The sequence below is a fragment of the Haliotis rufescens genome, unplaced genomic scaffold (assembly GCF_023055435.1).
Source record: "Haliotis rufescens isolate VD_foot unplaced genomic scaffold, xgHalRufe1.0.p SCAF_16, whole genome shotgun sequence".
Lineage (NCBI taxonomy): Eukaryota > Metazoa > Mollusca > Gastropoda > Lepetellida > Haliotidae > Haliotis > Haliotis rufescens.
In genome coordinates, this window is record NW_025963846.1 from 10,621,690 (window position 1) to 10,730,316 (window position 108,627).

The 108,627-nt window shown below is 40.0% G+C and overlaps 3 protein-coding genes and 6 long non-coding RNA genes across 10 annotated transcripts in view; 7 read left to right on the forward strand and 2 right to left on the reverse strand.

Moving 5' to 3' along the window:
* LOC124136949 (single insulin-like growth factor-binding domain protein-2) overlaps positions 1-1,577 on the reverse strand; it is a 2,215-nt gene extending 638 nt beyond the window's left edge. Inside the window, exons 1-2 of the mRNA XM_046503036.2 lie at positions 1,327-1,577; positions 1-107 (exon numbers count right to left, since the gene is read on the reverse strand). The exon at positions 1-107 is cut by the window's left edge and continues 56 nt beyond it. Of these exons, the coding sequence (XP_046358992.1) occupies positions 1-107; positions 1,327-1,529 (310 nt within the window). The 5' untranslated portion in view covers positions 1,530-1,577. The remainder of the gene's footprint in view (positions 108-1,326) is intronic.
* Positions 1,578-11,406: 9,829 nt separating this feature from the next.
* On the forward strand, positions 11,407-15,760 carry LOC124136960. The gene is made up of 4 exons (XR_006861456.2): positions 11,407-11,508; positions 13,743-13,996; positions 15,016-15,144; positions 15,658-15,760. It is a non-coding gene; the product is annotated as an uncharacterized LOC124136960 (long non-coding RNA).
* Positions 15,761-18,586: 2,826 nt separating this feature from the next.
* LOC124136967 lies at positions 18,587-22,243 on the forward strand. 2 transcript variants are annotated; one of them, XR_007221528.1, is made up of 4 exons: positions 18,587-18,951; positions 20,820-20,956; positions 21,236-21,283; positions 22,137-22,243. It is a non-coding gene; the product is annotated as an uncharacterized LOC124136967 (long non-coding RNA). The 2 variants fall into 2 exon arrangements; XR_006861458.2 differs by lacking the exon at positions 21,236-21,283 and having other exon boundaries at positions 18,593-18,951.
* A 4,943-nt stretch (positions 22,244-27,186) lies between these two features.
* On the forward strand, positions 27,187-29,410 carry LOC124136975. The gene is made up of 3 exons (XR_006861460.2): positions 27,187-27,420; positions 28,972-29,111; positions 29,306-29,410. It is a non-coding gene; the product is annotated as an uncharacterized LOC124136975 (long non-coding RNA).
* Positions 29,411-37,323: 7,913 nt separating this feature from the next.
* On the forward strand, positions 37,324-39,555 carry LOC124136981. Its single transcript, XR_006861461.2, has 3 exons — positions 37,324-37,558; positions 39,120-39,256; positions 39,451-39,555. It is a non-coding gene; the product is annotated as an uncharacterized LOC124136981 (long non-coding RNA).
* A 7,736-nt stretch (positions 39,556-47,291) lies between these two features.
* Positions 47,292-50,269, reverse strand: LOC124136988. The gene is made up of 3 exons (XR_006861462.1): positions 50,020-50,269; positions 47,522-47,652; positions 47,292-47,384 (listed from the first exon to the last, which is right to left on the reverse strand). It is a non-coding gene; the product is annotated as an uncharacterized LOC124136988 (long non-coding RNA).
* Positions 50,270-65,340: 15,071 nt separating this feature from the next.
* LOC124136995 lies at positions 65,341-68,308 on the forward strand. Its single transcript, XR_006861465.2, has 3 exons — positions 65,341-65,582; positions 67,946-68,076; positions 68,216-68,308. It is a non-coding gene; the product is annotated as an uncharacterized LOC124136995 (long non-coding RNA).
* A 5,918-nt stretch (positions 68,309-74,226) lies between these two features.
* Positions 74,227-76,617, forward strand: LOC124137003 (perlustrin-like). The gene is made up of 3 exons (XM_046503083.2): positions 74,227-74,610; positions 75,529-75,644; positions 76,047-76,617. The coding sequence occupies exons 1-3, from the start codon at positions 74,411-74,413 to the stop codon at positions 76,175-76,177; spliced, it is 447 nt and encodes a 148-aa protein (XP_046359039.2). The 5' UTR covers positions 74,227-74,410; the 3' UTR covers positions 76,178-76,617.
* Positions 76,618-81,831: 5,214 nt separating this feature from the next.
* LOC124137014 (perlustrin-like) lies at positions 81,832-89,273 on the forward strand. The gene is made up of 3 exons (XM_046503094.2): positions 81,832-82,130; positions 88,252-88,367; positions 88,734-89,273. The coding sequence occupies exons 1-3, from the start codon at positions 81,931-81,933 to the stop codon at positions 88,844-88,846; spliced, it is 429 nt and encodes a 142-aa protein (XP_046359050.1). The 5' UTR covers positions 81,832-81,930; the 3' UTR covers positions 88,847-89,273.
* The last annotated feature ends 19,354 nt before the right edge of the window (positions 89,274-108,627 follow it).

Here is a 108,627-nt window from a genome sequence, read left to right on the forward strand (position 1 = left end):
GCAGGAGGCCCGAGGGTAGTATGCATTTCCCCACGAGACCGGTCCAGTAAGGGGGACGACCGTTGTAGGCGCCGTTGTTAGTCAGACACACTAAATTGGCATTACATCTACAAGAAGGACATAATCACAAAGAAAAACAAGATTGTACAAGGCCTGTGTTGCCCTGAAACGAAAACGAACAATCCTGAAATTATTCCAGGTATATCACAGCTGCCAGCTTGATGTAGGAGAAAAGCCCGAAGTGATGTAGGTCTAACGTTTACCACTTTGGTGGAACCCACGAGCACAGGTATGGTGCTGGCAAACCTAGAAACATAATCGGGGCGACTTGTGATCCGAACCCACAATCATAGGTTTCTGGCGTCACCAGGGGACGCAACTCTGCACAGCGAATTGCAGCGCTTTAGACGACTGGGCCACACGTGCCCCAGAAAAGTTTTGAATAGTGTTGAAGGACAAGTTTGTGCAATGTTTTGGCTGTCGGCATACGTTTGACGTCTGTTTGGTTGATTTATCACGTGTAGTAAATCGACATATATTCTCATTTGTACTTCTTTATCAGGCTCTATCTTAAACTAGATTATTATGCAATATACATTATCTGCTGAAAGATAGAGGTCGCCTGACACACCTTTACCGTTTCCAAATGGTTGACGCCATTCTTATGTCTCGTTTCCCATTAACGACTTTTTTAAATATATATATTCCTTTTAGTTTTGGTGCTTACGCTTATTCATACATTTCCTCTGATTTATACGTTGGTCAATACGTTATACGTTGGCATAGATAAGAAGTGATTTTCATAAACTTTACACGACCTTAATAAAAATGCATGTGTTTTATTCTGTATAATTTTCCATAATAGAGAAAAAAAATTGGTTTCAACGTCACTTTGCTTTTAGCAGAAATTTCTTATGACTATAGAAATGGTTTTGTCGCTTTTGCATATTTGAACATCATTTAAGTCGCGTGTCAGGATAATGTGGGAAGAAAGTCCAAAGTGATGCAGGTCTTAGACATTTACCGGTTTGGTAAAACCCACGGGTATGGTGCTGACAAACCTAGAAATATAATTGGGGCGAACCGGGATTCGAACCGACAATCATAGGTTTCTGGCGTGCCAATCATGGATTGGAATCCACGATCATCTGTTTCTGGCAAATATAAAGTTCATGGTTCCCTAATATTGGTTAAATGGCTGATGTAAGCCAATAATGAGTTATTAGATTATACTTAAAAGATGACAAAATTATGTTTTAATGTGTTTTCTTAAACACTTATAAAATACTCGTTTGAATAAGAACATAGAAATACGACTTGACCTACTCGACTGAGAATGGTCCACATTCGCCTCCAAGTCCAACTCTGCATTCCAAACAACAGGAACACGGCCGCTGACCAATCTCACATGTCGGGGGTGGGGGGATACAGGTGGCGTTCTCACAGCTGACACACTCTAACGCTGATGACAACTGCATCAACGACGCTAGCACCACAGCGACGTAGACTATGTTCATCGTGACTGGCATACAGTACCTACAATGCCTCACTTTCAAGGCAGGTAGGTCAGGTGGCGCGTCCAGGTCAGAGATAAGAATTAAGGAATGGTCTGTAGGAAATATATATCTATATATATATAAATGTCAATGAGCATTTGGTGACGTATTGACATGTTGAGATAAGACGTTTTGATAAACAATTATATTATTATGTCACATTCGACAATTACGGGGATCTTTAATATGCTGTCGTTACACTGGTCTTTGATTGACATTCACATGATATGATGGACCTCTTTGACTGACATTCACATGATATGATGGACCTCTTTGACTGACATTCACATGATATGATGGACCTCTTTGACTGACATTCACATGATATGATGGACCTCTTTGACTGACATTCACATGATATGATGGACCTCTTTGACTGACATTCACATGATATGATGGACCTCTTTGACTGACATTCACATGATATGATGGACCTCTTTGACTGACATTCACATGATATGATGGACCTCTTTGACCGACATTCACATGATATGATGGACCTCTTTGACTGACATTCACATGATATGATGGACCTCTTTCACTGACATTCACATGATATGATGGACCTCTTTGACTGACATTCACATGATATGATGGACCTTGAATGCGATGTCATAACATGCTAGCTATGTTTACACTTTTGCAACGTTTCGGTGCAAGTAGATAAGAAAACAACATTCGTTTTCGCTTAAAAATAAACATGTAAATACAAAACCTCAATGCCAGAAAATCATCGTCTCGAGTATCCCCCGAAACAGATTCTATTGAGCGAAAAACCCTGTGAATTTTTTGACTGGATCACTGAAAATCAATGATGACACCAGGAGTTCGCGAAAAGGGTAAGCGTTTCTTGCTCGATCGGTAGCACCCGCCACACATACAATTTCAAGTTAAGCATTTTAAATTATTTCAAATTAAACATTTCAAATTTTAAATAATATCACATGTCATAGCAGAAATGAATTTAAAAAAAGCCATTAATGATGCCAATACATTTCATACCCTGGCACAATCAACGTTACAATATTGATCAACATTCTAACATCGCAACACACGCACACTAACCTGGACACCCTAATGTATGGTATATGACTGTAAATTGTAATGATTTTCGACAGACGGTGCGTCAAAACGCAGCCATTGTCGCTTTGCAATGTCTTAAACGGCATTGTTTTCTCACTTGTTCAAACATGTCATGAAGGAAAACAATTAAGCAAAATGCACGTGCAAGTTATGGCATTCGTAACTCGTGGTAGTGGCTATAAAAAGGCAAGCATAAGTCAATAATTTGTCATTCGATTGTCAACATTTTTCAAGTTCGAAAATGCCTAAACTCAGCGCTGCCGATCGGAACATCGCCAAAGGACGTATCCAAAGAGGGGAATCGCAGTCTTCTGCCACTTCAACGTCAACCACAGCATCATTTGCCGCCTTTGTGACCGATACACACAGTTCACACACTATTCCACTGCAGACCATCCGAGAACCGGCCGACCAAGAGTTACCACCCCTGCACAGGATCGCTACATTCATCCTACGTCATCGCAATGCCACAGCTACGGAGACTGCAGGACGCATCCTTGGTTTGAGGAGGATATCGGACCAGACTGTCAGGAACCATCTTCGCGAGGCTGGAATCCGACCCAGAAGACCAGTTATCGTCCCTGTTTTGCAACAGATCCACCGACAGCGACCCTTGCGTTGGTGCTTACCTTACAGCCTTGGAATTTGAGACACTGGAGACGAGTGTGGTTTAGCGATGAATCACGATTTCTTCTTCATCGTAATGAGTGTTTTGCCCCACATTATGAACATGAATTCGACAATTCCGGTGGCGGTAGTGTCATGGTGTTGGGAGCAACATCCTACACCACGAGATCTGACTTGGTTATGGTTCAGAGAAAGTTGACAGCAAATCGCTGCGTGAATCAAGTTCTTCAACTTCACCTTCTTCCAATCATTGACCGCCAGAGGGAGTTGTTTCAACAGGACAACGCTCCACCGCACACAGCTCGTGTCACTGTAGACTACCTTTAATAATGCCAACATCAACGTCTTGCCCTGGCCGTCGAGGTCTCCAGATCTCAACCCAATCGAACACCTCTGGGATGAACTCGATCGACGTGAACGACAACGTCAGAACACGCCGCAGACACTACTCCCACAACTGGCCAACGCGTTACAAGCAGAACGGCGCAGAATTCCGCAGGACAGAATTCGTACACTTATCCAGTCAGTGCCGAGGAGATGCAGAGCCGTGATTGCTGCCCGGAGCGGTCACACGAGATACCGAGTTCATCGCAACCTTGTGACATGACAATGAACAGTTTTCAATGCCTTTGTACAACGACAACATGTAACTATCAATCTCCAAAATCTCATATTTGTATCTATGACATTAAATTAATATATCGACTTTATTAGGTACAATAAATTTACTAAAAATCTCCCTGTGCGTTTCTTTTTTTGAGGAGTGTATAACAATTAGACCTAGATGCTGTCCATGTAAAGGTTGATGATTTAGAGTACCGTCTGACACAGTAGACATTAAGATGAGACAAATTGAAATAGAAATGAATAAAATAGACACCTTCTCAAGAAAAAAACAACAACGTCATATTCTTGAATCTGCCGATGAGACGTTTATGGAATGTTTGAAGGTTATTGTAGAAACTCTAAAGGATATTCAGGGAGATAACGGGTGGTTTCCTCGGGGTCTGGAGAGGTCATTTAGGTTAGGGCAAAGATCAGGAGATCGAGATGGACCTCGCCCACGAGGACTACATGCTAAGCATCTTGAAGCACCGCAAGGACTATCAAAAGGTTGGTATTGGTGTGTTCATTGATCTGACCCCGCAACAAACAGCTGTCCTACAGGAACTTCCAGCAGATAATACACTTGGCTATTTCGAAAACTGAAAAACTGTTTGTATGATATGTCCCTCCCGATAAAAGCCTGTCATCACATACAAGTCAGAGACCACAGTACACTGACAGTTTCGTTAACCGCGTGCGTTCTAACAGTACTAGGGACACGAGGCGCACAGGCAGTACAAGCGAAAACCCGGCTTCTGGTAACAATACGGGGCGTTCGGGTAGCCTAGTGGTTAAAGCGTTCGATCGTCACGCCAAACACCCGGGATCGAATCCCGACATGGGTACATTGTGTGAAGCCCCATGCTGATGTCCCCCGCCGTGATATTTCTGGAATATTGCTTAAAGCGGCATTAAACCATACTCATCCACTCACTCAGGTAACAATACGAATAACGGTTAGGCCGGGGCCTTAAGGTAGAAATTTGTTTTCTTTTTTGGAACGTTGAAGGATTCAATTCGAAACTAGGTGATAGACTCAATAGCTTATATTTCTGATTGTGATTTAGTGGGTCCTGTAGAAACGTGGGCAAGGGACCTAGATTGTTCACATGCATAGCCATACTTTCACGTTTATCAACTACAAACGTCAAGATTTACTTATGTTGGGCGTAGTTAGTGTGTGTGTGTGTGTGTGTGTGTGTGTGTGTGTGTGTGTGTGTGGAGGGGCGGGGGAGGGGGGTGTAGGCAGTATAAGTATAAACACTTAGTAGTCTTTTCACCCTATACGTGCACTTTAGGTATATTTTTATGCTTAATTCATTATCCTATATGTATATGTTCATCATATACCTCGGCAGTCTTTGACATTTTATAACGATCAGAAAACATGGTACAAATCTTTCAGGATATATCATTTTAAATCGGTAGAAACAACCCTTGCATCATATTAGGAGGAGGATTAAATGCTGGAATTGGGAATACGTCTGATAACTACAGTGATGGTATTCCTGGGGATACTGGAGATTCTTTGGATATGCCCCGTACATCAACAGATGTTGTTAACAAATTTATATATTGTTTAGTTTGGAAGTTAAATGTTAATAGACCCGTGAAGATCCGGGGTAGGTCTTCAGCAACCCATGCTGTAAAAGGTGAATATGCTTGTCGTCGTAAGAGGCGACTAACGGGATCGAGTGGTCAGGCTCGCTGACTTGGTTGATGCATGTCATCGCATCCCATTTGCGTGGATCGATGCTCATGGTATCAATCACTGGATTGTCTGGACTCGATAATTTACAGGCCGCCGTGATATTGCTGGAATATTGCTGAGTGTGGCGTTAAACAACAAACAAACAATAAATGTTAACATGTCGAAAACTAAAATGATTGTTTTTCGTAAAGGTGGAATTGTTAAACAATGTGAGAAATGGTATCAGTGTAATGAAATTGTACAAGTTGTATCAGAATATGAGTATCTTGGACTAACAATGACTCCATCTTTAAATTTAATGTTAATTTGGCGTTAAATGAGTAAAGGTGACGAGTAAATGTTTTTAATTGGTTTGGATAAATGGAAAAATCTGACTGGAACATTTGACAAAATATTTGATTCAAACATTAAACCCATCCTTTTGTATTGATGCGAAATAGAGGGACATCAAAGATTGGCGGTCGTAGAAAGGGTCTAATATCTAGCATGTAAATGTTATCTTGGTGAAGCAAAACATTCCCAATGTAATCGTTTCAGGGGAATGTGGACAGTACCATGGTATATAAACAGTTCGGTGAAATACATTTTACACTGGCTAAAACTACTTCATATGCCATCTAATAGACTCCAGCGTAAGGCACCGAAATGCTATTTAATATTGATTCAGTAGGTCGACAGAACTTATTCTGTTTAGTGACGGTCGTGGCTTTGTTTGAGTTGAGACATTGGATGTATAGTTAGTTTTCTTAATCTTTTCCAAGCCAGATTAAAAGATATGTACAGCCAAGAATGGACTAATATATTATTTCCTAGCACTATATATGAATGTAAACCACTTAACCCTAGAAGCAGAAACATATTTAAAATAGTCCATCCTTGTGTATTTTTGCTACCGATTATGCTCGTGCTCGAGTTGGATGTACAAGCATTATTGATGCCGAGAGACAACACAAAATCCCAAATCTGAAGGATTATGTACATATTGTAATCTAAACAATGTAGATCGGTATTATTTCATCTTTATATGTCCATCCTTAAAACGTATTCGAAAGCAATGCATACCAATAAATATGTAATTCGTCCGTCAGTCCAACAATTTATTCGCCTTAATGCAACCTCAAATTATCAAGATTAAACCTATGGTATGTTTTGTTTCAAGACCAGAAAGGTACTCAAATGAATCATTTGAATCTATTTGCAAAATGACCCTGTACTGTATTTTAAGCTCTTCGTGTATTTGGGTCTGTGGCCTTTCACACAGTAAACATTTGAATTTAAATTACACAGTCTTGTTAAATGCTGCCATTATGTACACATTGAAAATTGTATATAATTACACAGCGTTTGTCATGTACCACCGTGGGTGGTCTTTCTGAGAAATGAATAAATATAAGTAGCGATTTGCCTTGATTATGTTGCGAGGTTTGCCAGTTTCAAGAAAGTGGTAAACACCCAAGACCTGCCTCGCTCCAGGCTTTCCCACATCATGCTGTCAGGCTGTGATAAAGATGAAATACGGGTGCACACAATCACTCAATAATGGGATATGGCTCCATAATGCTTACCAGGAGAAAATTGTGCTGTAACTTCATAAAATGTTATGATAACACACAATCCTTTCAAACCAAGTATCGATTAATATCGATAACAACGCCAGCCACACCTATCAGGTCTTGGGTTACAATAACTCAATTCGTGCCTTAATTATTCAAGTATATAACTAAACTATACATCATTCCATAAATACCACCATGGTTCCTTCCTTTGTAGGACTATATCTTAAGCTGCTGATGTTGACACGTATATTATTGTTCTACACCAGCTGTTGTTTGCGCCTCCTTTGGCCGCTGATTAAGACGGATGTATAATTTAGCCCTGCAATTTAGTGGCTGTCACTGTTAATTCTACATATCTATATATGCTGACAGTGTGGTATTTGCACTTTGCAAAATATCGCTTTGCTGTCAGTTAATAAATCACCACATTGATAATGCCATTATACGGTGGCCATTATCATCTTTAAATGAATATATTTGCAACAGCTGATGTTGTTTTCGTCACATTCTATTCGGTGTTTATTGAGTCTTTAGTGATTTCATGCATCATGCATGTCAGCATATGGAAATTGCTGATGGAAAAGAAAAATATGGTGAAATCGGCTACATCACGTCTCCGTCTTTCATTTCTGACACGTTGGCTCACACGTGACTATGCCAACTGAGAGACAAATCCACAAATTCCCTCACGAAACAGACTGATGGACAACGTCAATCAAACCTGCAATTCAGCCAATAAGAACCCCGTATTGGTTATGTTACCTTGACCGAGTTTACAGAAACCAGGGATCGTGTTTAGCGAGGGTAATCAGCTGGTGATTTTTGACGCTTCTATTTATTTTGACTGCATTTCTGCATGAGGAAAAACAATAAATTTCAGTTATATGTTTTATTATAAAATATATATAACTGTGCAAACCCTAAATGCACGAAAATGTTGTCAAGTAATAGTCAAACTGAAGGTGTACAGGGCTCCATCCTGTTACTATCAAGTGAATGCAGAAGGGGCTAGCTCGAAATCATCACAAACCTGCAACTTAATTATATTCTCTGTAGGCGTTATCATTTGGCCATTTCACAGACGTGATCGATTACTTTTGTCAGGATTCAATGGCATGCACGACACATTTGCCGTGGTTTCTGTGAGCCTTTATGCAGCGCAACAGCTGATCTCTCAGCATTTGTATAACAAGAATCATTGCACGGTCGTTATGCATACATGAATGAGTGTCTGACGTTAAAGTCATGATCAACATGATAAGAAACGAACATTGAAAGGCACTTTTCTAAACATGGTGAATCCTACATGAACAAATATAATCCATTTTTATGATAATATTCCGCAGCTTCATTTGACGAGCATCCATTTGTACATTGGCCTCGAAGCCAACGTCAATCTACAGTGACGGCAGGTCATTATACCGCGCATAATTGCAAGCAATCAAATTGACGAAGACATTAACATTTGCCTTCAGAAAAGGTAGTACTGATTTTATCACCGATATACATTTCAAGGCATGCATTATGACTGTATAATTGTTGCTGATATTTTCCATCTGGTCTTAGAAGTAGATGATGGACGGCGACTTTGAAGATTCGGAGCCAGTCTGTAAAACGGGAACCGCCTCCGTGGTCTAGTGGAGAGTGTCTTCCCGGAGACCGGAGGGTCGGTGGTTCAATCCCTTGGCCGCGTCATTTGTAACCCTGCGTGGCGCTAGGCTTCAATGTGATAAATCAAGGACTGGTCGACTCGAAGTATACTGTGTCTGAGTGGGGTATTCATAAAATATCTAGGTGATCAGTGTCGCCTGTCACTTATAGGACCATATATATAACCTATCTATCCCGGGGCACGGGTGGCCCAGTCGTCTGAGGCGCCGCTATTCGCTGTGCAGAGTTGTGTCCCTTAGACACGCCAGAAACCTATGGTTGTGGGTTCGAATCCTGGTTCGCCCCGATTATGTTTCTAGGTTGTTAGCACCATACCTGTGCTCGTGGGTTTCACCGAAGTGGTAAAGGTCTTCGACCTACATCACTTCGGGCTTTCCTCCCACATTAAGCTGACACGCCGTGATATAACTGTAATACTGTTAAAAGCGGCGTTAAACCCTACACACTCACTCACTCACTCACTACCTATGTATCCGAAAAGCAATCAACCATTTGAGAATGAAAATAATGGTATACTCCTATGATATATATACACACTGAAAAGTGCAAATGACAGTTTCATACTACTTGTACACTTTGAAATGTTGGGTGATCAAGGTTGGTTGGTTGGTTGGTTGTTTTACGCCAAAATCAGCAATATTCCAGCTACATGACGGCGGTCTGTAAATAATCGAGTCTGGACCAGACAATCCAGTGATTAATACCATGAGCATCCATCCTCGCAATTGGGATCGATGACATGCATCAACCAAGTCAGCGAGCCTGACCAACCCGATCCCGTTAGTCGCCTCTTACGACAAGCATAGTCGCCTTTTACGGCAAGCATGGGTTGCTGAAGACCTTTTCTATCCCGGATCTTCACGGGTCGATCCACACAACTGGGATCGATGACATGATTCCACCAAGTCAGCGAGCCTGACCACCCGATCCCGATAGTCGCCTCCTACGACAAGCATAGTCACCTTTACAGCAAGCATGGGTTACTGAAGACCTATTCTACCCCGGATCTTCACGGGTCGATCCACGCAACTGGGATCGATGACATGATTCCACCAAGTCAGCGAGCCTGACCAACCCGATCCCGTTAGTCGCCTCTTACGACAAGCATAGTCGCCTTTTACGGCAAGCATGGGTTGCTGAAGACCTTTTCTATCCCGGATCTTCACGGGTCGATCCACGCAACTGGGATCGATGACATGATTCCACCAAGTCAGCGAGCCTGACCACCCGATCCCGATAGTCGCCTCCTACGACAAGCATAGTCACCTTTACAGCAAGCATGGGTTACTGAAGACCTATTCTACCCCGGATCTTCACGGGTCGGGTGATCAATGCATGAGGTTGGCTGTATTAGGTGCAAATATTCTCTTGTGTGCTCTTTATTACACATATTGATGAAACAATTTTCATTGCATAACAACTGTCTCGTCACGTGTAGCATCGCGCCATATGGTACGATGGTGTGTTGGTTTGAGCTTTGTAGGATATTGCGACAGCCGTTGTGGCAATTAACGGTCGTTTCGACCTTGGTGATATAACATTGCTATAGCACTGCCGTTTACGTAAGACATCCAAGTCTACTGAATTGTTCGATAGCATTACTTAGATGTTGACGGATGACAAAGTAGAGATAAGTTAACTGTAAAGGCATAAATCGTCCCTACTTTATCAAAGTCTACTGATCATACACTTATAGTCATCTATTTCCCCAGCTACATGTAACAACAACCAGACCGAAACACTATTTTACGAAAGAAGTGAAACCCTATTTATCATATCTAAATATTTTTTTAAATTATTCTCAGTATTATCGGCGTGGGAGATGATCTCAGCATAGTCTCTGGGTCGCTCCTCGCCTTCCTTCACGGATTGTTTGAGCTACTTGTTTCCTCTGGGGGCACGGGTGGCCCGGTCGTCTAAGGCGCCGCTATTCGCTGTGCAGAGTTGCGTCCCTTGGGCACGCCAGAAACCTATGATTGGGTACACCAGAAAGCTATCAGCAATATCAATCGGTCGGCAGGCACAACTCCATTGTTTCATTTTCATAATATTTTAAGTTTTTGAAAGCATCATAAGCATAAACTGTGCAGGTTTACCAGTCCAATTCAGTTAATGTGTTTGTTTGTTTGTCTGTTGTTTAACGCCCTACTCAGCAATATTTCAGCTATATGACGTCGGTCTTTAAATAAATGAGTCCGGACCAGACAATCCAGTGAGTGACATCATGAGCATTGATCCCCCCAATTGGGATACGATGACATGCATCTACGAAGTCAGCGAGGATGACCACCCGATCCCGTTAGTCGCCTCTTACGCCAAGTACAGTCGCCTTTTGCGGCAAGCCTGGGTTGCTGAAAATCTATTCTACCCCGGATCTTTACGGGTCAGAATACGTGTAATCATCAAAAGGTTGTGCGTTGAGAACGAATTTTCTACAATTCACCCGAATGCAATGAATCACCAACTAGGAATATTTATAAGGTGACATTAACACATAATCGAGATCACTATTACCTGGTAATATTGATAAAAATAGTGCATGCATATATACAATCTCATTACACTAATATGAAGAAAAGCTGCTTTACATGTTTAAGCCAGCAGTATAAATGACGACTGCTATCCATATGCTTAGCATTACACAATATCGTATCCAGTTCCACGGACATCTCTGCGAATTGCTGCAAAACCAGACAAGGTAATTGGGTATCGTTGTCACAAAGGACGTAATTTCAGATACGATATTATACCTTATAATATTCGGTGAAGAAGGGATCTCGTACGCTGTTAATATTGTCGCTGACATTATCAGCCATGAATGTACAGTAGGGCAAAACACAGAGTTAAAGTAAGAAGGAAGATGTTTCTCGGCAGGTCGCTGGAACGAGCTCCTTCCTGTCCTGTTCATTCCTCCTCACCTATTTTAAATACGCTTTCGCAATTCTAGATGATATCCTCATGGTTACCAATTGATTTCATTCTTTTTGTATCTGCTAGTTTGTGGAATTCATTATTGTAGAATTACCTATGACCATTTAGCAATTACTCCAAGTCAGTTGACAGAACTGTCTCATTTCGGCGCACTAATGCGTTTTAATGTAAACCGGGGATAAATGAATTGGAACATTCTGAGATTTCCGAACAGCATTTCTAAAGTGAGATAACTTTGTCTATTTTAATTTTATTTTAATATACATCAAATGTAAACTTTCCTAGCCAGATAGGTCTGTTGTCTCGGGCTCGCGAGTGGTGCTTCCCTCTGGTGTGCTAGTATCCTTTGATCGTGGGTTCGAGTCACAGACTCGCTGTGAGTAGAACCTTGGTTTGTCAGCACCATGAATGGTAAAAGAATAAGACCTACTCCATTTCACGCCGTAGTGTAACTGAAATACTGTGCAAAGCCTTTGCCACTAACTTACTGTCTCAATACTATCGAGATACGTGTCATCAACGGAAGCAAAATATATGTATATAGTTAAAAGTGAAGAAAAACTTTCAATAACCGTAAGGCATCTTTGCTAAATCCATTACAATTTCGACTATATGATAAGCAAGAACCACCATCAAATGGTGATGATGCCTGGCGAAAAGGTGAGTGTATCCTGCCCCACCGGTGGCACCCGTCACAAACACATGCAAAGGTCAGTTAAATGTTCACCTGAACAAACACGGGTACATAATGTATATTATGGTACAAGTCAAAATAAGAAAATACACCGGACATTAATTTGGCCACTGTTGCATCAAAATTTGAAATGTGCCCCAACGTTTGAACAAGGGTCGTAAGACGCTCTTTGAATATCCGTAGAGTGAGTGAGTTGGGTTTAACGCCGCTTTTAACAGTATTCCAATTATATCGCGGCGTGTCAGCTTAATATTGGAGGAAAGCCCGAAGTGATGCAGGTCTCAGACGTTTATCACTTCGGTGAAACCCACGAGCACGGGTATGGTGCTGACAAACATAGAAACATAATCGGGGCGAACCGGGATTCGAGCCCACAATCATAGGTTTCTGGCGTGTCCACGGGACGCAACTCTGCACATCGAATCGCGGCGCCTTAGACGACTGGGCCACCCGTGCCCCCGAATATCCGTAGAAAGAGCATGGCCGATATTACCTCAAACGTTGTGTATTGTTTGTTTGTTGTTTAACGCCGCACACAGAAATATTCCAGATATATGAAGGCTCAATGGTTGTGAAATGTTGACACTAAATTTGTCATCGTCCGTAAACCTTCCACATATTGTCTGGAACCTTTGAAGGACCGAGCTCTAAATAAATGTAGGTGTGCATTGTCATAGGAGTGGCTTCAAGACAGAAAGTGAAAGGTATTCAACTTCACGAGAGGTAGACAATGCGGGGCATAGGGAATCCTTATCGCATCATATTGATTGTTATTATTCTTTTTTAAAAATTAAAAAAAATACAGATAATCTTTTCTGAAACCACAGCAGTGTAAGCTGAAATGTGAATGAATTATCAGAAGTATCTTGAGGTTTGTTTGAAGCTGTTATTACTGAGGTAATAAAAAACGATGCTTAGTGTTTAAGATTTCCGTGGTTTCAATTTCTCGTCAAAACGACAGTAATTTCACTGTACATGGAAATTGCGATACCGATGTTCATTTAAGACACGACATTGATCGTGTGGTTTGAAACGCCCCAACTGTCAACGTTAAGCTTAAGCTTAGGGGGCGGTCGGGTAGCCTAGTGGTTAAAGCGTTCGCTCGTCACGCAGAAGACCCGGGTTCGATTCCCGACATTGGTACATTGTGTGAAGCCAATTTTAGTCGTCCTGGAATATTGCTAAAAGCGGCGTAAAACCATACTCATTCACTCACTTAAGCTAAAGGTCTTGTCCATCGTCCATACTGACAAGACAATATAAGGAACAGTTCTAAAATAACATGTTTCTTCTATTTCCTAATACAGGTATATTGATCATCAGGTTAATAGATCCCCAAACAAGTACCGCCAGCTATGAGATACGCCCTCTTTGCTGTGGTTGTTATTGTCGGTGTCCTGTTGGTGGAACACGTCAATGGCCTCGTCTGTCCAAAGTGTTCCCTCAAAAGTTGTGCAAAGGATAGAGGATGCGCAACAAAGTATTTGATAAAGGACAGGTGTAAATGCTGCGATGTATGTCCCATTAAAAAAGGAAAACCCTGCTCTGGATTTACACCAAAGTGAGTTCTTCACATACAGTAAACTACGGTTATAACGAACACGCTTATAACGAACTTACGGATATATCGAACTTACTGTTTTGGTCCCGACTATTTGCTGTAGTTATGCTGTATATATGCTTATAACGAACTACGGTTAGAACGAACTGAAATTAGTAGTCCATTTGAGTTCGTTATAACCGTAGTTTACTGTATGATCTCCGAGTAGTTATGCCCACCAAGGGTGAAAAATAATAAGAATGATAACAGATATTATTACTCTGGACTAACAAACATGTTATCTCAGAATTTCAAAGAGGTATCATTTCCTTTCTTAGATATGTAAGTTCTTTATCTTAGGCCTTTCCCGTTTCAATAAGGTCAGATTGGTATTGATGGATTCCGTCCAATTTAGTCATATTGTTTGCAAGCATGGGTCCATCAACACCGTGCTGTACGTTTAAATACAGAATGCTAAGTATCCTAGCCTGAGTACCCTATCCAATTATTCGCGACAAGCAATATATCCCTTGTGACCTATTCTAATCAGGGACTCTTGGTACGTTAAGACATGTCAAAATCGTAAATAAGTCGACGACGAAAATGTCTTCATTACCCAAAAGACAGAGGCTGTTTGTATTAGATTAATAGATAAAAAATGTTGAGAACATAAATGAATGAACAAATGGTTTTAGTAAACTGCGTCCAGGATACTCTTGATATGATTGCAAATGTTAATTAGATTAAAGATTAAAAACTTTAAGTAGAAGAGGACGCAAACTATTATCGACTTTTATCGACGCGAACATTTACATAGGAATGATGAACCTTTTATTATCAATTTACTTTATTATTACATATGGTGTACTGAATTAGATTTCCTACTATTTCCCCTTGTTAATTGTTACCTAAGTTTACAGTCGAGCCAATGTAACCTTGTTACATCATTGCCGTGTGATATTGGTATTAATTGTTCCATGATTATGTCTCCCACCATCCTATTCCGAGTAATAATACGTTCTAGTTTTATTTTGTAACAGGTGCGAACCTCGTCTCTGGTGCATCAAACGACAGGAGAAGTGTGCCGAGGCAAGGAGAAACTTGGTCTACGGCGACACCTTCCAAGGCGTTTGTGGGATAATGCTTTTTTAGTTAATCTGCCTCGTAAAGTACGTCTGTCTTCAGCTATTTCAAACCGCACAATGGTACACACAATCCTTATTTAGTTCTAATGGAAATATATTTCAAGACACGTTTGAAGAAACTGCAAGATGTTGCATAAAACTGTTTTATTGACATTCCAGAAGTTGGCCAGTAAATATACAACTACTGTTTTATTGCATTAAGTGACGTTTCGATGTAGATTCTTAAACTGTTATCCAGCCGAAGTAACTTCAGCCAAGTGATGAGAGGTTTATATATATGTACACAACAACAGGTAATAAATAACAATATCACACAGAGAAAAAGAAATAACAGACAAGACTTAGGTCATGAAGCTAGATGAATGGAAAGGATGATTTAAAAATTCTAACAAGCTGATTGGATCCTAATTTAATTATTTTTTTTAATTCTATTGCTTGATTAGATCTTCAAAGGCGGGTTGTAAAACCCTTGGTGTCGGTTGATCAAAGGCGGTGATAGTGAAACAAGGTGAAACATACGTATTTTTGTATTTCCAGGTGCCACACAGTGATTGGATTATATGACATACGCGACTGATTAACCAAACAGCAAGCTGCGCCTTTAATATTGAACTTTGACAATAAACACAAATTAGAAGTGTCTCGTGTCTCTTTTATTATTTCCACAATATAGTTCTTTCTACTGTTGAGGCATCAAGCAACTAGATATACTGTTGACTGATATCAACCGCCCAGGTTGAACTGCTGCCTTTGTTCTGATACCCCCTTCAGATATCTCATTTGTTTGTTTGTTGTTTAACGCCGCACTCAACAATACGATGACATGCATCAACCACGTCATCGAGCCCTACCCCATTGTCCTGGTATGATTTTATGAGATCGTGATACGCTCGCGATATACATCTCAACAGAATTATGGGCGGTCGGGTAGCCTAGTGGTTAAAGCGTCCGCTCGTTACGCCGAAGACCCGGGTTCGAATCCCGACATGGGTATTATGTGTGAAGCCCATTCCTGGTGTCCCCCGCCGTGATATTTCTGGAATATTGCTAAAAGCGGCGTAAAACCATACTCACTCACTCACACAACAGAATTATACTGTGGGTTTGTTAAGATACTGAAGTGAGCTTGGCTAAAGTAGATGATTACACAATTAAACATCATGAGCATCGATCCACGCAACTGGGATCGCTGACATGCATTAACCAAGTCAGCGAGACTGACCACCCGATCCCGTTAGTCGCCTCTTACGACAAGCATAGTCGCCTTCTACAGCAAGAATGGGTTGCTGAAGAGCTATTCCACCCCGGATCGTCACGGGTCAGTTACTATGAAGAAGAACCATGGCGTACGTAGGTCCTACAGAAGGAAAGTCCTTGAATATTGCTGTATAGTTACTGCTCCGGATCCACCAATCAATCCGTCATAATATTGCTGAGCACACCGTATATCCAATACCGAAAGTTCAGCAAAGGTCCTTTTACTATATAACGCAACCAGCCTCGATGGAACGACGAAACAGATTCATCTGGGCACGAAAGGCAAAACAGCGGTAGTGGTACATGTACTTCAACTCATGCATTGCAAGGGAAATATTTATCTACTCAATTGAACCAAATAACTACATGAAACACGCGGCCCCATTCTACAGCATATTATGTAAACGAAATGACACACGAACTTTAAACAAATGTCCTTTGAAGCGGAGCTAAAATTATAAGGAAGTCATCCAGAAGCACATAAAAATAACAAAGCAAAGCATTATAACATACTTCTTGAATTACCTATTGAGGAAACTCTTTTGGATCACGCTGAAATTGCATTTGCGAGAAACATTCCATCGGTGAAACAGATGTTACCTTATTCAAACCGTCATGATATTTATGCGACTAACTGATTTGAGTGATATCGATGCCCGTGCAAAGGTATTTGTGCCTTGTCTCTAAATTAACCCGAAAGATCCTCAAGCGCATTTTCTTTGGAATCACGGTTTGACTTAATGATGTTAAATAATTCTCTCATAATCAGTAAATTCAGACTTTTCCTCAATTAGACTGCCAAAACAACGACATGTCATATGCAACAACCAAATCGGAGATTGAGTCATATAGAGTTGAAAGTCTTGTTACAAAATAGACCAAGAAGATAAATATAACCCGCCACAATAATCTCATTTATCATATTCTGGGGGCAAATAAGGCCACGAAGCAGGAACTACTTTTAGTAACCTCTATACATTCCTCCAACACTTTTGTTAGACTTTCCAGAAGTGATACGATGGTGGTTTCCTGATGGGATAGTGCTTATGTAATCACCCGTGAGTGAGTTAAACTTGAGTGAGTGAGTGAGTGAGTTGGGTTTAACGCCGCTTTTAACAGTATTCCAGTCATATCACGGCCTGTCAGCTTAAGGTGATGCAGGTCTCAGACGGTTACCACTTCGGTGAAACCCACGAGCACGGGTATGGTGCTGACAAACCTAGAAACATAATCGGGGCGAACCGGGATTCGAACCCACAATCATAGGTTTCTGGCGTGTCCAAGGAACGCAATTCTGCACAGCGAATTCCGGCGCCTTAGACGACTGGGCCACCCGTGCCCCCAGATTAAACTTGAACGTCACATAGGTATTTTATATATTTAAGCAATATGGCGACGATTTACAGCCAAGGCTGGTTACATTAATTTAGCACTCACTATATCATTTGGGGAGCGGTTCACTGACACTTTATATTCTTATCGTATCACTAATAAGGTATGATAAGATAAGATAGCACTTCACTGAGGAAATTTCAGTTACATCAGCACAAGATCTCCGATAATTGATAAACACACATACAAATACATAAGAAAGAGAATATATGGATGTCAACTTCTTAATTTATCATACATACATACATGCTCTTCCTTATGAGTATCACTTATAAATACCATTCAAAGACTAAATACAACAAGTATCAAAAACATAATTAACATTAAATATAGCACTAGCGAATAATTTATCAACAATTATTGATCACAACACTTATATAAAACCTGATACTGGCTGGTATGAATGAATTCCGGGCCCTGTTAATTCTCAACATCGGCAATCGTAGTCGGAGGCCAAAAAGAGGAAACCATTTTATGCCATGTATTAAAAATACAAAATATGTATTACGCTCGCCAAGGTCTCGTATAATACAGTTTTAATTGCGATTGGTAATATATAATATTTGCGATTCCAAAACACACTCGGCTAAAAACTCTATTTACACCGAAGAGAAAGTCGATTCTGAGATCTGATATTACAAGTATGCATTGCCCCTGTCCTGCTCCAAAGCAAGCACACATCTGTGTCCCTTGGATCATTTGATGAGAGCTTGAGTTTCGTCGCACCCATGTCAATACAGATATAGTGACAATAATGATAGTGGGCGTGGTGGAAGTATTCCTTTGATGCAATAACGACACTGTATACAATGAATGTATGGTTGCTATAGATCCGTCTAACACTGATCACCAACAGTTAAAGATCAGCAGTAAGTGAGTGTATCTCCACTTTCACTTATCAAAGAGTACACGGGAAGCTGTCAAATAACTCTGTTATTTCTGCTATTTTGTCCCGTACATTCGTAAGGAAGCACAGTCAGCAATGCGATATATTCTCCTAGCTGTGGTGGTCCTAATGATACTGGTGGACCAAACCAATGGCTTACGATGCCAACGGTGCAAAGCCCAGAAATGTGTGAAGCCTAGGGGATGCATAAGAAGGGACTACGTAAAAGACCTCTGCAATTGCTGTGATGTATGTCCCATTGAATTCGGGCAACCTTGCTCTGGACTGAAACCAAAGTAAGTTCTTCACATATGCTTTACAGAAGTACAGGAATAATTTAATTTATTACGTTAAGAATGATATTTATCAGCTGCTTATCATCAATGCTTTTCTTAAACATAACCTGAGCACCATTTCAGGGTAATAGTGTTAGTATTAAATATATTGTTATGACATAGTAAAGGGTTTTATAGTAAGATAGTAAGAACCTCGAAAACGGTATTGACATGATAATTAGTCCATTCAGGAGCCTTATGAAAAGAACAACGCAAAGCTTCATAAATTTACTTCTTAAGTTGTACAGAAACTCTTTTGGGTGGTATAACCTTGAAAATGGCATTTATTAATGGCAAAATACATAACATGCAATACTCACCGTGATGTCCTAGAGATGTATCATGGTTTCGAAAACGTTACCCTACGCTAATGCATGGAAACACTTAACTCAGCAGTCAATATCAGGTGGCATAATAAGATGTAGACCTGGTATGTAGACCTTCTAAGTTAGGTGAAGAATGATAATTATCAGGCGTTAACATGGCTTTTCTTTTAACAACATTACCGGATCATCATTTCTGGATTATGGTACAAGTATTAAATATATTATTTTAAAATACTAATTTGTTTTAAGATCATGTTAAATGCACAGGTGAGTTAGACTTGCTGTTGTCTTTCTAAAAAAACGTCATCGATATTCAGTTTTGTAATTAGGGAACACATCTCCTGAATTGTATGACAAGGTTTCCTTACAATTTGAAACAAATCCTCCGTTTCCTATTTTGAATGTTAACATCAAGTCAATGTGAAATGTTTGATGCCACCATACTTCATGCCTTCCAAAGTTCTGTGTGGTTGGAGGGGCGGTCGGGTAGCCTAGTGGTTAGAGCATTTGCTCGTCACCCCGAAGACCCGGGTGCGATTCCCGACATGGGTACACTGTGTGAAGCCCATTTCTGGTGTCCTCCGCCGTGATATTGCTGGAATATTGCTAAAAGCGGCGTAAAACCATATTGACTGACTGTGTGGTTGGACTCGTTTTCGGATCAACGTAAACAAAAGCAACAAAACCCTTTCCATAATCTCTCCTTTTAGTACGATTCCAACTAGATTCATACATGTGTTAAAATAAATAAACGCAACTAGTATTGATACCAGATATTCGCAATAAGGTGAGTGAGTCCCAGTTGTCTAAACCTAAGCTTGTTCGTTTGTTGCTTCACGCCACCCTCAGCAATATTCCAGCTATATGACGGCGGTCTGTAAATAATGGAGTTGGGCAAAGACAATCCAGTGATTGATGGCGTTAGCATCGATCCAGGCAATTGGGATACGGTGACATGCATCAACCAAGTCAGCGAGCCTGACCACCCGATCCCTTTAGTCGCCTCTTACGACAAGCATAGTCGCCTGTTACGGCAAGCCTGGGTTGCTGAAGAGCTATTCTACCCCGGATCTTCATGGGTCAATTACTATGAAGAAGAACCATGGCGTACGTACCTCCTACAGAAGGAAAGTCCTTGAATATGGCTGCATAATTACCTAAGCTGATACATATCAAGGGGCGGTCGGGTAACCTAGTGGTTAAAGCGTTCGCTCGTCACGCCGAAGACCCGGGTTCGAATCCCGACATGGGTACAATGTGTGAAGCCCATTTCTGGTGTCCCCCGCCGTGATATTGCTGGAATATTGCTAAAAGCGGCGTAAAACCAAACTCACTCACCCACTCACTGATACATATCAAACACTGAAAGGCACCAAAAGTTGGTAACATTTGAGACCTAATAGGCACAGCAAGCTTTCCTGCGGTTGTTTGTCAGATCATGTGTGACATGTAACCCAGTGTTTTAATTTATTCAGCCATCACGATAATATTATGTTTAAACAGGTGCGCAGGGAATATGTGGTGTATCAAGATTGAGGAGAATCACGCCGAGGCCAGGAAGAACTTAGTTTGGAGTGACAGATTCCGTGGTGTGTGTGGAAGAATTAGACTCCCAAGAATGCAAAGACCTGCTTGGTAAAGTAAGTAATTGAATAAGCGTAGACATATATATCTTAAGCTATTTCCAACAACATCAACATCATCCGAAAAAATCAATCTCGATTATCTGCCGAAAAGATTACATTGGGCGTACAAGGCAAAATGGTGATGAAAATTAAATGAATGTATCACTTAAAATCCGTGATGACACCAGGTGTTTGCGAAAGGGTAAGCATCTCCTGTTCTACCGGTAGCAACCACCACTCAAAATTTGCATAAAAACGTAAGTGTTTGTTTGTTGGCTTAACACTGTACATCAGTGTTCATGCCGCTCGACGACGGTCTCCAAAAGCACAAGGCATAAAAACGTAAGTGTTTGTTTGTTCATCAGTGTTCATGCCGCTCGACGACGGTCTCCAAAAGCACAAGGCATAAAAACGTAAGTGTTTGTTTGTTGGCTTAACACTGTACATCAGTGTTCATGCCGCTCGACGACGGTCTCCAAAAGCACAAGGCATTGGCATGACAGAGCATTTACTGATTTTTTTTAACAAGACCGAAATGTTAATTTGAATAACGTCTGCTGTGTACAATTGCTGACATTCTGAATGCATAAATTAAAGAGAAATACGTAAGATATATCTTCGTTTTGCAACAGTCTTGAAAGGGTTATAATGTCAAGGCCGATCTTGTTTCACGCCGCACTCAGCACTATTCCAGCTATATGACAGCGACCTGAACATAATCTAGTCTAGATCAGACAATTCAGTGATTTGTGGTCTAGTGGTAGAGCGTCCGCCCGGAGAGCGGAAGGTCCAGGGATCGATCCCCGGCCGCGTCATAGGAAAAGACGTTAAAAAAATTATAACTTTTTGTTACTCTGCCTGGCGCTCGGACTTAAGGGGATAGAACACGGACTGGTCGGCTCGGAGTCAGTATACTGTGTCTGAGTGGGGTTTTCATGTTAAAACTGCGGCATGGTCTATGCGTATCTCAGTGGGCTAGCTCTTTAAAATTGGCATAACTCCGGACTAGTACAAGCAGCCTCTAGTACCTCACCAATCCAGTAAATGACATCATGCGCATTGATCACAACTGGGTTACGATGACCAAATCAGCGAGCCTGACCATCCGTTTCCCGTCAGTCGCCTCTTACTACAAGCATTATGAAACTGTTTCAAGGAGAGAAAGATGTAATTTATTTATTTACGTTGTTTCCAGGTTGAATCCAGTTCTTGGGCAATATGGAAGGACCGTCTTACCATGTAAACAACACACTACTAAATATTGAACGAAAATATTCAGTAAACTATTTGAGAATCTCTCAAGATTGTCTTTTGTCTTTCTTGCTATTTTTCACAGTTACGTGTTTATCGCTACCATCACATCAAGTTGGATTGTGGCTTTAAACAATTGAAAGCGTCGATGCCAGACCATAAACCTTGAATATCTACGGAAACAGATTTCATGGGGCGTGAAATAGTGTTGAAAATTGTATGAATGGATTTATATTAATGAATCACTGAATTTTTGTTTTTGTTTGTTTGTTGTTTAACGCCACACTCAGCAATATTCCAGCTATGTGACGGCGGTCTGTAAAATAATCGAGTCTGGACCAGACAATCCAGTGATTTACATCATGAGCATCAATTGGGATCGATGACATGTATCAACCAAGTCAGCGAGCCTGACCACCCGATCCCGTTAGTTGCCTTTTACGACAAGCATAGTCGCCTTTTACGGCAAGTATTGGTTGCTGAAGACCTATTCTATCCCGGAATCACTGAAAATCATTGATGACACCAGGTGTTCGTGAAAACGGTGAGGATGCCCTGCTCTACCTGTAACACCCGCCACTTAAACAACATTCATTCAAAAAGTAAGTTCGATCGAGTAAGGTGTGAAAATTCAACAAGAACATCCCAACCTGATCCCTCCCTGAGCTAACTTCGCGCATCATGTTGATGGCAATCGACGTGTCACATGTGGTAAATATGATTGGTTGGTTGGTTGGTTTGTTGTTCAACGCCGCACTCAGCAATATTCCAGCTATATGACGGCAGTCTGTAAATAATCTAGTCTGGACCAGACAATCCAGTGATTAATATCATGAGCATCGACCCACGCAATTAGGATCGATGGCATGCATCAACCAAGTCAGCGAGCCTGACCACCCGATCCCGTTTGTCGCCTTTTACGACAAGCATAGTCACCTTTTACGGCAAGCATGGGTTGCTGAAGACCTATTCTACCCCGGAATCTTCACGGGTCTGGTAAATATGATGTAGACTACGCAACTGTTCAATGTTTGTCCACCTTGCAGTGTTTTTGTTTGTTTGTTTTTTACGCCGCACACAGCAATAGTCCAGCAACTTGACGCGGTCTGTAAATAATCGACCAGACAATCCAGTGACTTACATCAAGAACATTTATCTACGAAATTGGGATACGATGACATGCATTAACCAAGTCAGCGAGCCTGACGCCCCGATCCCGTTAGTCGGCTCTTACGACAAGCATAGTCGCCTCTTACAAAAAGCATGGGTTGCTGGAGACCAATCCGAGGACCAAAAGTACAGTATATGATTCAATAGTCATGTACAACAACCATCCCCTTTGAAATGTACTGACCTATTGTCTTTCAGTGAGAGGAAATAAACGATTAAATTGAGGTCAAATAGCAATTTGCATAGGATGTCCATGACACGTCGAATCTTGTCAGATTAATGATCTTCATTAGGGTATTCACACACGATAGTGACTGAGTGAGTTTGGTTTAACGCCGCTTTTAACAGTATTCCAGTTATATCACGGCGTGTCAGCTTAATGTGGGAGGAAAGCCCGAAGTGATGCAGGTCTCAGACGTTAACCACTTCGGTAAACCCACGAGCACGGGTATGGTGCTGACAAACCTATAGAAACATAATCGGGGCGAACCGGGATTCGAACCCACAATCATAGGTTTCCGGCGTGCCCAAGGGACGCAAAACTGCACAGCGAATAGCGGTGAATAATACGAATAGAGAAGAAACATAATAACTTACACCGTCAACTTACATTTATTCACTTACAGCACCAGATTGAAATACTATTAATTGGTTTGGTCTTTTGAACTCGAGATTCAGTCTTCGTTTTCTGTGAATGCTTCATCGAAGACCCAAATTGGAAGGCCATTTGAGGAAATTGTTTAGTACTTTGAGGGTTTTCAACACACACGCCTTGAAGGGGATGAAACATCGTTGTCGGTGTTGCATAGCCAGGAACGGTTTAAAAAAAACCATTTGGAAGCCCAGTTGATGACATTTCTTCTAACGAGTAAATGACTGTGCTCTGAGGAGTGAGTGAGTGAGTTTGGTTTTACGCCGCTTTAAGCAATATTACAGCAATATCACCCATGTCGGGAATCAAACCCGTGCCCTCGGCGTGACGAGCGAACGCTTTAACCACTAGGCTACCCGACAGCCCCTGTGCTCTGAAGAATGATTTGTGAAAACACATGTTAGCGGAAGGAGTGTCCTTTATCCTTTAATAATCACACTATATTACGATGTATACTTTTTGTGTTTCTTGGGGTATTTAAATTACTATTATTATAAACATTAATAACCTTGTACGCATTCCTTTGCGGGCATGCAAAACAGAACCAGTCAGCTTCAACTTCACAGTCAGATGAGCTGTAGCTTGGAAGTCAGAATCAAGTCTTGGTGAGGTGAAAAAGGGTTCACTCATATAAAGCGGTGTGCAAGCAAGTGCGTGTTTTGGGTTGCATGTGCTTGTGTTAATGCATACTAATGCCACTTTTATAGTAGTAGGCCATCAAGATACAAAGGCGTGGTTTTAACATTGATATCCAACTCCGAGCCTACCAATGCTTGTTTTATCCCTTAATGCCTAGAACCTGGCAGGGTAACAAGAACTACAATCTTTTGACGTATTTTGGTATGATGCGTCCAGGGAATTGAACCACCGACCTATCGCTCTCCGGGCAGACACTCTCACCACTAAACCGCGGAGGCAGTCAAGTCTTGAGGAGACATTCCATTGAGCCACGATGAAATGTAATAACCCAAGTCGCCGAGCCTAACCAACTTTATCGGCTTTCATGACAAGCATAGGATATTGGGGACTTATTCTTCCGAGTAATCCCCACAGTTTCACATGATCAATCAAACATTGCACATATGTTGTATGTATTGAACTAACTTCTCCCGTTCACTCTTTAACAGCATAAACTACAAACACAACTTCAGAAAAATGTTTTCAACACCGCTATACGAATATCGAATTTATTGAACACACACACACACACACACACACACACACACACACACACACACACACACACACACACACACACACACACACTATATATATATATATATATATATATATATATATATATATATTAAGATAGATATATATATATATGTATGTATTGAACTAACTTCTCCCGTTCACTCAAAACCAATCTCAATAAATTCAGATCTTAGTTCTCGCCATCGCTAAACAAAGATCTGAGGACATCCCATTACGGATCATGTCAGTACGACCTTTCTTCCAAGCAATCAAAGCGTCGCATACCAGATCATGAAAGTGACAGTCGGAATGTGTTTTATAATCATGCAACCTCGAAAATGTTAACCCGGTGTATTCCTAACGACAATTACGGCCCGTACGACAGATTACGTCAGAATTATCGTCTATCTCTCGCTTCCGTAGGATAAACATTTGAACGGAGGAGGCGTTGCATAGTACGTGGGAAGCACTGCCATGCAATCGCAACCAATATATTAGACATTCCGGAATGTTTGTTTGTTCAGTTTTCAAAATTTTAATCGAGAACTGTGTCAACATATATTTCCAGCGTAGTCTGAAATGGAAGTCGCCAGGTTGAAACGAGTGCCGTAAAGCCCGAGAAAGCTGCTTTGTTATTGGCTGATGTTGACTTCTTCTAAGTAATTTCAGTGGTCGGTCAAAGTTCGCGAAAGATCGTTCTGACGTGACCCGTAATGGGATGTACTCAGATCTTTGTTTAGCGGCAGCGAGAACTTAGATCTGATTTTAAGATCGGATCAAAACTGAAACGTCACAAAATCACTAAAACAAATTCATTGTCCCAAACAACACACTCGCGCATGTGATCCATGTGGTGTACGATCACAGCCTGGCATCATCGTCTGATGCGCCCAATAAGTGTCTGGGTGGTTGCCAAGGGAAAATTGTATCACACTTCAGTAAGAATATTACCGAGTCTTGTGACCGGACTGGCCACTCCATGCAGACAATGGTATCCTGCCATAGGCATCAACGACCCTGGCACGATGAGGTCTTCCCTTGTCGTCCATAAAGATGAAGTCCGTCCCGATTGCACCAGCATACGGACTCATGTACACATCCAGAATTTCATCCCTGAGACGTACACCTGTCATCGTGCCCCGCTATACTTCCACCCCAAATCATGATTGAACCCCCTCAACAGCGGTTGAAATCCTGAAATCTACGGCACACTAGGGCACGACGACCCGTGAAGTGTAGACAGTATCTCGATTCATCAGTGATAGGTACTAGAGCCCGGTCCTGGTCTGTGTAAATGAGGTGATATTCAGCCTAGTCTAAAAGTGCCAGTCTGCGATGACTGGTCAGTCGGATGCAAATACAACGATTCTGTCACGATACAAGCACATCTTACATGCCTCTTGCATGCCCCTTTCGTTCAATGCGTACCAGGATATTTCAATCATCATCTATTGGATCAAAACTAGTATTTGGCAAACTTTGAGTACTTTGTTTAACAACAAACAACATTGGAAAAAAATCTGTTCTTTTTCTTTTTTAATGCCACTGATTCGTTTTTACTATGCCTGGCCAATATGTTCTAGTAATATTGTGATGTTTTGGACATACTGCCAATTCAAAACGACCAACACCCGAGACATATGCACACATTTTAAGTTACAAATCAGAGATAATAGTGGTGCATTGTTGATGACCAGATTTGAAGCAACAACTTTGTATTAGATAGGACACAGGCACTATATAAAACTCAACGATTTATTGACTGAGAAGGTGTTATGTCAGAGGGAAATGTATTTGAATGTATGGGCGTGGTTAACGTACAACCTGCTTTAACTGTATTGCATACATTGATTGTGTGGTGGATATAGCCTCGCCTAGACACACATCCCACCCCACCCTTCCCACTGTGTCTATACCGAAAGCGGTATATAAGTAATGTTTAGGACTAAAACGTTTCGTCTCTTTTCTGATAGCAAAGCGTTCATCAGTAGAATAAGAAACAGATAGATATGAGATATATCCTCTTGGTTGTGGTTGTCCTTGTGGTGCTTGTAGACCAGGGGAATGGTCTCTCCTGTATTCCATGTGCCCAAACGAAATGTGCGGCGCCCAGGGGATGCAGAAAAGAGAACTACGTAAAAGACCTCTGCAATTGCTGTGATGTATGTCCCACTAAATTCGGGCAACCTTGCTCTGAACTGAAACCAAAGTAAGTTCTTTACATAAGATTTACAGATATACAGGAATAATTATTTGGTAAAGAATGATAATTATCAGCTGTTTCCATTGCTTTTCTTACCAATGTTTGGATCATCATTTTAGGTAAGTGGCGTTAGTATTTTATAGTATATTGTTGAAATACGAAGGTGACTGAAACCAATGTACGTTCTTCACCTCGAATAGATCAACACGCGGTTCTCCGAACGACAGTTACGGTCCGTACGAATGATTCCGTAAAAATCATCGCCTATATCTCGCTTCAGTGGGATAAACATTTCAAACGAACAAGACTGCCCTAAGCCCGTCAAAAGTACTTCCTTACAAACTTGGCCATCTCTTAGACAGTCAAGAATTTGCTTGGTTGGTTAGTTTAAAATGTTGAATCGAGAACGAGGTCAAAATCTTTTTCAGATCGTTGACTGGAATGGAAGTTGCCAGTTTGAAATTAATGCTGTAAAGCTCGAGAAATCTGATTTTATGATTGGCTAATGTCGGCTTCTTGTTGGACCTTTTATTGGTTGTCAAAGTTCGCCAAAGGTCTTTCAGACGTGGCCTGTAATGTGATGTCCTCAGATATTTGTGTAGAGGTAGCGAGCTCTGAGATCTGACTTTAATCAGTTGTGAAATGACGGACTTCCTTATAGGTAATATATTTGTGAAATGTGGCAATATGACATGTCGGCAAGTAGAAGGCATTTCCATGGACACAAGTTATGCTTCCCTCCTTGCTGATCTGTTTCTTTAGGCACACGAGTAAGAATGTCCGTTCGGATTGGCAAAATCACCCTCTTGTTACACGACCTCAGTACATGGATGACAATGCCAGACCTCATCGTTCGCATGGATTACATAAGGGCCAATGCAATAACGCCTTTTCCCTGGCCAGCATTGAGCCCCCTTGAACATCTTTTGGATATTCTTGATGGGCGCATACAGGCACGTGATCCTCCTGTACAGGGTTTACGCCATTTGGAAGCAGCATTGCATCAGGAGTGGTTGTTGTTGACCCATCAACAGATCCATCGTCTGACCAGAGGCCTGAGACGTAGGGTGGAATGCTTCATCAGGGCACGTGGCGGTTATATCCGCTACTGATATGTTTCACGTGTCATGTCAAGTAGAGAATTTAAGGAACATTTTCACATGAAGCAGCAAACGTAACTCGTTTAATTAATACTGCCACGCAATACTTTTTGAGGTACCTATGTTACCATGATGTTTTCGTCAGTAAATTTCACCAATATCTTCTTTATTTGTTGTCAAATGTTTGTTATATCCGATGACATTGGTATGGCCCAGCTCCTGTGGTCAGTCATCCCATGCCATGATTTCTGCCATTAGTCATGGTTCAGAAGTAGGGGTGTGCGTAACATTTTTCTTTGTGTTTATAACTTCAAATATGATTTCACTTTCAAACCTTGTTTACACGTGAGAACTTCTATTTTAAGCGATAGTATATACCTTTTTGCAGCTTTCATGTTTGTCATGTAAGCGGTGATTTAAGTAAACAATTTATCATGATAATGTCCTTTATAAACAGGTGCACAAAGGACTTGTGGTGTATCAAGATAGATGGGGATTCCGCCGAGGCCAAGAAGAACTTACCAGCAGTCTGTGATCGATTCGAGGGCGTGTGTGGAAGAATTAGAATCGAAAGAAAGGAAGGACCTAAATCTTAGAGTAAGTCCTGAAAGCCACAAAGCATTCGACAAACTACACGTATTTCCAACCACAAGTTTGTTTCATTCTGCATACATTTCTCGAAATGTGTATACAAGATCATTTTAAGACCCCTCTGCTGAAGCTGTGTCAAAGTAAGAAAAGATATATCTATTTATATATATCATATAAAACATATTTTGCATTGTTTTCAGGTTGTATCCAGTTGTTGGCCAACATGAAGGGTTTATCTCTCCTGTAAACAACACACTACTTATTAAATGTTGAGCAAAATTATTCAGTAAACTATTTCAAAATCTCTCAAGAGTTCCTTTGTCTTTCTTGCTTGTGTTGGATGTCTGACGAAATATGGCCCAGTCGTCTAAGGCGCCGCGATTCGCTGTGCAGAGTTGCGTCCCTCAGGCTCGCCAGAAACCTATGATTGTGGGTTCGAATCCCGGTTCGCCCTGATTATGTTTCTAGGTTTGTCAGCACCATACCCGTGCTCGTGGGTTTCACCGAAGTGGTAACCGTCTGAGAACTGCATCACATTAAGCTGACACGCCGTGATATGACTGGAATACTTTTAAAAACGGCGTTAAATCCAACTCATTCACTCACTCACTCTGACGAAACATGGATTCCATATGGCAATACCTGGTGGAAAGAAATGGTATGATTTGATCACTGAAGTCAGTGAGGACACTAGGTGTTCGGGAAAAGGGTAAGGATGCCATGCCCTCTCTATAGCATCCGCCACGCAAATAATGTTCATTAATAAAGTCCCAGTGAGTAATTAAGAAGTTGTGAAAACTCATAACCAAGAAAATCGCACATCATGTTGACAAACGATGTGTCATGTTTTGTATATACCTTTAAATGTACCGCCTCGGTTGTCTAGAGGTAGAGCGTCCGCCCAGAGAGCGAAAGGTCCGGGGTTCGATCCCCGGCTGCGTCATACCAAAAGACGTTAAACGATGGCACTTTTTGTTACCCTGCCTGTTGCTCGTCATTAAGGGGACTGGTCGGCTCGCCTCTGAGTCAGTGTTCTGTGTCTGAGTGCAATACTCTTAGACGCGACGTTAAACCCAATTTCACCTCGACTCACCTCCTTTGAATGTCTACCATAACCATTTCTGTTTACAAATCACTTGTCTAAAGCAGTGGGATATATGAGACTAATAAGTTCAATTGACTACAGTACCAGATATTCCCCATCAACGAAGAAGGCCCTCTAAATTGATATGTTTTCATTTAGAAACGTTAAAGGTCGCTTGGCAAATGTATGTCACGTTGAAAGCACAGAAGTTACAGAAACCATCAGCTGTAATGTTTTTCCTCAAATACGATACTGTCCTTTGGAAATATATCTAGCAGTACTTCTTGTTAATTCCACCGTGTGACAATATGCAACACTAATTTATAGACACATTCATTATACTACGCAACTTATAGATGTTTGTCCACCATACAGTGATAAACAGAACACAACATAATTAACATTCATGTGCATCATCCACCACCATTTACATGTTCTGAATACTAGGGGCCTATCAATTGAGTCATTTAATACTTTTGAAAAACTATTTATTTTTATACTAAACAATGTGACAGACAAAATACTGCCCTGTGGAACCCCCTGATCCTGATTATAATGATCAGACAGGGTTGAACCAACACGAACATGAAATTGTCTGTCTTAAAAACTGTGATACAAATTGAGGCAAGAGGCCTCTTAAACCAAAGACCTGTAAATCTTCTAAAATACCATGCTTCCAAGTGGTATCATAAGCTTTTTCAAGATAAAAAAAGATAGATACAGCATGTTGTTTATTGACAAAAACATTTTTAATAAATGATTCTAAACTAACCAAATGGTCAATTGTACTTCGGTTTTTACGGAAACCGCATTGGATATTACTAATCAGATTATTGGTTTCTAAAAACAAAACTAATCGATTATTTACCCTGCGCTCCATGGTTTTACAAACACAGCTAGTTAACAAAATAGGTTCTATAATTTGATGGATCTGTATGATCCCTGCCAGGCTTTGGTATGTGTATAATTATGGCATTTCGCCACGAATGAGGAAAATGTCCTGTTGTCCAAATATCATCCAAAAGATTTAGTAGTGTTGTTAGGCAAGATTCAGGCAAGTGTTTTAAGAGCTGATAATGAATATCATCAGCACCAGTTGCAGTATCATGAGCTTGTACTAAAGCAGCGTGTAGTTCATGTAGTGAAACAACTTCATTATAGTCTTCGCCATTGTCAGAATTAAAATTAACTTTTTTCCTCTCTTGTTGTTGTTTATACTTTCGCACAATTTGTTTGCAATGTCTGATTTTTAGGTCAATAAGTTATTGTCATCTTTGAGCTGATGAATACTAGTTTTAGAACCTTTGCCTTTGATTCTTTGGATCATGTTCCATACCTTTGACATAGGCGTGCGTGAATTTATTTTAGTCACATAATCCTTCCAATACTGACGTTTATTGTCTTTAAAGGTTCGTCGAGCCTTGGCAGAATTGATTTTCACATTGTTTAAATTATGAACGGTAGGATGGCGTTCGAAAGTATACTGAACCAAATTAAAAACTTCACAATCCTAAAATTTTGACCAGTTATCATTGTGGGCCCTTACTGTGTATTTGAACAGTAATGGCCACGTATTGTCTTCAGATAACACCCGTTTTTGTGCAGGTGAATCGATCAAAATAATGTGCACAGCTCTATAGTGGCAAAAGTGGTTTTTCACGTGCAACTGGTCACGTGGCCATAATACCTCACGTGTTTTCAGCCATACTTGTTAGCAGTTATTAAGAAAAAAGAAAAATACAAGAAAACAAAAGTCTTTACGGCCATTTGTCATGCCATGCCTTTCAAATGTGCAACGTGAACGTGCCATCGGCATGTTGCAGACGGGAACGTCCGTAGCTGAAGTCGCAAGGACGATGGGTTGTAGTCGACGGACTGTTTATGATTTACAGACGCGTCTACAGCAAACGGGTACCACCGCTGATTGCCCTCGTCGACCACTTGTGACGTCACATGCAGAGGATCGTCAGACTGTCTTACGTCACCTCCGTAACCGATTTTTGACGGCTACATCATCCAGAAATGAACTGTTTAGGGGTGGACTGCGTGCGCAAACTGTTCGAAACCGTCTGAGAACTGCTCACCTTCAAGCACGACGGCCAAACTGCGGGCCGATTCTGACTCAATTACACAGACGTCAATGTCAATTGTTGGCACAGCGACACTTACGATGGACTCAGAGGAATTGGAATCAAGTCGTCTTCAGTGATGAATCCCGATTTAATCTTCGATTTGCTGATGGTAGGGCGAGAATGTGGAGGCGCCGTCATGACTGAGTGAGTGAGTGAGGTTGGTTTTTACGCCGCTTTTAGCAATATTCCAGCAATATCACGGCGGGGGACACCAGAAATGGGCTTCACACATTGTACCCATGTCGGGAATCGAACCCGGGTCTTTGGCGTGACGAGCGAACGCTTTAACCACTAGGCTGCCCGACCGCCCAGCGCCGTCATGAACGTTACGCACAGTGTTGTGTACAGGAAGTTGACAGATTTCGAGGCGGAAGTGTCATGGTGTGGGGTGCTTTCTGTGGCAATGCATGTTCAAGGCTTCTTGTCATCCGTGGCAAGCTCAACGCTGCTGCTTATCGCGACCAGGTACTGGCACCAGAACTTCTGCCTTTAATGGCAGCCCATGGACCCGGTCATGGACTGGCCGTCAAGGTCTCCCGACCTCAATCCCATCGAACACGTCTGGGATGCTCTTGGCAGAAGTCTGCGCACTCTCCAGAACCAACCACAGAATTTGCAAGATCTTGGCATCATTTTGCAGCAACGATGGCGTCGTCTTCCCAATCATGTGTTCACAAGCATCACAAGGTCCATGCGGAGGCGTTGTGTGGCAGTTGTCAACGCACATGGTGGCCATACACGCTACTGAACTTTATAGCCATCAGATTCTCGTACGTGGGACTTATGATTTAAACTGTTGATGTTACCGAATACCGTAGGTGCTTTGGAACAAATTATGGTTACCACCGTTAATTGAAATCCTTCTTTGGACATTAATGATAAAAATGAAGTTTTTAATTTGACTCAGTATATTTCTCTGCCTTCTTCCTACGCTTCCTAGCTTGTTTGCATTCGTCATTAAACCATGGTTTTCGAATATGTGGGTTCACAGAGGACCTAGGAATAGTTTCATCAGCTATGAATTGGGTCATGAACATCTATAAAAAGGTTTGGTTTCAATTTGTCAGCACATATGGTTTGATATAATGGCCAATTTGCCTTGGGAAAATTCCATCGTGTTGAAGGTGGAGCATCAGTGGGATTTACAGCTGTAATTACAGTCGGAAAATGATCACTTCCACAAAGGTCATCGTGGAATGACCATTCAAATTCAGTATATATGTTAGAATCAGTGATCGACAGATCTAATGCAGAATACGTATCACCTGGTGGTGAGAAAGAATGATAAGAATTGTACTGACGCAATTCAAATTTATCAGTTGGTTTAAGATGTTTTTTGGACATTTCGACCGGAACTTCAACATCAGCAGCTGCTTGAGAGAGAGAGAGAGAGAGAGAGAGAGAGAGAGAGAGAGAGAGAGAGAGAGAGAGAGAGAGAGAGAGAGAGAGAGAGAGAGTTGCATCAGTATATTAACCATGTGATAACGACGCAACAACAGTAATGGGTTTCACACACTACGAAGTAAAATAAGGAGAAGAAAAAGTTTATTCGGCGCCTTCGGAATAGGCACAACACCTTCTCATTAGAACGACGTCTGCCGCAAGAATCCGTCGGATGCGAACTCGCGACCGGATTGTTAGCCCGACAGCTAACCGACTGTGAGGTACGTAATAAATATTTAATTAAAGTTATGCCTAAGCAATGAAGGAAAAGGGTCGCCTAGGTTACGGACACTTAAGCAAGTGCGTGTTTAAGGTTGCATGGGCTTGTGTTAATGCATACTAATGCCACTTTTATAGTAGTAGACCACAGAGATACCAAGGCGTGGTTTTAACATTGATATCCAACTCCGGGTCTACCAGTGCTTGTTTTATCCCTTAATGCCTAGAACCTGGCAGGGTGACAAGAACTACAATCTTTTGACGTATTTTGGTATGATGCGTCAAGGGGATTGAACCACCGACCTATCGCTCTCCGGGCAGACACTCTCACCACTAAACCGCGGAGGCAGTCAAGTCTTGAGGAGACATTCCATTGAGCCACGATGAAATGTAATTACCCAAGTCGCCGAGCCTAACCAACTTTATCGGCTTTCATGACAAGCATAGGATATTGGGGACTTATTCTTCCGAGTAATCCCCACAGTTTCACATGATCAATCAAACATTGCACATATGTTGTATGTATTGAACTAACTTCTCCCGTTCACTCTTTAACAGCACAAACTACAAACACAACTTCAGAAAAATGTTGTCAACACCGTTATACGAATATTGAATTCATTGAACACACACACACACACACACACACACACACACACACACACACACACACACACACACACACACACACACACTATATATATATATATATATATATATATATATATATATGTTACATGAGAGAGAGAGAGAGAGAGAGAGAGAGAGAGAGAGAGAGCGAGAGAGAGAGAGAGAGAGAGTTGCATCAGTATATTAACCATATCTTAACGACGCAACAACAATAATGGGTTTCAAACACTACGAAGTAAAATAAGGAGAAGAAAAAGTTTATTCGGCGCCTTCGGAATAGGCACGACACCTTCTCATTAGAACGACGTCTGCCGCAAGAATCCGTCGGATGCGAACTCGCGACCGGATTGTTAGCCCGACAGCTAACCGACTGTGAGGTACGTAATAAATATTTAATTAAAGTTATGCCTAAGCAATGAAGGAAAAGGGTCGCCAAGGTTACGGACACTTAAAAAGGTTACATGGTAGGCATGACATCTTGTGATGCCCGTTGGCTCACTTTTCCCATTCCATATTCGATACCTTTTGGTGAGGAATGAGGCGTTAGACGCCGAATACACGAGTATCGTGAATCAATGACGTGGTATGTAATAATTCGTTGGGCGACTTTGACATAACAGTGACGGGGGGAACAACACGAAGGATGATGTGGATCACAGTAAGGAACGAGGACGGTATAGGCATGGCTAGTGGCGCCACAAGGGTGAGTCGGCTTTTGAATCATTACTGAACAAATGTAGCGAGTGAAACTAAAGGGGCCTTAAGTACCAGACAGTTTCAAATAGCCAAAATATTCGACTCTAAACTATTTCATCCTGCTCTCACGGCGTGTGTGTGTGTGTGGAGAATACCAACAAACAACATGTGACCAATAAATAGGTCGGTTATAAGGAGAGTATCTGATCAAAACCAATCTTAATAAATTCAGATCTTAGTTCTCGCTATCGCTAAACAAAGATCTGAGGACATCCCATTACGGGTCATGTCAGAACGACCTTTCTTCCAAGCAATCAAAGCGTCGCTTACCAGATCATGAAAGTGACAGTCGGAATGTGTTTTATAATCATGCAACCTCGAAAATGTTATCACGGTGTATTCCGAACGACAGTTACGGCCCGTACGACTGATTCCGTCTGAATTATCGTCTATCTCTCGCTTCCGTAGGATAAACATTTGAACGGAGGAGGCATTGCACAGTACGTGGGAAGCACTGCCATCTAATCGCAACTATATATTAGACATTCCGGAATGTTCGTTTGTTCAGTTTTCAAAATTTTAATCGAGAACTGTGTCAACATATATTTCCAGCGTAGTCTGAAATGGAAGTCGCAAGGTTGAAACGAGTACCGTAAAGCCCGAGAAAGCTGCTTTGTTATTGGCTGATGTTGACTTCTTCTTAGGAATTTCAGTGGTCGGTCAAAGTTCGCGAAAGATCGTTCTGACGTGACCCGTAATGGGATGTACTCAGATCTTTGTTTAGCGGCAGCAGATCTGATTTTGCGGAGATTGGATCAAAACTGAAACGTCACAAAATCACTAAAACAAATTCATTGTCCCAAACAACACTCTCGCGCATGTGATCCATGTGGTGTACGATCACAGCCTGGCATCATCGTCTGATGCGCCCAATAAGTGTCTGGGTGGATGCCAAGGGAAGATTGTACCACTCTTTAGTAAGAGTATTACCGAGTCTTGTGACCGGACTGGCCACTCCATGCAGACAATGGTCTCCTGCCATAGGCATCAACGACCCTGGCACGATGAGGTCGTCCCTTGTCGTCCATAAAGGTGAAGTCCGGTCCGATTGCACCAGCATACGGTCTCATGTACACATCCAGAGTTTCATCCCTAAGACGTACACCTGTCATCGTGCCCCGCTATACTTCCATCCCAAATCATGATTGAACCCCCTCCACAGCGGTTATTTTTGGCTACGTTGGAATCCTGAAATCTTGTCTACAGCACACTAGGGCACGACGACCCGTGAAGTGTAGACAGTATCTTTGATTCATCAGTGATAAGTACTGGAGCGCGGTCCTGGTCTGTCTAAAAGTGCCAGTCTGCGATGACGGGTCAGTCGGATGCAAATACAACGATACATAGTGCATACCAGGATATTTCAAACATCATTTATTGGATCAAAACTTAGTCCTTAGCAAACTTTGAGTAGTTTATTTTACAACAATCAACATTGGAAAAGAATCTGTTCTTTTTTACTATGCCTGGCCAATATGTTCTAGTAATATTGTGAGGTTTTGGACATACTGCCAATTCAAAACGACCAACACCCGAGACATATGCACACATCTTAAGTTTAAAATCAGAGATAATAGTGGTGCATTGTTAATGACCAGATTTGAAGCAACAACTTTGTGTTAGATAGTACACAGGCACTATATAATACCCAACGATTTTCCGTCACATGCATATGTCCACGTGAATTGCAATCACACAGCTGCTCATGTCATTGTGAGGAAGTATGAGTTTTGTCACGCTAAAATGTTTATGCATACGTGGATATTGACTGAGAAGGTGTTTTAACAGAGGGAAATGTGTTTGAATGTATGGGCGTGGTTTACGTACCACCTGCAATAACTGTATTGCATACATTGATTGTGTGGTGGACATAGCCTCGCCTAGACACCTCCCCGACCCCACCCATCCCACTGTGTCTATACCGAAAGCAGTATATAAGTAATGTTTAGAACTAAAAAGTTTCGTCAGTAGAATAAGAAACAGATAGATATGAGATATATCCTCTTGGTTGTGGTTGTCCTTGTGGTGCTTGTAGACCAGGGGAATGGTCTCTCCTGTATTCCATGTGCCCAAACGAAATGTGCGGCGCCCAGGGGATGCAGAAGAAAGAACTACGTAAAAGACCTCTGCAATTGCTGTGATGTATGTCCCACTAAATTCGGGCAACCTTGCTCTGGACTGAAACCAAAGTAAGTTCTTTACATAAGATTTACAGAGATACAGGAATAATTATTTGGTAAAGAATGATAATTATCAGCTCTTTCCATAGCTTTTCTTACCAATGTTTGGATCACCATTTTAGGTAAGTGGCGTTAGTATTTTATAGTATATTGTTGAAATACGAAGGTGACTGAAACCAATGTACGTTCTTCACCTCGAATAGATAAACACGCGGTTCTCCGAACGACAGTTACGGTCCGTACGAATGATTCCGTAAAAATCATCGCCTATGTCTCGCTTCAGTGGGATAAACATTCCAAACGAACGAGACTTTCCTATGCCCGTGAAAAGTGCTTCCTTACAAACTTGGCCATCTCTTAGACAGTCAAGAATTTGCTTGGTTGGTTAGTTTAAAATTTTGAATCGAGAACGAGGTCAAAATATTTTTCAGAGCGTTGACTGGAATGGAAGTTGCCAGTTTGAAATTAATGCCGTTAAGCTCGAGAAATCTGATTTTATGATTGGCTAATGTCGGCTTCTTGTTGGTCCTTTTATTGGTTGTCAAAGTTCTCCAAAGGTCTTTCAGACGTGGCCTGTAATGTGATGTCCTCAGATATTTGTGTAGAAGTAGCGAGCTCTGAGATCTGACTTTAATCAGTTGTGAAATGACGGACTTCCTTATAGGTAATATATTTGTGAAATGTGGCAATATGACACGTCGGCAAGAAGAAGGCATTTCCATGGACACAAGTTGTGCTTCCCTCCTTGCTGATCTGTTTCTTTAGGCACACGAGTAAGAATGTACGTTCGGATTGGCAAAATCACCCTCTTGTTACACGACCTCAGTACATGGATGACAATGCCAGACCTCATGACATGAGGGCCAATGCAATATCGACTTTACACTGGCCAGCAATGAGCCCAGGTTTGAACTCCCTTGAACATGTTTGGGATATTCTGGGGCGGCGCATACAGGCACGTGATCCTCCTGTACATGGTTTACGCCAATTGGAAGCAGCATTGCATCAGGAGTGGTTGTTGTTGACCCATCAACAGATCCATCGTCTGACCAGAGGCCTGAGACGTAGGGTGGAATGCTTCATCCGGGCACGTGGCGGTTATACCCGCTGCTGATATGTTTCACGTGTCATGTCAAATAGAGACTTAAAGGAACATTTTCACATGAAGCAGCAAACGTAACTCGTTTAATTAATACTGCAGCGCCATACTTTTTGAGGTACCTGTGTTACCATGATGTTTTTGTCAGTAAATTTCAATCACAACTCACCAATATCTTCTTTATTTGTTGTCAAATGTTTGTGATATCCGATGACATTGGTATTGCCCAGCTCCTCTGGTCAGTCATCCCATGCCATGATTTCTGCCATTAGTCATGGTTCAGAAATAGGGGTGTGCGTAACATTTTTCTTTGTGTTTATAACTTCAAATATGATTTCACTTTCAAACCTTGTTTACACGTGAGAACTTATATTTTAAGCGATAGTATATACCTTTTTGCAGCTTTCGTGTTTGTCATGTAAGCGGTGATTTAAGTAAACAATTTATCATGATAATGTCCTTTATAAACAGATGCACAAAGGACTTGTGGTGTATCAAGATAGATGGGGATTCCGCCGAGGCCAAGAAGAACTTAGTCTGGAGTGATCGATTCGAGGGCGTGTGTGGAAGAATTAAAATCGAAAGAAAGGAAGGACCTAAATCTTAGAGTAAGTCCTGAAAGCCACAAAGCATTCGACAAACTACACGTATTTCCAACCACAAGTTTGTTTCATTCTGCATACATTTCTCAAATGTGTATAAAGAGATCATTTTAAGACCCCTCTGCTGAAGCTGTGTCAAAGTAAGGAAAGATATATCTATTTATATATATCATATAAAACATATTTTGCATTGTTTTCAGGTTGTATCCAGTTGTTGGCCAACATGAAGGGTTTACCTCGCTTGTAAACAACACACTACAAATTAAATGTTGAGCAAAACTATTCAGTAAACTATTTCAAAATCTCTCAAGAGTTCCTTTGTCTTTCTTGCTTGTGTTGAATGTCTGACGAAATATGGCCCAGTCGTCTAAGGCGCCGCGATTCGCTGTGCAGAGTTGCGTCCCTCAGGCTCGCCAGAAACCTATGATTGTGGGTTCGAATCCCGGTTCGCCCCGATTATGTTTCAAGGTTTGTCAGCACCATACCCTTGCTCGTGGGTTTCACCGAAGTGGTAACCGTCTGAGAACTGCATCACATTAAGCTGACACGCCGTGAAATGACTGGAATACTGTTAAAACGGCGTTAAACCAATCTCATTCACTCACTCACTCTGACGAAATATGGATTCCATATGACAATACATGGTGGAAAGAAATGGTATGAATTGATCACTGAAGTCAGTGAGGACACCAGGTGTTCGGGAAAAGGGTAAGAATGTCATGCTCTCTCTATAGTATCCGCCACGCAAAGTCCCAGTGAGTAATTAAGAAGTTGTGAAAACTCATAACCAAGATAATCGCTCATCAAGTTGACAAACGATGTGTCATATTTTGTATATACCTTTAAATGTACCGCCTCCGTGGTCTAGAGATAGAGCGTCCGCCCGGAGAGCGAAAGGTCCGGGGTTCGATCCCCGGCCGCGTCACATCCAAAGACGTTAAACGATGGTACTTTTTGTTACCCTGCCTGTTGCTCGTCATTAAGAGGACTGGTCGGCTCGGCTCGGAATCAGTATTCTTTGTGTGAGTGGGGTATTCATGTTAAACAGTGGCATGGTATCTCAGTGTGCTAGCTCTATAAATCAGCATCAGTCCGGACAAGCAGCCACACACACACGTGCATACACGTCGCTATATAAGTGCAATGATCTTGGACGCGACGTTCAAACCAATTTCACCTCACCTCACCTCCTTTGAATGTCTACCATAACCATATCTGTTTACAAATCACTTGCCTAAAGCAGTGGGATATATGAAACGAAGAAGGCCCTCCAGATTGATCTGTTTTCATTAAAAACGTTAAAGGTCGCTTGGGAAATGTATGCCACGTTTAAAGCACAGAAGTTACAGAAACCATCAGCTGTAGTGTTTTTCCCAAAAAACGATACTGTCCTTTGGAAATATATCTAGCAGTACTTCTTGTTAATCCCACCGTGTGACAATATGCAACACTAATTTATAGACACATTCTTTATACTACGCAACTTATCGATGTTTGTCCACCATACAGTGATAAACAGAACACAACATAATTAACATGCATGTACATCATCCACCACAATTTACATGTTCTGAATACCAAGGGCCTATGGCATTTCAGTAAAAGGAATTATACGACTGATATAAGTGTTGGGTCAATTGCAAATCTGCTGGTGATGTCCATGACATGGCGAATCTTGTCAGTTTAATTGTCTGTACAGTAAACTACATTTATGACGAACACGCTTATAACGAAGTGACGGATATAACACATTCCTGTGTTTGGTCCCGGCCATTTGCGAAAACCTGAAGTTGAAACGCTTATAACAAACAAAATAATGGGTGCCTTCGAGTTCGTTATAACCGCAGTTTACTGTATTTGGGAAATCACCCTGGTATCTCTGCCACATGAAAGAAAAGCGTCAGTAACACAAATAGATGAGATAAGAAACAAAGTAACTTACACCGTTCACTTACAATTATTCACTCATGGCACCAGATTGAAATGGATTAACTGTTTTTGGAGTTTTTGACAGTCTCTGCGAACGCGTCATCGATTGCTGCGTCATAAAAGGCGATGGGTTTGGAGGAGCAAGAAGCAACTAGTCTTGCTTGGTTGGTACATTCGGTAGGTATGACTTGAACTGCGCACGGGCAGAGAAACCAATAAGGACTATGTTATCCTTGCTGTCATATTTGTCCTTTCAAAGCATGAAGTTTTAATAATAAAATGCCTGTACGCATGCTACTCATGATGTATCGACGGCCTTCCAGAATAATATATAAGCGTTACTCAAGCTATCAGATCCTAGTCCATAACATAAGAAGCCTGAAACATCATTATTTTTATCAAATCGGGCCAGACACAATTTTTCAAAACTACTACTAATGATCATATTAAGGTGTGTGTAGTTTCATGCCGTACTCACCACTATATTGCGGCGGTGTGTAAATGATCGAGTCTGGACCAGGCAATCCAGTCATTGACATAATGACCATCGATCTACGCGATTGGGATTCGTTGGCATGAATCAACCAAGTCAGCGAACCTTAACATCAGATTTCGTTAGTCGCCTCTTACGACAGGCATGGGTTGCTGAGGACCAAATCTAACCTGTCTCTTCACGTGGTAATATCCTTAATAATAATAATAATAATAATAATAATAATAGTAATAATAATAATCCTTTAATTATCCTTTACATGGATGACCTTGAACTTGGTGAATAGGCCCATTTACAGCATCAGACGTATCAAGGACAACAAACCTGATCTTGTCCTTTTTGATAAATCCAATGAAATCATTTATATCATTGAATTTTCTGTCCCCTTTGACACTAATATGATTGACAAGATTGAGGAAAAACATGACCTCGCTTTCGAAATGTCACGCTTGAATCCCAAGTACCAAGTTGTCCGACTCCCCATTGTTCTCGGTGTCTTAGGTTTGGTACCTCCCAATCTGTTGACTGACATTGGGAGAGTACCCGAGTTTGCTACCAGGATGGGTAATGCAGAAGGCTGCAGTGTTGGGGAGTCTTCACATTCTCCGAAAAGTGAAATTCGCTGTCTGGGCTGCGTGTAGAGGGGGCAAGGGCCCTGATCTGATGATGAGCCTAACCAGCCTGACTGTGCCAGGATCACCGAAAACCCTCTTTGCTCGACTCATTATCTCATTGATAACATCTATGTTAATGTAGGGGTAAGACATTTAGATAAAAAGTTGGCATCCCCAAATATTCTATTTTACTGACGTGTCACTTTAGATATTTTCTTGGGCACTCCGGGGATAAGTGTGAGTGTAATTAAAGTCACGTGGGCAATACTTCAGCCATAATGTGACTTCAACAAGTTGTACAATATTTATAAAAAACTGTCTTGCAATATATCACAGACTGACTTTAAACTAGTTGTAGGACATGACAAATATCTGATTATTGGGGAACGACACGGTATAAAAAAGGGCCTATAGATCCCCAGAAACAAGGTTAAGGTCACCAACAGGATTTGCACCATGGCCCAAGTTACTGGCGATTGTTGCAAGTTTAACCAGAACAAATATTCTGGAGTTTAAATAGAGGTAGATATAAATATACTTTGAAAGAGGTGGTCTTACATTCCCTGTCAGGGGGACAATAAATTTACGCTACTTTAAACCCCGTCGAGCTGAGGGCAAAGCCACGAACAATCTCAGTTAATAATCATGCACTACCGAATTACATTACATAACCTGTTACATCAAAATTTGAGAATTAGTTCTACATCTTTTAAGAAGTTAATAATTAAACGTGAATTAACATTGCTTAAAAGGTCCTTAACTGTTTTGACACTGAAATATTGATATATTGATCCCTTGTAATGGAGAAACGATCAAACTCCTAACCAGTTAGGTCACCGCAATTAAGTCTCATTCTACAGTGTATGATTTGTTATTTTCTAGTTCCATAACATTGAAATAAAGGATGCACATTGCTAGTAATATATTTGTGTAATTCTTTTTAAATTGTGTTTAAGATTCAGTACTTCTGAAAGTGTCGTCCAACATATTCCAATTATGCAACGACTATATGTCTAATATGTTTCCATGCACATACGCAAATAGTGTTTTCCGGGTACTTGAAGTATGTTGGATGATCATGTTCCATACGTGGCAGAAATGTTAAAAGAAAATAAACTGGATAAATACTTGGGCGTTTTATTATGGAACATTTTGTGAAATACACCCATTTTGTGGTTTTGCCGGTGATCAATTTGTGCAATAGAACTCGTTTCATTATATATTTTACTATGATTCACTCCTCTAACAGAACCACATATGGTTCTTAAGGCATCTAATTGCATTTTTCTGATAGCAGTTCTTGGACATTAGTACAAATATTCCAGATGTAGTCACAGAAATAGAATATTAGTAACATACAAGAGTAATACCAAGTCTCTATGCTGTTTGTATTCAAACGATATCCTAAACTTCTTTAGCAATTGACCATTTGGCTTACTTTGGTCATAATTTCATAAATACTTGTATACAACTGCCACTGACCGTCACTTTGCAAAGTAAGTCCAAGGTGTTTATAAGAATCGGTAGTTTAGTGCCATCCATAAACAGATCGGATATAGGGGTTATGGATTTCTTCCTGCTAAATAAGATTGATTCTTCTATGTTAGGACTAAACTACACTTTCCAAACTAAAGCCCATTGTGATATCATTTCTATATCTAAACACATACTTAACAAAGAAGCATCATCAGCAAATAATTAGATATTACATTGTATATCTTCAACTATATCATTCATAAAAATTAAAAATCAAAATGGCCCAAACACTGAACCTTGGGGAACGCCTGTAAGTACAGATTCAGCATTGTATGTATAGACATAATTAACTACAGTATATTGCTTTCTGTTGGCTAGATAACTTTCAAATCAATCTGAGAGTGGTCCTCATATTCTATTTACATAAAACTTATGTAAAGATACCCTTATGCCAGATTCTATATAAGGCTTGCTAATACCGCAAAATACAGCTCTAATCTCCTTACCATTATCCAATGATTTTGCAATAAAATCTTATAAGTGAGTTAACAGGTACACAGTAGAACCCGTGAAGATCCAGGGTAGAATAGGTCTTCAGCAACCCACACTTGCTGTAAAAAACGACTCTGCTTGTCGTAAGAGGCGACTAACGGGATCGGGTGGTCAGGCTCGCTGACTTGGTTGGTGCATGTCTTTGATCACAATTGCGTGGATCGATGCTCATGATGTCAATCACTGGATTGTCTAGTCCAGACTCGATTATTTAGACCACCGTCATATAGCTGGAATAATGCTGAGTGTGGCGTTAAACAACAAACAAACACAGTAGAATCTCCCAACTTAAATCCTGATTGTAATGATGATATTAAGCCATTATCGAGACAAAAAATTGAAAACATGTATATCAACACATTTTACAATACCCTGGACAAGCAGCTCGTAAGGGCAACTGGTCAATAACTTGAGCAATCATGAACATCGTTTTTCGTATGTATTGGAACGATAGAAGAACATTTCCATATTTCAGGAAATTTCGAATGCAAAAGTGAATCGTCAAATAGATTACATAATAGTTTGGATAATTTCGTAGCTAAGAACTTTAAAATACGATTATAAATATCATCCGGTCCTGTTGCTTTGGAAATATCCAGGGACAATAATATATCTCTTACTTCGGATTCTTCTGGTTGTTTAACTTGAAGACAATGGTCAACCTTAATCAATTCATCGTTAACCGCTAGTTCATCACCAGAATTATCAACATTTGCCATGCCAACAAAATAGTTATTTGATACATTAGCTTTATCAATATCATCTCCATACACAATATCATTCTGCTCTACATCTGGGAAGCATGACTCTCTCTTTTTAGTTTGTTCCATATGGGTCTTTACAAAGCGCCACCATGTTTTTCAACCACACGATATTTTAATATTATCCTGATTTTCTGTACATGCCGATGTACGCCTCCTTATTTCACGTATAACAAGATTCCTGCTTCGTCTTTATTTTTCCACAAGTGGGTGATAAGTTACGACGTTTAGCCTTTCAATGAATACTAGTTGTCTCACGCATAAGTTTCCTAACGTGGCCGTTCGTCCATGGAGCATCATTTGGTCTTATTTGGTATATTAATTTAACATAGCTCTGCTATGGGATCTGCTATATTTGCAGCAGACGCATCGACTTCATCAGTATTCATTATACAATCCAAATCGGTAACTTACTATAATTATTTCACATTTCATCTTGCCATTCTAAGAGTGAACATGAGCCAGCATGTTCACTCTTAGAATGGCAAGATGAAATGCGAAATAATTTGTTACAGGAAAACAAATTGAATCTTCTGCTTAACATATTTTAAATATATGTATGTAGGAGTTTAGGCCGGCAGCTCACATGGTGGCATGCCTTTGACCTACCGGGATAATGAGAATGACATGATCTTTTAAAACTGTATATACCATATGTCATATTGTTCACCAAGACATCTAGTTTTTCTACGTCGCCACTTTCAGATACTAAGCCGCCAACATAGACTTAAAGCAGTAAAAAAAGACACATTTTGAATTCTAATTAAACATTGAACATTGTGTTCCAAGAATCCAAAGCAATTGGATATATACGCTGAATTTACGGAATATTTTGTAGAAAAACGCAGGTTCTTCGTATGTATGCGTAAGATGAACCGAGGACGATATTTGGAGTGAAACTAGAATTCAAGCACAATCAGTATATTCAGGTAGCACTGCGTAACTGATACAAATGAGTTATTTAATATAAGGACTTTTGGGGAGAATGATCTTTTGTGTGTCATAAATAGACATATTAGTGTAATGAAATGTAAATGTCATGTAATGTATTAATGTAAATATTTGTTTATCAATTTCTTATTGATTAATATTACTTAGGTGTCGTATCAGTACAGAAAACAACAACAAACTAGTACGTTTTAAGAACACGGCCACGTAAGGCTTGATACTGTTAATAGCTGTTACTGGCTACACCTTTCTAAATGTTACATTAGAACACACAAGAAAAGTTTTGACCGTTTCAATATTAATATATCTCCATGTTAGGCAGAGTATACGTCTGTATCTTTGTATTTGATAAATGGGGAACAAACACACGATAGTATACCTAAATATACCACTATCGCGCCACTTAAATCCACCCTTTGCCCGATCATGGGTGGGTGAATAGTGTTTTGTTATATCACATAATATTTCGCTAATAAAGAGCAAAGTCCAATAAATGTTCGAAGCGATACATTATAATTACCCCGGTCAGTGTATCAGTATTGCATTCTCAGCTCAGTGAATAATTAAAACTGCCTGTTGGGCGCCAAATAGTTTACAGTGACTTTACCTTCTAATCCCACCGGGTACCCATTCATTGCTGGTTGGCCCAGAGGCATATTTCGAGCAAAGGAAGCACAACATATGATACACGTGTTTCAGTGTGGAGCAGAAACGAAGGATTAGAATCTTACAGTTGCAAAGTTGCCGAACACGTTCACCCATCCAAGGACCAACGCCTGATTTGTGGCATGTGCACTGTGCACAGGACCACCTGTCACTACATACACAAACCACGGCAGCTTCTTGTGAAGTGAGTCAGGTCTTTAATTCTATTATAGGTCTCTATGTAGTATATAAATGAACAACTACAGGTTCCAGACCAATCACCGTAATACTACCTATTAGTCTTATTGACTCTCTTTCAAAGATTATGTCATTTTCTTAATACTCTGGTAGTATGACGCATACACAATCGAGAATGCTCTTTCCACGAAGTTTTCAAAGAGCTTCATATGACTCTTGCTGAAAGTTATTTGACCAGGGTGTCAGCACTCACGTCCCAAGTTAATACCTATATTTTCAGAAGTCCTACTGCATAAGACAACCAGCATTGAAGAATATCCCTTTTTAATTTCCGTCTAAGGAAAAAATATGAATTAAAAGGGAAGGTTTCGTATTTTTGGGTCCATCGGATACTGGTGACACAAGAAAAACACAATTCAAGACGGTTGGATTCAGTTATATTTTAATCTTATTTTAGTATAAATACAGTGTGTTGTTTACGTGGTGAGCTGAGATCTGGTCCAAGATCTTGATAGAACCTGGAAATAAATCAAATAGAGACATTAGGTTTTCATCTCAACATTCATTTGCACACCCATTTGAGAAAATAAAAGAGTAGTATGCACTTTGATGCAGTAAGACATTAATGTAGATGTAAAATGTTACACTAACTTACTGTATTAATCAGGTTTTCAGACTCTTATTCTTCCACACACACCCTGAAAGGTATCGGGTAAGACTACGTGTCTCTTGGCCTCCGCCATGGTATTATTCACTATGTTTATGCACCACCTGTTCCTTGCGCACCTGTTTCAAAGGAATTGATAAAAAAGATTAAATGACATTACCTTAATGGATTGTTTTATTAAAGGGCTTGCTAGATGTCAGACATGAAAGCCACAAGAAAGCTTAAAATATTGCTGAATATATACTACGGACAAAAAGTAAGGGAACTGATGAAATGATAATGAAGTGGTCATGACGATAAATTATTTCGAGCGTGAAGGTCATTATCTAAAGTGTTCACCATGCTGGACGATATGTGCACGCCATCTTCATGGCATTCTGTTGATTTACTTGAGGCCCACCAGTCAGTCTGCATAGGATATTGCCAAGGTGGACCATATTAGGTGCTGGGTATCTGGCATGCCCTCCGCCCAAGAACACACCTCAGATGCTCTATTTTGGGACATGTCAGTGGACTAAGCGGGCCAGTCTAGTGTATTTATGCCTTCTCGTCGGAGATAATCGGTAACGACCTGGGAACGATGTGCTCTAGCGTTGTCATCTTGCAGTTCCTGCCGATAATTCTAGCCAATGGTACAACGATGCAATATTTCGTCTTCATATATTGTTGGCCTGTTACATGTCCATTCACAACAACCAAATCACTGCCCCACACCATGACACTACCGCTCCCATACCGATCATGCTCGAGAATTCTTGCTGCTCGCCGCTTCGTTGCCAACAACGTTTTCTGTCATATGTGAATCAGTGGCAAAATTTTGATTCTTCTGTAAATAAGGTATAACGCAATTGGCGCACATCCCGTCCCTGGTGTTGCCTGACCCACCCAAATCTTTGACGCCTTGGGTAAGCTGTTAGGGTCACACCCTTCACAGCACGCCTTGCATTAAAGCGGGTTGCACAGAGTCGGTTTTGACTGCAGATATGGAAATTCGCCCTCCTCATATTGTACCGAATTCTCTGTAGGTAACAGGACAAAATTTGAATCATTGCGAAATGCTATTACTGTAATGTATTACTGTTGTCTGGGTCTCGTTTTTCAGGCCTGCCACGCCAGGGTCTCATGTAACCAAAGTTTGAAAAGTGAAACAATCGAACTGAACGAGAAATCGCTTCTTTGAGCACCTGTACACTGGATTGTCTGAAAAATATTTATCTGTCTGCATAATATGTTTCTTGATGGAATGTATGACAATAACATTATCGCTTATATTTCGCCCGCACGACAATAGCAGAAAGCCGAACATTTTCCTATTTGGACTGGTTTCTCAAATGAAACCATAGCTTGCAAATGACGATAATCATAATCATTCCCCTTTCCGATGTTTTGAAAAAGGAATTGAAAAATATTGCACCTTTGCAGTGCACAGAAGTTTCTCCGCAGTGGGAAAAGGCATTCACTGGTATTAAAAAGATTGTAAACGTATAACAATAGTATAAGAAAAAGAAAATAAACCTGTTTGAACAGTGCATGTGCAGTTTTCGATCATATGAAAAAAGGTTGCAATGTTTTCTTTGCAGCACAGCATATTGGTAGTTTAGTCATTGCAATACGATTAAGGACACACAGGCATTATAGCTTTAGCAGGCCTACTTCTTCTGATCTGATATCGTTCAATAATGGTTTAGTAGACAATTGCCTTCCACTGATTTACCCTGAACTAGATATATAGGAAAAAAGTGAAACTGCTTCATATATTTCATATTTAGGTCTATGAAAAAGGTTCAGAGTGTCAAAAACTCTCTACAAGACATGACAAGAAGGATGACTTCAACTTTCCAATAGTCAAGTATCCTTCAGTCCAGCAGCTCCAAACTTTGGTGTCTACATTTTACAACTTTTGAGATACAATTGAGTAAGTAAGTGAGTTTGGTTTTAAGCCGCTTTTAGCAATATTCCCGCAATATCACGGCGGGGGACACCAGACATAGGCTTCACACAATATACACATGTCAGGAATCGAACCCGGGTCTTCGGCGTGACGAGCAAACGCTTTAACCACAAGGCTACCCGACCGCCGCTGAGATACAATTAAGCATGCTCTTTCTACCAAGATTTCTAAGACCACCATGGAATTTTTTTATGAGGGTAACAACATTCAAGGCTCAGTAAAGCTTTCAAAACGTTTTATGGTACACACGTGGAGGACATTTCAAAATTTGACGCATCAGCGACAAAAATGATATCCAATACAATTCCCTAATTCAACTTGTACAATATATTCCCATGTTTTTTTTTCATGTGAAAATTTCCTTGCCTTTGCATGTGACGGGTGCAACCGGAGGCGCAGGATACGCTCATGTCTCCCGAACACCGAATCATTGTTTGATTGTGATTCATAAACACACGCTCATGATATAGTCTAACAGAAGGACAGAAAGGTACCTATTCTATAACGTTTAATGGATCATATGTGAAGGACTTACTTTGGTGTCATTGCAGAACAAGGTCGCCTGAATCTAGTTCCACAAACATCACAGCATCCACAGGTGTCTTTTACGAAGTTTCTTTTTCTGCATTCCGTACGCTTAGGCCTCACACATGTGGTTTCGGAACATGGGGGACAGTTACCATTGGCCTGGTCTACCAGCACCACAAGGACAACCACAACCAAGAGGATATATCTCATAGCTGTTTAGTATTCTAGGGATAAAAAAACGTCTTATTTCCGAAAACAGACGAAACTTTAGAGGTATCAATGCCTTATATACTCTTTTCGATAGGGTCGTGGAGGGTCGTCATTGGACTTTACGTTTGAACATCACTGATAGGCTAGGCTATTTCCTCCACCCAATCAATGTAGAAAGTATAGTTCTTGCAGGTGGTACGTTAACCACGCCCAGACAAATCCCGCTCTGATTAATCTTCTCAACATCTTCTGTGTCAATATTTTCACCTGGAAAAAAGATAAGCACCCCCAGATGTTTTTCAGTGAAACAAGTACTAGAATGAAATCACTGACAAAATGAGCTCGGAAAAACGACTGTGATCTGACAAAACAACCCTCTGAGAATATGAAACCACCACCATTGTTATCTGATGTTACATTTTAATCACCATATTGTCGTTCAACCACCTCCGATGTTTTCACCCTGAAGCAATATCCCTTTCAAGTATGGGGGTGCAGATATTTTACTATTTCAGGTAACTGATTATTATCTGGCCTTGATGTTTTCATATTCACTAAACTTGGTGACCATAGAAGTATTTACCTTCTGTATTCAGAATTTGTGCAAAATAAAAACAAATGTCAGTTGAAGTTCACTGAGAAAACAATAATTATGTGAAATGCTGGACATACTCATCCATATCTCTGTAGAATTTGGTGATAAGGCGTTTCAGGAAAAAGTAGTCATCCCCATTGGAACAAATTGTGCTCCCCCTCTGGCTAGTCTGTTTCTTTATGCATACAAATGCCAATTTCTGCTCGGATTGCCAAAATCAAAACAAGTCAATTTGGCCAAAATGTTTAACTAACGTTGCAGGTATATCGATGATCTGATATTGTTTAATAAAGGCGAAATGGCTAATTCCCTTCCACAGTTTTACATACCGGAACCAGAAATACATGAGACCAATGAAAGCGTCTTATCTGTTTAATATCTAGATCTATGTATAAAGATTCACAGTGGCACTACACTCTCCACAGGACTGTATTACAAGTCCCCTACACTTTATTTTCGAGCAATATTCCAGCAGCTCCAGCCTTTGGCGTTTACAAAAATAATCGAGCATGCTCTTTCTACAACGATTTCAATTATCGCCCAACGACTCTTGCTCAAAAGCTTTTTGATCAGGGCTAAAACGTTCGTGACTTAAGTAAAGCTTACAAAATGTTTAATGGTTGACATGTGGAGGACTTTTCTAAAATTGTACGCATCAGTGACAAATATGATGTCCGATGCAATTCCCTAGTTGGACTGCAGTTTGGTAATAATATGTTCCCGTGTATTTTCAGGCGAAATTGCCCTTGAATGTATTTGTGACATGAACCAGGATACGCTTACATTTTAAGCTAACACCGGGTAGCATCACTGTATAGTCAGAATCGTACAATGGACGCTAGGCGTTGTTACTTATTTATGTGTATATCTGTGTACAAAGCTATCAGTACGTTAATACTAAATTAGTATGTCATCAAAGGGTATATAGTTAATCACACTGCATAAAACGGGGAATCGAACCCGGGTCTTCGGCGTGACGGGCGAACGCATTAACCAGAAAGCTTCCCTACTGCCTAAACATTGTAAGATAAAAATAACATTTTTTTAAATTTGGAAACATTTTCAGTGATCCAGTCCTACAATTTTGCCTTTTCCGCAAAAAGGAATCTGTTCTACAAAAGCAGTCGTAGTGTAGACGATCGTGACTCTCATACTTTAACATAGGCCTACGACTGTTTCGGAGCTTTGTTTTTCTCTGGCGTTGACGTCTTATAGGTACACCACTATATAATATATTTCAGATAAATGTGTCAACATTAGTCGTTAGATATATAATTGAGTGAGTGAGGTTTTACGCCTCTTTTAGCAGTATTCAAGCAATATCACGGCGGGGCACACAGAAATGGGCTTCACACATTGTTCCCATGTAACTTATATGTAAACTAGCTCATCAGCTGTAAGATCAGTTTTGGGGTGTACCAAAACGAATCAGTCATACATGCACCTTCATTAACAGAACGAAACAGTATTCAAGGTGCAGTTTACAAACTAATTTATTTTAATAAGATGAATATAAAATACAAAAGAAGAAAACCTATCTATAAGTGCAACAAAACATCTCGAGATGTCAGACTACACAAAAAGAACACTCAAAAATAGTGGTGTAAAACTGTATCAGGACTAAAATGTCCACCGGAAACATAATACCATGCGGATCTCTTCGCTATAAGGCTAGTAACATTAGATATCTTTCCCACATACAATACATAACATTCAACAATTTCCTGTTAGAGAAATGTATTTGCTTTTCAACAAATGAATAGTCCGACAGTAAAGTACACTATAATCTCATTCATGCGTAGCTTAAGTACTGGAATGTGTGCAGTCGAACGTACAAGAAACTTATTCCGAACATGCTTTTACATGCTTGTACTAACCATCTACAATAGTTTGAGATACTTTATTAAATATCTGACGGTAATCTTGCTCATCATATTTAATCAAGATGAAACAATCATTAGAAAACCTAAATGAAATTGACTGTGGAGAATGTTTGGTTTGTAAATAGAAATATCCTCACTTGTTCAGGGACACCCCAAACAGAGAAACAGTTCAAGTAGCGAGTCAACAATGAGCCTGGCCAAACGATCCCGTTAGTCGCCTCGCACGACAAGCAGGGTTGCTGAAGACCAATTATAACCTTCTTATCTTCACGACTGGCAGACGCTTTAACCACTAAGCCACCCCACTGTTCAAGTAAATAATATCGTTTACAAGCATAATGTAGATAATAGCACTGAAGGCTACACCAAGCACCACGCACATTTACTGCCTGTGATCATGCGTGTTCGTTTCATTAAAATGAGAATTAGATTCTAAAGTCCCGGGCAAAAACACCACTGACAATATGTTGGACAGTCTCATTAAATTCATTGCATAATCAAACATTGACGGCTTTGTGAGGAAAGTGACTGGTCCTCAGCAGCAAACATAAAGCCTTCTGTTTCATTTTTCAGACCAGCAAACTTCATCCAACCGAAGGATTCTGCCGGATCTCGAAAGACTGCACATAAACTCCATAAACTGGGCTGAGATTATGAGATTATGTCCAACATCCTTGGCTCGTCAAAGAAAACTGTGAAATGCCTTTTTATCTTGACATGCTTCACAAGAAGATCATCAGACAAAAAATGTGTGCGACAGTGCACAATATAAATCTAATATGAAGAACCTCCACGTTAATCAAACCACACCCTCCCATTATAATTGGTAAATATAAGCTTGAGGGAAGTGCGAGGGTGGTGGGATCTATTGTCTGACATGATTCTTCGTATAGGGGTGTCAATAGCGTGCTTTTCTTGTTTCGTCCAATTAGCAACACCAAAGGAATACGAAAGCATACCCTGTGTTCACCAAGCTAGTTTACATTCCATGAAATATTCAACCAAATAGATTTCAGTATTTGTATGAATGGCACGGAACAGTTTTGTTTCATATTAAAACCGACCGCCTCCGCGGTCTAGTGGTAGAACGTCTGCCCGGAGAACGGAGGGTCCGGGTATCGATACTCGACAGCGTCATACCAAAAGACGTTAAAAAATGGGACTTGTTGTTAACCTGCCTGGTGTCCATACAAGGCCCTGAAACAAGTCCTGGTCGGCTCTGTGTCCGGATTCTGTGTCTGAATGGCGTATTCATGTGAGGCATGGTATCTCAGTGGGCTAGCAAAAATCGGCATTTTTCCGGACTAGTAAAAGCAACCACACACTCACTTGTGCTTGCACGTTGCTACATAAGCGCAATAATCTTGAACGCGACGTTAAACCCCATTTCACCTCACCTCACTAAAATTACAACCATATAACAATAAAAGTGTCACTTTCCACTGTCCTGAGATTTTACAGTTCCTACTCATGAGTGAGTGAATAGATTTATATCATGATATGATAGTCCGGTTATAAAGTGCATAGCTACATGGCTACCTGGGTAGTATATAATAAAAAACACTTAAGAGACAGAAGGTTCACAGTCACATCTCATCCTACCGGGTACCCATTCACTGCTGGGCGGAGCAGAGGGGCACATCGAACATAGGAGACACCACAAGTGCTATATTCGTTGTTGGTCAGCAACGAAGCATTAGAAACTCTACGAGGCCATAATGCCGAATACGATCATCCATCCGAGGACGCTCTGCGAGCAGCGTTTTTTAACTTCGCCTGATTTGTGACCTCTGCGTTGTGCACAGGACCATCTGCTACTACATAAATCATGGCAGCTTATTGTGAAACGATACGGGTCTTAAACGTTTAAATATAGGTCTCTTTACATACGTGTAAACCTTAAGATTCCAGACAAATACATTTTACACAACTTAGTTGCCTTATGAGCTCAAAGATTAATCCATTTGCTTAATTCTACTGGGGTGTGACGCATACACCAGCTGTGACCGGGAATCTAATCCAAAATATCAACACCAGCGAATAACCTCGATTATCTGCCGAAACTGATTAAATTAGGCGTATAGCTCAAGACAGTGATCTCAGAAAATCTGCGATGACGCCGGGATCGAACCATTGAAAAAACTGCTAATTCTTTTCCTTATTCATTCTCCGATAATTGTAATCATGACTTATGACCGAAAAGAGCAGTAAAGAAATATAAAATCAGTGATACCAATGTAAGTAGCCGAATTTTTAAACTTGAAAAAATTAAGATCAATGTGTTGTCGTTGCTTACTTTGCATGCAAGTGTGACATTTCGAAAGCGAGGTCCGCATATTTGCCTTGTTTTTCCTCCATCTCGTCATTGATGTAAGTGTCAAAAGGGGCAGAAAATTCAATGATAAAAATGATTCCATTGGATTTATAAAAAAGGACAAAATCATGCTTGTTGGATACGTCTATATGGGCTTATTCCAAAGAATTTTGTATTAATCATTTTCCATGACGCCCTATACATATTCAGAGTCGTATCATGGATGGACCTCTGTGTCAAAATCACAAGCATGGCGAAGACAGTAATGAAACCATGACACCATCATGTCGCTTAAGATACTGTGTTTGTGCCAAAGCTGGGCATCCACTAACAATGTGTTGGACAGTCTCATAAAACCCTTTGCATAATCTACTTTTCATACTTACATTTGATGCAAAATCACACATTGACGGTTTCGAGTGGGAAGTAACTGGTCCTGAGAAGCAAACAGAAAGTCTTCTGTTTCACTTTTCTGGCCAGCCGACTTCATCCACGCGAAGGACCCCACAGGGTTGCTGATCCTCTCAACACACTGCACATAAACTCGATGCAGTGGTCGTTCAGATATCGATAGCATGTCTTTGAAAAACTGAGTCTGGGCCGATTTGATATGGCACTTCGCTTGGTTGACACTCATTTCAGTATTATTAAGTGACATAACATTTTGAAAAGTTATGTTTATCACACCAAGATTGATTTTAAATTTTCTAAACTCAAAGTAACCTTAATATAACTGTATGTCCTGCCCAACAGTGGCACCTGTGGTGTATGCATATCGAAGGCCTTTAAATAAGTGGCCCTGCACATATTTTCACGAAAAATGATTTCTCTGGCGTAGTTTGTAAAATATCGATATTCTCATTTCTCAGCGTTCTATACAGTCATCACAAGACCTTGGTATTCCAGGTTATCCCCAAACTTCCCTCATAATAAGTGTCCCGTCTGTGTAAGTGTACCTTGACAATACTAGCGGGACACCTTGTGTTTAAACCATGACATATGATCAATGAAATCAAGGCACGCAGGGATATAATACATTCACACAAAACCAACATCCCACAACTGCAATATTTATCTTATAATAGTGATGTGTAGAGAGTCATTAAGTTCCAGAAATAAAGTTATCTTATTTAAAAGTTAATGTCTATTAAATAATAATATCCCAACGTAGACGTGAAAAATCCTTTCTTTGAGGGACTAACCAAATGTGCAAAGGTCTGAACAAATTGTTGGAATTTCTGCAATCAGTTTACTTGCCACTGCTACTTAGACGGCATATTTCTGACCACTCCCTGTCACCTCCTTCTTGCTATCCCTCCTCTCCCCAATTTGGCACTAAGACTGTTGTTTTCATGTGCTTTCTAGCCCTTTGTATAAAACTGATGCAATTTCAAATGTTAGTGACTTTCCACTTCCAGTTCGTGAAACAAAATAGCACATCTTTTCCTTTGAAGTACAACACAATAATTCTTTTCTGATTCGTACGGATCTGCTTACTATCACACCTGAAAAGTGCAGACAGAATTGCCTTTTATACCTCACGTAGATTCCATTGCAAATATATCTGTGAATGTTTGAAGCAGGGACTCCTCCGTCTTCATAAAGCATCAAGTCAGTGTATTGTGTAATTGGGAGCTCCCACAGCTGGCATTAGTTAAGCCAGAGGATCTCCCACATCAGGTCAGACCCTTGAGCTGAGGTAATCTAGACTTGCCAAATCATTCTAGACTAGAGTTGGACTCCTTTTCAACTTTTTCCTCCAGTGTTTGGTAGACAGACTATGTGGTTTTGTGAACAATATAAACCTAGGGCTGAAGATAGTATGCACTCATGTTTGATAGTGACTTAAGATTAACATCAAGAAATAGTTATGTGATGACGATATATTTGACAAGGGCATCATAGTTGAATATTTAACCTTACGTTTGCAGTATTTCACCCTAGTAACGTTTTGATAACGTGTGTAATATTTTGGTCAAGTTCAATTTTCAAGTGCATACATCCTTTTGCCCGGCAATCAAATTCCCATTTTAATGAAACGGAAACGCATTATCATATGTAATGGCAATCTCTCTCGTGCTCGTTGGTTTCACCGAAGTGGTAAACGTCTGAGACCTGCATGAATTCGGGCTTTCCTTCCACATTAAGCTGAAACGCCGTGATATAACGTGAATACTGTTTAAAGCGGCGTAAACCCCAACTCACTCACTCACACTCTCTCTTTCTCCCTCTCTCTTTCACAAACACGCGCGCGCGCGCATAAAAGTGCAATTATCTTGAGAGCGACGTTAAACCCCACTCACTCACTCACACTCTCTCTTTCTCCCTCTCTCTTTCACAAACACACACACACACACGCGCGCGCGCGCGCATGAAAGTGCAATTATCTTGAAAGCGACGTTAAACCCCACCATCTTCATCAGTTACATTCACACGCAAATGTAACGTGTCTGCTTTCACGTCACATGTACATGTTATCGAACATGTGACTTCACGGTTCTTTTGGCACTCGTGAAGAGCAACCAACCCGTGGTGAGTGCTGGAAAACGCTAATAGCTCTTCCCTCGTGTGGACCCGGGGTAGAATGTGTCCTCAGCACCCCATTGCTGGTCGTATGAGGCGACTAAATTGGGCAACCTGTTCACCGTGGGTTGCGCCCCTGTGTCGGTGGAGGAGAGGGGTCTGGTAGTTGAGGGCACTGGTGAGCTGAGATCTGGTCCAAGAATTGGATACAACCTGGAAACAAATCAAATAGAGACGTAAGGTTTTCATCTTTACACTCATTTACACACCCACTTGCGCACCACTTTGCGAAAATTAAAGAAAATAGTATTTGTTTGATATAGTGAGATATAGAATACTACACTAATTTACTGTATTAATCAGGATTTCAAACTCATATTCTTCCACACAAACCCTGAAAGGTATCGGGTAAGACTACGTGTCGGCAGTATTATTCACTATGTTTATGCACCACCTGTTCAAACGCACCTGTTTCAAAGGAATTGCTAAAAAGATTAAATGATATTACCATGATGGATTGTTTTATTAATGGGCTTGCTAGATGACAAACATGAAAGCCACAAGAAAGCTTAAAATATTGCTGAATATATACTACGGACAAAAAATAAGGGAACTGATGAAATGATAATGAAGTTGTCATAACGATAAAATATTCCGAGCGTGAAGGTCATTATCTAATATGCACATTAAAAGACATTACTTTGATGGATTGTTTTATTAAAGTACTTGCTAGATGTCAGACATGAACGCCACAAGAAAGCTTAAAAAATTGATGTATATGTACTATTGACAAAAAAATAAGGCAAGTGATGAAATGACACTGAAAGCGCCATGACGATAATTGTCTGTAAAATTATTTGCGAACGTGAAGATCAGTAACTGGAGTGTCCACCAAGTCGGATGATACATGCACGACATCCTGATTACTGTTAATTAACTTGCGTATGGTTGCCGGAGGTATTGCCTGCCATTCAGCCTGAGCTCCCCCAAGATGGGCCACGTTGGCGGGTGCACTGGCGTACACTCTTCGCCCGAGAACATCGCACAGATGCTCTATCGGGGACATGTAAGGGGACCCAACGGGCCAGTCCAATGTCCGTATGCCTTCTTGTCGGAGATAATCAATGACCCCCTGGGCACGATGTGGACTGGCATTGTCATCTTGCAGTTCAACACTTCTGCCGATAATTCTAGCAAATGGAACAACGACATCACGCGAAATTTCGACTCCATGTATTGTTGGCCGGTCACATTCACAACAAGAGTTATCCACTAACGTTGCTATATCCCCCGCCTCTGTTGCAGAATGTATGACATAATTCAATCTAAACAAACCCTAACCTTTTTTAACCGAGGTGGAACTTGTCATGGAAATTGTAAAAAAAGAATGTTCAGCATGTACTTGACAGACCTGTAAAGTTCCATGAAAAAATATTGAACGGTTTCTGAGTTATGCTCCGGAAATGAAACGTGACGGACGGACGTACGTACGTAGGTACAATGTACGTACGGACGGACGGACGGAGCCCGTTTCTAAATCCCCCGCCAACTTTGTTGGGCGAGGGATAATTACTAAATCAGTCGCTTGTTATGTTTGATACTGCCACACACACGCCAACAACGTTTTCTGCCGTCTTTGAATCAGCAGCAAAAGCTTGATTCGTATGAAAACCGGGTGTAACAGTATTGCCGCGCATCCCGCCCCTGGTGTTGCCTTGCCCACCCCAATCTTTGCCGCCTATGGTAATCTGTTAGTGTCACCCATCGTCACGATATGGTTGAAATATTGCCGATGTGACGTTCAACTTTAACTCACCCACTCACTGTTAGGGTCACATCCTTAACACCTTAACAACAGCCACATTCAAATCCTTAGTTCCCTTATACGTTGTCGGTAGTATAATAGTTCTCAAATGTTACCAAAGTTTGAAAGTCAAACTATCGAATGTTTGTTCAAGAATATCGATCGAGGAATCACTTCTTTGCTCACTGTACAATGGATTGATACCTGTCTAAATAATATGTATCTTGTTGGAATGTAGAACCATAGCATTAGTAGCATCGTTTACATTTACGTTTACATAATGACAGAAAGCCAAACATTTTCCTTTTTACACTGGTTTCCCAAATGTAACCAAAGCTTGAAAATAACGATAATCATAATTATACACCTTTGCGATTATTTAAAAAAAAGAATTGAAAAATATTCCACCTCGGAAGGTCACAGAGGTTTCTCCGGAGCACGAAAAGGCGTTCATTGACATTTAAATGATTCTAAAATCTAAATCCACGTATATGAAAATGAAAATAATCCTATTTTGGACAGTGTCATAATTGCCTGTGTAGTTTTCGATCATATCAGTAATATTGTAATTTTAAGACGATTGAGGACACTCTCTCGTAGAAGCATTAACATTTCTTCTTCTCATCTGATATCATTCAATAATGGTCAAGTAACCAACTCCCTCCCACCTTAACTACGAATAAATGAAACCATTGAAACTGTTTTATTTGTTTCATGTTTAGATCTATGCATAAAGATTCAGAGTTATACAAACTCTCCACAAGACAAGACAAGAGGGATGACCTCAAATTTTCAATGGTCAAGTATCCCTTTATTCTTTGGTTTCCACGTTTTGAGATACAATCGAGCATGCTCTTCTACCAAGATTTCTAAGTGTATCATGCGTTTGTTGGGTAACAATAATTTAGATCATTGAATTTACTGTCCATTTTGACAGTTATGTGAATGACAAGATTCAAGAAAAACAAGGCAAATATGCGGACCTCGCTCTCGAAATGTCACGCTTGCATACCAGGTACGCAACGACAACACATTGATCTTATTTTTTTCCAGTTTAAAAACTCGGCTACATACATAGGCACAACTGATTATCATATTACTTTTCTTATATTTCCTCAATTTCGGTCATAAGTATTAATTAGAGTTATTGGAGAATGATTTATGAAAAGAATTAGCAGATATTTCAAGGGTTCGATCCGGGTGTCATCGTGCAGGGATAACTGTCTTGCCTTTTACGCCCAATTTAATCAGTTTCGGCAGATAATCGAATTTATTCTTTGGTGTTGAATTTTTGGATTAGATTCCCGGTCCACAGCTGGAATATGCGTCACATCCCAATAACATTAAGCAAATGGCATAATCTAATAAGACAACTAAGTTGTTTAAAATGTATTTGCCTAGAACCTAAAGGTTTAAACGTATATACAAAAAAAGAGACCTATATTAAAACAGTTAAGACCCGCATAATTTCACAATAAGCTCCATGATTTATGTAGTAGCAGGTGGTCCTGTGGACAGCGCAGAAGTCACAAATCAGGCGAAGTTAAAAAAAACAGCTGGTCGCGGAAAGTGCTTGGATGGGTAATTGTGTTCGGCATCTTTCTTAATGCTTCCCCACAGTGAAGCAAATGCAGCACATGTGATGTCTCCTTTGTTCGAAGTATGCCTCTGCTCCACCCAAAGGTGACTGGGTAATACCCGGTAGGATGAGGTTGTAATGTTACTGTGAACCTTCTATCTCACAAACAGTTTTTATTATAAACTACCCATGCAGCCGAGAATGAAAAATCGAGTGCACACTAATCCAGTGATCGGGGTAATTTTAATGCAGCGCTTCGAACATTCATTGTAGGTATGCGCTCTATAATCGGACTATCATATCATAATACGTATAAACACTATTCACTCACTCATGATCAGGAAAAGGGTGGAGCTTATTCAACAAATGCATATATTTCAGTGTTTATTTTTTCCATGCTAATGATGTCGTAGGAATTGTAAAATCTCACGATAATGGAAAGTGACAGTTTTATTGTGAAATGGTTGAGATATGAGTGAGGTGAAGTAAAATGTGGTTTAACGTCGCGTTCAAGATTATTGCTCTTATGTAGCGACGTGCATGCACGTTTGTGTGTGTGGTTGCTTGTACTAGTCCGGACGAATGCCGATTTAATAGTGCTAGCCCACTGAGATCCATGCCTCACTTCCACATGAATACCCTACTCAGACACAGTATACGGACTCCGAGCCGACCAGTCCTTATTTTAGGTCCTTAATGCGGAGCGCCAGGCATGTTAACAACAAGTACCATCTTTTAACGTCTTAACGCAGCTCTGTTTGAGTTGACCCTGAGCAAGTAAGGATATTTCTATTTAGAACCCAAACATTCTCAACAGCCAATTTCATCTTGATTAAATATGGTAAGCAAGATTACCGTCAGATATTGAATAAAGTATCTGAAACTATTGTAGCTGCTTTGTACAAGCATGTAAAAGCATGTTCGGCATAAGTTTCTTGTACGTTCCACTGCACACATGCCAGTACTTAAGCTACGCACGAATGAGATTATAGCGTACCTTACTTATTTTTCATTTGTTGAAAAGCAAATACATTTCTTTAATGGGTAATTGTTGAATGTTACGAATTGTATGTGGGAAAGACATCTAATGTTACTAGATTGGTTAGTGTGACTTCGCATTGCGATCAAGTCTCCGTGCCATCGTACTGCTGTAGTCATGCGCATTGTCATGTTTCCGGTTGACATTTTCTTCCTGATACAGTTTTACTCAACTGTTGGAGTGTTCTTATTGTGTAGTCTGACACATCGAGACTATTTTGTTGCACTGACAGGTGTTTCTTCTTTTGTATCTTATATTCATCTTATTCAAATGAGTTAGTTCGGAAACTGCACCTTGAACACTGTTTCGTTCTGTTTATGAAGACGTTTGAAACACTGATTCGTTTTAGTTCACCTTTTCAAGCTGATGAGCTAGTTTTCATATAAGTTACATGGGTACATTGTGTGAAGTCCTTTTCTGTGTCCTTGATATCGATGGAATATAGATAAACGAGGAGTAAAGCTCGCTCACACACTCACTCACTCTGCTGTCTCTTCCTGTCCATTGTCAAGGCGATATATTTGTATGTTACAAAGATCTCAATGTTATACGATGCTTCTGCCTTTATGTATGAATCTGTCTGACAATAAATACAAAGCATTTACTTCACTGCCAAATGTTATTTGAGTTTATAAATTTAACGATTAATGTTGACACATTCACCTTCAATATATTATGTCGTGGTGTGCATATAAGACGTCAATACAGATAATAACAAGTGCAAAAGTGAGCGTGGCTCACTAATACCCCCGACCCACCTAGTGTGTCAGTAGTTACAAATTAAAAAGCTAGGATAGGGTTAATTTAGGGTTTGAAAAATTAAAAAAAATTTGGAAAATTAATAAAAACAATTTGTTTCTTTTGACTGCACCCCTCCATATGACACAGATTATATGTACTAAGTTTGAGATGAATCCACTGAATAGTTTAAGAGAAATCGCGCGGACAAAGTTTTTCGGACGGACGGACAGACGGACGGACGGACGGAATCTTGGTATAACTATATACCCCCGACATTTTGTCGGGGTTATAACAAGTCTCCGAAATTGGGCCCCGAAAGCGATTGTAACTCTACGCCAGTCGTAAGCCTATGTTAAAGTATGAGAGTTACGTCTTAGCGCTACGATCGCTTTGTGGAACCGGGCCCAGATTCCTTTTGGCGGAAAAGGCAAAATAGCTGTAAAAATTGTAGGACTGGATCACTGAAAATGTTTCTCGCTCTTGTGAAACCGATATAAAGTCTCTGCTCTTATTGGTTTTCGGTTACTTTGTAGTGATATATATATATTTTATCTATAACTGATACACTTCTATATCACATCTGTTAATTACAACTGATACATTACTTTTTTTCATGTACTGCGAGGTACTAATATAATATACTATTGCCTGTAGTTCCTTCAGTGGAAAGATTGCTGTGTGACATATTGGACATGGCGTGAAACTCCAAATGACAATAAAACATTTTAACACTATTTCGAAATTTTAAAAAAGGCAAGGTTAAATTTTCTTGCAATGTTTGGGCGGTTGGGTAGCCTTCTGGTTAAAGCGTTCGCCCGTCACGCCGAAGACCCGTGTTCGATTCCTCCGTTTTATGCAGCATGATTAACTGTATACCAATTGATTACATTCTAACTTGGTATACACGTATTAATTTTTTTGTGCACAGATATACACATAAATAAGTAACAGCGCCTAATATCCATTGTACGATTCTGACTACATCTGAAAGCATGTGTTTATGAATCAATATCAAATAGTAATGATACCTGGTGTTAGCGATTAGGTGAGCGTATCCTGATTCCTGTCACAAATACATTCAAGGGCAATTTCGCCTGAAAATACACGGGAACATTAAATTACCAAATTGAAGTCCAACTAGGGAATTGCATCAGACATCAAATTTGTCACTGATGCGTACAATTAAATCCTCCACATGTCAACCATAAACATTTTCAAAACTTTACTGAGGTCACCCTGATCAAAAAGCTTTTGCGCAAGAGTCATTTAGCGATCTTTGAAATCTTCATAGAAAGAGCATGCTCCATTGTACCTCAAAAGTTACTGTTGTTTAACGTAAACGCCAAAGGCTGGAGCTGCTGGAATATTGCTCGAAAATAAAGTGAAGGTGACTTGTAATACAGTCCTGTGGAGAGTCTAGTGCCACTGTGAATATTTATACATAGATCTAAATATGAAACAGATAAGGCGCTTTCATTGGTCTTATGTATTTCTAGTTCTGGTAGGTAAAACCGTGGAAGGGAATTAGCTATTTGGCCGTTATTAAACACTATCAGAGCATCGATATACCTGAAGCGTTAGTTAAACATTTGGCCAAATTGCCTTGTTTTGATTTTGCAATCCGAGCAGAAATTTGCATTGGTGTGCATAAAGAAAAAGTCTAGCAAGAGGGGGAGCACAATTTGTTCCCATGGGGATGACTACTTTTTCTTAAAATGCCTGATCACCAAATTCTACAGAGATATCAATGAGAATGTCCAGCATTTCACATATTGCTTTCTCAGGGAACTTCAACTGACATTTGCTTTTATTTTGCACAAATTCTGCATATAGAAAGTAAATACATCTTTGATCATCACTTTTAGTCAATATGAGATGTCAACGCCAGAGAATAACCAGTCACCTGATATGGTAGTAAAATGTCTGCATCCACATACTTGTAAGGGATGCTTCAGGGTGAAAACATCAGAGATGGTTGAACAACAATATGGTGATTAAATATAGCCTTTAATTGACAATGGTGGTGGTTTCATATTCTCAGAGACCCGTGAAGATCCGGGGTAGAATAGGTCTTCAGCAACCCATGCTTGTCGTAAAATCCGACCCTGCGACTAACGGGATCGGGTGGTCAGGCTCGCTGACTTGGTTGAAGCATGTCATCGATCCTAACTTCGTGGATCGATGCTCATGATGTCAATCACTAGATTGTCTGGTCTGGCTCTATTATTTACAGACCGCCGCCATATAGCTGGAATGTTGCTGAGTGCGCCGTTAAACAACAAACAAACAATCACATTCTGAGAGGGTTTCTGTCACATCACAGTCATTTCTCCGAGGTCATTTCGTCATTGATTTCATTCCAGTTTTTGTTTCACTGAAAAACATCTGGGGGTGCTTATCTTTTTTCCAGGTGAAAATATTGACACAGAAGATGTTGAGAAGATTAATCAGAGCGGGATTACTTTGACTGTCTGGGCGTGGTTAACGTACCACCTGCAAGAACTATACTTTATACATTGATTGGGTGGTGGAAATGGCCTAGCCTATCAATGATGTTCAAACGTAAAGTCCAATGACGACCCTCCACGACCCTATCGAAAAGAGTATATAAGGCATTGATACCTCTAAAGTTTCGTCTGTTTTCCGAAAGAAGACGTTTTTTTATTCCTAGAATACTAAACAGCTATGAGATATATCCTCTTGGTTGTGGTTGTCCTTGTGGTGCTGGTAGACCAGGCCAATGGTAACTGTCCCCCATGTTCCGAAACCACATGTGTGAGGCCTAAGGGATGCAGAAGAAGAAACTTCGTAAAAGACACCTGTGGATGCTGTGATGTTTGTGGAACTAGAATCGGGTGACCTTGTTCTGCAATGACACCAAAGTAAGTCCTTCACATATGATCCATGAAACGTTATAGAATAGGTACCTTTCTGTCCTTCTGTTAGACTATATCATGAGCGTGTGTTTATGAATCTCAATCATACAATGATTCGGTGTTCGGGAGATATGAGCGTATCCTGCGCCTCCGGTTGCATCCGTCACATGCAAAGGCAAGGCAATTTACACATGAAAACAACGCGGGAATATAAGTCAAATTAGGGAATTGTACATTATTTTTGTCGCCGATGCGTCAAATTTGGAATTGTCCTCCACATGTCTGCGATAAAACTGTTTGAAAACTTTACTGAGCCTTGAATGTTGTTACCCTCATAAACAAACGCATGGTGCTCTTAGAAATCTTGGTAGAAAGAGCATGCTCAATTGTAAAACGTAGACACCGAGGTCTGGAGCTGCTGGAATATTGCTCGACATAAAGGGATACTTTACTGTTGGAAAGTTGAAGTCATCCCTCTTGTCTTGTCTTGTGGAGTGTTTCTGTCACTCTGAATCATTTTGCATAGATCTAAATATGAAACAGATGAAGCAGTTTCCTTTATTTATAGTTCAGGTGGGTAAATCAGTGGAAGGGAATTGCCTACTAGACCATTATTGAACGAAAATGTTGTGCTGCAAAGAAAACATCGCAATCTTTTTCATGTGATCGAAAACTGCACATGCACTGTCCAAAAAAGGATTATTTTTATTTTCATATGCTGTGGTTTTACGTTTAGAATATTTTTAATGTCAGGGAATGCTTTGGAGAAACTTCTGTGTACTTTCAAGGTGCAATATTTTTCAATTCCTTTTTCAAAAAATCGCAAAGGTGAATGACTATGATTATCATCCAAGCTATGGTTTCATTTGAGAAACCAGTCTAAACAGGAAAATGTTCGACGTTTTACTATTAACGTGCGTGCCAAATATGAACAATATTGCTACTAATGATATTATCATACATTCCACAAAGAAGCATTTTATTCAGACAGATAAATATTATTCAGACATTCTAGTGTTCAGGGGCTCAAAGAAGTTTCACTTTCAAACTTTAATTACATAAAACCCTGGCGTGGCAGGCCTGAAAAACGAGACTTAGACAACATCGTTTCATTACAGTAATAGCATAACGCATAAGATTCAAATTTGCTCCGGGGGCACGGGTGGCCCAGTCGTCTAAGGCGCCGCGATTCGCTGTGCAGAGTTGCGTCCCTTGGACACGCCAGAAACCTATGATTGTGGGTTCGAATCCCGGTTCGCCCCGATTATGTTTCTAGGTTTGTCAGCACCATACCCGTGCTCGTGGGTTTCACCGAAGTGGTAAACGTCTGAGACCTGCATCACGTTGGGCTTTCCTCCAACATTAAGCTGACACGCCGTGATATAACTGGAATACTGTTAAAAGCGGCGTTAAACCCAACTCACTCACTCACTCACTCAAATTTGCTCCAGTTGCCTTTAGAGAATTCGGTATAATAAGAGGAAGGCGAATTTCCACATCTACAGTTAAAAACCGACTCCATGCAACCCGCTTTAATGCAAGGCTTGCTGTGGAGGGTGTGACCCTAACAGCTCACCGCAGGCGGCAACACCAGGGACGGGATGTGCGCCAATGGCGTTATACCTTATTTACAGACGGGATGTGCGCCAATGGCGTTATACCTTATTGACAGACAAATCAAGCTTCTGCTGCTGATTCACAGATATCAGAAAACGTTGTGGGCGACGAGCAGAATTCTTGAGCATGACCGGTAAGGGAGCGGTAGTGTCATGGTGTGGGGCAGTGATTTGGTTATAGTGAATGGACATGTTGCTGGCCAACAATATATGAAGACGAAATATTGCTTCGCTGTACCATTCGCTGAAATTATCGGCAGGAACTGGAAGATGACAACGCTAGGCCACATCGCGCCCAGGTCGTCACCGATTATCTCTGACGAGAACGCGTACAGACATTGGACTGGCCCGCTAAGTTCCCTGACATGTCCCAAACCGTGCATATGTGGTATGTTCTCGGGCGGAGCGTGTACACCAGATACCCAGCACCCACCAATGTGGCCCACCTTCGGAATATGCTATGCAGAATGGTTGGCCTCAGGTTAATGAACAGTATGCCTTGAAGATGTCGTGCATATATCGTCCAACATTGTGGACACGCCAGATACTGATCATTACGCTCGAAATAATTCACAGACATTTATCGTCATTTGTTCTTCAGTATCATTTCATAAATTCCCTTATGTTTTGCTAGTATATGTACAGCAATATTTTAAGCTTTCTTGTGTCTTTCATGTCTGACATCTAGCAAGCCCTTTAATAAAACCATTAAGGTAATGTAATTTAATCTTTTTATCAATTCCTTTGAAACAGGTGCGCAAGGAACAGGTGGTGCATAAACATAGTGAATAATACCATGGCGGAGGCCAAGAGACACGTAGTCTTACCTGATACCTTCGAGGGCGTGTGTGGAAGAATAAGAGTCTGAAAACCTGATTAATACAGTAAGTTAGTGTAGCATTCTTGTTCGTCAGTTATGTTTTACTATATCAAGGTAAATACTATTCTCTTTCAATTTCGCAAATGGGTGTGCAAATGAATGTTGAGATGAGAACCTAATGTCTCTATTTGATTTATTTCCAGGTTGTTTCCATATCTTGGACCAGATCTCAGCTCACCACGTAAACAACACACTGTATTTACACTGAAATAAGATTAAAATATAACCGAATCCAACAGTCTTGAATTGTGTTTTTCTTGTGTCACCAGTGCCCGATTGACCCAAAACTCATACGAAACCTTCCCTTTTAATTCTTATTTTTCATTAGACGGAAATTATAAAGTGATATGAAGCTCTTTGAAAATTTCGAGGAAAGAGCATGCTCGATTGTGTATGCTTCACACTCCCAGCGTCTTAAGATAATGACAGAATCTTGGAAAGAGAGTCAATAAGACTAATATGTAGTATAACAGTGATTGGTCTAGAACCCGTAGTTGTCATTTTATATACTACATAGAGACCTATATATTAAACGTTTAAGACCAGTCTAACTTCAATAGAAGCTGTCGTGGTTTGTGTAGTGACAGGTGATCCTATGCACAGCGCATGCATCACAAATCAGGCGAAGTTAGAAAAACGTTGGTCGCGGAGAGTCCTTGGATGGGACCACACTGCTCCACACTGAATCACGTGTATCATACGTTGTGTCTCCTTTGTTCGAAACATGCCTCTGGGCCATCCAGCAATGAATGGGTACCCGGTCGGATGAGATGGTAATGTGACTGTTAACCCAGCAATGAATGAGTACCCGGTCGGATGAGATGGTAATGTGACTGTTAACCCAGCAATGAATGGGTACCCGGTCGGATGAGATGGTAATGTGACTGTTAACCCAGCAATGAATGGGTACCCGGTCGGATGAGATGGTAATGTGACTGTTAACCCAGCAATGAATGGGTACCTGGTAGGATGAGATGGTAATGTGACTGTTAACCCAGCAATGAATGGGTACCCGGTCGGATGAGATGGTAATGTGACTCTAAACAATCTAGCGCCCCACAGGTAGTTTGGTTATATACTGTCCAAAGGGCTGAGAATGAAAAATCGAGTGCACACTGGTTAGGGGTAATTATAATGCAGCGCTCTGAACATATTTGAGTTATGCGCTTTTTAAGCGGACTTTTATATCATATGATTTTATACTATTTACCAAGACCCTGATCAGGCAAAAAGTGGATTAAAGTGGCGCGATAGTGGTATGCTTAGGTATACTATCGTATGATGCTTCCCCATAAATCGAATGCAAAGATACAGATACATACTCCTTCTAACATGGAGATATATTAATACTGAAACGTTCAAAACGTGTCTTATGTGTACCATGTTTTAATGCTACATTTAGAAAGGTGAAGCCCGTTAAGCTATTAACAGTATCAAGCCTTACGAGGCCGTGTTCTTATAAAGTACTGGTAAGTTTATGATAATATTTTTCTGGTTCTTCTGGAAAACGCAACTCTGCAAAGAGGTTGTTTTCTTGCTGGTTTGGTTTATATAGTTTTATGTTTGAGAAAAGTAACCTACAACGCCATCGGTACTTTGGATTTAGAACCATTGTAGCTAACAAAGGACCACTGGAGTTTGAAAAGAAGTATAACGATTTCTGCACATGCAGAGATTAATTATCTCACTACACATGCGCACCATTAATCGTAAAGGACGCCTTTTTTACCAATTTTAGATGGGTCAACAGTGAGACATTGCGACATATTTTGACCATGGAAAATGTCGCGTTTTCGCATTGTCACCATTTATCAAAAGTAAAAACTATTATCAAAAGCGCGACGACGCGACAAATGATCAAAATGTGCCGCTTGGGACATTGTCGCGCTTTGGTTAAATTTGATACTGTTCGCTTTTTTTTAATGAGGGCAACATCCCCAAAATATCCCTTCCAGAGAGAAATGACACATTGGGAATGTTCAAAGCAGCGTTATAACTCACTGGCAGATAATAAATGTGAATCGTTAGGCTTCAACAACTAACTACTGTAAATCTTGAAATTAACGCGAGGTTGAATTAAATGCGAACAATGAGAGTGTTTTTGATCGCATTGTTAAACATCGCATTTATATCAACAATAAGACATTTTGGATAGCAGATATACAAACTTAGGCATACGCTGAAAACAAACAACTATGTATTCCACATCACTGTTTATTGAGCAGCATTTGTAACAAGTATATAAACAATGTCATTCAAACACTAATTACATTATATTCAGCAATCACCATACCAGATAGTTGATTACACATGCTCGTGGGTATAGATATAACGTACATATGAGACGAGTGAGTAGGTTAGTATGGTTTTAGGCCGCTCTCAGCGAGATTCATGCAAAATCACGACAGGTGACCCAGGAAATGGTATGAGGCGAAATGGGGTTTATGGTCGCAAGATGAATGCGCTTATTAGTCCAGACTAATGCTGTTTTGTTTTTCTAGCCCGTTGAGATTCCATGCCGCAGATTAACATGGACATCCCACTACGACAGTTTAATGACTCAGGCCTTGTTATCCCCTTACGAGCAGGGATACAAGTACCAAGTTAAAACGTCTTTTGGTATGACGAACCACCGACCTTCCTCTCTCCAGGCAAATGTTCTATCCCCCGACCATAGAGGCGGTCCTTAGTAAATGCTTTTTTGTTAAATGTAATATGTGTTCATTTAAGCTACGCATTAAGATGGATACTATAATTCTTGCATGAGCAAGAAGCATCTTTTTACATCGTTTAGTAGGAACAATCGAACACTCAGCAACTTGGATAGTAATGGTGACAGAGCATTCATTTTTTTATAGACATCTGTGACTTGTCATATGCAATAACAATCCAACAAAGTACAAAAGTACGACAGACAAAGGCTTATCTCTACAGTAGAAAAATCCTTTAACATATAAATCAATCCTGACAAAGGGATATAGGAAATAGTTAAAAATGTATATACTATAAAGTCATTAAAAGAAAACACGTTTTGGAACAATATTCGTTTTTGGTATTTCGAACGTTTAAACTATCCGGGGGCACGAATGGCCCAGTCGTCTTAAGCGCCGCGATTCGCTGTGCAGAGTTGCGTCCCTTTGGCACGCCAGAAACCTATGATTGTGGGTTCGCCCCGAATATGTTTCTAGGTTTGTCAGCACCATACCCGTGCTTGTGGGATTCTCCGAAGTGGTAAACGTCTGAGACCTGCATCACTTCGGGCTTTCCTCCCACATTAAGCTGACACGCCGTGATATAACTGGAATACTGTTAAAAGCGGCGTTAAACCCAACTAACGCACTCTTATCTATCCTGTTGACACAGGTCATTGGATTTTATCCTCTATCCACTATCTATTCAATTGTAACGCCTTTGGTAATTCTAAACATATTCCATCTAATTATTATGAATAGCCCAACCTGTATAAATACAAGAAACAGTCTGCATTCACTGCCAGTCTCTCAACGCATGATAAATTACCTAAATACACACAACCTAAATAATTTAAACACAGCACCAAATAAGACCTTCATACCCAAATTCCAAACACCGAAAATCGACATATCTCTCTCCACAAAACTAAATAAAGAATCCAAATACCTCCAATCCACCACACTAGCATACATCCTCGAAAAATGGCCAAATTAATGCCACATTTACACAGACGGGTGCTCTGACCCGAGCTCAAAACGCACAGGATTCGGCATCCACATCAACAAACCCCAAAAAGAAACACAATCCTATAGGCTCCCAAATAATCATTTAATTTGCACAGCCGAATTAATGGGGATAAGAACAGACCTCCACAGCGCTCAAATAAGAAGACACCAAAAAATCCTAATCCGTTCGGACCCATTAAGTGTGCTCCAGGCCATAAAAAAACAAAAACACAAAAGATAGCCCAAAACGAATACTAAAGATACTTAAAAGCGCCAACAATCTACGTAAACTAGATAAAGACAAAGAAAGAGTTTGGATCCCTTCCCACGTTGGAGTGTTTGGCAACGAACACGCCGACAAAGCAGCCAAATCAGCACTTATATTAGAAGAAGTAAGCATCAACCTACCAATATCAAAAAACGAAATTAAAAGTATCACAAAGGAGAAACCCTTTCAAAAGTGGCAAAATAACTATCAGAAATCTGACTGCAAACTAAAACACCTGCTACAAAAGCCACTCAAAAAAACAAAACATCCATCATAAATCCAAACAAATTGACAAAGTAATAACCAAACTACCAACAGGCCACACTAAGTTAAACCTCCACCTACACCAAATTAAAAAACAACAACACCAAACCGGTAAATGCACCCACTGCAACTTAAAAGAAACACATGAACAAGTAATACTATGTTGCCCACATTACCAGCAACACAGAACAACACCCCAGTCCACACTGAACTGCAACAATCAAATGACACAAGCAACGCTACTAAACCCAAAATTACTTAAAAACCTATAAAGCACGAGGCATCTATCTAATCAAAACAGGCCTACTCGGCTGCATCTAAAAACCTACAACAAACACGCTGTCAATAACCCTAAAATTCTAAACACCATAAAAACACAAACCACACAAACTCACAAAAACTCCATTTAGCCATATGGGATCTGAAACTTTGCAAGCCAAGGGGGTAGCAATGTGATCAGTGCCTTAGACTTGTGCTTCGACCAGGACTGTGGCTGAAATTTCTCTTTACTTCAACTCATACAGGTCATACAGCTTACAGGTTGATCCTTTCTAAACACATGTTATGTGTTTAATTTGATTGTGATGACCTTTCAATTCGACGTCCTCTTGAATCTGCAGCTGACGTATTTTCGGCATCTACTCTGAAATCACGGAATTCATGAAGCTGAAATAATTGATCACACCAATGACGGGTCATTGGAAGGTAGCCTCACACACACACACACACACACACACACACACACACACACACACACACACACAGAGATTATATTTATATATATATGTGTGTGTGTGTATATATAATTTCTTGAATTTGAAGTGTTCTTGTGTGTGCAAAATGTCCCTTCTTTTCAACAATCCCTTGAAATATTAAGGTAATTCGTAAACCCCTCTTTCAATTGTCGTTGTTGTCGATCCGCTGCAATTGTGCGAGATATTTGAAAGCATGTACACAAATGGCCGTCTACTCAGCTGTTTAAGTTTGTTCACATGTGCATGTACTTTGAACCCGTTAATCGGAAACTGATAATTTGATCATGGAGTTAGAACATGAAAGTGGTTCCGAAATATGTCACTTTTTTGGACGATTTTGTTCACCCAATAAATTGATTGCGCACTTGGTCTTTCACTATACGAACTGGTGTGCTGATATATATCCGAATCGAAATAAATTGGTATGTCTGTTTCGAAATTAAATTATTATGAGGTCGCCGTTAAATATTAGGGATAAAGTTGGCAGCTGTGGACATCAACATTAATTCGCTCAATTTCAACACTCAGTAGACATTACATCGACAAATGCAACAGTGCCTGGACTATCCGGCATCCATGTTGCCTTTGGTGTGAACAACGTCAGTCCTTCAACACCTGTTGTGACCAGTACACATTAATAATGAAGCTTGAGTTTACTTCCCATGCAATTGTCATTTCCATTGTAGTTTAACTCTGTTAGATTTTAATGCGACAAGATACGAGAATGACGACGCCTGCTGTTTATGGCCTTCAGAAGCTCCCATAACTATAAAGTGATAATTCTACATAGGCGCTGTTATAATTAAAGTAGTGACATCAATACAAAAATAGCATACAATGAAAACTAGTATCGAATAATGCCATAAAGAGATACATAATTATGCTTGCAATCAAACAATAACAAAAAAGTTATAAAAATACAATAAACTCACAACTAACATTCAGCAATTCAAATTGAAGTCCAGGATCGCAGGTAATTTATTTCCAGAGTGTTAAAAATTGTACAAACTATATTTTTTTCAATGAAGGTTTAAGCTTAGCACGTGTTAAACGTGCTGCTGTGAAAATGAATGGAACTTTGAAAAGTCACCAATATGCCCATCGTTTATGTTAACTATTGCTTCTGGTCAGATCACCCTAGTGGTGGGCTGGGACTCGGTTGTCAATTGTGTCATATGCGCGCGGCACCAACTGTAGCATCAAGACAGATGTAGCCTTCTTGCTAGACTGTCGCCATAAAATGCCAATACATTGACAGGCGACGCATCCAAAGTTACATATCTAACAACTTGTGACAACTAAATCCATTCAGCTACCCTCTTAGCTGAGATATAGCAGAAGATTTCAGGAACAATGAGCCGTGTCTTCTTGGTGGTGGTATTCGTAATCAGTGTGATCTTCGTGAACGAATCCAAGGGCCTGTCTTGCCGTCCATGTAGAAAAGTCAAGTGCGCGGTCCCAAAATGTACACCATGCGAACGCATCAAAGACCTGTGTGGTTGCTGTGACATCTGTGGTCAGAAAGTCGGGGAGTATTGCTCTGCATTTAACCAGTGAGTATTTCGGGGTTTTAAACAATAATTTCGGATCACTCATCGCACAGGGACGACTAAAATTGCAATGGTGCTTCTGAGTAGCCTAGCAGTTAAAGGTTTTACGCTCATCACACCCCGGTTCGATTCCCCATATTGTGCAATGCTTTAAAGCTGATATCTAGCGTCCCCCGGCGTGGTTGGCATATTGTGGCGTAAACCAATACCCACTTACTCCTCCCAAAAACGTTCACACGATGAAATATATTCACACATACCTAATCTTCCAATATCAAGTGGGACGTCTCTACTATTGAACAATGATGCTTATATTGCCTACATAAGATTGACCGTCTTGTAATAGAAATGAACATTGGATAAGAAAGTGAATTTAGTTAACGTTTCTATTTTTTTTATAAATAGACCGCGTATCATTCTGAAATAATGTCTCATGATACATGTACGTGAACAAAGTATCATGATACATTATCGTAAAGTGACTTAAGGGATCACACAATACATCCTCAGTTGCATACTCCCTATGGAGTTGAGAATGCAAACTGACCTGTCGACCAGTGTACTTATGACGAGCACTATGAGCATACGTTGTGTGACCCCTCGGGAAGATCCGGGTTAGAATAGATCTTCAACAGCCCATGCTGTGGCAAGAGGCGAGTAACGGGATCCGGTGGTCGAGTTCGATGCATGTCATCCTATCCCAATTGCGTAGATCGATGCTCACGATGTCTATCGAATCGAATATTCCATATCGTCGTCATATACCTGGAATATTCTTGATCATGAGTGCACCGTTATATTGGCGAATGAATGCAAATTACATTTATACAATTTTGCAAAAAAAACCCACGAAACTCGTTTTATTATTGCATGTTTGGTCAAGATATTTGTCATATGTGACCATGTCCCTTTCTGAAACAGGTGCGTGGACGACTTATGGTGCATACAGATGGATGGTGACAAAGTATCTGCACGGCGGAGACTGGTCTGGCATGATTGGTTCACAGGTGTGTGCGGAATTCTGGAGACAGAGCATGGTAAGTTATAGTAAAATAGAAACTCTAATGCCGAGAGGGTCAAGGGGACGCCAGTCGTCTAATTAAGGCACCGTTATTCCCTGTGCAAAGTGGCGTCCTTTGGCACGACAGAAACCTGTGATCGTGGGTTCGAATCCTGATTCGCCTCGATGATGTGTCTAGGTTTCTCAGCACCAAAGCCGTGTTCATTGGTTTTTTTACCAAAGTGGTAAACATTTGAGACTGCATCACTTCGGGCTTTCCTCCCGTATTAAACTACAATACTGTTCAAGGCGGCGCTAAAGCGATCTCAATCACTCACCTACACCTGTAAAATACAAATACTCTTAATATCACCGAAATATAAAACTGAACATAAACAAGATAGGTGTGTTATATTTGTATCATTGTTGTCTTTCTCAGAGGATCCCTCAACCACAGAGACTGTTGGAACCACCACAGGGTCTGGGACAACCACAGGGTCTGGAACCACCACAGGATCTGGTACAACCACAGGGTCTGGAACCACCACAACGACTGGAACCACCACATAGGATGTTGGAACCACAGAGACTGTTAGAACCACAGAGAAAGTTAACAGTAAACATTAATCAGTCGTGTGTCATGAGGTTTGTGATACAACGATAAATATATCAAATCATATGCTATCAATATTCGGATCACACTGTTTAGACTGAGCAAATAGAACTTCTTTTATTACCCACATGGTTTGAATAGTTAATAGAAATCGAATGCGCCCTTATGCAGCTATCACTTCACGCGTACCAGTATATTGTTAACGTCATCCGTAGACATTGTTGACGTCATTTGAATCTTATTGTGACGTAAGTTCGGAATGACGTCACACTAGAAACGATATTCGCCATTCGATAATTCTGGTTTTCTATGATGTCAGCCACGATAAGTGTTTTGTACTGAAGTGGAGCTGAAAAGGATTAAGAAATAATGGGTAATAAAGAAATTATTGCATTTCCATGTGTGTCATACTGATTTTACGAAACTAGTAGGATGTGATTCGATTCGGTATGGTATTTGAGTTTTAGGGCGAGTTGTACCATTAAAGGTCTATTTGCGCCGAAAACAAAATGGATTTAAGTAAGAGCAAAGCACCATTTGGAAATGTGTTGATTTGACTAACGGTCGGTTCGTATATGTGCGGGATTCTTCACGGGTCTGTCTGTCAACTGTGACTTGACCTACCATTGTACCAGACGGCGTTGAGTTGTCTTTGAGTATAGGTCTCATAACGTGTTTAACAGTATTTCAAATACGTGCAGTTTTATGCGTGAGGACAACCAACCTTTAACGTAGTTTATAGACATTTTCCACATTGATGAATACCATTTATTGGTTGATTGTTTTTTTTATGTTAAATGTCGCACTCGGCAATATTCCAGCTATAAAATATGATCGTTTGCCAGTGATTCTGCGTATCCACTTCATTATGATGAATATCCTGAGCCCATGAGCTGCAACAACATTGATTCGAGCCCGATTAGAAACTCACAACGCTAAAAACAGGCCTTCCAATCAAATGACTCTAACGAGCGAGAGACGTTTTATGCTGCTAGGAGTTAGGAGCGAGGGTGGTGATGACGTCACTTCCGATACGAAGCTATCAATCATGCTATAATAATTTGGAGATATAATACACTGGGTCGAGGACGTCTATATGACAGCGTTCTGTAAATAAATCTGGACCAGACAATCCAGTGATTGACATCACGAGCATCGATACAAATAACTGGGATACGACTATCGCATCCATTTAGTCTGCTGAACCCGGAATTCCAACAGGGAGGAGACCCGTGAAGACCCGGGATGGAATAGGTCTTCAGCAACCCATGCTTGTCGTAAAAGGCGAATATGCCTGTCGTAAGAGTCGACGAACGGGATCGGGTGGACAGGCTCGATGACTTGGTTGATGCATGTCATCGATCCAAATTTGGTGGATCGATGCTCATGATGTCAATCATTGGATTGTCTGGTCCAGACTCGATTATTTACAGACCGCCGTCATATAGCTGGACTATTGCTGAGTGCGGTGTAAAACAACAAACAAACAAACAAACAAACAAACCCACTGGGATGATTGAAACCATGGCCATGGGTAAAGTAACGACGGACCTATTATCCAATATGGCAATGTACCTGGATGCTGCTTTAGTCTTTCCTCCCCCATCTTGACGCATGTAACGTCACCGGCCCCAGCTCCATTTCGCTAATCACTAACTCAGCACATGATTTTTATCTCTCATGAGCTTGATCATTCAGAATGTCTCTTCTGAACGCGGGTTCGGTGTAGATTTACATTCAAAATTGCTCCTAAGATGAATTCTTGGAAATATTACAGGTAAAACGAATCAGACTGTTATAAATGAAGTGTCAGATGGAAAAAGGTGTTTCCTTATTACACAGGATCATCCCGTTGTATATTAGATGGCACGAGAACGTTAAGTCGAGATGATATCGCCGTGCCTCTGCTTCGTGAAAGATCAGTGTTATTTGTTTGGACTCTGTTCATATGGGGGCACGGATGGCCCAGTCGTCTAAGGCGCCGCGATTCGCTGTGCAGAGTTGCGTCCCTTGGGCACGCCAGAAACCTATGATTGTGGGTTCGAATCCCGGTTCGCCCCGATAATGTTTCTAGGTTTGTCAGCACCATACCCGTGCTCGTGGGTTTCACCGAAGTGGTAAACGTCTGAGACCTGCATGACTTCGGGCTTTCCTCCCACATTAAGCTGACACGCCGTGATATGACTGGAATAGTGTTAAAAGCGGCGTTAAACCCAACTCACTCACTCACTCACTCTGTTCATAGCGTCGTGTCATTCACAGAAGATTCAATTATATGAACCGTCAACTAGTCTCGATTATCCTATCTCTACAGTAGAAAATCCTTTAAAATATAAATTTATTCAAACCTGGCAAAGCGATATAGGAAATAGTTTAAAATGTATATACAATAAAGTCATTAAAAAGATACTCGTTTCTGAAGAATAAAGTTCCTTATAATATTCGTTATTAGTATTTCGAACGTCTAATCCTGTCCTATCCTGTTGAGACTCGTCGTTGGAATTTGTCCTCTATCCACCATCTATTCAATTGTAACGCCATTCCGTGTAATTATTATGAATAGCCAAAGCTGTAAAAATACAAGAAAGAGTCTACACGTAATGCACTTCAAATCGTAACGGCCATTGCGACTATTTTATCTTTTGATTGATATTAATGTATTGTCGTAACTGCTTTCGGGCGTCCAGAGCGACCCTAATACAGTTACTAAATGTATTGCCGTTCCTGGTCCTCGTGGTCAATTACGCCAAAACATTGCCCCTCGCCTTGTCCGCAGCGGCTCGGCTCCGTCAAGGAGTGATTGGTCTAACGACACTTACTCCAAGTTGTCTATCAGCATTCACACACGCATAATAAAGAAACGCAACACCAGCCTTATACTCATATACTTACTTACTCTCAGCCCATCTATCAATACAGGACAGGATCAGACCGGCCAGACTCGTCACTAACTGGGGAAACTTAGAACGATCGGGATTCGACTCGACCGATTGCAATCCGCGCTCTCTTTTCCTCATGTTAAAGTATCATTTAATAGTGTTCGGGTCTGGCCTGTCTTTGTCACGTGTCACAATACCTCATTTTGATTCGTTAAACGTTAGATCTGACCATGAACTCATGTGTGTCGTAATCGGAAAAATACAGAAGCCTACGTACCATATTGCTCATCTCTCTATTGATTTTGTGATTCGCATCCGGAAGCTCCAAATGAAATATACCTTGAAACTCTCTATTTGTTTCATTAACTAATGGACGATAACCCGGAACCAATCCAATGAAAAATATGAAATGTCAAAAATATACTTGTGATAAATGTGAAATGTCTTTTATCTATTGATTCCTTTCAAACTAAAAGTTCTGTCACAAACTATATCTAATGCATCTCCTCATTGCAGCTATAACGGTTTTATTTGTTACCATTTTCTAATGTTTTTAAGATGCCTTTTTAACCTTATAACAGTATGCTCTTGTACTACCGTAGGTGGTTTGTTTTGTTTGTTTGTTGTTCAACGCCGCACTCAGCAATAGTCCAGCTATATGACGGCGGTCTGTAAATAATCGAGTCTGGACCAGACAATCCAGTGATTGACATCATGAGCATCGATCAACGCATTTGGGACACGATGACATGCATCAACCTGACCAGCCGATCCCGTTAGTCGCCTCTTACGACAAGCCTAGTCGCCTTTTATGTCAAGCAAGGGTTGCTGAAGACTGATTTGAGAATACAGAATTGTGAATTGGTAATCAAACACTGTAGTCTCAATATGACAACTGTTCTGTTTCAGGAACTGCTTACATCAGCTTACATGTAGATCCTTTCTTTACACATGTTATGTGTGTAATTTGATTGTGATGACCTTTCAATTCGACGTCCTCTTGAATCTACAGCTGACGTATTTTCGGCATCTACTCTGATATCACGGAATTCATGAAGCTGAAATAATTGATCAAAACAAGGTACGCATACAATTTCCACACACACACACGCACGCACGGACGCACACACACTCCGCTGCAATTGAGCGAACTTATTGAGCGAAAGACATTTGAGAACATGTATATTAATGGCCGTCTATTTGACTGTTAAAGTTTGTACACAGATGCATGTACTTTGACCCATTTCTAGAAAGAATAAAACCGCCTGTCAGAAACTGCTAATTTGATCATGAAGAAAGAGCATGTAAGGGGTTCAGAAAATATGTCACTTATAAGTGAGTTGGGTTTAATACCGCTTTTAACAGTATTTCAGTCATGTCACGGCTTGTCAGCTTAATGTGGGAGGAAAGCCCGAAGTGATGCAGGTCTCAGACGTTTACCACTTCGGGTATGGTGCTGACAAACCTAGAAACATAATCGGGGCGAACCGGGATTCGAACCCACAATCATAGGTTTCTGGCGTGCCCAAGGGACGCAACTCTGCACAGCGAATCGCGGCGCCTTAGACGACTGGGCCACCCGTGCCCCCTGTATTCCCCCCGATAAATTGATTGCGCCTTTGGTCTTTCGTTCAGCGCTACAAGAACGAATGGTAAATAAATTGGTATCTCTGTTACGGATTCAACTATTTAGAGGTCGCCGTTAAATATTATGAATATAGTTGGCAGCTGTCGACATCAACATTCATTCGCTCAATCTCCACACCCTGTAGACATTACATCGACAATTGCAACAGTGTCTAGACTATCTGGCATCCATGTTGCCTTTGGTGTGAACAACGTCAGTCCTTCAACACCTGTTGTGACCAGTACACATTAATAATGGAGCGTGATGTTTGCTTTCCATGCATTTGTCCTTTCCATTGTGACTGAACGCTATTAGATTTTAATACGAGAATGACGACGCCTGCTGTGTATGGCCTTCAGTAGCTCTCATAACTACAAAGTGACAATCTACGTAGGCGCTGTTGTGACACAATACAAAAGTAGCATACAATGAAAACTAGTATTGAATAATTGAGAACTCCCAACTTCCCATTTTGGAAATTCAGAAGCCAGAGTGGACCGGTAAACCCTACGGCGCTGCGCTATACAGCGAGGCCAATTTTGAACGGAACTCCACCGAGCGCCAGGCATCGGGAGCCCCACGCTTATAGAACGTGTACCAAACGGGACAGCATGACTGGACAGATCAGCCGGAATTTATCAGCGATCAATGTTCAGAAGTGTCAACCAGACACACGCATAATGCTATAAAGAGATACATAATTATGCTTGCAATCAATTAATAACAAAAGTTATAAAAATACAATAAACTCATAACACAAATACAGCCAACATTCAACGATTCAAATTGAAGTCCAGGATCGCAGGTAATTTAATTTCTCTCAGTGTAATAAATTGTATAAACCATATATTTTCAATGAAGGTTAAAGCTTGGCATGTGTTAAACGTGTTTCTTTGAAAATGAATGGAACTTTGAATTTTCACCAATATGCCCATTGTTTATATTAACTACTGCTTCTGTCCAGATCACCCGACTGGTGGGCTGGGACTCTGTGACAATTGTGTCATATGGGCGTGGCACCAACTGTAGCATCAGACAACTGCTCTAGCTTGACTGACACGGTCCATCATATATTTCTTCTTGAAAGATGCCATAAAATGCCAATAAATTGACATGTGACGTATCCATATATCTAACAACTTGTGACAACTAAACCCATTCAGCTACCCTCTTAGCTGAGATATAGCAGAACATTTCAGGAACAATGAGCCGTGTCTTCTTGGTGGTGGTATTCGTAATCAGTGTGATCTTCGTAAACGAATCCAAGGGCCTGTCTTGCCGTCCATGTAGAAAAGTCAAGTGCGCGGTCCCAAAGTGTCCACCATGCGAACGCATCAAAGACGTGTGTGGTTGCTGCCACATTTGTGGTCGGAATCTCGGGGAGTGTTGTTCTGCATTTAACCAGTGAGTATTTCGGGGTTTTAAACAATAATTTCGGATCACTCATCGCACAGGAACGACTAAAATTGCAAGGGTGCTTCTGAGTAGCCTAGAGGTTAAAGTTGTTACACTCATCATACCGAAAGCCCCGGTTCGATTCCCCATATTGTGCAATGCTTTAAAGCTGATATATAGCATCCCCCGGCGTTGATGCGTAAACCAATTCCCACTAACTCCTCCCCAAAATGTTCACACGATGAAATGTATTTACACATATGTAACCTTCCAATTTGAAGTGTTACGTCTCTGTTAATGAACAATGATGCTTATATTGCCCACATAAGATTGACCGTCTTGTAATAGAAATGAACATTGGATAAGAATGTGAATTTAGTTAACGTTTCTATTTTTATAAATAGGCTGCGTATCATTCTGATATAGTGTCTCATGATACATGCACGTGAACAAAGTATCATGATACATTATCGTAAAGTGACTTAAGGGATCACACAATATATTCTCAGTTGCATATTCCCTATGGAGTTGAGAATGCAAACTGACCTGTTGACCAGTGTACTTATGACGAGCACTATGAGCATACTTCGGTACTTCCGGTGGCATGCCCGTATTCGTGAACTAGTTCTGCTTTCGAAATGCGCGACCGCCAAAGCTAACTCTGTAGACGGGACAAAGTATACTCTCCACGCTTGGTTGTCACCGTTGTTGACAGTCGAAAAGTTTACTTATTTCGGAAAAATATGATCGGTTATTTGTCATTCCGGCAAGGTTTATTTGTTCCTGACTGACAACTGACAACCATAGGACCGTTCGTAAAGGTATGTGTTCTTTTCTTTCCGTTTAAAATAATTTTAAAAACCAGTGCAATACTATCGTTCAGAAGTGTATTTGTAGTTTCAGTGGACAGTGTTTCATGATTACGGAGGATGTGTTACATGTTTCTGTAATGATTATTTATGAAGATGTAACTGCGATTAGGTAGGCAACATGACCCAACTTACCATGGTATTCTGGTATCTGACAGCATGAGCAGTGTCATGGAAGCCGTGCCTTTTATAGTTTCAATAGGCATGATTTGGAGGATGAAATTTGGAAAATCTACGCTATGAATATATTTTTAAACATGAAATTTAATTTGATATACTCTATTGATTTACTTTTTAGTAATTATAGTACTTAATAAACCAGTCATATGTTTGAAACTTAAAATTACATATCCATTATATTTGGTCATATTTACTGTCACACACCTTTAATAAAGTAAATTATTCTCTTTTATGAAATTTGATAGTTTTCAGTAGAAACTTATTTTTATTTTTTTTATGAAGAAGGGTTTATGCAGTGTAGAAAGCATGTGCATAAATTGTTATGTTAATATCAAAATAAGTTTGTATATTTAATGTGAATAGATATAATAATGCAGATGTACTATTTCTTGCACTTTGGTAGGCTTGCACTAAAGTTTTACTCTCATCTTCATGTGCAGGATGACAGAAATTAAGAAAGAATAATTTGGTATTTGAAATAAATGTATCAAACCCTAACCTGTAAAACATCTATATCCCTTAATTTCGAAATCCATTCGAATATACATTATCATGGTCATAATGAAAGTATGTCAGTCAATCAGTCAGTCAATTTATGTTATTTTACTTGCATAGTTCATTTAAGGACCTCTTAGTCTTAGGTGGTTTCAGGTTTGTGCAAAAAGTAACTGCCGTTAGTATTCCATATGAATATTCACAGTGATATACTTATTTATCAACTTATGTAAATATTATTTGTTAAGTGCATTGATGAATTAAACTGGTGTTGGACAATGGTAATTTTACACTGTGCATGTACTTGATGTCTTATTTCTATGTTGTTGCTCTGTAAACCATGTGCTGAACATGAATGGATTTTTTTCTTGGTTATGCAGGAGTGAATGTCTGGTGTACAGCAACCAAAAGATGTAGCAGCATCCAACAACTTCAAGTCAGAAGTGGCCAAAATGCAAGACAAATACACTGAATTGTGGATGCGATCACCAATGACATGTAAATAAATGAAGTGTAAAGTTATTCTGAGGGAAGAAATAAAAAGTGTGTTACACCTCGTCAGCAATTTAATTGTTCTAAATTGATTGATAGCATGGGCAAGATGAATGGTGATTAACGGTAGTGTTTTTATTAATGTTTCTGGTTGGGAGGTTCAAACGATTAAAGTAAAAGAAATTGCCAGCAGTCCAAAACATTAATACATTCAACTTATCACTAAGTGAACACTGATGAACACAATTTAGTACAACGATGTTGACTTGATGCAGGGATAGAAACAATTACACCTATTTTTACATATATTTTTGTATTCCAAATATTCTGCCAATATATCCAAGTTAAACAAATGAGGTGACTGATATTTCACATTTTCCAGTATCCGTTTGGACCAATCTGTTTTAAGATTACTGGTCAAGAGTAATGTGGATTGGCTATTAATTGCCCAATGAATCAGTGTGTTTGCATGCTGAACCCTTATACAGCCAATGCAATAACAAGTCATGTTGATATTTCAACAAAGAATTAATTTCATAAAGCAACAACTGCTATGCCATTGGTTAAGTTAAATTTTCATTGGTAGGCATCTGTTGTATTTTATAGGAGGATTTTGACCCATAAACTGAAAACCTATTATCATGCATTCAATGTGCATTATTATGATATTATATTCAATATCAATTCAGTATCATGGCTGATACCACCCATATTAAAAAACTTTTCCCCCATTATCCCCTCTTAAAAAACAATAAATAAGCTTTAAGTAATAAGTAATTTTACTCCCAGGTCATGATTACTCTCAAAATATTAAACATTCTAGGCAAATATTCCCCAAAGCCAAGCCTGAACAAACAACACTAACACAATGATAGCTGCAAGGAAACCATTCTCACGCTTGGTCATCAAACATACGGGCAATTAGCTTAAATAATATTAAAATAAGGAAGGAATCTCACACTGAAAAAACATGGACAGGGGATTTAATGTGCACAGTTATTTTATTTATCTCTGTCTACACACAGTTCCTGCTCAAAACGTCATTTGAAACAAACGAAGCGTTTTCAGGTAAGGCTTTTATTTACGTAGGTTACATTAATTAAAATAACACAGAACATAAATCCAGCGCATAAAGTTTTAGGAAAGGGTATGGGCACTCGCATTTTGAAAATGCGCATTTATGTCTAAAATCAAGAGCTCGCATTATTTTCATGTCGCATTAAATTCCTGTTTTACAGTAACTGTGCCAGTGTGAATTTGAATATTTTCAACAGCATGCACTGTTACTCGTGTCAGTATCTAGATTCACACTGGACTTTATATGAGAGTCCCAAGATGTTCTGCAACACCATGTTGATGACAAGTAGGTCCTATTCCAGCAAGTGTCCAGTGTACATGGTGTATTCTGATGGTCACGGAAATCATTTACAGAACCAGTACTTCAGATAGGACTTTAATATGTTTACACCTGTATACACAACAAGAGTTGTTCTATCATCGGCAATGTATTGCTTGACCACAAAATATTCAAAGAAATATGAAGATCTGTTACAGTCCGAGATGCTCTTGAGGTGCAGTTATGCTTGGCATCAAAGGTAATTCTGGTGATACATATGCATCTACTCGGGAGTAGGATTAGGATATCGTTCTCCCCTCAAACATGGAAATCTGGTCTAACTGCAAAAGATAAAAAACTCTTATGAGAACATATAACACATACTTCTAAAATACCAATAATTTCTTACAATGCCTACATCAAGATATAATTAATACATTATGCATGTACATTGTATCTTCCTCAACCGAATATGCTAAACAAATGCTAAATGGGGTTTAAATGATCCAGGCTATTCACATACAGAATGCAATTAAGTGAGGTCACTTTTCAGAAAAAAACTCAACAATTTACATTGCCTACATGCACATAATAGGCCTTCTTATGACTATAGTTTGTGTCAATTCCCTGGTCCCATAAATATAATTCTGTGACGTTCCTTATCAGAGCTGAAATTTAATATTGGAAAAAGGCTCTGGATAGATGTAATGGAAATGTGCAACAACATTGTAAGATGCATAAACCGGGAGCACATTGCAATTGCAAATACCTCCTTTTTTTGCCAATAAATCACAAATTGAATTGAACGAGTCACAGCACGATTTTTATGCTCATATTTCAACGCCATCATCACTGTACGTGTGTTGATTAACCGACCAGTATTTACTTATCAACACTGACAGTTCTACCAGCCTATCATAAGTGCGAGAAGAGTGAAAACTTACCTCAATATTTATGAATGGGTAGCGGCCAGTTTGACATCGATCATGACACTGGAACTGCTTTGAGAAGCCAACCCTTGCTATTCATGCTACCTATCCCGAGTGTTTTAATGCCTGTGACAATGTCATGTTTTTTCTAAGTTACACCAGTGTGTTCCGAATATGATTCGCCGAGCCCTATCCGACGTAACACTGCTGTCGCCATTGCCGCGAGACGTCGTTTGTCACCGGAAGTACTAAATAACGTAAGCTCTCGCGCAGTCCCGTGACCTACTTACACCCCTTATCCACCCTAGGTTGCATACTTCCATTGGAGTTGAGAATGCAAACTGACCTGTTGAGTGAGTGATCATGAGTGAGTTGGGTTTAACGCCGCTTTTAACAGTATTCCAGTTATATCGCGGCGTGTCAGCTTAATGTGGGAGGAGAGCCCGAAGTGATGCAGGTCTCAGACGTTTACCACTTCGGTGAAACCAACGAGCACAGGTATGGTGCTGATAAACCTAGAAACATAATCGGGGTGACATGTCGACCAGTGTACTTATGACAAGCACTATGAGCATACGTTGTGTGACCCCGCGGGAAGATCCGGGTTAGAATAGATCTTCAACAACCCATGCTGTGGCAAGAGGCGACTAATGGGATCCGGTGGTCGGGTTCGATAACGTGGTTGATGCATGTCATCCTATCCAAATGGCATAGATCGATGCTCAGGATGTCAATCGAATCGAATATTCCATATCGCCGTCATATAGCTGGAATATTGCTGAGTGCGCCGTTATATTGGCAAGTAAATTACATGGATACAATTGTGAAAAAAGCAACCCGAAAATCGTTTTCATATTACATGCTGTGACATCTGTGGTCAGAAACTCGGGGAGTATTGCTCTGCATTTAACCAGTGAGTATTTCGGGGTTTTAAACAATAATTTCGGATCACTCATCGCACAGGAACGACTAAAATTGCAATGGTGCTTCTGAGTAGCCTAGCGGTTAAAGGTTTTACGCTCATCACACCCAGGTTCGATTCCCCATATTGTGCAATGCTTTAAGCTGATATCTAGCGTCCCCCGGCGTGGTTGGCATATTGTGGCGTAAACCAATACCCACTTACTCCTCCCCAAAACGTTCACACGATGAAATGTATTCACACATACGTAACCTTCCAATATCAAGTGGGACGTCTTTGCTATTGAACAATGATGCTTATATTGCCCACATAAGATTGACCGTCTTGTAATAGAAATGAACATTGGATAAGAAAGTGAATTTAGTTAACGTTTCTATTTTTTATAAATAGACCGCGTATCATTCTGAAATAATATCTCATGATACATGTACGTGAACAAAGTATCATGATACATTATCGTAAAGTGACTTAAGGGATCACACAATACATCCTCAGTTGCATACTCCCTATGGAGTTGAGAATGCAAACTGACCTGTCGACCAGTGTACTTATGACAAGCACTATGAGCATACGTTGTGTGACCCCGCGGGAAGATCCGGGTTAGAATAGATCTTCAACAGCCCATGCTGTGGCAAGAGGCGAGTAACGGGATCCGGTGGTCGGGTTCGATGCATGTCATCCTATCCCAATTGCGTAGATCGATGCTCACGATGTCTATCGAATCGAATATTCCATATCGTCGTCATATACCTGGAATATTCCTGATCATGAGTGCACCGTTATATTGGCGAATGAATGCAAATTACATTTATACAATTTTGCAACAAAAAAAACACGAAACTCGTTTTATTATTGCATGTTTGGTCAAGATATTTGTCATATGTGACCATGTCCCTTTCTGAAACAGGTGCGTGGACGACTTATGGTGCATACAGATGGATGGTGACAAAGTATCTGCACGGCGGAGACTGGTCTGGCATGATTGGTTCACAGGTGTGTGCGGAATTCTGGAGACAGAGCATGGTAAGTTATAGTAAAATAGAAACTCTAATGCCGAGAGGGTCAAGGGGACGCCAGTCGTCTTATTAAGGCACCGTAATTCCCTGTGCAAAGTGGCGTCCTTTGGCACGACAGAAACATATGATCGTGGGTTCGAATCCTGATTCGCCTCGATGATGTGTCTAGGTTTCTGGTAAACATTTGAGACTGCATCACTTCGGGCTTTCCTCCCATATTAAACTACAATACTGTTCAAAGCGGCGCTAAAGCCATCTCACATTTCTCCTACACCTGTAAAATACAAATACTGTTAATATCGCCGAAAGATCAAACTGAACATAAACATGATAGGTGTGTTATATTTGTTTCATTGTCATCTTTCATTCACAGAGGATCCTTCAACCACAGAGACTGTTGGAACCACCACAGGATCTGGTACAACCACAGGATCTGGTACAACCACAGGGTCTGCAACCACCACAACGCCTGGAACCACCACATAGGATGTTGGAACCACAGAGACTGTTAGAACCACAGAGAAAGTTAACAGTAAACATTAATCAGTCGTGTGTCATGAGGTTTGTGATACAACGATAAATATATCAAATCATATGCTATCAATATTCGGATCACACTGTTTAGACTGAGCAAATAGAACTTCTTTTATTACCCAAATGGTTTGAATAGTTATTAGAAATCGAATGCGCCCTTAGGCAGCTATCACTGCACGCGTACCAGTATATTGTTTACTTCATGCAGAGACATTGTTGGCGTCATTTGAATCTTATTGAATCTTATTCTAGAAATGTTATACGACATTCGATAATTCTGGTTTTCTATGATGTCGGTCATAATAAGTGGGTTTTTTTCTGAAGTGGAGCTGAAAAGGATTAAGAAATTATGGGTAATAAAGAAATAATTGCATTTCAATTTGTGTCGTACTGATTATACGAAACTACTGTGGTGTGATTCGATGTGATGTGGTATGTTATTTGAATTTTAGGGCGACTTGTACCAATAAAGGTCTATTTGCGCCGAAAACAAAATGAATTTAAGTAAGAGCAAAGCACCTCATGGAAATCTGACGATTTGAATCAACACGTAACTAATATTTTAAAACCGACAGTAAACACTATTTCATTTCTCAAAAGAAAGTATTCATTCCCCAAAAAGCAGATCAGACAAAAAAGAAGAAGGAAAATCATAGATTTGTTTAACATGCAATCAATATACAATGTATGAATCTATTAGCCTTCTATAACATACATCTGGAAATTAATTAAGCACCATCCATAGTTTCATAAATTTGTCAATTTACTTTCGGCCTAGTGCAAAATGCGTTCGGGACAACAGTTTCCAACGTTATATTCAGCAATAGACCGATCCAGTACCGACCGATAAGCCCCGCCCACAAAATGCCGTCCTCGTTATAGGCGTTAGGGGGAACAACCACTGGCTGTTTGTTTTGCGCGTTACAGACGGCAAAACTGGATTGCGCGGGCGATGAATTTGGCTCAGAATATTTCTGTACCAGTCGTGTGTCAAAAATATCTCTAGCGAGTTATATATCATCTGTTTTGGGTTCTATTTAAGGTGTCAAATTGTATATGGGGAGTGAGAATAAGTCATATGTCCGATGTAATGGCTTATCAGTCAATGAGGAAGTCACCATGGCTGAACGTTAGAAACGTGCACAACTTCGAAGCACTCATGTCAGGCAGAGCATAATATATTTATATTTATATTTATATAGCATGTCAATAATATATTATTCGTCCGAGGGCGGGGTAACTAAATTTTGTGTTTACTTTCCATCGTGATTTAAGTGTACAGAAAGTACTGGAAACCATGAACACAAGCACATGTTACAAATCATGTGGATATCTTTAAATAGATTTCAACAAGTACATTGCCCACGTTTTTTGTCTTGTACTCTAAGTATTACCAATATAACCTGAAAGTTATAGAGTTAGTGGGTCTCTTTAATGAATAAACATAAAAGAATAGTTGATAAAATCATAGCAGTACATATCCTCCCCCCGATACATTGAATTCTATTACATAATATATGAATCATAAAATATATTTTATTTGGGCATCAGGGGTAGGGCACGTCACCAGCGATCAATCTAGACCTGCTCAGGAGGCTGATATTTAGCTCCAAATCTGTAGCAGATGTCAGTAAACTGTCCCTCTTCAAAAGTTGTAACATATCTACGCCATCCTAAAATAATGCAGAATGTAAGGAAATTATACGTCATTGTTTTTTCCCCCAATCTGTTTGCCAAGGGCAATGCCTGGTCACAGTCAATCACTCGGATCCATGCTCGAGAAAAGGGAAACCTGCGATGGCAATAGTATCTTAAGACAGGGTCTGCAGTTCTTCCCATCTATTAACTTGCATTGATAAAATATACATCACAAAATAAAATTCATATATGATCTGTAATTCAAAAGACTTGTCATGAATCCAAGAATTATTACTGTTAACAACTAAACATGTAAATTAAGTACAACAAATATCTCATAAGGAAGAGAATTTATGAATGTCAACTTCTTAATTATGAGGAAAACCATCATCCTTAAATTCTTTTCCTCATGTGTATCACTTCTAAATGCCATCCAAAGACTTAAATATGTCATAAGTTCAAAGCTTTAATCCACAAAATTACCTACTGGCATCATGACTGTTACCTAGTAAGAAGAAATATTTCTTTTATTGCTCCACAAATCACATGGCTGAATGACATAACACTAAACAATATGTATTTCATTTTAAAAATCACATGTAAAGTGACAAGTATTACTTATGCATGAAGCAACATACATTTAAATGAAAACATCAGGTTGCTGGACACCTGGAGTTCATTAGATAATTACACATCTATCCCAAGTATGCTTCACAAATACTGGTGTGAACATAACTTTCCTTAAATAATAAGAATACACACAAACATGAATTCAGACCAGTTCCTTTTCTAGGATACTGACTAATTGTCATCCGTAATGTCCTAAAATTGTTCTATAATTTGGTAAAGTCATATCAAAAGATAAAAAACCCACTTGAAAATGTCCTGAAGACAGCAAAATCACTGTGAAGTCAATATGAAGCTCATTCTCAACATAACCATAATCAAAACTTAATCAATATATAAATAACCAACATCCTTAATAAACACTAGATCTTGCTCAGTTATCAAATGTTGACAATCTCCTCAAACTATGGTAAAGATTACATTTTGGGTTAAATACATTTCAATATTCACCACAGCTATATATGAAATGTATTAAGAATTATATGATTTATTCTGTATCAGATTTGATCAAGCACTCTGGATAGTGTCACATCAGGGTGTGACTAGAGATACTGCCTTTGTTTTTACAAATTCTTTGTATCTTGAAATAAGTATCATGTGTGATGAATCTGGCAATCACTTTCAACACTATCTTTTTAAAAAATATATTATTTAAAAAGAAACAATATTATGTCCTATAGAAAGAGCAAACAAGCTAACTTTTACACCAGGTGGATGTTGTACCATCAAATATTCAGTGTTTGTTAGTGAGTGCAATTAAATCATATTAATCTGACTTTTATACGGCATCAATTAAATAACTAGTTGGAATAATTATAACTTACTTGATTAGATTATAATTTATATCATTACTTGACCATGTTACTCTAAGTTCATCAAAAAATCTTGCTATTATTTCCAGTAAATTAATTAAAATGACTTGACACTCATATAATCGTTTTTAACAGTTATATTGTTCAGTAAACTTCCACTACCAGTGAATATCTTATGCTGCAAACAATTATAAACCAATAATTTTCTTATATTAACTAAGATGGGTTTTCTATTTTAATCTGTCAAAATATTTCAGTAATTTACTTCCTTCTCACGAAAGTTTCCTTTTCTTTCTAACCTTGAAGAGATGATTCAATTTCCCAAGAATAGGATCAGGTAATTCAAAACTGCATGGATCCTGTTTCTTCATAGAAATGCTGAAATAGTCAAGGCATGATTTAATGGGAACTTATATGAATTAAATTGAAAGATTTTGTGAAAAAAAACCCATTGACAATGATTATATTTTTGTGTTTAAAGAATTATCATGACAGAGTAATTTGCAATATTATGCTCGATTAATCGTCATTTTGAAACTAAATCATATCTAAAATTCTGTAACAAAATAAATAGAATTTCCACCAGATTGTACTAAATAATAGATTTTCTGCACAAACTGAAATCAGATCACTGTCATATTTGTGTGTCGATCACGGCCGTCTCGCGTGTCACATTTCAGCAATATGACCTGCTAACTCAATGTCCGATAGGGTCGAGGTTGCATATTTATGGATGACTGATGTGCAGTGATGAAACCAGGTGTTCGCAAAATATAGGTCATATAAAGTTACATGCGGGGCTTGTGTAGTAATGGTGATCATGGATCAAGTAAATCTAGAAATATTAGCCGTATGGGTACACAGCTTGTGTATACGGCACACGCCCAAACCATTAAGCAAGTGATATAACAGAAAGTCAATAGAACTATAATATATATGAATCGAGTTTGTAAAAAATGCAGTTACTATTTCAGAGAAACTTTATTCAAACGGTTAAGACCTACTGATACGAGTGATTTCCAAATCATATGCAGAGTTTCATGGATTAACTTTAAGTATAAAAAAAAAGAAAAAAAGATCAAAATATGCATGAATGATGTTAATAAAGTAGCAAAATACGACCACAACATGTGTACGTTCTTTGTCCTGACTGAAACAAATGTTATCATGTATGTTTGTGTTATTAGGGTGAAAACAAATATAAAACAAACTATTTTGACCAATTTACAATGGTGATTTCACGATAATTGATCTCATTTGTAAAATATGTTGAAATGTAGAGAGAGATGTTTATGTTTTGTCACATGCACAAGCCTCCATGCTAAAAATATAATACGTGTTCAAAACAAAAGCTTGTACATCCAGCCTTATTAGGCTCATGAGTCACATTAAAGTACATGTGTATTCATTGTGAAATAATAATTTAAAAAAATACATAATTCTAATAAATAAATAAATAAATAAACTGGTATAATATACTGATAATAATAATGATAATTAACTTGTATTGTTTATTGTCTTCTTTTAAACATATAATATAGACATTTAGCTAAGATATTACATATTAAAATCAATTTATCTAAACTCAAAACATTTTTAAAAATCTCTATTAATAACAAAAGCTTCTAGTAAAAGATCAAAACGTAAGTCATCAGAAAAGTTAAATTCGATTAAGAAATGACATTCATCTCTTACATAAGTAGGGGGAGCATCGTGTTCTTTAGAGTATATACAATATTTAAATACATATTCTTTGAGACAAAGGCGTGGGAGGCTCTGAATATCGGCCGGTCTCAATATGCAGTGGTAGATTACCGCATCTAAACGAGGCTAAACTCCTTCTGTGATCCCTGAATCTAACATTCTTGACATAAAAGATCGACACCAGGAAAACATTTATTAAGCTCTATAAGTACGTAATTTGTTCCCGTTTGGTTTATTTCTGTCACACCATACAGCGGTAAACCATTTATCGTTATCATCAGCAGTGAGAACATTTCTAACATTGGCAATGCATTGTTTAATGGTCAAACCTAAAATCAATAAGAAGTCCAAATTACATTCTGAATGACAAAAAGCATTGATTAAAATATTGGTTTGTTTATTTCATGGACAAGCAAATAATTATGTCTTTTTCTGACATCGTACCGACGGTTATGTTTAGAAATGAGTGAGTGAGTATGGTTTTACGCCACTTTTAGCAAATTTCCAGCAATATCACAGCGGGGAACACCAGAAATGGGCTTCACACATTGTACCCATGTCGGGAATCGAATCCGGGCCTTCGGCGTGACGAGCAAACGCTTTAACCAATAGGCTGCCCGATCGCCCCTATGTTCAGAAAGAAAGAACGAGGGTATTTCTTTGACAAAAATAATTCAACGCTGACGAAGAGCCAACGCGCAAATACAACCAACTACACCTGTATCGAAATGAAACAGGTGGTTGAATGTGCAGAGATGTGGCTACAACACTTGATGCACATGGTGAACAAGTTCATGTTGATAGGGGGTTTCAGTGACGTTTATTTGGAGGAAATTGTTTGAGGGAAACAATACATGGCTAGAGAGACGTTACGACAATTATGTCGGCATAGTAGTGAAGCAACTAAATTGAAAACGAGGTCTTGATTATTCATAAAAATAGACAAATAATAACCTGTTAACGAGTTAACCTTGTTTTCTAAATACCATTCTGTACCATGGATTACCGTATTCGACGTAATAAGCGCCCTGCTCTAATAAGCGCCCACGGCGATATTTGCCAATATATTGGCTAGTGAACAATTAGCACCCCTTCCAAGTGTTTACGTACACAAGACTTATTTATTTGTGTATAATACGCACTCGTATGTTATATGCACCTTTAATTATGGGCAATTAAATCCTGGAAAAATATTTCTGTCGAATATAAACATTTCAGGCTGTCAGCATAAACCACGAAATTTACGATCTTTCAACACAAAATAATATTCTAATAAGAGCCCCCTATTTCTAATTTTGAGTGCGTCCTGGGCGTTGAATACGGTATACGAAATACGCCGTTTTGTAGTGGTTTCAATTTCAATTGTGATATGCCGCCTATCGTTTGAATGTATATAAATGTTACAAATGTTGACATCTTTTACCTAATTGAACGTATGTACAAATATATTTTAGTGTTGAAATGATGTATAACGCTTGTATAAGAAACAAATTCTTGAGAGAATTTTTAGGAAACCTGACACACAGTTATGATGTTCAAACCGTAATCTCTTAACATCCATGGGTATTGCACTACGCCTCTAATCTGTTCAATCGTACAGCAGTAAGACATTCTACACATCAAAGGTCACATCTAAATTAATAGCCCAATCGTTGGTTAAACAAGTGCAAAAGTGAGCTTGGCTCACTAATACCCCCGACCCGCCTAGTGTGTCAGTAGTTACAAATTAAATAGCTAGGATAGGGTTAGGGTTTGAAAAATTCATAAAAAAATGGAAAATTAATAAAAACAATTTTTTTTTCTTTTGACTGCACTCCTCCATATGACACAGATTATATGTACTAAGTTTGAGATGAATCCACTGAATAGTTTAAGAGAAATCGCGCGGACAAAGTTTTCGGACGGACGTTAGGGTTAAAAAAATTCATAAAAAAATGGAAAATTAATAAAAACAATTTTTTTCTTTTGACTGCACCCCTTTATATGACACAGATTATATGTACTAAGTTTGAGATGAATCCCCTAAATAGTTTAAGAGAAATCGCGCGGACAAAGTTTTCTGACGGACGGTCTGACGGACGGACGGGCGGACGGACGGAACCTTGGTATAACTATATACCCCCGACATTTTGTCGGGGGTATAATAACTACTCAAGAGAGGAGAAGGTGCCAAAGGAGATCCACTAATTGTCATATATACATGTTCCAGTCGCCATCGTCCGAGCACATACACTGAAGGAAGGGACAGGGGGATGATACCACTAATTACACCTTAAACAAAACACAATTGTCTAGGGGAAAGTTGACAACCACAGATGATAAGGTTACACTGCCAAAACGAAACCGTCGTTTTTATCCCGTATATGGACGCTTTCTAACCATCGTTTTTCCGTCGAGAATCAGTCGTTATTTCACATCGGAATTCATGATTTCATCAAGTCCCTCCCTTTGCTTGATTGACCTTGTCAATCGAGCTTCAAGCATGCTCTGGCATTTCTATTTGTCGAGCTATCATTGGCCAGCTCTCGCGACTTCGCGGATTGTTTTCAGCACGTAATTGATCTTAGACAACGTGACTGCCGCATCCTGTCAAAATTATTAGAAACGAGAATGTTGAAGAAACAGCCACACGTACTTTCCGTCAAACATTACCAACAAATACGCGTACAACAATCTGAAAACTGCAACTGAATAACTTGCTGGCTGTCACAACTTATCTTTGTAGGTGGTGGCCGTTTTGTATATATTGCCAGATACCATATACCGATAATTCTCTGATATTGCGTGCAATTATAGAAGCAAGGAAGGCTAATTGTATGATAAATAGTCAGATGGCAGTGTGGCAGAATACTACATATTATCCTGCACAGTTATGTATCAACGTATATTTTCAAGTCAGGAAAAAGTAGTAATGTCAAATTTAATTATTGAATATTTCCCATATATATGAGGTACTGTGGTGCCACATTTGCATTAACTTTAGTTAAAATCATTAGAAAACTTTCAGACTTAGAAATACGCAACGAAATATTACACTTCCATTGAAATATATTAACACTTGCAGGCTATAAAAAACTTATGTTTACAAGATCTACAGTGTGTCCAGACAATAAGGTTCATTTCCACGACGCCAACATAGTAAACATGCTAGTCGATGAAGAGTAACGATAACGTGTACGATAATAATGAACATAATTTATTTTTCTGAAGGCCAGATCCAAATGAAAGGTCATTGTATCGTATCAGCCACTCTTCTAAAGACGTGTGACTGAGCTGAAAACGATACATAGCATAGCGAGAGCGCAGCCCCTACCCATCGTCCCCAAACGTAACACAAATAATCAAGGCCTCGACCTGACACTTATGAAACGACATACCCGCGATGAGGTCAGAGTGAGGGCTCCCCAAATCTGTCTGTGTTACAATCCCAACCCGTTACCAACACTCAACACGGCCTTATTCCTGGGGCACTTTCAACACATATATACAAGAAGCACTACGCGCGACGAAAGCACATACTGGCAGTATTGGTGGTGTACTGGCAGTAACGTGTCTTACCCAAGCTTGTCTAAGAGTGAGACCACCTCACTTCGTGTTGTTTTATGTGTATTGGAGGTCGCCTTCTGCCTCAGCAATTCCGGTTGATCTGTCCGTCTTTGGAACCCATGTGTGTGAATTTGGTGCACATATACCCTCTATTGGGATTTTGAAATTAACTTGAATTTTGTGTAGCCATCTGCCGAGATTACCGGCGTACCCTGATGGCATGCACTTTATTTCGTGTGTTTACGGCAAGCATAGTCGCCTTTTACTGCAAGTTTGGGTTGCTGAAGACCTATTCTACCCCGGAAGCTTCACGGGTCCTTTACACATGAACAAACTGATGTTTACGTATGGACATGCATAGAAATGATCGAATAACGAACCACATGATGTTAGTTATTTGTTACAGTGAATAAAGCCCAACCTCTTGTAACGAAACGTGCTATTGTATGTTTAGTATTACTATTTTAATTAATCAGTACATGTGTTTTCACAAAGGATAGCAAAGGATATACGCAGATATGCACACATAACCTATCCACCAGTGTTGATAAAAACACACGAAAAAATGGTGATCTGTTGATCTGCTGATCAGTTGTTTGTTGATCTGTTCAACAAGCCTCTAAATTAACGAAGATCTATGAATTGAAATTATTTCATAAAAAAAGTTAACCGGCGTTTGATACATGATCGGAAAGGAAATGTAGAGTGCAACTGCTTTTGACGGCTATGCAAATCGAGCCATCTGAGACAGTGATTCCACACCTGTTTGCACCCATCAGATACCAGTAACTACTGTCACTACTTCTCTTTCCCAAAGAAAATTTTAACGAGAAATGTCGGAAGTGTATATTTCTAAACCTACAAAAGAACTATTTAGATTCATGTTTCAACTTCAAAGTTATAATTGTACCTCGAGTACAAGGAAGTAATATTCATATATGTGATGCTGGTACAATTTGCAATTTTGTGTCGCCATTGTGTAGCGCATCATTATTATAAATATCAAATCACAATAACATATTTTTTTAACACGAATTGTGTGTTAGTAATGCTTTAATCTCTACATGATCAATTCCGAAAGAAAACTTACCCCTTATTACACAACTGTGCCCTAGCTTGTTCTATTCTGGCAACAGTCCAAACTCGAGACTCAGCAACATATCTGATTACACTGGCCCAGGCTGACGCCAGCGGGATTCCGTCATTTGTCCATGCGATACTCAAACTGTAGTCTGTGCCCTTGCCCTGGGCCATGACTGGAATATTTATTTTTTAGGTATTCTTTTTTACTTAAAGCCTAGGCAAGTCTAGATCAAATAAACAAAGTTAAGAAGAAGAAAGGTTCTTTTGATAAAAAATTATTATTATTTTAAAGAAATGATTTCATTGTCTAAGTGTTAGTCTATATGAAGCGGATGATTTAACAAGTCTAGATTGTCTAAGTTCTGGTTCTGAAATCAAGCATTATTCTCGGCTCCATTTGGACTCTATTGAGTTGATTTATAATTGCAAATATATATAATTTATGATGTTGCTAAGGTATGTGCACATGTAAAAAATGTCTGTCTTTTTTAGTCAACCAAAGAAGATCTTTAATACGATGGATACATGGGCAAGTATAACGGTAAACACAAACTTGTGTTTGTTTAACATTTTTGTGTGTTAAAACACGTGCTATTTTAAAGGGAAATATAAACATTTAGTCTGTTTGGGTAACTCATTCTAACTATTGTTTCATGAATAAAATATTATTTAAAACACACTAACTTGCTGAAATGTGTGGCCCGGTCAGTATCAAATAGCCATGTCAAAGAAAACCCAGACACTTCAGGCATGCACATATTATTTGGTGTCACGTGACACCAGATGTTGTTATTAATCAATACTTATTTCGTAAGCAACCATAGAAATATGAAACATCAATGCTAGAGAACAACCAAGTTCAATTTCTCAAAGAAACATTCCATTTGGCGTAAACGTAAATAGCGGTAAAAATGTACTAATGGATCACTGAAAATCAGTAATGACGCAGTTGCTTGCAAAAAGAAGTTGTTGCCTCAGATGAATATATGAAGTTATGCCGAAACAGTAAGCTCTTAGCTCTTGTTTGCCAGCTGGGACCATACCATGAATATACCATTGATGAAATGTATATACATGATGAACGCATTGATAGAGAGTATAGTTATCTTAAACGGTTTCTGCAAACGAAGTTGACATTTGGGATTCCATTTATGCACATGAAGTTCTTTCATTTATCAAAATATGCCTGTGTTTGTTTGAAGGGAAGTTGTTCTTCACTGACTGCTACGGGCCTCTATGCAGGGTTGGAGTACACAAAGACTACTCAGAGATAATCAATTCAATTAATTAATCAGTGCTACTACCAGTGCAAATAAAGAATGCGTATATATTTATAACATGTTATGTCTTCGTGTGTATGTACTTCACATAAATAAAGTACAAGTTTGTTTCTCTACAGTATTATATTATATAAAGTACAAGATTACTTTTGTACAAAGCAGACCTAATTCAAAATTAACATGCCGTTTTTTATTAGTTTTCACATTATCAGTAACGGTACTCTTGTGTCACTGGATTTTCTGGTTCATCGACCACTTGATTGTCTGGTTTGTTTGTTTGCAGCCTGACGTAGCATGGCAGGAATGCTGCTGTACTGCGTCAGGCAAAATACTTACATTTTTGCAAGTTGTATGAATAGCGGGTGCTTAGCCTTTTCGCGAATACCTGGTGTCATAACTTATTTTCAGTGGTCCATTCATATAATTTCCACAGCTATTTGCCCTTTACGCTAAGGGGAATCTGTTTCGGCAGAAAATCTAGGCTGGTTATTCTGTTGTATCAATCTGAAAGAAAGCCTTGCATAATCAGTGAGGACCCGTGAAGATTCGGGGGTAGAATAGGTCTTCAGCAACCCATGCTTGCCGTAAAAGGTGACTATGCTTGTCGTAAAAGGCGACTAACGGGATCGGGTGGTCAGGCTCGCTGACTTGGTTGATGCATGTCATCGATCCCAATTGCGTGGATCGATGCTCATGATATTAATCACTGGATTGTCTGGTCCAGACTCGATTATTTACAGACCGCCGTCATATAGCTGGAATATTGCTGAGTGCGGCGTTAAACAAAAAACCAACCAACATAATCAGTGAGGCATGAACGGTTAGCCTGGAATGGCAAAACTGGAGTGTCAAACAATGTGACAGGTGTTATCATGTGTTATGAATAATTTAATTTAAGTTTGTTACTTTTTTCTTGATTATTGTTTTACCATGGAGCCCACAGCGCCATGTGGTCCACATAGAGAAATCCATGAAGGACGCTGATTTGTATTTTGGACTAACGTCAATGTCTCGGGCCATTATGGAACAGCACCTTCACTACATGTATCTGTCATATTGATAATGTCAAGGGGCCATTGTCCTCGATAAATCAATCAGGGTAGCATCTGTTTGTTAATATTCGTAGCCATATTGATAAGTAATATCGCATAGCTCTGTACACAATAGCATCCCAATAAGGCGCCCAGCTGTATCAATGATTGCGTGGGATGTCGCAATGAAATGACCTCGAAAATGGCAAAATTTAGCAGTTGGAAAGACGTTGATCAAGTTTTACCGTGGTGGACAAAATGAAATAAGACGACAAACTTGAGATGCTGAACGATGTCACTTCCAGATATCTCATTTTCGAACGAATAAATCTGATGCTTTTTAAGGATTACAACATTTTTATATTTATTTTCTGGGGAAATTGAAACTTCTAGTGACGCTGATTTTTGCATCTGTTAAATAAGCACAACTAATTATTGTTGACGTAATTTCTGATAAGGATTGACAACAAAAAGAGTTTGCATACTGTGACGCAGATTGTGCACACTGGTGCAACAAAAATATTGAAGTCATATATATATATATATAGTTTACATAAGCAAAGCGTGTTTGTTTTGTTTGTTTGTTGTTTAAGGCCGCACTCAGCAACATTCCATCTTAATGACGGCCAATGTGATACCACGGACATTTCTCAAATTATTTGTCCTTCCTCGTGGAAATAAATACACCTACACAGCATGCATTGTCCGGTTTGAATCCTAACGACATTATTGCTATCAACGTTTATTTAGCGTTTAAGTTCGATTTTGGATTAGGGTTACCATCGATTTCCTAATGCGTACGTGCTACGATAAACACATTTGTTTAAAACGTTCATAAACGTCTCCAATGCCTAATTGCGCTCTCGTTACTGTGTTGAATATGACATCACACCTGAATTGTGACAATAAGGAAAGCAAATGTGTACTTTAATGTTCCAGATATATGATGTAAATACAGGTAAACACCATTAGAAATAGCTGTTAGGAGATGTCTATTTGACAGCAATGATGCCATAATCCCATATGCTACATACAGTGTAAAACCGCAGAAAGTTCATTAACACGACTTCTTGTCAATGTTGTAGCTGCATCTTTAGTGTGTAGCATGTACATGGATGTACATACAGCAATAGAATAATGAACGGAGAAAAATACAAATGTAGTGCCGAGAAAATGCAGAACTGTCAATCAGCTGTTGCTACACGACAACTGAGGCCAAAATGTAGTTTTTGAAATATAAATTTGCTCAAAAGAAAAAAAAGTATCCTAGGTAGACGTTGATGCTCTACCGGATATTTCTCTTATGACAACACACAAGTCCGTTTGTGGGTCCACAACGTTTATTCGTGATCTTAATATGTCTATATAACTACATAGTGGTATGGCCAAGCAGGATCTCTGAGGCGTAAGAGGGCCAACCTGCCTAGCCGCTTGTCCGAGAGTCAAGTCCCACTCACAGAAAGCGTACTATCTCTAACCCTCACTGTCAGACTGCCATGTATCGTGTTACGTTACATACATGGTCAGCCTGCAGTATCCCGCACCTCATCCACAAAGTTAAACTTCAGTGGCCAACCGGCCATTCTCTGGCATTAATTACAACCCGCTGACCCGCACATGACTCTGTGCTGCTGGCCATGGTAATGATACCCCAGCTGCTGTTATAATTATAGTTATATGTATTGGCAGCACTTTGAATATTTAAATAGATATAAGCAACTTACTTAATTGAGGGAACATATAAAACGTATATACACTCCCTGTTAAAATATATAGACTCCCTGTTAAAACCTATATACCCTGCCAAACTGCCTATGATAAAAGTGTCAAAATTAGCCAAAGCGCGACATATGCGTTTGGTGCCTGACACGTTCGGCATGTTTGTTTGTTGTTTAACGCGGCACTCAGGAAAATAATCGTGTCTGGACCAGACAATTCAGTGATTGTACAACAAGCAAAGACGCCTTTTACAGACAAGCATGGGTTGCTTCAGATTGCTGGAGATTCTACCCTGGATTTTCACGGGCAACGTTTGGCATAGTATGTGTACCTTCGGCATGTACACATACCAGAAACTCAAGTGACAGACAAGATATCCAATCCCACAACAGCACATTTACTGATTTTGTTGAAACTAAAAACGATATGCTACATTTGAATTACGTCCGCTGTGTACAAGTGCAGACAATCTGCACAATATTCTTGAAATATGTTCAATTTGCAACACAGATCGGGACACTTTTAATGTCTCGGCTCAAAAAGGTTTTGTTTGTACTTGACTTCATTGATATTACTGTTATTATGATGAAACTCGGGGACTTAAGTCCATGAGTAGAAACATCGGCCCTGTCAGCAAACGCCCTTCAAGGGATCAAATCTCCCAATCCCCCAAACAGGAAACATGCATGCCATGAACCCAAACATTGTTCAAAGCGGCGTTAAAATGAAATCGTATTTCTATTTCACCTCCTGACGCTGTTAGCCTGTGTTACAACCTGCAGTGACGTCATGCCATTCTTCTTCGGGGATTTTATCGGGGGTATAATATTCCTTGGATTTTATATCATATGCCAGGGATATCTGATATATAATATCACAGGATTATTTTTGATACAACTTCCTTTTAGAGTGTTCATACAAATGTTTTCTTTATGTTCCCGATGATCGAACGCGCAACCTTCGTATCTGTGACGCAGTGAGTGTACCACTAGGCTACACAATGCTTTTAAGAATGTCTACTTCAAGTACCATACGTCGCTGTATGAATGAACTAATGCCGATGCGACGTTAAAATTTAACCCACTCACATGCCAGCAACAGTTATTTTACGTCCGCTTCCTAACTTTCATGGAAAGTATCTTTGAAACATATAATTGTTGATAAATGTTGTTTAAGTTTCTTTTTTTGTTAGACAAAACAATTCCCCTTGGGTTTTCAAGATATTTAAAACCCTTATCCTTGAGATAAAACCTCGAGGCTCACGCCTCTCTGTTTTTTCTCGCGGATGCGTTTTAAATATCATAAAAACCCTCGGACGTGCTCTATCCTACACATAAGTAACTATTAACACTAAACTATTTAGTTTGGCCAGTTTGATTAAAATAACAGAGACGTTGGATATTATTCATACCTATTTAGTTAAATACTCACCTTAACCTAACCAATGTGCTGGGTGTGCAGGTATCATGCAAGGTGTTCTGATGACGTACCATTCCGAGATTATATAAATCACATACATGTACAATCTCTGGGTCTGATCTTTTTGTTTTCCTGCAGGTATCATTTAGCATCCATGTAATACTTCTAGCAGCTTGAAGGAGCAGAATGCCAGCCTATATAGGTATTGATACATTATCTCGTCACGCTGAAGTATGATAATGCTAGAATATAATGCAGTTCTTATCTCCTTTGATTATGACGCGAATTTTGTGCAATACCCTAGGACCTGTGTAGATTCCGGGGTAGAATAGGTCTTCAGCAACCAATGCTTGCCGTAAAAGGTGACTATGCTTGTCGTAAAAGGCGACTAACGGGTTCGGACGGTCAGGCTCGCTGACTTGGTTGATGCATGTCATCGTATCCCAATTGCGTGGATCGATGCTCATGATATCAATCACTGGATTGTCTGGTCCAGACTCGATTATTTACAGACCGCCGTCATATAGCTGGAATATTGCTGAGTGCGGCGTTAAACAACAAACAAACAAAGCAATACCCTAGGTCATGTTTAGCAGATGTCGCATTATCGAAAAATGGCCGAATCGCGTTGGTCGCAGCAATGTCACAGCAGGCAAGATTGCTGTCCCACTTTAAGCAGACCCGTGAAGATCCGGGGTAGAATAGGTCTTCAGCAACCCATGCTTGCCGTAACAGGCGACTGTGCTTGTCGTAAAAGGCGACTAACGGGATCGGGTGGTTAGGCTCGCTGACTTGGTTGATGCATGTCATCGATCCCAATTGCGTGGAGACCCGTGAAGATTCCGGGGTAGAATAGGTCTTTAGCAACCCATGCTGGCCGTAACAGGTGACTATGCTTGTCGTAAAAAGCGACTAACGGGATCGGGTGGTCAGGCTCGCTGACTTCGTTGATGCATGTCATCGATCCCAATTGCGTGGATCGATGCTCATGATATCAATCACTGGATTGTCTGGTCCAGACTCGATTATTTACAGACCGCAGTTATATAGCTGGAATATTGCTGAGTGCGGCGTTAAACAGCCAACCAACCAATTGCTTGGATCGATGCTCATGGTATTTATCACTGGATTGTCTGATCCAGACTCGATTATTTACAGACCGCCGTTATACAGCTGGAATATTGCTGAGTGCGGCGTTAAACAACAAACCAGCTAACCTGCTGTGTTTACCGGGCGATCGAGCCTTGCCCTCTTGGCAGGGCGGCCAAGAGTTCACCCCGTTTGTGGCGCAGTGACCTTTTGACCATACCATTTAATTTTCAATCTCCAATTGAAAGTCAGTGAATTGAGAGTTGAGATTTGGTCAGTAAATAGCCTGTCCAGAACCAGATGATATTTTGTACCACCTGTTATGGTCTACATCACCGCTCGATCAAACAAGTCAATTAACCTGGTTTCTTAGTCAAGTAACCTCTTTAGGCATGTGTGACTCTAGTCACGGTAGACTGATTCTTGGCTGCACACCTATGTTAACATATCGATTGCGAGTTTCAGTGCTCGTATAATTTCTGTTTTTGTATTGATATGATTTCTATTTCCGTATATTGATATGATTTCATTTTTATCTTTGGCTGCTCTGTTTATATACGTTCGAGTAGCTGTCCATCACTCAGAAATGGAGTTAGTTTGGCCTTCGCTATTGCATCTCTTGGATTTAGGAGATCTACGACAGTTAGCTCATCTAACTACAATTCTTGTTTGAACCAAGCACGTTCTGGGGCATGGTCTTGATGATGGGGCATTCTAGTAACAAGTGGATTCAGGTTGATTGCAAGATGGACATACCTTGCAATAGTGCTTTTTGTAACCGAGTCTGAGGCGTGAGATGGCAATTTCAATTTTCCTTTCATTTGTGTATGAGTATGGATTTTGGTGGATCTTGGGTTGAATTTTGTTTAGCCATCTTACTTGCGTCACAATCGGCTTGTCTTTGTTTGTTTTTTAACGCCGCGCTCAGCAACACTCAAGCTGAACGACGGCTGTCTGTAAATAATCGGGTCAATCCAGACAATCCAGCTTCATGAACATCGATCTACACAACTGGGATACGATGATATGCATCAACCAAGTCAGCCTGATACCGTTAGTCGCTTCTTACGACAAGCATGGGTTACTGAAGACCTATTCCCTTCCGGATCTTCACGGTCCCCACTGGTCTTGCCTTCTTTGGAGGCCATGGTTTTGCTATTTATCTCTAATTTACGTAAGGTAAAAGTGTGTCTGCGTTTTCATTTCAACGAACATCTATGTGAGACGGGATCCAAAACATTTCGACCTGTTGCCATTGGTCCGGTAGTTTTGTATATTCGTATAGAATAGCATTGACTGTGTTTGGCCTGGAGTTTGAGTTTCTGCCGCTGATGGCTTCAAGTGACTGCCGCTGATGGCTTCAAGTGACTGCCTTGCCTTCGGTAGTTCCGGTATGAGTTTGAGTGCATGATCAATTGCTTTTAGCAGTTAATACTGACCATCAGGCAGGCGAACCCAATGTGCTTGGGGTTTTGAGCTATGGATATGAATTCCGTAACCAGCAGTGTTGTTGATAGGGTTCTGGGGTGATTTTGTCTTGCCATATCTTTTTCATCAAGGGGTTTCATGCTCGTCCCCAGAACAAAATATTGCCTGCTCTCTTCTTAGTTTCAAAGAGAGTTCTCCTGTTTCTACTTGTAGTGCTTCTAGTGAAGTACCTGTTGTTGCATCTGTGGTTAGCATTACGTCTGCAGATGCTACAGGTACTTCACTAGAAGTACTGTGGTTAGCATTACGGCTAACCGCCGTCCTATAGCTGAATTATTGCTGAGTGCGGCGAAAAAAAACAAACAAACATTACGGCTGTGTACTGTATTCTGTCAAGGCGGCTCAAGACGGCTGAAGACCTATTCTACCACGGATCTTCACGGGCCCATGCTGGCTGTAAATGGCGACCATGCTTGTCGTAAAAGGCGACTAACGGGGTCGGGTGATCAGACTCGCTGACTTGGTTGAAGCATGTCATCGATCCCAATTGCATGGATCGATGCTCATGATATCATTCACAGGATCGATTCACAGACTCGATTATTTACAGACCGCCGTCATATAGCTGGAATATTGCTGAGTGCGGCGTAAAACAACAAACCAACCAACCAACAGGATTGTTGTGTACCTGGCTGCAATTCACGATCGAGGACACATTTTCCCTCGAGATCAAGCTGACCGGATGAAATGGAGGATCGCAATTAAACACATGGACGAAGTCTCAAAAAAGTGTGGGAGCCGGGAAACTATGACATCGTTGTGGGAAGCATTTTCGGACAGAGGACTATGTAGAGCACTCAACACTGCTTGGTGTGTATGATTATTCTGTCATTTCTGTATAATTTTAAGAAATGTTTTTTCCTGCTAGCCAAGATGATTTTCATTAATGACGTCTAGCATATATGCTACTCATGCTAAAATCCTTCACAGAAGGTTCAGATGCACCCACAGCTTGCACAAAAAACTTGCAGACCTTCCACAAACCTAGATCTACACATGATGGTAATGATGTATTATAAAATAGCACTTTATTGTTTTTTGTCTGTCAAACAGACCATGAAACATATCTTCAACACAGCCCAGGCAAGTCTATAATATTTGGCAAGGCTGAAATCTAGATTACTACAGAATCTGAAAATGAAGTGTCTGTTGGCAGCCCATGCTTGTCGTAAGAGGCGACTAACGGGATCGGGTGGTCAAGCTCGCTGACTTGGTTGATGCATGTCATCGATCCCAATTGCGTGAATTGATGTTCATGAGGTCAAACACTGGACTGTCTAGTCCAGATTCGATTAGTTACAGACCGCCATCATAGAGCTGGGATACTGCTGAGATCGGCGTTTAACAACAAATTATTGTTGACGACAAACATCCATTGTAAGAACGCCTCTCTGACTGTAATATCATAAACACATCCTACAGTTTACATGTGCCTCAAAGTAGCGCCATACACGTGCGTAGTGTGTCATTCCTAATGTTGACACTTTCAAGGAAGGTTGATAAAACTCTGATGATAATTATTTCTGTCAATCTGATTGATTCTGCTTATCATGCAGTTGTGATGTACTTGTGATGATTTCATTCATTATTTGTGTATGAACTTGCGATGCGGTATCTGCAACGCGCGGAGCGTCTACGGGCTTTTGGCATGCTGGAGACTGGCGAAAACATTCCGTGAAAAGCTGAATATAGAAGAGGTACCAACAAAACCCAATATGTTGATCAACCCGTTCACTGTGGTTCAGATCAACGACAAGAGTACAGGATCGATTGAACCGAAACAGGCTCTACGAAATCAAGTTCAAATGGATCAAATTGCTGAAAACTTTCATCAGGCTACTGGATCACGAGTCTACATTAAAAATTAAAAATCGTCTACATGCAGCTCATCTGCATGCTCGATGGGCATGTGTTGTGCCGCCCCTCAAAAATTTTCGAACAGACGTCAATAATGTAAACAACGTCACTTGGGTTACGTGTCATTTTTTCAAATGACCCCCTAATCACTTTGCACTTCATTGATCATTGGCGTTATCGTGTCTGGTGACGTCGAAATGAAGGTCAAGCCAATGTCAAGATGGACCTAATGACAGATTTTGGGGTGGATCGGTGTGGGGTGGCATCACTATGACTGAACGAACCCAACTCCATATCGTGCAAGGCATGGTCACTGGACAGTACTATCGGGACAACATACTGACATTGTGTTGTCCCGTTTGCTAGGCGTGTAGTTCAGTACAGTACGACAACGTCCATGCTCATCGTGCACGATTCGTCAATGTCCACCTCCAGCAGGA

Coding starts and splice junctions, on each gene's coding strand:
- LOC124137003 (XM_046503083.2), top strand. CDS start 74,411: ATGAGCCGTGTCTTCTTGGTGGTGGTATTCGTAATCAGTGTGATCTTC. Junction 74,611..75,528: donor TATTGCTCTGCATTTAACCA/GTGAGTATTTCG, acceptor TTTCTGAAACAG/GTGCGTGGACGACTTATGGT. Junction 75,645..76,046: donor AATTCTGGAGACAGAGCATG/GTAAGTTATAGT, acceptor TGTCTTTCTCAG/AGGATCCCTCAACCACAGAG.
- LOC124137014 (XM_046503094.2), top strand. CDS start 81,931: ATGAGCCGTGTCTTCTTGGTGGTGGTATTCGTAATCAGTGTGATCTTC. Junction 82,131..88,251: donor TGTTGTTCTGCATTTAACCA/GTGAGTATTTCG, acceptor TTTCTGAAACAG/GTGCGTGGACGACTTATGGT. Junction 88,368..88,733: donor AATTCTGGAGACAGAGCATG/GTAAGTTATAGT, acceptor TTTCATTCACAG/AGGATCCTTCAACCACAGAG.